This window comes from Kogia breviceps, chromosome 11, assembly GCF_026419965.1.
Source record: "Kogia breviceps isolate mKogBre1 chromosome 11, mKogBre1 haplotype 1, whole genome shotgun sequence".
NCBI classification, from domain to species: domain Eukaryota; kingdom Metazoa; phylum Chordata; class Mammalia; order Artiodactyla; family Physeteridae; genus Kogia; species Kogia breviceps.
In genome coordinates this window covers 81,391,304-81,534,135 of record NC_081320.1, presented here as the reverse complement: position 1 = coordinate 81,534,135, position 142,832 = coordinate 81,391,304, and the positions used below count along the sequence as shown (strand labels likewise).

General features: G+C 48.6%; 1 protein-coding gene across 1 annotated transcript; it reads left to right on the top strand.

Moving 5' to 3' along the window:
• Positions 1-24,364: 24,364 nt before the first annotated feature.
• Positions 24,365-129,312, top strand: PLB1 (phospholipase B1). The gene is made up of 58 exons (XM_059078669.2): positions 24,365-24,370; positions 24,496-24,591; positions 25,844-25,916; positions 27,087-27,145; positions 30,700-30,740; positions 31,323-31,366; positions 33,141-33,231; positions 33,788-33,839; positions 35,788-35,874; positions 42,568-42,630; positions 43,416-43,495; positions 44,360-44,435; positions 45,369-45,473; positions 46,546-46,602; positions 51,426-51,497; positions 52,305-52,379; positions 54,432-54,495; positions 62,916-62,974; positions 64,697-64,770; positions 66,292-66,335; positions 69,387-69,495; positions 72,783-72,834; positions 73,179-73,259; positions 74,478-74,543; positions 74,897-74,997; positions 77,462-77,543; positions 80,208-80,312; positions 80,425-80,520; positions 80,754-80,825; positions 81,902-81,940; positions 82,510-82,570; positions 83,656-83,714; positions 84,665-84,738; positions 88,844-88,887; positions 89,359-89,467; positions 90,808-90,859; positions 91,584-91,664; positions 92,213-92,278; positions 93,403-93,503; positions 94,495-94,576; positions 95,249-95,353; positions 96,325-96,420; positions 96,973-97,044; positions 102,936-103,001; positions 106,576-106,636; positions 107,207-107,265; positions 109,529-109,596; positions 109,843-109,886; positions 110,104-110,203; positions 114,132-114,183; positions 115,637-115,717; positions 117,118-117,183; positions 117,712-117,806; positions 119,006-119,087; positions 119,922-120,020; positions 120,552-120,647; positions 127,303-127,377; positions 128,894-129,312. The coding sequence occupies exons 1-58, from the start codon at positions 24,365-24,367 to the stop codon at positions 129,095-129,097; spliced, it is 4,371 nt and encodes a 1,456-aa protein (XP_058934652.1). The 3' UTR covers positions 129,098-129,312.
• Positions 129,313-142,832: the final 13,520 nt, after the last annotated feature.

The following is a 142,832-nucleotide window of genomic DNA, read 5'->3' as shown; positions in this document are numbered from 1 at the left end:
CCGATTTGGTGGTAGAGAGGCGCTCTTCCTGCTCTGGATCCGTGGTCCGGGAGAAGCCCTCTGAGCAGGTGGTCCGCTCTGAACACAGGCCAGGGAAGCATGTGGGGGTCAGGCCACGAGGGGCTGCAGGAACCAGGATCCTCCCGGTTCCAGGTTCCCGGGTTCCCAGGAAAGACCAGGAGACTGTGGCTATTCCCTCTGGATTTGAAGGACAGATCATAACTCTCAAAGGATGCAAAAGAAATGGAATAAGGGAAAGCTTAGCCGCATGGCACCGTTCCCTCAGGAGCATCCCCCTCGGGGGCAGAGTACTGTCACACCACTTCCCTCCGCAGGGCACTCCCCCGGCCCTGCCCCGGGGATCTCAGCTCTGGAAGATCCAGGGAAGAGCTTCTCCTGTGTTCCAGTGCCTACTGGCCATGCTGGCCCACCTGTCTCCATGGGAACCCCCTTCCCAGAGTGGAGATGCGGGCCCTGGGCTTTATGTTGGTATCTGCTAGTGCAGGGTCTGTGCCGAGTCTCTCTGACTTGAACCTGACCACTCGGGGGCTGTGGTAGAGAAAGCAAGCACTCCGGGTTCTACCCTGAGTAGCTGAGCAATTGGACAAGTTACTAACCCTCTCTGGGTTTTCATTTCTTATCAGTAAAACTGGCCTAAAAATTCCATCGCTGCAAGTGGTGGGGGTGATTCAGCCCTACAGGATGAATGGGGAAAGAGCCCTGGACTTGAATCAGGGAATCCAAGACCTAGCTCAGGCCCTTAGTCACAGACTGGCCCCCCTGCTTTCTCTGCCTCGGTCTCCTCCTCTGTACAATGGGGGTGGAGGGGACCGACTAGTTGGCCGCTAAGGTTCAGGTGCCCTCTGACCAGTTCTGACCTAATCCCTGCTGCTTTCCTGCCTCTGGGTGGGATCCCCCCGAGGAGGGGAAAGGAGGTCACAGCTGGGCGTCCACCAGCTGGGATGGAGGAGAGAATCCCTGTTTGGTTCTCTGGTCCTCCTGAGATGGCTGATTGTCAGCATCCATGGCCTGTTCTGGCATCTAGCGACATCCCATGGACCTTTTGCTCATCCAGAACAGCAGAGATGAAGCCCTCTTCATCCCTCAGTGCCGGGCACTGGGCAGGCCTGGCTCCACTGGAATCCGTCATTGAACTTGAGGCCCAACTCCCAGCCTAGGCCAATTAATTCAGAAGGTCCAAAGGTCAAGCCCAGGCACAGGTATTTTTCTTGAAAGCTCTCCAGGTGATTCCAATGTGCAAGCCAGGCTTGAGAACCAAAGAGGTGGGAGAATAACCATGTGACCTTGGGGAAGGCCATGGGCGGTGAGCTTCAATGTTGCCTCTCCATTATTTTTTCCCATCATGCCTCATGGTATTAGAGCCTTGTGCCTGTCTCTTTCTGCTCAGTGTTCTGTCCTAAAACATGATGTGTATCCCTTTCATCTTTTCTGTTCTGTCCTGTTGAGCTGATCTTTTTATAGTAGTCTTGGTCTCTTTCCTTTTTATTCTGACTTTCATTCATTTATTTAGTCGTCCATCATTGAATGAATGCCTGCTATGACAGGCAATGTGCCAGCTGTGGGGTTCACAGCAAAGAACAAGGAGGACAGGTCTCATGGTGTGTATGTTCTACTGGGATTTGCCCTGTCCTCTTTTTTTTTTTTTTTAATTACTAATGCTGTGATATTTGAAAATTGTATTTTTTCTAGACATGCATTGCTGGTCCCTTCTTCATTTTATCTCTTACTTTTTCATTTCTTAATTAAACTCTTCTTATCTTTAGTATACTGATTATAAGAAAATCCACTGCCCCAGGGAAGCTAAATCTGCTCAGTTACTTGCACTGGACAGTGTTTTGCCCATGTGTGTTTGTGTACATCCAGGCTTGTATCCACAGGAACACTGGCATCTAGGTAACATTCAGGTTTGGAGATGCCTCCTCCAAGCCTCTTTTCCCTTCTGTGGCTGGCAAGGGCTTGGAGAACACAGGCTTGGTTAAACCAGTTGGCTCTGCCTTTGGAGAACATTTAACCAATGAATAAAGATTTGTTGAGGGCTTCGTATGTGCAGGACACCGAGCTAGGTGGGGAGGGGTTCCAGGGGTGCCAAGATGACAGGAAGAGAAAGGCCCGCCTTCTCTCCCTCAGGAGACCCACCAGGATCATGCGACTAGTTCCATGCAAGAATGAGTGACACAAGGCCATCATGGTGAGGGCCAGTAGGTGCTTCAGAAAAGCTGAAACTTGGGGCAGGCAATTCTCAGAGCATGACTGGCATACGTGCAGATTATTCTGAAACTGACACCCCTGGTTCCACCCCTCCCACAGTTCTGGTGTGTACCCTTCCTCTTCTAGCCCTGGGTCTTTTGTAAAAATAGGCACCAGGGGGTGCTTGTCCTAAATGACAGGCACACATTCTACCACATTGGCAGAGCTCACCCAGGAGCCAGGGATTAGGTTTTCCTTTGTTGAAAGAAAAGAACAGTTTTATTTACTCCTGCTCACAACCATTAAAAAGAATCGCAGGCATCACTTCTAGCTCCCAGTACATGAGAATTTGGTGTCGCTGCATCTTTCACCAGAGGGAAAAGCAAATCTGTTTTCTTTTTCTCAAAGTCTAAGGATTTCTTTATGGATCTGACCTACTACTCTCTGAGGTAGTGGTTTTCGTTGTTTTGTTTTGTTTTGTTTTGTTTTTTACTGTGACTCATGTTTAGAAATACATATTGTATCACCACATGTAGCTGAAATGAAAGTTTCTCAAAACATCACTTCCCCTTACTATATGCAATGCCCTTGGTTATATTATATTCCATTCAATTTTTTAATGGGCTGATCATCCACCAAATTAAATTCATGGGCTAATAATGGGTTGTTACCCCCAGTTTGAAGAATACTCTTCTAAGGCCAGTGCCCCTTTAATCCGCAGAGTGTGGCCAAGGCTTGGTCGAGCCCCGCCTTGTGGATTCTTGGACAACAGCACTCTCAGCTTTTTTAGTCACTAAGAGGCCTTCTGACCAAGGCATGGACTGCCATCCCTAAAAGATTTGAATTCATGGGCCTGTGCCTTTCCCAAAAGGAACACCTGCTGATTGTTGCTAAAGTCTGAAGTGAAGCATCTTACGTTCTCTAGGACATGTCCTCTTAGGACATTTTAGTTGCAAAAATCAGAGAAGCTTATAAGCTTTTGGAGTTTGCCTCTGGCTTTTGACAAGTCCTTTGTCTGTTGTTTTCACAGCTTCTAATAGATCACATAGGTCATCGGTGTTAATTAAGCTAACACATGTAACGAGCACCCCACAGAGGATGACAGGAATGCTCCCCAAATGTTATTCCCCCACTGCCTCACAGCTGATGAGAGTGCCTTGATGCACTGACAGGACTCAAAGATTTTTTTTTTTTTTTTTTTGTGCTAGGCGGGCCTCTCACTGTTGTGGCCTCTCCCGTTGCGGAGCACAGACTCCGGATGCACAGGCTCCGCGGCCATGGCTCACGGGCCCAGCCGCTCCGCGGCACGTGGGATCCTCCCGGAGCGGGGCACGAACCCGTGTCCCCTGCATCGGCAGGCGGACTCTCAACCACTGAGCCACCAGGGAAGCCCCAAAGATTTTTTTTTTTATCTAAGAGAGAATTCAGTCTGTACTATATAAAAATGCTTCACACGGATTAAATATGTGTTTAAGTCATTTCTCAATTTTTCTAAATGGAAAAGAGGTGAGAAGTTGGTATGTGTGCCTGTCCAGCTGGGCCATAATGGTCATGCAGAGAAGCAGAAATGAGACGGAAAGGAATACACAGACTGCTGAGCCAGGTTATTTCTGCCCATTTCCCATCATGCTTCCCATTCCACCTCCAACTGGCTTAAGCATAAGTGGGGACCTATGAACACCCATTCAATCCAAGTAGGTTCAGGGATGCTCCTCAAAGCTGCTGGTGGCCTGGAGCTGAGTGGACTCCCGACATCCTTGTAGCAGGACAGCAGCTTTGGGTCTCTCATTGAGCTTGTGGGCAGTTTGGTGAAGATAACAAGTGTCAGATGCTCAAAAGCATCTATGTCCAAATGGCCCCTGCAGACACACCTTGGGTTTACTTCTTCTTCCTTCTCTGCCTTGTGTGCCGCCCTCTGCCAGGCTCCAGGACCAGCCGATGGGCAGCTGGTCGAGTTGTATCAGTGCCTCCACACTCTTGGTGTGACCTGAGACCTCCGTGCAGCCCTGAGGCTGAGCCTTTGGCACAGCTAAGCCAGTGGTCACCCACAAGCCACATTTTTCTGAGCAGGTGAAAAAGGAAAACAACATCTTAATATCTGGAAGCCAGAAACAAAGGGCTACCCACTTAGTCTTCACTTTATACTTAAGAGAACCCAACTCTGATTTGAAACAATTGAGAAAAGTGTCAGCAGATCAAGGCCTGAGGTGGGGTAATAGAAACCAGCTCCAGACTCCCATGTAGATCTCAGAAGTCAGGCTCTCAGCCTTGCTGCTATAAGGGTCACCAAAATGCAAGGATGATTTAAATATATTTGTTCTATTAACCAAAGGCCATTGTTCCTTGATACTTGTGGAAAAAATTTTCAACTTTACCCCCTCAAGGCTTTTTTGCACCCAGGCTTTAAACTCTAGCGCCATCTGCCCAGTTTAGACCCAGCCCAGCATTCTGACTTTGTTTGCCCAAAGGAAACTTCTAGTTCTATCAGATGAGTTCCATGGCTCACCTCTCTGGCTAACATCTGTCAATTCAACATGCAGACAATAAATGTGTGGCACGTACTTCAGCCCAACACTCCCAGCCGCCCCTGGCTCTAGGAGCAGGGCTCAGAAAAAAATCTCTCTGTGCCATGGAGACTAGGGAACCCAGCGGCACTCCTGAGACACTGTGGGAACACATTGCCCACTAGAGATCTCACACTCGGAGATGGCTGGTTTACAGTTGTTACAAAGTACTTTCGCCCCCTTCATGGCTTTTGGTTCCATAGCTTACAACGGAAAAGCTGGGCCTAACCTAAGGCATGCCCCCCAAGCTCTGACAGCTGTGGCCGACCTGGGATTCCAGCCCAGTGCCAGCAATTTCCAGTTCCCCGACACTAACCATTTCTGGGCACTCACCCTCCTGGAAGGCCATGCGAAGGGGGCTGTGTGGTCCTGGTCTTCTGGTGCCTTTGTTTAGAACATGCCACCCTTCTTTGACCCATCTACCTTGAGAAGTCGTCTACCTAAATGTTAATATTTATCATTTACAGCTGGCCACTGCCCCCTTTCAAAGGTGAAGACAGTAAAATTTATGACAGGCGCCCTATCAGACAACAGAGGAGCATAAAAGCAGGAGGAAGCGTGATAGCCCATCGATCTGCGGACGTCTGGAGGGTTCCAGCATGGGGCTGCAGCCACACACTTTCCTCCTGGGGCTGCAGCTGCTGCTGCTGGGGCAAGGTAAGTCTGCCTTTTGCTCAAATGGCAGCCAGTGGGTCAGCCCTGCTGGTGTCCCATGTTACTTCGGCACAGAGCTTGGGGGAGGAATTTTCATGAGCACGAAATGCACAGGTGAGAATAAGCAGGCTGCAGTGCTGAGCTTAAGTGCCCACAGCTGTGGGGGGCAGGCAGGTCTTAGGAGCGGTGAGAAGTGTGGGCGAGCGACAGCCCCATGGTGGAGAAGCAAGCCTTAGGTGTAGGAGTCGTGGAGACCCAGATTCTAGTGCTCTGTGCTGTGTGGCCTTGGGCAAGTCCTACCTCCCTGGACCTTGATTCTTAACATGGAAAAATACCACTGTGACTACTAATGGTAAGTACATTTTGATCATTACATGAGTTTTGTTTGTTTTTGCTGAAAGGGCAGAGGAAGGCAGATTTGAGGATGATGAATTCTAAAGGGCTGCACCGCGTTCTTTAGTACTACTGACTGACTGACTGAAACGAGTGGACTCCAAGCCAGGGCTTTGCATTTCTTCTGAGCTAATGGTTAGAAGACAGTGCCTCTGTCCCTCTTCTCCCAACCCCTGGCTTTTCCTTCCTCCCTTTGTTCAGAAAGGCGGGATCTTTTCAACCGAAGAGGGCCTTAAAGATGATTTTTTAACTGTCTCCAAATGAGAGGCCCGGGCCCAGAGTCAGAAAGCTCTTGCCCTGGAGCCCCCAGAGGGAGAGGAGGAGGTGGGGACAGAGGCCGGGGCCTGGCTGGGGTCCAAGCGCTACTTCGGCTACCTACCTAGGACATGTCGGTTGCCCTCTCTGAGTCGCTAGGTGGGATGTGAGGCTAGAGAGAAAGATGGTGCCTGCTCCGCTTCCTGCACCAGGTGACTGCATTTTCCTGATTACTCCCGAGGCTTAGGAATCTTTATGTTTATGGACCATTTGAATTCTTCTTTATGCAGTGACTGTTCTAGTGTGTTTCCCGTTTTTTTCAATGGGTTGTCCTTTTTCCCACTGATTTTTTGTTTGTTTGTTTGTTTTTTGTTTTTCATATGGGCTGTGCACTTGCTATTTGTTGGTATAACCAACAAATATCTTCTGAAGCTTGTCTTTTATTCTCTTTATGGAGACTTTAAGTGAACAAACTTCTTAATCTTGGGGGAAGTAAAGGGAGACCAGCCAAATGAGAACAAACGGAGGCATGTATTCCAAGGTTGCTATGGTGAAAGCTGCTATCATTTGCGTTTGGCAGAGACTCCGAGGCAGGCAGGGGAGTGGGAAAGCTTGACGACGGAAAAGGGGAAGGCTTCAGGGGTGCTCTGACTGGCGGCTGTTGCCAAGGGGAAGCTTGCTGCAGGCGGCTATCTAGAAGCCAGGCATCTTAAATGAGTCGTTTGGGAAACATACGTGGCTTTCTCTGGTTGGTCCTGAGTTGGAAGCAGGGACAAAAGTTGGGGAGCTGCAAATATGGGCCATGTTCTGACTGTTCTAGGCTGATTCCTTGCCCGTCTACTGCAGATGTGTGGGGCACAGTTGTATTGTCAGCTATGGTCTCGCCATTGTCTGTTTGTATACTGTCTGTCCGTTTCTAAAGTTTTTTTAAAATCTTTTCTGGTTTGTGCTCTTTGTGTCTTCTTTAAGAACTTCTCTCTGGCCTCAGGGTCATGAAGATACTATCCTATATTTCTTTCTAAAAACTTTATAAATTTGCTTTTCTCACTGGGTCTTTTTAAAGACATCTGGGATTGATTTTGGTGACTACTGTAAGAGGAGAACCCAGTCTTATATGTTTTTTCATGAAGATTCCTGGTTGTCTCAGCACCATTTATTGAAAAGTCAGTTGCTTCCTCACCATTCTGAAGAGACTTCTCTGCTCATATATAAAGGACTCGTTTGTGCATGCATCTGTTTTAAAACTTTGTTTTGCTTTATTTGTCCCATTGTCTATCCCTGTGCCAGTAGCACATTATCTTAATTCTATAGTTTTGTCCTAAGCTTTATTATTTGTGAGAAACAAGTCTTTCTGTTTTTTTTCTTCTTCTTTAGAAGTGACTCGGCTTTGAACTTTCACATAAATTTTACTATTTGTCAATTTCTACCCCCAAAAAACGAAGCTGTTGGGCTTTTGAAAGAAATTGCTTTTAATTCTGTGAATCAAGTAGGGGAAAACAGACATCTTTACAATATTGAGTCTTCCAAATCATGAGCTTATAATTAGACCTTTAATGCCTCTCGATGCTTTATAGTTTTCTCTGAGGTCTTGCATATATTTTGTTAAATTTATTCTTAGATATCTAATACTTTTGGTGTATGATAAATGGAATGTTAAATTGTCATTTTGAAAATGTTATTAGTATATAGAAATAAATTTTTAATTTTGTACCCAATTAAAACTCTTATAAATTTTATTAGTAAGTTATCTGTATATTCTTTCAAGTTTTCTATATACACAATCCTGCCAGTGATGGTGGTCTGGTTGCTCTCTTTTCAGCCTGTGTGCCTTTTCTTTCTTTCTTTCTTTTTTTTTTTTGCGGTGCACGGGCCTCTGCTGTGGCTTCTCCCGTCTCGGAGCACAGGCTCCGGACGCGCAGGCTCAGCGGCCATGGCTCACGGGCCCAGGCGCTCCGCGGCATGTGGGATCTTCCCGGACCGGGGCACGAACCCGCGTCCCCTGCATCGGCAGGCGGATTCTCAACCACTGTGCCACCAGGGAAGCCCCTTTTCTTTCTTTTGCCTTACTGTGCTGGCTGGTGCCTTCACTACAACTGTTCACAGCAATGACGGTTGGAGGCACTCTTGTCTTATTCCCAAGTTCAAAAGGAAAGTGTTTAATGTTTTGTCAGTAAGTGTGGTGTTTGCTACAGGCTTTTCTGTAGATACTGTTTATGAGACTAAGAAAGTTCTATTTTATTCCTAATTTGCTAAGCGGCTTTAAAAAAAATCATAAGTGGGTGCTGAATAAATTTTTCTGCACTCATTGAGATGATTGTATGATTTACTCTAATCTGCTAATATGGTGGATTAAGTTAATTGACTTTTTATTATTTTGTTCATTATTTTCAGTCATTGCTTGTTAAATTCACCAAAGACTGCACATTGCATTTACTTGTGCTGCCTCTTTAAACCCTTTTAATCTAGCCCTTTTTTCCCTTTCTTGTGTGTGTGTGTGTGTGTGTGTGTGTGTGTGTGTGTCCTTGAAAAATTGAGTCTGGCTTTTTTTGTGCCCACTGCAATTTGGATTGGTCCAAACTGTTTCTTTGTTGCTAGAATCAGATTAAACTCTTCAGATAGAAATACAATATAGATCATGTTGTGACCTTGATGTGTAACATTCAGCGATACATGTGAGGTTAGCAAATATTTTCATTGGTGATGTTAAATTTGATAATTTGGTTAAGGTGGTGTCCGCCAGATTTCTCCCTTGTAAAGGTACCTCCCCCCATGTGATTTATAGGTTGTCTGTAGGGAGATGCTGTGCTATCGAGTGACTGTTCTTATACCCAATGGTTTTTAGCATCCATTGATGATTCTTGGCTGAATTATTACCATGGTGAGTGGAAGATGGTGATTTTTTTTTTTTTTTTTTTTTTTTTTTTTTTGCTGTACGCGGGCCTCTCACTGTTGTGGCCTCTCCCGCTGCGGAGCACAGGCTCGGGAAGCGCAGGCTCAGCAGCCATGGCTCACAAGCCCAGCCGCTCCGCGGCATGTGGGATCTTCCCGGACCGGGGCACGAACCCGTGTCCCCTGCATCGGCAGGCGGAGTCTCAACCACTGCGCCACCAGGGAAGCCCGATGGTGATTTTTAAATGGCTATCATTCCTCCTACCATTGTTAGTTGGCATTCCTCCATAAAATAAAATTCTCTTCTCTGCCCCACTCTTTTTAGGTTTTATCTTTCTAATATAAAATGGACATATGGATTCTTTTATTAATCAGTATATTATAACCCAGTCCTGTCATTACTCATTTTGATGCTCAAGTTATTGGCCAGTGAGAGCCACTTCAAGCTGACTCCGGTTTCCCCATCAATTTTTAAGCACTTTTTAGCTTTATGGAACAAGTTATTCCAGGCTAATCTTCTATTTTCCCTATCTCACCATGCAATTAGCAATGTCTTTAAGGTGCCAGTTGATAGGGGATTTTTATTTAGAAACCAAGATCGAGATGCTAGGGGTGTTCATTGCTTCTGGAGTGTCATTATGTCTAAGTTCTCTCAGGGGACAGAGCCAAGAAATATCATTTTCTTTTTAATGAAATGAATTTATACAGATATCTCTTAATTTTAGTTAGAATTAGGCTTTTATCTCCTTCCTCTATTCCTGATTTGTATTCTCCTTATCCCACAGTGTAAGCTGAGGTTACAAAAATATTGATAAATTTATTCATTTGCTGAATCCTACAATACGTCCAACACAATATTGGAATTACTGCAACAATAACACCACCACAAACAAAGTTCGAAATCTCTTTGTGGTTCTTTTGTCCTTAGAATATGTCCCACGCAGGATATCTAATCAAAATACTTTGATCAAAATCACTTGTATTAACTCTTTTTCTTTTGTTCTTTCTGTGTGGTTATGTTATATATTTGACATATAGTTAAATTTGTCTCTGTTTCTATTCACTTATAAAGTTTCTCCCATTCTTGATTTTACTTTAGTTTTTGAATATATAAAGCATTAACATGGTTCAAAAGTCAAAACTGTGTGAAAAGATATACCCGGAGAAGTGTCATTCCCATCCATCCCATTTCCACCTATCCCTGTAGGTAACCAATTTCATTATTGTCATATCCTTTCTATGTTTCTTCTTGCAAATATATATTCTTATATTTTCTTCCTTCTTGCACAAAGGTAATCTACTATAAACTTCTTTTTCATCTTGATTTTTTTTTCACTTAACAATATATCCTGAAATTACATTATATCTGTTCAGAAATCTTTTTTATTTTTTTTCCCGCTGTAGGATATTCCATTATGTGCCATATATATTCAACCAGTCTCCCAATATGCACATTAGATTGTTTCCAGTATTTTTCTACTTTAAGTAATGCTGTCGTGAACAGTTGTGTACATATGTCTTATTCATGTTGTTGGAGGGAGAGCTTAGGGTAAGTTCCTAGAACTGGGATTTCTGGGTCAAAGGATAAATACACATATAACTTTGTGAGATATTACCAAATTTTCCCCCAACCATAGGGATTATACCATTTTACATTCCCATTGGCAATATATATGAAAATGCCTACTTCTCCACAGCTTGACAATAGAGTGTATTGTCAGGCCTTCGAATTTTTGCAAATGTCACAGATGAGAAGTAGTATTTTAGTTTTAAATTCTCTGATTGCAAAGGAAGTTGTCCTTTTTTTTTTTTATAAGAACATGTGGTCTCAGGTTCCAAAATGCAATGAAAAAAGGTAAGTTCCAAAAGCATCCACACTTTTCAAGTCTCATGCTTGCATCATGTTTGATAATGTCCCATTGACCAAAGCAATTCATATGGCCAACCGCAGGTTTAAGGGGTAGAGAAATAGACTTCTCCTCTTGTTGGGAGGAACAGCAGTGTTATACTGCAAAATGACATACATTCAAGGATAGGAGAGATTTGTGACCATTTTGCAGTGTACTTCACCTACCTTCATTGCTCTTGTTTTCCAGGATTTCATAGCTATTTTTGCATGTTTATTTTTCTGTATGAATTTTAGAAACAATTCGCCTAGCTTTAGAAAAAAATGGTATTGGTATTTTTATTGGAATTGCTGTAAATTTGCAAAATAGAGAGAAATAGGCCACTGTATCTTCTAACCAAGCCAGGCCATATATTGATGTATATGAAGGCTTTTACTTTTTGCTGTTAATTTTATACTTTCTATCTCGCTAAATTATTTCATTGTTTGAATTAGTTTTATCACTGATTCTCTAGAGTTTTCATGGTTAGTCCCACATTATCAACGAATAGAGATATTTTTCCTTTTTCTGCCTTTACTTCTTTTCTTTTCTGATTGCATTGTCTAATACTCCAATACAATGTTAAATAGAGAGGGTCATAGTGGGGATTCTCACCTTGTTCCTGATCTTAGTAGGAAACAAATTTTCCCTGTTCAGTTAGATGATGGACTTTGGGAATCATACATACATACATACACATATATGTGTGTTTTGTGTGTTCACATTAAAGAAGTATCCACAAATTTGTGTTTTCTTGAGTGTTTTTATATCTATCAGGAATGAACGTTAAAGTTTGTTGAAGCTCTTTTTGGCATCTATGGAAATAAGTGTATTATTTTTTTCCTTTTAAAGGTTTTTTTTTTTTTTTTTTTTTTTTTTTTTGTGGGACGTGGGCCTCTCACTGCTGTGGCCTCTCCCATTGCGGAGCAGCGCAGGCTCCGGATGTGCAGGCTCAGCGGCCATGACTCATGGCCCAGCCGCTTCGCAGCATGTGGGATCCTCCCGGACCGGGGCACGAACCCACGTGCTCTGCATCAGCAGGCGGGCTCCCAACCACTGCGCCACCAGGGAAGCCCATTTTTTTCCTTTTAGATTTATTATTATGTTGAATGGTTTGCTAATGTTGAATCATCCATACATTCCTGGCATAAAATCAAGTTGGTCACAGTGTATTTTGTTTTTATATACTGCTGGATTTGGTTTGCTAACATTTGCTTAGGATTTTTTTCCCTTATATGTTCATGAATGAGATTGAACTATAACTTTCCTTTCTCTCACTACTGTTGGATTTTGATACCAATGTTATACATTCTCATAAAATAAATTGGGGAGTGTTCCTATTTTTCTCTTTTCTAGAATAGTTTTTAATAATGGAATTATTTTCTTTCCGTTAATTGGTAGTAGAACTCACCAATAAGACCATTTAGGGGCTTCCCTGTAGGGGCTTCCCTGGTGGCGCAGTGGTTGGGAATCCGCCTGCCGATGCAGGGGACACGGGTTCGTGCCCCGGTCCGGGAAGATCCCACATGCCGCAGAGAGGCTGGGCCCGTGAGCCATGGCCACTGAGCCTGTGCGTCCGGAACCTGTGCTCCGCAACGGGAGAGGCCACAACAGTGAGAGGCCCGCGTATCAACAAAAAAAAAAAAAAAAAAAAAGACCATTTAGGCCTGAAATATTATTTTTTGGTGGACTTTTGACTACTGACTCAATTTTTTTAATGGTTATAGAATTATTCATATTTATTTCTTCTTAAGTAAGTTTTGGAAAATTTTATGTTTCATGTTTACTTACACACAGTTCAGTGGGTCTGCAGTTTGGGATGACTTCAGGGATCTTGTCTCTGTTCCATATAGTGTTGTCTGGGATTGACTTGGAGAGTCTAAAATGCCGTATCAGGGGGCTTGATATTGGGGAGCCTTGGTGTTCCTCCACACAGCCTTTATCTTTACATGAAAAGTCTGGGATTCCTTACTTTGTGACCCAGGGTGCAAAAAGAGCAAAATTAGAAGCCACAAGGCCTTTTAATGCCTAGACCCAAGAATAATTTCTGCTGCTTCTGTTGGTAAATGCAAGTTTCAAGGCCAATGTAGATTCAAGGGGAAGGAAATAGACTTCACTTCTTAAGGAGGGAAGAGTGGCAAAAGTTATATTGCAAGAGGGCATGCAGGATGGAAAGAAATGCCATGGCCATCTTTGGAAAAGTATACAGTCTATGTTATATATGTGTTTCTATACTGCATTCTAAGTAATTTATTATAACATGTATCCTAGTTTATTCATTCTTTCTATTGTGTCTAATTTGCTGTTAAACCTGATCATAGGAGATTTGGAAAATTGGTTTTATTTTTCAAATTTAATTTACATTTAGTTCTTTACCAAATTTGCAATGTTACTTTTTAAAATAATTTTGTGTTCCTCTAAATATCCTCAAGTTTGTCTTTTATTTATTTATTTTTAAAATTTATTTATTTTTTTGGCTGTGTTGGGTCTTTGTTGCTGTGCGCGGGCTTTCTCTAGTTGCGGCAAGTGGGGGCTGCTCTTCCGTTGCGATGCACGGGCTTCTCATTGCGGTGGCTTCTCTTGTTGCAGAGCATGGGCTCTAAGCGAGCAGGCTTCAGTAGTTGTGGCTCATGGGCTCTAGAGCGCAGGCTCAGTAGTTGTGATGCATGGACTTAGTTGCTCTGCAGCATGTGGAATCTTCCCAGACCAGGGCTCAAACCCATGTCCCCTGCATTGGCAGGCAGATTCTTAACCACTGTGTCACCAGGGAAGCCCTAGTTTGTCTTTAATTTTTAAAACATAGTATTTTTATAATTTTTGTCTGATAATTTCAGTCTCCAAAGTTTTTGATCTATTTCTGCTTTGGTTTTTTCTACTAATACTTGCTCCTGGATACCGTGTTTGTTTATGTGCTTGGTTATTTTTAGTATGTGATGCTTTGACTCCTTGAAAAGTTATTTGTGAGATTCTTTGAGGCCTAGGATGAAGGTCTAGGATGAAGATGGTTGTCTTCAGAGACTATATGAACATCATCTGTCAGGCACTTGGGACATTACCATGAAGGATCACTTCAAACTAAATTTGTGGTATGAGGTTGCCCAGAATAGCCAAGCCCCATGCTGAGCACTGTACATATATAACTTATTCCCTGTAAGTGGAATGTACTATTCTCCCCATTTTATAGATGAGAAAACTGAGACTCAGAAGCTAAATACTTGCCCAAATTCATTCAGCTAATAAGCACAGGAGCCTGAATTTAGTCCTGAGACTGAGTCCAGAGCCAGGGCCTTTCACCATCTCCCTGCATTACAGTAGAGCCCAAGGGAGGAAAGAACCAAACCAAACCAGGGCTTTTGTTTAAGCTTTAAAATGGGCTCACCAAAACCCGTATTAAAACAGATTCCTGCTCTGAAAGTTTGGGTTTAGAAAACTGAAACATCATTATCTTAAAACTACAATTGGCTAAAACAAGTTGGCAAGGAAATCCCTGTGCCTAATAAAATACCATTTTCACTAGAATTTCATTTTCCTGGCATGGATCAGAAGTTCCCCAGGAGACTGTCACGCTTGTAAATGAAAACTTTTGTCTTGGTAACACACCCATGCCAGGCCTGTCACTGCAAAGCCAAAGGTGGGAACTGGGTGAACTCATTGTGTGAGGAAAGGAATGCCTCTTTCATTATTAGAACAAGTAAAGTTAGTCAACGTTTGTTTCACAAGGGCCTGGAGTCCTTCCTGGAGGATGCCAGCCCAGCCTTCTAGAAATACTCTTTCCAAATAAGAGTAGAGGGCTTCCCTGGTGGCACAGTGGTTGAGAATCCGCCTGCCGATGCAGGGGACACGGGTTCGTGCCCCGGTCCGGGAAGATCCCACATGCCGCAGAGCGGCTGGGCCCGTGAGCCATGGCCGCTGAGCCTGCGCGTCCGGAGCCTGTGCTCCGCAATGGGAGAGGCCACAACAGTGAGAGACCCGCGTACCACAAAAAAAAAAAAAAAAAAAAAAAAGAGTAGAAAGCAATCTTGGAGGACTTCTGTGGCCCATGTCCTTCCAGTTATTGATGGAGGGTCGGGGGGACTTGCTCAAGTCACCTATCTAGTTGGTGGCAGATGGTGGAACTCTGGTGTCAGACTCTCTCCTCTACGTCAGATGCCTGAATCCCCATTCCCAGCCCCCACTTCAGCTCACACACATGCCTCCAAATTCCGGCCCTGAGTAGTGGGCACAGGTATGGGATTTTCTCTGTGGTCTCAGAAATCCTGCTTTCCTGGGATGTCTGTCATCTGCACCTTGTAGATTTTGAGGACTTTATTGTCAATCATCATTTTCATCAAGTTGCATTTTTGCTACTGTCAGTTAATTGTCTGAGCATGCTTCTAAGAACCCAAGTAGGGCTGAGCCTGCCTGGGAGATAATAAACCAAATGTAAGGAACCCTCTGGGGAGAGAGAACTGATCTGCATAAAAATCACTGGAGAAGAAGTCAGTACCAAAATAGGTGTAAGTAGCTGTAATAAAAGCAACAGGATTTAGAGAACTGAGAGATGAATGTGGGCTGGAGAATTTTCACGTGGGAGGTGAAACTCGATTGAGCGCTGGAGGATGAGTGGGCTTAAGGTAAAGGCAGAGGAACAGGGAGGGCATGCAAGTGGTGGAAACAACATACCCAAAGGCAAAGTCAGGGCGCAACGTGATGGGTTTGAGGAGCAGGGAGTGAGCCTATTGGGCTGAAGGGCAGGGCTGGTGTTGGGGGAGGTGATGAGTTAGGTAAAGTGAGGTTCTGAAATCCTTAGATGAGAACAGTAGAGATTATTACAGTGTCTTTTTGCTGAAAGAGACTTCTAGAGTGATTTAATCCAAATCTGTTATTTTTACATTTTAAAAAACTAAACCCTATGTATAAAATAGATAAACAAGTTCCTACTATAGCACAGGGAACTATAGTCAACGTTCTGTAATAAACCATAATGGGAAAGAATATGAAATAGAAAATATATATGTATAACTGAATCATTTTGCTGTACACCAGAAACTAACATAACATTGTAAATCAACTATACTTCAATTTTTAAAAAAAATTTTAAAAACCCAAAAAACCCCAAAAACTAAGCCTTCCAGAGGTTAAGTGACCAGTTCAAGGTCATGCAGCAAGTCTAGAATTTGGATTTGCTGTATTGGGAAGGGGGAACTATTAAAGGTTCTTCAGCAGGGAAGTGGCCTAATGGAAGTGGTATTTTGGGCAGGATGACATAAAAGGTCATGCATTGAAAGAGGCACCACACTGGTGAGTCAGAGGCTCACCCAGCTCTTAGAAAGAGGCCCAGGAGGGAGTTTGCGGGGCTCTGGGAAGGCTGAGTGCTTTCCTCCTGAGTTAGGCAGCCATTTCCTCTTGCATTCTTGCACCTCAGGGAGAAGCAGTGGTCCTCGGGCAATGCTCCCTTCTTCAGACCAGAACTTCACAGTCGTCTCTGGGAGGAGACCTTACCGATGGGGGAGACATGAGGCCCCCACACAGTTTTCTGGGATCCCCCTCCTGTTGGAGCTCACTAATCCTTGCTTCTGCCCCCATCTGGCTTTGGGGGTCCCTGGTCCCTTTAAATTCTGGCCCCCCATGGAGCTTCCCTGGTGGCGCAGTGGTTGGGAGTCCGCCTGCCGATGCAGGAGACACGGGTTCGTGCCCCGGTCCGGGAAGATCCCACATGCCGCGGAGCGGTTGGGCCCGTGAGCCATGGCCGCTGAGCCTGCGCATCCGGAGCCTGTGCCCCGCAATGGGAGAGGCCACAACAGTGAGACGCTCGCGTACCACAAAAAAAAAAAAAAGAGTGTGTACACACCTTCTGTTTCCTGCCTAGCAGGGTGGAAAAGTACTTGTCTTTTTCCCTTATTGACCATACTGAGGTGGTAGTTTTTCAGGGAGCTCTAAGCCCTTCAAAGATCCATGAGCTTGAGGCTAAAACAACCTTCCAAATGGGAAAATTTCCTTGGGATTCCATGATTGGGGTCCAGTCAGGCCACAAGTGCTTTGACAATTTCTCCCAGTTTCTCCCACAATACCTCGGGGTGCTATGGGAAAGGCAAGAATTTTTCTTCCATTTACAGGTGGGAAGCAGAATGGGAAGTCCTGGAGTGAGGGCCCAGGAGTCAGTGGGGATAGGACCCAGGGGTCCTAAGTTTCCATCCGGGTCTTCAGGTCCAAACACTTAGGTTCCAGGTACAGCCTCTCTGTGACACCCCAGGGCAGTTATATCAGGGATGATTTAGATCATCAGGGTAAACACGAACTCTCTAGTTATATAAGGAAATCTCCGAATTTTGAGACTGGAAGTATCTGAAAAATGGTCTGTGCTTAATCATCTCTCTTATACTGATTATAATAATCATAACTACCAGTTACTGAGCCTTTAGCACATGTCAGATACCATGCTTCGTGTTTACATGTGATTAATCCTTACAGCAACTCCACAAGGCAGGTGTTATCAACCTCACCTTATAGGTGAGGAAACGGAGGCATGGAGAGATTGACTAGACCAAGGGTGTCCAAGCTCCTAACATCTGCCTGGTGTATGTACCACATGCCCCCTATGGGCCCCAGCCACTGCCTGGACCAAGTGCCCTGGGCGGCCCCACTCTTTTTTTTTTTTTTTAACATCTTTATTGGAGTATAATTGCTTTACGATGGTGTGTTAGTTTCTGCTTTATAACAAAGTGTATCAGCTATACATATACATATATCCCCATATCTCCTCCCTCTTGTGTCTCCCTCCCACCCTCCCTATCCCACCCCTCTAGGTGGTCACAGGGCACCAAGATGATCTCTCTGTGCTATGCGGCTGCTTCCCACTAGCTCCATTCTTATTCAAGTAACTCTAGCTATTCTACCAAGGGACAACCTGTCTCCACTGGTCCAGTCCTGGTTTGGGGGCCACATGGACCAAGGCCATCCCCCTTGGTATCCAGACCCTTCAGACACTGAAGGAAGTTCTCATGCAGCCCCCTAAGCTCCTCTTTTCTGTTCTTCCCAAGTGTGCTTAAAAATGATATCTGACCCTCTGTGCTTCCATGTGTCGTACCTGTTCTATGATCTTTGCTCCTCCTTTCTTGTCTTCTTTGGATTAAACATTTCTGTTGTTTCAGTTCCCCCACAGTATCCTGCCCAATATTAGCTTGCTGATTATACATTTTTGTCATTTTGGTATTTGATTACAACATGCATCCTTGTTATAGTAAAGTCTAATATAAATGAGTATTAATCACTCCCCAGATAAAGAAAAACCTTACAACAGTGTAACTCCATTTACTCCATTCACATCTGCCCACAGCAATACGTTACATATATTTTAAACTCCACACTATTATTTTTTATTTTTTGTATTGGGGTTGGCAAACATTTTTTCTATAAAGGGCCAAACAGTAATTATTTGGTTTTATGGATCATGTATGGTCTCTACCACATATTCTTCTTTGTTTTATAACCCTTGAAAAATATAAATATCATTCCTATCTAGTGAGCCGTACAAAAATAGGCTGTGGGCAGATTTAACCTATGAGCTATAGTTTGCTGGCTTCTGTTTTATACAGGCAATATTATTTTGGATTTGCCTACATGTTTACTTTCTGTACTTCATTTCTTCTTACATTACCATGCTTGCATGTGGGATCATCTTCCCTGTAGCATTTTGAATATGTCATTCCACTGCCTTCTGGCCTCCACCGTTTCCGATAAGTTGACTGTTAATCGTAATGTTGGTCTCCTATGCATGAAAAGCTGTTTTTCTTCTGCTGTTTGAGCTTTTTTTTTTTTTTAACCTTGGCTTTAAACTACACCTGGACACATCAATTATTACAGTTGATGTGTCTAGGTAAAATTGTGTTTTTCTTACCTAAAGTGGTTGTTTTGTTTGTTTGCTGTTGTTTTTATCCCTGCTTCTTTGATCTGCGACTCAATATTTTTCACCAAATGTGGGAAATTTTCAGCCATTATCTCTTCAAATCTTTTTCTGCCTCTTTCTCTGCTTCTTCTGGGACTCATTACCTGTATGCTTTCTATGCTTGATGGTATCCACAGACCTCTGAGGCTCTATTTGTTTTTCTTCAATCTCTTTTCCTCTGTATTTTTCAGAAATGTACTTTCTATCGATCTGTCTTTAAGTTTACAGATTCTTTTTTCTGCCATCTCAAGTCCGTTACTGAGCCCATCTAGTTAATCTTTCAGTTATTTTATTTTTCATCTCTGGAATTTTCTTTTTATAGCTTCTATTTGTTGAGTCTTTAACCTTCACATTTTTCTTTAATTCCTTGAACATAGTTTCATTAATTCTTTGAAATATATGTAATAGCTACTTTGAACACCTTGTCTGGAAAACCCAACATTTGGGCCCACTCAGAACATATTTTCATTGGCTTCTTTTTTTTCTGGAGTATAGGTCTCACTTTTCAATTTCATGGCACATCTAGTAACTTTTGGTTGAAAACTGGACATGTCTGATAAAATTTAACAATTTTGCATTCCATTTCTGAGGCTTGTTGGTTCATTTTTTTAGTAGCCAGCCTGGAATTAAACTGTGGAGTCTGTTTCCCTACAGTGGACAGCCACTGGTGTCTTTGCTCAGTTTTTTATTTCTTTTTTTTTTTTTTACCCTGGCATCCTAGGAGTCACTCCTGAGTCTGCATGGTTTAGTGATCAGTGATTTGGACAGAGGTGGTGTCCAAAGACCTTGAATTTGTAAGGCTCTGTTTATCGGTCTGTGTGTAGGGTGGGGAATGAACACAAAGTTGCAGACAATTCTCAAGTTTTTCTTCACTTTAATTTTAAGTGGGGCTCTCTCAGGTCTTGCCAGCACATACACAGACTCCCAGCCAACTGGGAATATGTGAGGTGTATCTCTGCCCTTCCCTTTTCCTCCTTCTCATTCCTGGATCGCCCCATTGAATATCTCATTGGTTTACTCCTCACCCCAACTGGGAACAAAACATCAGGCTAACAAAGCTGCAGATATTATCCCTTTATTTCCATATTATTCCAACACTTTTCACTGTCTATTGTCTGTTGGAATTTTTTTCTCTCTCTTGGTTTCTGTTTATTTGGTATTATCTCCTGGTAATTTTTTTTAATTGAAAGCCAGGCATTGTGTATGAAAAATTAAATAAGTGTATGTTCCAGATGGTGCTGTCTTCTTCCATAAAGGCTTTACTTTGGGCAAGCAGTTAGGTAGGGGCAGATCACCCTAATCTAATACTGGGAATTGAACTGACTCAAAACTGGGCTTCAGTCTTTATGGAGGCTGGTCTATTTCCACTTTCCATCTTCCGAGAGTCTAGCTCTTTGAAGTCCCAAATAAAAGACTGGGACATTCACCAGGGAACCTCCTTCTTGATGGGCACTGGACTCCAATGTTTCCCCCCAGCTCCGTGGACAGTCTGAAGCTCTGCCCAGCATATTAGCCACTTACCTGCTGATTTCTGTTGCCCATGATTTGGCAAGTGTTTCAAGGGTAAAAACAGCATCAAATGTTGGACTCACTCTCTCTACTGTCCTTTTCTCTGGCTCTTTACTCCTCAAGTTCTTGCTGCCTTTATGACTCTCAACAGATGGGCTCACATATGCACACATGCACACACACACACACACACAAAATGGGGAAATGCATGATTTAATGTCTGCAGAGGAAAAAAGTCAGGCCCAGAAGATTCCATGATGTTTTCAAGGAAAGATGTAGGGATCCATCTCTTCAAAAACAAGCTCTTCTGAGCCCCTTTAAAACCTTTTAGATTTAGAGTCAGCAGATAGGGTTCCTCAACCCAGCCCCACCTCTCTAAAGAAAAATTTTAACTTTCATAGCTATAAAATTATACTAATAATGACATCTGTCTCTCTGGATTATTTTTTTCTTTTTCTTTTTCTTTTTTAAATGCCCTGGTTGTTTATCCATTCCATATATGATAGCCTGCATCTGCTAACCCCAACCTCCCAGTCCATCCCTCCCCCAACCCCGCCCCCTTGGCAACCACAAGTCTGTTCTCTATGTCCATGAGTCTGTTTCTGTTTCATAGATAGGTTCATTTCTGTCATATTCTAGATTCCACATATAAGTGATATCATATGGTATTTGTCTTTCTCTTTCTGACTTACTTAGTATGATAATCTCTAGTTGTATCCATGTTGCTGCAAATGACATTATTTCGTTCTTCTTTCTGTAGTTCTTTTAAGTGGTAGTTTAGATTGTTTATTTGAGATTTTTCTTGTTTTTTGAGGAAGGCCTGTACTGCTATGAACTTCCCTCTAAGAACTGCTTTTGCTGTATCCCATAGATTTTGTAAGATTGTGTCTCTGGATTGATAATGAAACAACTTCTGTCATCAAAATTAACAGATTTCAATATACACTTTGTGCAGGCACTAGGCTAGATCTTCTGCTTATATTATTCAATTTTTAAAAATTTATAAATTATAGAGTACAAGCATATCCATGATCATAAAAACCTTTTTTTTTTTTTAAAGAAAACTGCTATTTTCAACAGAGACCAAAGGCTTTCTTTGAGGAGCAATTTTTAATTTCTCAGGCATGAAGCCTGAAGGACCAGGAGATGTCCTAAGTGGGACATTTCTCAAAGACCAGGGGAGAGTCGCTCTAGCACCTGTGCTCCTCTACTTGTGAAGGTGCTGGCAAAGCCCAATGAGGAGCTGTGGCAGCAGCAACCAGCATGGTAATCTAGAGATGGATCCCAGGCTCCCATCGGGGATGCCCAGGGCTAAGGGATATTGCTGATCACCAGAGATGTTATCTTCCCATTTCACCTTGATGACCTCTTTTCAATAGTGTCTAGTTCGGGGGGTGTGATGAACTGGGAGGTTGGGAATGACAAATATACACTATTGATATTATGTATAAAATAGATAATTAATGAGAACCTACTGTGTAGCTCAGGGAACTCTACTCAGTGCTCTGTGGTGACCTAAATGGGAAGGAAATCCAAAAAAGAGGGGATATATGTATACATACAGTTGATTCACTTTGCTGTACAATAGAAACTAACACAACATTGTAAAGCAACTATACTCCAATAAAAATTAATTATAAACAAAAATAGTGTCTAGATCAGACATTGGTTCACAAACAACGGCCCCAATTCAGCCTTCTGCCGCTTTCTTTATGACCTGTGAGCTAAGAATGATTTTTACATTTTTAGATCAATTTTTTTTTTCACGTGGACATCTAGTTATTACAGCATCATTCATTGAAAAGACTGTCTTTTCTCCATTGTGCTGCCTTTGCACTCTTGTCAAAGAGCAGTTGACTCTATTTATGTGGGTCTGTGTCTGGGCACTCGCTCTTGTTCCATGGGTCTGTTTATCTATTCTTCTGCCAGTATCATCCCATAGCTTTATAGTAACTTTTGAATTTGGGCAGTGTCAGTCCTCCGACTTTGTTCTTCTCCTTTGAATATTCTGTTAGCTATTCTGGGTCTTTTGCCTCTCCATATAAACTTTAAAATCAGTTTGTTGATATCCAAAAAGGTTTTTACATTTTTTAATGGTTGAGAAAAATAAAAAGAAAGGTATTTAATGGCACGTGAAAATTATATGAAATTCAAATGTCTCTATAATTTGTCTACATGTTATCTATGGTGGTTTTCACAGTACAACAGCAGAGCTGAGTATTTGTGACAGAGACTGTATATTCTGCAAAATCTAAAATATTGACTGTATTGAAGAAGTTTGCTGAGCCCTGGTCTAAATCTTAGGCTGTGACTTACACTTAGTTTGGTTCTGAGCACAGTCCATGGGGCCAGACTGCCCATTTTCAAATCCTTCCATCACCAAGTGTTCACTGTGTCACCTTTAGAATGTCACTTACCCTTTCTGGGCCTGTTTCTTAACTGTAAAGTGGGGATGATAGCATTTATCTCATAGAGTTGTTGTGAGGAATAAATGAGTTATTTCACGTAAGTGCTTGGAACAGTGCCTGGCACCTAGAAGCTGCATATAAGTGTTGACTACCATATACATTTTTATCCTGGCTTAAAAACAATGTTACCAAAATGGTCTCAAATCTCTGCCCTGCGAATTCACCTACCCCACTACTCCCAGAGTGATGACCATCTTAAAACACACCCTAACAGTCATCTCTTCAAAGACTGGTCATGGCTTCCTGTTGCCTGTGGAGCAGCCTGGCATTCACAGCTCCACAGCCCAGCTGCCATCTGTCTGTGCAGCCTCATCTGCCCTGCCCTGCCCTCTCCTCCCCTCCAGCTATGAACGCTTTGCTCCAGCCCTTCCAAGCACTCGGTGTTTGCCCACACCTCAACACCTTCCCATCATGCGGTTCTTTCTGCACGGAAGCATTTCTTCCGGGCATTTCAAAAGGGTCACTGAGATCTGGGGGCAGGATACAACCAACATTCCTGTTACGAGTTCCGAGGTGGAAACCAGTGCCTGATCTCACCGTGGGTGTGAAATGGAAATATACTCTTATTCCTCATGAAACTCCAGATAAATTCTTTTCAGGGTCAAAAAGTAAAGCTGCAAAAGAAGGGTGAGGTAAAGAAATCAAGCCCTCTCCCCCAAGTCAGGCCTCCCTTCAGCCTTGTCTGATGCTGTCTGGGGGTTCTTGCATGATATGCCCTTACAAGGAGCATGCGCTCTGGACAGAGAACTGGGTGGGCAGAAGCCAGAGGAAGCAAGGGAGCCAGACCTCTGATTACCAATCAGTATCATAAATGTTTCTTGAAGGTGTTGAAGTAAGCATCAAGATTATGTAACAGTGTGAAAAAAAAGCTCATGATACAACATTAAAGGGAGCTTGTAGGATACAACATTGCATCCACGTTGATTACAACTGAATAAAAAGTGTGACTGGTCGGGAGCCTGATGGTGGACAGGAGGGTGTGAGCATATGAAACCACTCTTGGGCTATAGGGGTAGTGGCACCGTGGGTGATTGTCTTGGTTCCTTTATTTTAAAACGAGTGCTGTTATTGTACACTACACTATTACTTCTGTAGCTAAAAGTTTGATGGGAAAACTCATTCGCTTATAAAATGAGTCTCTCATTGTACATATATTATATTTTTTAAAAGTAAAAAAAAAAAAAAAAAAAAAATTAAAAGTTTTAAAAGACTGGCCCAAAGTAAGCTGGGACAAGGACAGTGTCTTAGCAGCTCTCCACCTGCCTTTTCTTCCTCTTTGCCTCACAGTCAGTAAGCCCACTGGAGACAGCCCCTGTCCAGCTACTGTGTATCGTTATGGCTAAGCTCCTAAGCTCACATCACCTTCAGACTGTTCCCAGATGTCCTCTGCCTTCCCTCATTTGTCCTGGATCCCCAAACAACAGCAGCTCTTTGTCCAACATTACTCTCCCGGAGAGTTCCGCCCTTCGCTAAGGAACCAATAAAGGCATCTGTGGTAATGTGCCCATGAATGATATAGGGTTATTGCTGACCCCTCCCAGGTAGCACTTTTGCTTTTCAGCCTGGGGATTCTGATAAATAGCCTGCATTAATGGAAGCACAGTGTCCCAAACAATGGAGGTGATAGTTGGAGGAATGGAACCTGGACTTTCCTAACACAAGGGATGTTACTGAGCAGGGCACATAGGTCGGGTAGGGAAGGAAGGGCACGAGAGCTGCAAACCTGGGTGGGAGTTAATTTCCAGCTAAATAACCTGAAGTGTTTTTGCTTGCTTTTAGGAACTACCCAGGCCCGCACCTCCCCTGGAGAGAACACACTGGAAGAGCAGCTATGGCCAGAGGTCAGGGCTTTGTCCTCACGGGAGGGGGAGTGAGTTCCCTTCTAGAGGGGGAATCTAAGGCTTGATGCAAGTTGGCGGGTTCCCTCCCTGAGACCTTGAGGGAATGGGCTAGGTGAGTGGCTTCTCCAGGGACAGCCGGGCTGCCTGGCAGAGCACAAGTGTATCCCCTGGAATTTGGGGCTCATCCTCCCTGCAGAGTGAGCAGGTGGTTCCCAGAAGGGTCTGAAAAGATTATAGATGGGCTGGTTATCTCTGTGAACCTTGAAGCAGATGCTGTGAGTTTTCTGAAGGCATCTGGGTGAGATCTTCCCAGAACATTTACAAGATAAGAGTTGAGAGTAAATGCTTTATCTCTTACCAAAATTGGTAATTCACGAGAAATTAACTTGTGTCTCCTTGTGACAGAGAGATGTGGTCAAGCAACTCATTTACTGCACATTTTTCCCCCATTGGAGTATTTCCCCTTCCACTCTCAATTCTGGGGAGAAAACATATAATCTCCCTTCCCAAAGCCCTCCATGTGATTCACAGAAGCAGAGGCTGCTCTGGATTTTCACGGGCATCTGAGGAAGCCAAGTGGTCTTGAGGACCCCAGCACTGGTCACGCAGTCCCTCCTGTGCTCTCAGCAGCCCCTCTGGGCTTAGGACACATTCCGTTCCAGTGGGAATGTGAGAGTCTCCCAGTTTCCACTTTATCCAGTTACCAGCAGCAAATAGCGTAATGCCTCATATACCTACTTTTGTGTAAATAATCAAATTTAAAGAAGGAAAGCAGATGATACAAAAAACAGAATAGGATAGAATAGATTTAAAATTTTTTCAGTCTAGATATACTGGGTCTCTTCTTAATGATTTCTTTTTTATTGTAAAATATACATAAAATGTACCATTTTTGAGTATACAGTTCAGTGGCATTAAGTATATTCACATTGTTGCGCACCTGTCACCTCTATCCATCTCCAGAACTTTCTCACTAGTCCAAGAATTGTTCTTATTCTTTATCCTGCCTCCCTCTCCACCCCACTGTTCTGGGGTATCCTTAACTGCCATCTGCTAAAATCATTGTCAATAGGCAGGTGTCCCCTTTTACTAGGTGACCTGGGTAAGGGGTTAGAAGAACATGACTCTGGAAAATTGTTGCTTCTGGATTTTGAGCCTAGTACAACAAGTACATGGTCGTTTCTACACCAAGTTTTCAGGACCTGTAATATTTCCATACGAGGCAGTTGATGTTTCTGATGTTCGGTTTCAGTGGCAGAGCCTGAAGAGTTTTCCATTCTCATGCAACGCAAAGAAGTCAGGATCTGATGTGCCTTCTAACTCAGGTACGTGACGCTGAGCCATGAGCCAGGAAGGCCAGCGTCTTCTCTCTGGTGCGGCCAGCAGAGGCTCCAGCACTACTCCTCTTGCACTTTTTGGCTGTTCAAGTCTTCCTGCTTCCCTATCCTTAGTCCTTCCTCTTTCGCCCCCCCCCCCCCCCCGGTCATTCCTATGGAGGGACACAGCCCAACATACCACGCAGAGATAAAACCGACATGACCCCACAGTGGTTTGCCTGGGTGAGGGCGACCGTGTCACAGGAGGTGAGGCTTGGAGCTCGGTCACTCACATGCTTCCCCCAATCCTGTAATGTAGCCACAGTGGCAGCTCTAGACATAATATTCCTATAATGGGCTACATTTATCTAATACCTGGATGCTATGAATGTTGCTCTTGAGCTGGTCCTCTTCCCCAGCTTTATCCTATTATGTGGCTGCATTCTAAACTGCGTTTAGTGGATTTGTTTATGTTTGCATTGTACTGACTTACCAGGGTTTCCAGTTAAGCATGCTTTTCTTACTATCCTGTCATGTAAAGAATGTGGGTAGAAAAAGAAATTGATGTACTTCTTCGGAAGTGGCTTCTTTAGGAGGCTTACCTTGAATGCCCCCATAACATGACCAAGGAATATATCAGCGGTTTCTAAAGAAACTTAATTCTAAGGATGCTGGGGGCCCAGGTAGGTCATGGAGGCTTCCTGGTGTACCATTTGCATACAGCTTGTATCTGATGTTTATGTGTGATCAGGCTTTGAGTCCTTCAAGCTAACATGAACCCTTTTGAACCCAGATGGTTTTCATTTTAATTTGTTGCTCTCTCACTCATTAATGGTAGCCCAGAAATGCAGAGCCAAGGGATAGAGGGAAGTAAGAGGCAGAAAGAGGGCCAGGTGAGAGGGAAATGAGAGCTGTGAGTGACCTTCCATGGGACACCTATTTGGAGATACTGAGTCCAGTTAGCGGCCTCCAGAGAGGAGTGAGCCTCTTTGGAGCGGGTTTCCAGGGCTCCCAGCAACTGCCTGATCTTCAGCTTCGCACTCCCACGGCCAACAGACGCAGCCTCAGTAGCTGTCCTTGGGGTGGGGGACATGGGTCTGCTTCTCCCATTTGGCGCCCTTGGCCCTCATCGTGGGGAATATAGATCTGACCTTCTTACATGCGTTCTTGTCTTTGCAGTCCACTCTCTGAGCCCTTCTGATATTAAACTTGTGGCAGCCATTGGCAATGTGGAAACTGTGAGTTTGTCAAGGAGATGGAGGTGGGAGGTATAAGGTTTGGGACTGGTGACCTTCCGAATGAGCTCCTAGTAACCAGGCAGAACGCTTTGTTTGGGGAGAGAAGAGCATTCTCTGAGTTGGAAAACATCCTAAAATCTAGGGTTCTGAGCTGATGTTGTTGTTGTCGTAAATGAAATGAAAGCCTCCCTTTACATTAGGATGAAGAAACTTTTGGAGTTTCATTAAAAAATCAAACCTAATGATAAATTAAGTCAAAGGTCACACAGAATTTTAAAAGTAATCTCTTAAACTTTCTCTTTATGAGATAAAGAACAAAAATGTCCTTACCTGCATGGTAAATGTTTAAAAATACACTCTTCTTTGCTAATAGGTTGTAAGTGGTATTGTTCTATATGGTCAGGTAACAGAGAAAGAAAGCAAGAAGAAGGGAAGGATGGAAAGAGAGAGGAGAGAGGAGGTGAGCAGAGAGAGAAGAGGGTTGGAGAGCAGAACGGAATTGCCATTGTGATTCCGCAGTCAGTCCTGGCTTCCCACAGTCCCACCTGCCCTGGTCTCAGCACTGCTGCCCCCCAAGTCCTAGCAGCCCCCAGCCAAACAGACAACTAATCAGTTGTTCTCAGCTCTGCCCTGGGGCCCGGCTGTACCTCCTGCACCAGAACCAGGACACCCCTGCCTGTCCCCTCCTGCCTCCACCTACCACATATCCTTCCCCACGTCCTCCTGTGTCCCTGCGGCACTCTGTACCCCCTGCAGCCTCAGCCCCTGCCCCCCGGGCCCAGCCGGCCTCCTCACTGCAAGCCCCGTCCTGCTACCCCACGCACAGTGCCAGCCGTGTGTAAAGGATGGGACTTCACATTAGAAAACTGACCAGGGCCCAGTGAAATCTGCAGCCAGGGCTCCCACCCTTGTTCTGTTCTACCTGTGATGGTGGTGTTAAAACTGCACATGTGACTGCGCGTGTGTGTGTGTGTATGAGGGTGAAGGTGGAGGTTTCCCAGTAGGAGGGATGTGAAGGGGGAAATTGGAATAATGAGAAAAGAGGTTTCATGTCACGCAGAGCACACTGAGCCCGCCGAGCCTGTGTGTCCCTGCATGCTGATCGCTACATCGCAGAGCCAGGAACGTGTGACACCGGCTGGAGGACACAAATTCTCCTTCCTTGGGCAGGAAAATTCACTGCAGGGAAATCTCCACCCCAAGTCAGGTTTCTAAAGTTAAACCAATCAACAGTTTGCACTGTCTGGTCCCAGCTCTGAGAGAGTTCTTTCGCTCATGAATTATTCAGCCCCACGTCTCCTGCTGTCACTTAGCTCACCCTTTCTCCTCCCGGGAGCCCGAGGCCCAGGGCGCTGGGAGGCGGTTTCAGTCCATGCCGGTCTCCTAGCCCCAGAATCATTATTGTCACACTGACGGGCACCTCAGCCTTCAGGGTAAGCCCTGAATGCGCAGTTCTTAGGAGGCTACCTTCCTCTGTCTGCCCTGAGAGTCAGCTGTCGTGAGCTTAGCCTGGTTCATAAAAGACATCAGACCAGGGAAAAATAATAGAAGACAGTGAAATGAAAAAGACAGAAGTCTGTAAGGCTGATGCTTTTGCTTCGAGTTCCTGAGGCTTTCTGTCTCCAAGGCCGATCGCTCACTTGTGTCCGTCGCTAGCACGTGTTTGCCTCGTTGCTCTGGACTTCCTTTTCCTCACAGAACGTTAAAGATCAGATTCATCAAAATTATTTTCAAACTAACACTTGTGATACATGTTCAGTATAAGAACAAAATCAAAGCACATGTAGATAGTATAAAATATTGAAGATCTTATTCACATCTCCTATTCTCTTGCCTCAACATAAACACACACAGGCTCTCCAACATATAGGGTAAGAGAGAGAGAGAGAGAGAGAGAGAGAGTGAGAGTGAGTGTGTGTGTGTGTGTGTGTGTGTGTGTGTGTGTGTGTGTGTCTGTAACCTAAATAGGGTTATACTGCAATATACTAGCTGTGACTTTTTTTTTTCCCCTTAACTAAGAGTCACAGACATTTTCCACATCAGAGAGGTTATAATCCACTATATCAAATTCCACGAAGCCAGGGCTTGTGTCTCACTTACTTGTATGTCTCCAGTACAGGCAGCCAATGAAGAGCGTGGGGAGAAAATGGCGGCAGTGGGCAAAATGGTGGCATGGGAGTTTGCTGGGTTTGTCCCAGCCTTCCCTCTGTGACCTCTCCCTGAGCTCTCCCGCACTCTCTCCACCTTGTTCCTCTTGTTATCTCCTTTCCTTCCCCTCACCACCCCCATCCAGCTTTTCTGAGGGAAACCTCTGCTGTCAATCAGGTCCCGTTTGGTTGGGCACAGCCTATCCCCCTTGCCTCGGGCCCTGAGGCTGGCCTCCCTCGGGACTTCTCCTGTCTGGCATCCTTACGCTCCCTGACTTGCATCTGTGTGTGATTTTCTGTTTAATGTGTTACCTTTCCCTGGAAATTTTCCTTTCAAGCTCCCTCTTCTTGAGAAAGTAGAGAGGACTCCACCCCAGTTAGAGGAAGGTCATGGTCAGCCTACCCTCCCAAGAGGGCTCCAGAAGTGTGGCCCAGTTCTACAGACTGAATGGCTGTCATTGGAGCTGGGTTGTTAAGGACAAGCAGGTCCTTTGAAGGGAAGCAACAGCAGGCTGGGTGTAGGTAGTGTGGCTACAGCATCACCTGGCAGCACCACAGACACTGTCTTCTAGGAGTTCTGAGAGAGAAAACTGGTGTCAGAACCTGTGAAAATAATACTACGGACAACAGCTAATATGTCCTGGGCACTTTCTATGTACTGAGCACATCCCAAGCATCAAAAATTAGTATCGGGCTTCCCTGGTGGCGCAGTGGTTGAGAATCTGCCTGCCGATGCAGGAGACACGGGTTCGTGCCCTGGTCCGGGAAGATCCCACATGCCGCGGAGCAACTAAGCCCGTGAGCCATGGCCGCTAGGCCTGCGCGTCCGGAGCCTGTGCTCTGCAACAGGAGAGGCCACAACAGTGAGAGGCCCGCATACCACAAAAAAAAAAAAAAAAAAAAAAAAAAATTAGTATCGACAAGTATATATTGAGTACTTATGATGCGTCAGGCACTGTTCTAGGTCCAAGGAATATAACCAAGGACAAAAGAGACACAAATTCCTGCCCTCATGGTGCTTACATTCTAGGCAAGGGAGACAAACAATACACAAATACCTTTTAGATTATGGAAGATCACAATAAAACAATCTATTTTATTTCTATGTGGGATGTTAATATTCTACAGAGATGCATTTAAGTCTAGGCTCTCCCACCCAGTTTTCTATTCTGAAGAAAATGTTTATACCTTTTATTGCTGTGAGTTTGAACCAACGAGCTTTGGAGAAAACCTAACCTTCTTTCTTCCCTCCCTGAAAAACGAGCATGGTTGGGTTTGGCTTTTTTCTGGATCCACGGGTTCCCTTTTGTGGGTGGGAGGGGGTGTCTGGCAGGCAGCTGGGGTCTCCCCAGGACAGGATCTGCAGCCATCCCTGGCTTGGCTGCTCACACCTTGCATCTTTTCCAGCCTCCAGACTCAGGGACGGATGACCTGGAGAAGCAAGAATGGTAATTGTCCTGGAACCACAGAGCAACAGAGTTGAGCGGAGCCTCAGAGCTGATCCGCTCTCATCTCCCTGCTTCATTGGCAGGGAAACCCGAGGTCCAGGGAGGAGACACCCGCTCCAGGCTCGCTTAGGATCAGGCGGCGGAGTGGGGACCAGAATGCAGCCGCCTGCCTCTGTGGCCAACACTCCCCGTGCCCGGGAATCCCCCGAATGAGGGGAATAAGGGAGGAAAAGTGGGAAAGGCCGAATGTGGGGTTCTTGCTTCCTTCCTCCAGTCTCCTTGCTCCGCTCTGGAGGAAGCTAGCAGGGTCGGGCCAGGGTCAGGCTCGTTCAACACGGGGTCTGCATCTTCTTCCAACTTTGGACCAGACTAACGGGGGCGGGGAGGAGGGTCCAGACCTGCTCACCCCCTTTTGGTGACTCCATTGCCATCCGAGGTGTGTCTCTGTCTCCAGGAAGGATAAACCAGAACCCGAGCAACGCTGAGCCAACGCTTGTTACGAAAGAGACCACAGCGGTTGGGGGCAAGGGTTGGTAGGCGACAAATGCAGTCTGAGGCTTATATGCTTGCTTCTACTTGCAGGACTGAAAGCGAGGAGCCACAGGCGTGCATGGGAGTGGTGACCGGTGAGTTCTGTGTTTTCATGGCCAGAATCCAGATTGTCCCTGTCCCTCCCGACACAGCAGCGTTTCGATTAGTGAAGAGGATGTACCCTATTGGCCACCTCGAGGCAGAGCCTGAGGAAAGGGTGAGGCATTCTGAGAGGACGGATAGGGAGCCAGGGTATGAAAAGACACATTCCCTGAAAGGAAGGCATGAGAAACGTATCTGAGGGTCCCTGAGCAAAGAGACTCCAGGAGACATTGGGTTAAGCTTCGGAGACATGGGAAAGGGGTCAGGGGGTGGCTGGACCAGAGTCCTGAGGCTTCTTCTCCCCCGGGATCCCAGGGCTGGACTTAAACAGCACTTCATTTGGGAAACTGTCCACCATTCGCTGCCTCGACCCCCTAACCCCCCATCACACCAAGGAGAAGACCCAGCTCTAATTTTCAGTTTATTTCATTTTGTAGTAATTCCCTTACTTACAAAATAAATATCTCAGTTGGATTCAGGAAAATGAAATGAGGAGAATGAAAACCAACTGTAATCCTGCTATCTAGGCATAATCATTGTTAACATTTTGGCCTTCTTATGTATGAATGTGCTTAGGAATCTGCTATCTCTAACCTGGTTTTTTTTCACTTAATATCCGAGGTCCCTTGCAAGTAGATTAAGTCATCCTGGAACCCCTGAGCCCCTTAACGCCGGCTGAATTAGCCTGGTGGATAGAGTCACCTATGCTTGGTGCTCAAAAGGCGAGAGCAGGGACACCACTTTTCACTCCATAATTAGAGTGAGGAGACTCGGGCGACAGTGCAGATGCTCTGCTGAGCTGACACCTCGCAGAGCGTGAGGACGAGCGAGGTAGCTGGTATCCTGTCAGTTCAGCCGGTGAATTTCACCAAGGGCCTGAATTATGAGGCTCCCTGCAAGGCTAGGGATAAATAAGGTACTGGTCCTGCCTTCAGCCCTCGCCATCCAGCAGGAGAGGCTAGAGGCCTGGTATGCAGCCCTCCAGGATCTGATTGACAGGTGAGAGGACACCGATGGCCCAAGTGGGAGGGGGGGGTCCCCATCTGCTGCTTGCACGGTGTCAGCTCCCTTCAAAGGCGGCCCCTCTAAAGCCGCCTCCTGGATTCCATTCCCACAAAGCCCCAGGCACTGGCGGACGGGGGCCAAAAGCAAGGGGGACTGGGCTGGGGCCGTGCAACCCCCCTGCCGTGACACTCTCCGCACTCTGCCCTCTCCTCTCTGGGGAGCAAGACGCAGCCTAACTGCTTCTGACAGCACTATTTTTAGCGGTCCTCTGGCTGTCAGCTCTGGGACGAGTTTTTCTGCGTGTTCCCCGGAGATCTCCCGCCCCTGCTGTCACTCTCAGGAGGAGGGAGGGTGGCGGGAAGGCAGCCTGCCCGGGTCCCTGTCCCAGCACACTTTCCCTAACGAGTCAGTAGCGCAAGACAGTGAAGAGCCTTTTGGTGTCCGAGAGCTCAGGCTCAGATCCCAGCCGCCTCAGGCAGCCCCGAGACCTTGGAGAGCTCGCTTGGCTTCCCCCAGCCTCAGGTTTCCTTCACACACACCTAAGTGCTTAGCACTTGGCCTGGCCTAGCACCTGACGAATGCTCATTTTTTTTCACCTCCGTTTACTTCTAGGGGCCTGCTACGAGGTTGACCTCACAGCCCGAGGCAGGTCATGCTTCGGAACAGGGGCGATGACCCTGGTACCCCGCCCCAAAGGGGATCAGTGTTTACAGGTGACCTCCGCAGGCCGAGACCACAGCCTCAAACCAGCTCTCTCTTTAGTCCTTTCAGATATCATCAGACACTTCAATCCGTCTGTCCTGAGGCCCATCTGCAGCCCTGGGAAGGGAGTGGTACCCCATAATGGTGCTGAGTAAGCTCTTTTTCTGACACTTTGCAGGGTGTGCACTCCTGTCAGTCCTGGGTTTCTAGATGGGAGGATTTGGGGTGGGGGGCTGGAAGAGTCCGAGGCTTAAAGCTAGAGATCTGTGTTAAAGCCGAAACTTATCTCCTGCGCTGATTTTAGTCTGCTTGATGGGCCTAACTTAAAAAATCAGGTCATGGGCTTCCCTGGTGGTGCAGTGGTTGAGAGTCCGCCTGCCGATGCAGGGGACGCGGGTTCGTGCCCCGGTCCGGGAGGATCCCACGTGCCGTGGAGCGGCTGGGCCCGTGAGCCATGGCCGCTGAGCCTGCGCGTCCGGAGCCTGTGCTCCGCAACGGGAGAGGCCACAACAGTGACAGGCCCGCGTACCAAAAAAAAATAAATAAATAAAAATCAGGTCAATGTCTGCCCTCCAGAACCCAGGAGTGCCGTCGTGCAGCCTCCCGCTCAGAGGCTGGCATGTGGGCTGAGGCAAGGGGCAAGCTTCCTGCCCTCAACGAAGTTGTATTTAACTGATTTTTCTCTCTGCTTCCCTCCCTCTGTGCAGAGACTTGTGGATTCAGGCAAAAGAGCTGGTGAGGAACATGAAAGAGAACCAGGTAAGAATCCATCGGACTCTGTTGGGGGCCATCTGTGTTTGCTGAGAGGCAACCAGGCAGCTGACGCCCCGGGGCCATCATGCCCTGAACTAGGCAACCAGTGTGGCCTGGGCCCTCCGGGACTGCCTTTCCCCTGGTGATTCTCTGGAGGCCAGTAAAATCCAGGGCCACTTCTCATGTTCCCAATATGGTCCTGCCGGAAGTCAGCAGGTGGGCTAAATAACTTCTTGCTCCACGAGGTGGTTGAGAGCTTGGGTTCCAGAGGGAGACCAGTTGGAGTGTGAATCCTGAATTTCCACCTGTTAGCTGTGTGCTGTTGGGTAAGGCGCTTAACCTCTCTTAGCCTCAGTTTTCCCACTTATGAAATGGGAGTAATAAAAGGGCCTGCAGCACAGGGCTTAGGGTGGATTCAGTGAGGTGCTGGATGTGCCTGGCACAGAGGCAGTGCTCAGTGCAAGCCTGCAGCTGTCATGGTCACTGAAATGGCCATTGCTGTCATTATTAATTACCATACCCATTTGACTTCTTGGGTGGAGGCTTCTGTAACATACATGCTGGGGCCCTGGTCCTCACTCTTCTAGACGTTCAGACACTCTTTACTCAGAAACTCACATATGGGCTTGTAATTAGCCACCTCTAATGTTTTGTGCTCTCCTTACGAACAAGTATCAAATCAAGGCAAGCCTTGCTACCAAGCTGGCTCTAACCAGGGTCTCAGCCTGGAGCACTGGAACCAAGGGAAACCACTGTTAAGGCCAGTCACGCATTCATTAAAGAGTTCAGGCGTTCAAGCCAGGTCATTCCAGGTTATACCAGGACAGGGACAATTACAGGAGTGATGCCGTAAAACGTTGGTTTCCTCCTCACAAGAGACTTCCTGAATTTCTGGAATGGTCGTAACGTGCTGGAAAATGGCTAGGAGGTCTTGAATGCAGTCCTGTAATTTTACAGATGAGGAAAATGAAGTCCCAAAAAGTCTTGTGACCCGTCCGAGTTCACTCAGCAAGTTAAGAGCTAAAATCTAAAGTGCCTCATTCATAGCCAATGCTCCTCAAGAACACCATGCTGCCTCTTAAAAATCAGAAGTTTATTTTTTTGTTCCACATAACACATGTTCATTAGAGAAAGATCAGAAAACACAAACAGAAGAATATTAAAACCATCCTTAAACACGATGCCCAGAGAGAATCACTGTTCCCAACCTGGTGTACATTCCCTTCCATATTTTTTCCAAGCACGTTTATCTGTGTATATTTTATAAAATAGGGACGTCACTAGATGTAGAAACTTTTTATAATCTGCTTTTCTCGGTATCCTATTTCCCATGACAATCAGTATGGTTTCCAGCATCATTTTAACGACTACATGGTGGTTTGTCTTATGAGCGTTCCACAACTTACACAGCAGTCCTCTGTTTTAGACATTTATATTGTTTCCAATTTTTTTTTTTTTTTTTTTTTTTTTTTTTTTTTTGCGGTATGCGGGCCTCTCACTGCTGCGGCCCCTCCCGCCGCGGAGCACAGGCTCCGGACGCGCAGGCCCAGCGGCCACGGCTCACGGGCCCAGCCGCTCCGCGGCATGTGGGATCCTCCCGGACCGGGGCACGAACCCGCGTCCCCCGCATCGGCAGGCGGACTCCCAACCACTGCGCCACCAGGGAAGCCCCTGTTTCCAATTTTTGACTCTTACGAACAAGGCTTGGATCGGATGGTAAGCCCTTTAAAAAAAAAAAAAAAAAGGTTTTGATAAATTTTGCCGAACCGCCTTGTAGAGCAGTTTATACCACTTTAAATTCCCACCGTATACATCTCCTTTTGGGGGAAAAAAGTCCATACATATGGTTTTATGGGAGTGGGTGTATGAAATGGAAAGACATGCAAAGAAAGCAGTTCTTTTGGCTTCAGGTTTCACCACCATCTCTTTTTGATGCTGTTGTTCTTTCTTCCAGCAACTTGACTTTCAGAACGACTGGAAGCTCATCAGTGTGTTCTTCAGTAACACTAGCCAGTGTCACCTGTGTCCCTCCGCCCAACAGGTAAACCACAGGCTGGGAGGCAGAGGAATTGCAGATGCCGGGGTGGGTGCAGAAGGAACTAAACCTGCCTGATCTACATCTGGCAGGCTGGGCCTGATAGCACCTGTTTCAGAGTTAGGGCAGGCAGGCAGGCAGGTAGAGAGACAGACAGATATCTAAGGGCTCAAGGAAACATATTGAGGGAGAGGTATTTTTAACTTACCATCCTTACCATTCAGGAAAAGGAAACCATGGTATAGACAAGCTGAGTCAATGATCGTTCTGCAACTGAGGAAAATCCGCTTCCTAGTTAAAAAATCATTTTGCCTCTTTTAACTCTGATTTCATCTGAATGCTGAACTTAGGAAATAAAGCAGTACTTTTGATAACACCTCTTGAACTCTAGTCCATCATGAACTCTAGTTTTAGTGGGAAGTTGTCTAGTTGTTGATTAGGTAGACTATATCTTGCAGGCTCTTTGGCGTTGCCAGGAATGGGATATGAAACATGTGACTTTTAAAATATTTATGTGGGTGACTGACTATGACTTACGTCTTTATTGACAAGTGTCCAGGTTAGGATCAATTGAAAGTGAGAGGGTGGCTTAGAGGCCTAGGCTATGGTGACATAAATGGCACACAGATGACTCTTCTGGAGCCTGAAGCCTGACTGCCACCAAGCTGGTCCTGCCACTTGGCCCTGCAGTTCAGTTACCTGCCCACTGTCCTTTCAGCAGCCTTCCAGGGCCTCCACCAGGCCACGGCACAGACAAGGGTGAAGTTTCTTGAGATGCTGTCCTCTTCTTTTCTGTGCCCCTCTCCCAAATACGTACTCTTGCCTTCCTCCAAATGCCCCATGACTCCTCCGCCACCAAAATCCCCTCCCTTAGTGATGTTAGGCCCTGGGAGAATGCTGACAGAAGCCCACCTTCCCTAATCAGCTCTCGTTAAACAATATTCCTGCAGATCTCCTGGGTTTGTGGCATATAGATCTTGAAGCTTATTCTACTTCACCTCTGTTTTCTCCCATACCAAGTGAAATTTCCATGCCCTGTTTATTCTCTGCACCACCCCCTGCACTTTGGCCATTGCGCACACCAACGTTTACTCATGAATTTACCCATTCATGCATTGGAATGCTCAAACAAGCATTTAGGCATTGCTGCATTCCTCTACATATCCACTCATCCATCCATCCAAGCATCCATTCATCCATCCATAAGTTATCTATTCCTGCATCAATTCATTCTCTCTTCTTACATACAAGCACACATTATTGTATTTATGATGAGTTTGTTCATGCTAGCATTTGTTTGATTTTTTAATATTTGAATGTATTCATTGATACTTACACTCATTCATGATTTCTTCCATATATTTTATCTTGTGTTCAAGCATTCCTATGTGAATTCTTGCATTCTTTCGTGTATTTATTCCTTCAATACATTACATGCATTCTTGAATACATACATGATGTATTCCTGTGTGCATGTGTCCATTTATGCATTATTTATTTTTATTAAATTTTAGTTACACAAGCAATGCACAGATGCTTTCTTCTTTTAAAAAATGAAACATTATAGTTAAAGCTAAAATACCCTTTAGCCACCACCTCCAATCCTCTCTCTCTTTTTACTTCCAAACTTTTTGCATATCTGTAAATCCTAGTATTCCTTTATGGGTGTGTATATAAGAGAGAGATTTAACATAAATAGTATTATATCGTATGTACTACTGAACAATTTTTTTCCACTAATCAAGTGTTTTTGAGATCCAGTCATGTTGATACATATGGATTGAGTTTATTCCTGTTACTTGCTAAATAGTATCGCACTGTGTACATTTACTACATTTTATTTCACTATTTCTGTATTGATGGCCATTTAGGTGTTTCTAGTTTTCCACTAATATAAACAATCTTGTTCATTTACTTGAACATCGTGGTTTTCTAAATACAGTGATTATATTTCATTGTATTCAATTACAATGTAATTTATTATATTTCAGATTATAGGTTGAAATATATTAGTGGGTCAAATGTCACCAAAAATTATAAAAAAAAGAAATAGACTAGAATCAACTATAAAATATTAGAGTTCATTGCATGTAGTAAGGTAAGTGTTGGTTGGTGATTATTTTTGCTTCATTTATATATAGATATGTGTGTACCAGGTTGTGATGTGAAACATATCTCACACTGTGGGTCATGATCAAAGCAGTTTGAAGAAAGTGCCTTGAGTAGATTCGTTAACATAGAATTGCTGGTCATCAGATACATACACTTTAAGTCTTAAGGACTGCCTAATTGCCCTCCAAAGGAGCTAAACACCTTTATATACTAATATCCTGGGACCAATCCCAACATATAAGGGGCTTTACCATGCCACCAAACAATTCTCAGACACTGGCTGGGTGTCCTACAATTCAGCTCAATTCTGACACGATCTACCTGGAGACAGCATCAGATCCCACAGGTTAGGAGCTCAGTCCTGCAAGACTGTCCCCACCCCCCATTTCAGATGTCAATCCCAAGTCCAGGTTGTCACCTGAGCTGCCCAACTGGCTATAGATTGGAGGTTCCAACAAGCCCCTCCTTGAGTTCAATTAATTTTCTAGAGTGGCTCACAGAACCCAGGGAAACATTTTACTTACTAGGTTCTTGGTTTCTTATAAAAGGATATAATTCAGGAACAGCCAGATGGAAGAAATGCATAGTGCAAGGTATGGGGAGAGAGCGAGAAGCCTCCCTGCTCTCTCCAGGTGGGCGACTCTCCCAGCACCTCCAGGTGGTCACCAACGGGGAAGCTCTCTGAACCCATCCTTTTGCACTTTTATGGATCTTCGTTACATAGTCAGGATTGACTAAATCAGTGTCCAACAGCAATTGATTCAACTTCCAGCCCCAGGCTGGGTGGCGGTCGTGGGCAGGGAGACTAAAAATTCCAACCCCGATCCCAGGGTTGGTTCTTCTGGCAACCAGTCCCCATCCTTAGGTGTAGTCCCAAAGTCACCTCATTAACATAGCAAAATACACTTTTATGCTCTCATCACTTAGGAAATTCCAATGGTTTATGAGCTCTGTGCCGTGAAAGGGGACAAAGACCAAATATATACCTCGTATTACAAATCACAATATCACATACTCTCACCAGTGTCTGAGCGCACCCATTCCCTACAACCTTGCCAACACTTGTTGTTATCAAAGCCAATGATTTTTTGTCGGCATGTGAAATTCCCTCAGGATCTAGTCATGTTGATACATATGGATTAGGTTTATTCACACTTAGAACCTCACACTTTTTTTTTTTTTTTTTTTTTTTTTTTTTCAACATCTTTATTGGAGTATAATTGTTTTACAATAGTGTGTTAGTTTTCCCTCTACAACAAACTAAATCAGTTATACATACACACATGCTCCCACATCTCCTCCCTCTTGCATCACCCTCTCTCCCACCCTCCCTATCCCACCCCCCCAGGCGGTCACAAAGCACAGAGGTGATCTAGAACCTCACACTTTTAATTGGTTGTAAACATATGACAAAAGTAGTCATGCTCCACTCCTGATTTCTAAATGGCTACATACCAGTGACTTAATCTCTGTAAACTGAACTCACTGAAGCGATGTTTACTATCATCCACTCAAATTCCCATTGTATTGCATTTCTCCTTCCGTCTTGATTTTCCTTTTGCACAGAGACCACCAAGGCTTCGGAGCCTAGAATAAATCCCACCTCCACTTCCATTTCCTCCAAAGGACATTGTGGCTCATGGCTCTGGCTCTCAGCCTCCTTGGCTTGGGCTGGCCGGTTCCTCCCTTCCCTCCTGCTTCTGCAGCCCAGACCCTCCCCTCACCTCCTAGTCTTCTTGGTGGCGCTTCTGGCCACAGCTAACCCGGATCCCCCATCTGAGAAGCTCTTACACAGCACTTCTGCATCCCCAAAGCACATCCCAGGCATGGCCTCTCCTTCAGGGGTGGTTCTGCAGAGTCCCAGGGGCCACAGGAGGTGCTCTGAGACTGTGGGCTCCAGGCTTCCACCCGACCTCACAGAGCAGCTCTGCCTTTAACTGTGGCATACATATGTCAGTTTTCCTGAAATAGTTCATATGAGAAAAAGGTATTTTATTGTTAAGAAGAAACGTTAAACTCCGGTCCTGCCCTACTTAGGGCCTGGAATTTTCCTCCCCTAAGGGACCTTTGGGCTCCTTTCATGGGGAATAGACAAGGGCTTGTGTCCACATTTGTTCTTTAGGGATTTCTTAAGGCCAAGGTCATAAGAGAGTAAGACCAGGAACCATTCATTAGGCAGTGATGGTGCTTCTTCAGGGCTGCTATGGTGGATGCAGCAATTCAAAGGCAGGTGCTTCAGAGGTAACTAGTAACCTGGCTCATAGCAGTGACACAGGGATGCTTTTAGGGTCTGGACTCTTGCTTACTGCTCTCTCTAGTTAAAGTCTAGTAATCTGGAGTAAGAACAAAATTGCAAGAAGAGAAAAAATAAAGGAAAAGAAAAACAAAAACAAAGCCTGACATTGCAAAAATCTGTTACTGAATCAAGTTTGTTTGCCCCATGCATGGACAGGCCAAATGCTGGGACACCGAGGTTTGCAGAAAGAAAGGATTTATTCACCAGGCAGCCAAGTGAGGAGATGTGAGAACAAATCTCAAATCCACCTCAGGATATTTATGGGATAAGAAGCAGGGCAGTCTTGCTTCTTTATCCCATAAATATCCTCTGCATGGGGAATATGGGGGATAGGCGATTGGGGAGAAGAAAAAGGTGAGGTAATTGTTCTGAGCAGGTGCAACTAAGCTACATGCTTCTTCAAGGGACACATGCTTCTTCATGGGATGCGTGTTCAGAAAATGGTAGTGTTGGCATGTTCTGAAGGTGGAGTTCTGGGCCCTCTGATGTCGGAAGGTCGCTGATGGGACACTCAACACACGCCCAGTTGGAGGTCTCAACCAGTCTTGTCCAGTTGGAGCTCGAGCCAGTGAACAGCTGACTCCAAGTTCCTGAAACACAACTTGGGCAAACATCTTATTGTTTAGACTGTGGAATGCTTGGAGGACACGCAAGTTTTCATAAAAACAATTAAAGTGAGCTTGGTCAGTGAAGGCAGGTTACAGTTCATTATTTATTAAGCAAGTTGTAGTTTAAGGTATCTAATGGATGACAACACTTGATTTCAAAAATACACCCATTTATTCATTGCAGATGCCTTTAGAAACAGGTGTCAGCATTTTGGAGGACATGCTGGCAATATGACTCAAGAAACCTAAAAGCGTTTGTGTCTTTTGACTGAATAATCTTACTTCTTGGAATAAATCAGATAAATAACTTGGTAGAAAAAGTTAAGTCTGGTTGCAGGCACATGTTTGATAACAGAGCATTCTTCTGATTCTGGGGGCAAAATATGGAAATGTGTAAGTTCTTTTGAAGAAATAAGCTTTTTCCTGACGTCGAGTGATGGAGGAGTTTATCATGTGTGACCTTATAGGCAGGGGACATTTTATAGGAGCATCATGTCTTCCACTAAGGATCAGGGACAGTTGGTGCCCCAAGGACAACCATTCAATACCTGGAAAGCCTAGGCGGGCCCTGATACACTCTGTAGCAGTGAATCAGCACCTCGACTAAGAGGTTTCTAAATCCAGTCTTGCAGTCCGAGGAGACCTGTACAGGGGTTCCCCGAGGGAAGAGGGGTGCCCTCAATATAATAGAGGCAGTGAGGACCTTTCTAGACCAAAGTTCCTATGACTCCTAAGAACGGAAAGTGTGATGCTTGATGTCATGCTCAGGGAGAGAAAAAATGAGACAGAAGGCTTTGTTGCTGGCTATGGTAGCAGAGAGGGCTGGACTGGCTTCCAGAGGACAGCCTGGCACCAAAGCCGGGACACAGGAGTGGGAGGCTGCCCTCCACGCAGTCCCAGCCCGACTGCTGGGCAGCTGTCTCCAGAGTCACCGCCTGTGTCTGTGTGCCTCCCAGGAAACAGAGCGGCTGCTAGGCCTGCTTTGTCTTCCTGTCTGCGCCAAGTCGCCTCAGGGGACAGCAGGTGTGCAGGCAGCGTAGGAATCTGTCTTGTTGCAAAGTTTAGTTTTGTTTTGTTTTTACACTGAAAAGGTAAACCAGGGTCGTTTTTTTGAAGTGCTGTCCTTTGTTTATTTTCATTCCCTGCAAGGAACTGGGTGGGAAGAAGGTGTCTTTAAATACTCAGTGACAGGAGCCCTTTTCTTAGGGCAGATGTGGCAGGGAAAGATCTGATAAGAGCGCCATGTGGAAGTTTTGAGGTTCATCTGGGTCCCTAAATCCAAGCGTTCCCCCTTTGGACCTGATTTTCTTCAGATCAAAGTGATTCCACCAGTCTTTGGGAGTAAACCTGGTCTCATATCCCTCATATGAGCTTTAGAATTGCCTTGACCTTGGGTTTGCCCTTCCCTGACACGGAACTTCTCATTTGGGAGAGTTTACTTTTTTTCCTGGCGGGTGATGTGTTGGGGAAGTCAGAGAATGGACCAAAAAATCCCAGGAAGCTCTGGGAACCCTACACTTGTGTGTGGGAAACTGGGGTCTGGATGGGGCTTTCGTTACTATCATCTCTGTCGAGGGAGGATGGGGGGTTGGGGAGGGGAAGGGACAGGCCAGCGTGAGCCTGGGCATCTTTGCCCCGTGTCCCCTGTCCCCACCCACACTCAGAACATTTCTCCTTCCACAGCAAAAACACGTGACGAGCAGCATGGACCGGCTGACGAGAGCGCTGGAGTACCTGCATCGGGAGGTGAGGTTGGCAGCTCCCTCAGCTTGGCGGGACCACGCACCCCGAGCTCCCTCCCGGGCGCCTGCAGCAGCCGGGAGAAGCTGCCCTTCCGTGGGTTGGTGGGACAGGTGCTGGTTTCTTTCGAATGGCCTCCACCGGGACGGGGAAACGGACTCCCAGGAGGGAGACCAAGACCCCAGGGAAAGGGAAGGCTCTGGAGTGCTTTTGATGAAAACACGGGTCACCGATAGAGCTCTTCACTCTTGCAAAGGATGTTACTAAGAGGGCCCCCCCGGGGAGGAGGGAGGATACAGCCCTGTTCCTCCCTGGGGTGTCTGTGACCCGGTCTTTCCTGAGGCCCGGCTCTGTGTCTGGGGCAGTGATGGCCTGGAGCCTGCAGGGACCTTGGGAACTCTCGAGGCTTCCCTAAGTGACCAGTGTGAGCACTGCAGGTCCTGGAAATCCCAGGGGAGCTCTGGGCTCTCACCGTCCCCGTCTGTCCCTAGGGAGGAAGAGGGCCCACGGTCCCATTACCACTGGGTCTTGCCGCCCTGTGTTGGGGAGGTGCCCTGCCCACCAGGAGGGGCGGTGAATGACACATTTCTGGATGGCACAGCCGATAGAGCTGACAGCTCTGAACGGACCCCAACCAACCATGTCCCGACGGGCCCGCCTGTTTAACCAAGGAGAGTTCCCGTCGTGCTCAAACAGACCCCAGACTAGGCTCAAACCAGGGGTTCCAGAGAGGCCGCAGGGCTGTGACCATGACTTGGCGAATGCTCACCTCGCCCCGCATATCCCCCTAGGTCCCCAAAGCATTTGTGAACCTGGTGGATCTCTCCGAGGTTCTGAGGGGCTCGCGCCGGCATCAGGGGACTCCGCTCAGGTAAAAAGGGAAGTGAAAAGGGACTGCTGCCACAGCAGCAGCTGTCGACTGCTGCCACACCCCCAGCACTGCGTAGGGCATTTTACGCGCATCAACGGACCCAAGGGGTGGAGTCGGAGAGGGACAAAGCGACGCGTGTGAGATCACACAGCCAGCGGGGGGCAGCGGAAGGGGCCCTCTGCCCATTGTTTTGGGGACTGAGTTAAAGGATGAAATATGCAGCCTGGTTGACGTCGTGACAGGTGCCCTACCCCCACCAGAGTGACTTGAGAGTTTAAAAAAACAGCTTGGGCAAAACAGCTATAAGCCAAGAAGTATGACTTCCAGAAATTGGAAAGACAGTTTAGCCTAATTGTATTTTATGTTCCCACAACTTGATCCCCATGTATTTCTGAGAGTTTCAGAGAATTTAAACTTTCTGAGCCCAGGTCCTGAGATTTCTGGCTGGGCATGTGGGAAAGAAGTTCACGTGGATAAAGTCAGGGCAGGGGCGTTGTAGGTGGTGGCCACGGAAAGGAGAGGACAGTGCAGAGAGGACGGGGGGGGCTTTGAAGAGGAAGAAAGGCGAAGGAAGGGCTCAGAGTAGGGGAAGGGAGAACGGGAGGCGGGTTTCTGGGGGAGGAGCAGTGAGGGAAGCGGTGCATCAGGAGATGAAGTGAGAGAGCGTCTCCATAACGAACCCTTTTTTCTCCCCCAACGTGTGCTTCCTTCCTTCCTTCTTCTGGGCCATCTAAGACTCCCAGCTTCCCCTGCCCCGGCTCCCAAAGCAACTCCTAGTGCCCCCAGCCCCACCTTCCTCCAAGAGGGAGTCTAAACGGCCCCACGCGGCATCCACGCTCACTTCCCGCCTGTCTTAACCTGCAGTCCCACGGCGTGGCCCTGCCGGTGCTCAGGGGAGACCTCGCGGCTGTCCAAGGTTGCGACCCAGTGGGCCTATCAGGTGAGTGCGCTCTGGGACACTCGCTGCCTGTTGGCTCACAGGGGCAGGTGGTCATGAGAACAGGGATGGTGGGAACAATTCGGTTGCACGTTTGCTGACGTAGGACCCCCACCAGCTGAAGTCAGAGCTGAGAGTCAGGAGCGAAAGACAGCAGCTCCTCTTGGGTCACTTCCAGGTGCTGACTTGATTTTCCTGCACGTAAAATGGGAGCTGCCTTACTGATTGCGGGGGTGGGAGTGGATGGAAGTGGAGGTGGGGGGGTGGTACCTACGGTAAAAGATGCTGAAGAATTTTGCAGATCGTTCCGAGATGCTTTTGGTCGTCATCACCCCTTCTGCCACTGCATCTGTGGCTGGTGGACTAGGCTTATGCCCAGACTGCAGCCCAGACTACGGTCTGGATCCTGAAGGTGTGCATCTAGTTTATAGGAGAGACCCCAAGACAGTGCGGGTGGCTCAGCGGAAGCCTCCGTCCCCACCAGCAAACAGCGCAAAGCGTGGTTCCCACTGACGTGTGTTAACGTGATGATTTTTATTTAAGAAGCAGTTTTGTATAAGCAGTTTTCTATATGAAGCTGTATGTCATGTCTCTCGCTTTGGAAATGACATTTTTTGAGTGGTTAATAGCATATCCCTCTACAGAACTCAGCCTTTGAAGAGAGAGTGGGGAGGACCCTAGCTACATACTGGGCTGGCGTATACTTCTTGAGCTCCCAGAGGATAGTTCTCAGGTCTTACCTGACGCTGGACTTCAGAGGAAAATGAGAACCTCATTTAGTTAATCAAAGGACCCTGAAGTGTGGGATGAGAGGGGGCTTCCAAATAGCCTGTGATTCAGAATAGCATGGGTGGGTGATTCTGACCTGGGGGCTGCTGGGAACTACCTGGTGTGAGGATGGGGCAGGCTGAGCCTCGCCGGTGCTCCTTTCTTCAGGAAACCTGGGAACAGCTCCTGGCCTCCAGCAAGTACAACGAGCAGGAGTCCTTCGCAGTGGTTTTCCAGCCTTTCTTCTACGAGAGAGCCCTGCCGCCACCCTCGGTGAGTGAGAGCCTGGCCCACACCCTCTCCCTCCCCTGCCCTCTCCTCCGCAGATGCCCCAACCCAGTTGAGCTTCACCGAGCCCAGGATGTGTAGTCTCGGGGGGAAATGCTGCAGCGTTCTCTTATACTTTTTGGACAACTTCCCAGTGGGGTTGGATAGCCCCGTGAGGAAGGTTCCGAGAGGCAGAGCCATCCCAGAGGTCAAGAGCACGGACTCCAGCCAGACGGCTTCTGGCTTTGGAATGGGCCGGCTGTGTGACCTTGGGCAAGTTGTTTGAACTCTCTGTGCTTTGGTTCCTCATCTGTGAAATCAGGGCCCTTATTAACATTCTGCCTGCTAGAGTGGTTGTCAGGATGATTAAATACATGTGAGGAACTTAGAGCAGTGCCTGGTTCTTGGAAGCCCGCAGTATCTCTCAGCTATGGTGACTATTCAGGATGGAATTTCCAGGCACCACACTGCAGTTCTCCCTCTGCGGGCTCCTCCACATCTATCCCTGCAAGGGAGGGTACTTTGAGTTGTTTCCTCATCCGGGTCACTGGGCAAATGCCCCTTAGCCCTGGGGGGCCGTACAGACCACAAGCGCTGTGGTGGGTGCACACGTGCTCAGCTCAGCAAGGTCTCTGACGCCTCTGGGGCTTCAGCACAGTACATCTGGGACAGCCCCTCCCTCCAGGCTCCTGGCTTCTGCTATTGGAGTCATTTTGTCCCTCCAGGACTTCAGTGATGTTTAAACAGTAGTTTAATAGGAGGAGGAATATTAGTTCCCGTCCCCCTCTCCTACACAGACCATACCTGAATCACTTCCCTGTCACCTGCTCCCTTCTGCTGCTTAGTTCAGTATGTACTGAACATCCCACAAGGATGAAGAGCAGGCAGACGTGTGCTGTGCCCCTCCAGGCCCTCCCCTCTGAGCCTATAAGTTCCCGCCATGATTGATGGGGAGGGACTGAGAGATAGGATCTGGGTGCAGCAGGACCCCCATCTCTGCCAAGAGAGCTTCAGGGTGCGTGGCAGGGCTGTCCCATCCCCAGGGGCACACGGGACTTCTCATCTGGTTCTCTTTCAGGGGGAGCGACCACTCCAGGATCCCACTGTCCTCGCCTTGACTCTCTGGAACAGCATGGTGAGTGGCTGGGGGTCCCGGGGCGCCGCCCTGCCAGCCTGGGGTTTAGTCTATGGAAAGAGGAGCAGGGCCTCTGCCGTCGTGGCCCGTCTGCTCACCGCTCTGATGGAGGGGTTGAAGGACACCAGCAGGACCCCAGGATGATGATTCTGGGCCATCAGGGGTCCCTCCCACATCCAGTGACAGCCCATCTGGGACCACCTGGGAGTTTCTCCTCCTCTTCCCGGAAGCTGGGCTGCAGCCCTGACAGTGAGCGGGGCTTCCCTGGGCAGCCTCAGTCCTGCTCTTTCTGGACGCAGGAACGTTTCCTTGGCATCTGTCTGGGAGACTTCACTTGGGGTGGGGCACCAGGGAGCAGGCTCACGTAGCAACCTGGTCCAGCTCTCCCTCACTTTACACTTAAGTTTCCAATGCTCAGGGTGGTGCCTGGGGTGAGTGTCGAGTGATGAAGACCTGAGTTCAAAGCTCTCACAAGCTGTGTGAACTTAGGGTCTCAGCTCCCTTTCTGCGAAACCCCTGAGCCAACACGTGGAGAGTGTATAGCTCCCTTCCGGCCCACAGTGAGTATTCACCATGGGTGGCCCTTCTTACTCTGACTGTGACGGGCTTTCCCCAGACTCTGAAGGTCCCCCAGGGCTGTCTGGGATTAGTCAGTGGATGGAATGTTCGTCAAAACTTTGAACCTCTCCAGAGCACCAGACAGAGACCTGATTTTGCCATGTATTTTTTTCCCCATCCAAACTGTCCTAGAATTCCAGTAACAGAAACTTTGGTTTTCTTCTTCCTTGCATTCGAAAAATTGCTCTCCATCTCCTCAAACTGAGGTGCTGTGCTGAGTCCTACGAGCAGCTGTAGCTGGGTGTGCAGTAGCCAGTAAGACGGCAGGGAGGGCAGGGGCCAGCCCAGGCGGCCCGGATTGATGGAGTCACGCTAGCCTTCGGAGAAGGCATTTGATTTCTTTGAACGAGGACCCTTGTTGGTGGGCCTGAGCCCTGAGCGGTCAGGCCCCAGAAAACCACTTTGCTGCTGATCTGCCTCCACCCTCTCTCTGGGGGAGGAGGGCTGCTTCTTCCAGCGCAGCCAAAACTCTCTCCTCCTCTGTTACCTTTCTCCCAAGCAACAAAAGAAAGCCTAGAGGGTGCCTGCCCTATGCTGGGTCCAAGGAAGATACAGGAGACACACCAAATGGCCTAGCGAACAGCTGGAAGGGCACAGCAGGAACAAGGTCATGCCCCGGACAGAGCACCCGAAAAGGATATGGGCAAGAGGCCAGGACAGGCCCACGAGGGTGGGATTGGAATTGGCTTTGTCGGCATGGGTTGGGGGGAAATATGTCAGGGGAGGTGGGGCTGGCGTTCCCAGGCAAGAGGAGCTGTGTGAACAGAATAAAATGCACTAGCAAGGGGGGGTGGGAGAGGGACGGGATAAGGAGACCCCACGAATGAATGAAGTGCCCTGTGCAGTCAGACAGGCACACGGCACGCACAGCGTCCTGAAACCCACTCGAGGGTGAGGATGGGCAGGTGCCCAGAGGGGAACAGAAGATCTCACGCTCAAGGCCAAAGGACTGGGACCCAGTAGGTGTCCCAGGGGCTTTGGGGGAGGAGGCGGCTTTCCTAGGTGGGCAGTTACCTGCCCAACCAACCAGCAGTCATTTCCCAGGGAGAGGCCTCGAGGTCCCTGTAGCCGAGCCAGCGAGGAGGGAAGCGTGTCCCCTTGGCTTCCTCTCGGGCAAAATGCCAGACCGTCCCACGGCTCCCAAGTGAGCACAGCTGCCAGAACCCAGGGACAGCTCCTGCAGGCCCGGGTTAATTTATGAGAAATTATGAAGGGAACGGGTTAGGCGAAAGGGCACTGGGTAAGGAGCCAGCAAACCTGGGTTCTGATTCCAGCTGTGCTTTTGGTGGTTTCTTGAGGTGAGTCATGTGGTCTTTCTGGGCCCCATTTTCTCTATCTGCCAGCCTCAAAGGACCTTGGAAAATATAGGAGCAGTTCACCCTTGGGTTCCCTCCTGTGTCCTCCCAGGGACATGGGGAGGCCAGGAGCCTCCCTGCCTCCACCTCTGTGTGCCTCCGTGGTGTTGGGCTTAACTGCAACTACAGAGGTAAAAGCCAGCTATGTCCGTCATGCCCACATTTGCAGACACATAAGAGCCCCAAGTGAGGGCCACCCTCTTACATGGGGAGCAGAGAGGGCCAGCAGAATCGCTGTGACCAGAGGGGCCCAGCTTCTACCGCTTCTCTCCTTGGCCTCGGCGACCGCGCAGGGCCACACAGTGTCTGCTCCCCGGGCCGAGTCCCAAGGTGCGTGTAAGCTCTGAGGGCCAGTGAAGGAAACCCCCCCACACACACGCACACAGTCATCGTGAGCGGCCCTGCTTCGGAAACACACCTGGCTGCATGAGCCACGCAGACGGAAGAGGAGCTCCCGGCACGAAGCGGAGGAGGATTTTGTGTTTGGGACGTAATTCATTGCCTGGGCCCTTCCTGCCTCCTCGATACCTTCTGATAATTCTGATGTAACAGTAGTGTTGATGAGACCCACCTGTGGGGACTCAATTGCCAGGTCCAGCCGTCACGGCCCCCCACCTCATGCCGGGCCTTGCGCTAGCGCCAGAGCCGCAGGGCGAGGTGAGAAGGGCTCATGGTCAGGCAGGGCTCTTGAGAGCACGTCTAAGGTCATCCCCCAACCCTGCCACGCTCCAGTTCATCTCGGGGGCAGGGAAGCTGTGCGGAAGAGATGCGAGCAATTAGAGGGCTGAAAAGTGGAGCAAAGGCGCAAGACCAGCGTCCCCAGGGCATGCGCAGTGCAGGGTGGTGGATGGAGAGACACGCACAGGGTCATTTGATGTAGCCGAGTCATTTTCCATCCTGAGGATGGAGGGTCAGAGCGTGTGTAAAGGGGGTTAATGGCAGCAGGAAGGATGCAGGTGACTGAGAAAGACACACTTAGGGGCTTCCCTGGTGGCGCAGTGGTTGAGAGCCCGCCTGCCGATGCAGGGGACGCGGGTTCGTGCCCCGGTCCGGGAGGATCCCACATGCCGCGGAGCGGCTGGGCTCGTGAGCCATGGCCGCTGAGCCTGCGCGTCTGGAGCCTGTGCTCCGCAACGGGAGAGGCCACAGCAGTGAGAGGTCCGTGTACCACAAAAACCAAAAAAAAAAAAAAAAAAAAGAAAAAAAGACACACTTAGGCCAGGGTTCTTAGTGCAAATGGGTTTATTGGGAAAACATGAATTTTCCTTTGGAGTCCTTAAAATATTAGGCTCCGTTATCTCCATTCGACTAAAATTATCACAGCGTGGCTTTCTCAGCATTTCTTTCCAGATTCTATTATTGATTAAATTCTTGAAAGATTGGAGAAAAGAAGTCAGGCCACTTCGACATTGGGCCACCAACTCAGGCCCACTGAACACTGCCTTTCAGAGCGGCCCTGAAAGTTCTGGGTTGGAATCCCATACTTAGGGGTGTCCACTATCAGAATAAAACTGCAAGGAGATGGGGGGGTGCAGTTCCTCCTCCAGCCTCTGAGCAAAAGGTTGCCACTCCTTTTCCAGAAGGTTAATTACACCCTCTTATCTGACCCTGTCCGTTTGGGTGAAGGAAGGTTACCTGAGAAGGGTAAAGTTCTTTCCCTGCTTCTTGTTTGCTGGGCACGGATGCCGGGATAAGATATTGCTGAGGAATCTAAAAGGCTCGTGGAAGATAGCAGAGCCCGTGACTCGAGCCAGATAGGGGGGGCTCCTTCCTGTAGCCTCCTGCCCTTTCTGTCCCCCGTCAAGGTCTGTGGGAGGGGAGAGGAGGGACCGGGTGACCTAGGAGCCCAGCTCCTCTGGGCAGCAGGGCTGGCGGCAAACGTGAGGTCCCCAAACAGTAGAAGACAGTGCGTGCAAGAGAAAATCTGTGATCTCTCAAAGCCACTCTATTTTTCTGTTAAGTGTTTACAAAAGTATAATGAACGTTTAAAAATAGCAGAAGGAACTTAAAATCCTGGCTCTGTTGAATTCTCCAGCTGCCTTCATTTTTCGATCTTGCCTCCAATGCTTTTACCTGAGCCGATCCTCTGCTGCTTTCTCTGGCAGGTACACCATACGCTTTTTGTCTATGTTGTGAGATAGGCTTCAGTTATCCTTGAAGTAGCTGCCTCTATCAGCCACTGGTACCACTATCACTGTTCCTGAATTGCTAGACTCTAGTCGTTAGCGTGGCGCCGTGCTATGTCCCATGTCACTGTACCTCTGTGTCCCAGGTAAAGACATGGGGCTTGCCAGGTGACAGAGGGTTTCATTCATTCCCTGCTGGTTTACACGAGAGCCATTTATTTCCCCTTCCTTCCCATTCCCACTCTCCTCTCGGAGGGAAGTTTAACCAGGGAGCCGGCCAGCAGCAGGGCAGCAAGGAGGGGGATGCAACCTCAAGCTGAACAACTGGCTCCTGGGTGACCAGGTAGCCGGTGACCCTATGAGAGCGATTTGGTTGAATCTGGACACCCGTGGCCTTGTGTCAGCTCAACCTCCCTGGTGTTCAGTTTCCCCTGCAACAGGAGGGGTGCGCTGGGAATCAGTGGGTCCTCTCCCGCAGTGGGCCTCAACTTGAGCATGCATCAGAATCCCTGGAGGGCTTGACAAAGCACGGGGAGCTAGACCCCACCCCAGAGTTGGGGGCTGGGAATTTGCCATTTCTAACGTGTTCCCAGGTGAGGCTAATGCTGCCCGCCCAGGGTCACACTCCGAGAAACGCTGAGCTAATGAGCCCTTCTCAGTGGTACCCTAGGATGCTGCCACCTGTGTAAGACTTTTCTGTTCTAAACATCACCTTCTTTTCTAGCTGGAGCCAGCAGGACAGAAAGATGAGCCATTCAGTGCAAAAGAGAGAAGGCCAGTGAAATGTCCCTCTCAGGTAGGCAAGGACTGGAGGGGGCTGCAGGGACAGGGGGGTGGGGGGCGGCATCTCCTGCTGAGTTGGGGAGAAAGGTGGCGTCACCAAGCAGGGGGCTTTGCTGTGAAGTGGGTCTTACCTGGTTGAGACATTAGCCCGTTAGAGTCTCGGGTCTGTTCTTCTGGGCCTGGGCACACCTAAGGTTTATACCTGTGGGCCAGGAGAGCTGTTTTAACAGAACTGAGGCCCCTTCCATGCTTGTAGAGGGCATAGGAACAAAGCCACAGCTCACTTGGCCCCAAATGCTAAGATGGGTATCTTAAATATGTGCCTAATATATAGTAGGTATAGAATTAATGTTGCTGAATAAATTAATAAAAAAATAACTGAATGTAAATGAATCGAATTCTTTTTTATCACTTAATGCTAGTCAAATTTTTGGCTTTCTTGATGAATTGGTAAGCTTTTGTTACTAGGCTGTAAGAACTGTATAATTCACCCTCTTTTCCTCTTTGCCTTGGCTGTCAGGAAACTTAAGATTAAGTTCTCTTTTCATGGAAATATACTTACTTTGCCTGTTGGCATGAACCTCAGGTAGAGAGCAAAAATGCTGACTGCTGCAAATGGGAAATTTCAAAATGTTAATGAGCTCCTTCAGGGAACCAATGGGCAGTACAGAGAAGAAAAGACAGAGAATGTTTCTCTCATCCTTTAAAGGATGGTATGAATGTTTCAGGTTGGCCAAAGGCATTGCTGGGTGATAAACGTTGATGATTATAGGATACGGATTTCTGGATCGTGGTTACAACGCATTACCTTTCTCTGCAGGAGAATCCCTATCTGTTCACCTACAGGAACAGCAACTATCTGCCCAGGTTGCTAAAATCCCATGTGAAGTTTCAGGTATGGAGAGGATTTTCTGTGATTGACAAACATGCAAATGAAGCAGGGGCCACACCTTGCTGAGTCTTTTGAAGCTTCCAGGGCAGTTCTTTGTGCTCTGGACCCCCATGGGTAGGTTGGAGAAGAGTGAAGGAGCACATGTGTGGCTGCCCCCTTGGTGCCTGAAGCAGGGCTGCCCTCCAGCTCCATCTTTAAAACGGCCTCAGCAACCAGCATCCCACGGCTTCACGGGGTGTGTTGGGGGGCTCAGCACTACCTGTTCCCCGTCTATTTTGATGCGAGACAAGAATTTCAGGCCCTCCCCAAATCTCTGACAACTCCTTTAAAACTCATCTGAGACGTTAATCTGAAGAGAAAGTCCAGAAAAGGCAGAGAAATGGGGTGAAGTCTGAAAGCTGTCAGCACGGAGACCAGAAGGCCTCAGCTGTCGGCCACACCTTAGGGGCCGCCTCACACACGTCTTGCTTATGACTTATCTCATGAGTCTTTTTCTGATACTTCCTATCAAAATTAGATAGGGCACGCCACACTCCTCTGAGGATGCAAGAAACACTTGAAGGTTGTCCTCCTTCTCAGAGGACTGGGGACCAATATGGGTTGAGACGAATTTGGTGGCGGTCTCAGCACCACCCCTGCCTCCCTATTGGATAAAAGAGGGTGCGATTTACTCCCAGTGGTGTAGGCAAAGCTGATGGCCTGGGCCTGCACCACAAAGCCCAAGAGATACAGCGTAAAAGACTTGACTTATCAGCTTGTCCCATGCTTTCTAACTAATAACACAGCAGTAAGGCTACATCTGAGAGGCAACATGGTGCCGTGATCTGAGAGAGCTGGCTTGGGGGTTCAAATCCAGACTCTTGCACTTACTGGCTCTGTGTCAGGGAGACTTAACCTCTCTGTGCCTTAGTTTTTCAAATCTGGGAAATAGTGATAGTCATAGTTGTACCTAATAGAGTTATTAAATTGTAATAAGTTATTAAGTATAAGGCACATGTAACAGTACCTGGCATGCCACGAGTTTTATAGTAGAGGGAGCAATGCATATCTTCAGGATACATTTACTGACTACCAGCTGTGCACCATTAGGATGCAAGCTCCATGAGGGCAGGGACTCAGAGCAGGTACCTGGCCACTATTAGCCGAATAACGAAATGGGTGGGCGGGTGGGTGGGTGGGTGGATGGGGACCGGGCATAGGAGATAAAAACACAAATACGTTGCTTGTCCCAAGGAACTCAGTCTAGTGGAGTCAACCAGCAGTGATAGCATAATGTAGAAAGTGCTGTAAGATTTCTACGGGGTATTCTGGGAACACAGCAGAACAGATGACAGGCAGGAGGGAGTTAAGAAGGCTTCCCCAAGAGTACCCATGACCTCAGCCTGAGGATGATAGAAGTCAAGCCAGGTGGGTGGGAGTGAGGGAAACAGAGAGAGGGAAAGGGAAAGAAAGAGCAGAGGTAGGTGTTCGGACAAAGATGTGGAGGGACAGAGAGTCAGGTGGATGGTTTGGAATGTCGGGGGCTTCCTACGCCATGCTGAGGAGGATGAACTTTATGCTGATGTTAGTACAGAGTAGAAATATCCTTATTCAACCAACAAGTGTTTATTGAGTATCTACCGTGCAGCGTTCTAGGCTCTGGACATACAAGAAGCAAAATGGATGAAAATTCCTGCTTTCACTGAGAATTTGGGCAAGGGAGTGATTTTTATATTGAGAGAGAAAGAGTCCTCTGATTGGATTCAGAAGGCTTGGTGGGGAAGCCCACAGGCCGGCAGCAGTGATGATGGTGAACAGGGCCATGTTCCAGGAAGAAGGGACAAGGCCTGAACTTAGCCTGAGGCTGAGGGACTAGGGAAGGGGTTCCGGCTTGGGAACATCTGGAAAGGGTGTTGTGGACACTCAGATGTGAGTGTTGAAGGAAAGGGAGAAATCCTACATGATGCTTAGGTTTCTGTACTAAGTGATATCTTCCAAAATAGAGGCCCACTTCTCACCCAGTTTCTTAGGTTGCAAGATCCATTTCTTCTTATTTCTCCGTGTGTCTCATTTTAGGTGAGAGATGGAACGGAAATCAGGTGTCCTGACAAGGATCCCTCTGACACGATTCCCACATCAGGTACACGGCTTGAGTCAAGTGATTTTTAAACTCATTTGAGGTCTAAAACCATCAAAGTAAGAGCAGCCTTAAGATGACAGGGGCTTTCCACACCATCTGAGATACACCTGAGAAGTTTTCAAGGCCATACAGCTCTGTATGTATACTTGTAAGTTCATGCCTGTGTTTGATTATTCTTTAACTAAAATATGATGACATTATCAGAAAGCATTCATCGAGCATTAACTGTGTGCCAGGCCATGCTCTGCAAAGGGCCCAGTGTCAGGTGAGTGAGCTGATGTCATTGTCCCCGCTGGGAAGCCTTGATGAAGTGAACTTATTCTCTGAAAAACAAAACTACCTTTAAGCAGGAAGCGAAAATAACCAGTCCAAACTCCGGGTCAGAGCCATACGCAGAGAGCACTCAAACACTGGAAGGCATGCCATCTTACAAAGGTGCCATTTTCACTGCTTCTTTGTGTTTCCAAGACGACTGGTGCTGGGCCATGAAAATGAGGCTCATGGAACATTCTAGGCAGAGACCTTCCCAAAGAGGGGCTGCCTAAAGGCTGAAACTTTTCCTCCAGGTGAGCCAACCTCTGAGTGATGGCTCTGTGCACATGATCATGGGAGGTCACGGGAGAGCCATGTGGTAGCCCACGTGACTCACAACCTCAGCCCAGGAGCATTTCTGCAACAGTGCAATAGGTCCTCATGCTTGGTCCTGGAGGGTGACTCATTTGTTCATTGATTCGTTCACTTGTTCACTCTTCTATTAGATGATTGCTGAATGCCTCTTATGTGCCTGCCAGGATGGAAAGCGAAGTTTGAAGGTGTCACAGTGTGCAAATCTTTGTAGTCACATTGTCTCCTTTTGCTGAGTATTAGTAGAACAAGTTTAAGTGTCAGCCCGCCCTTCATGTCTGTCTTAGCTCTACACGCTCAAATCTAGCCAAATGACGGGCAAGTAAGTTAAAAATCTTCTCAACAAAACTTCAGTGTGTAACTGGTTCTTGATTAAGTTGCAGAATAATGGAATAGGTGATAAAAGTCTTACAGGGCTTCCCCGGTGGCACAGTGGTTAAGAATCCCCCTGCCAATGCAGGGGACACGGGTTCGAGCCCTGGTTCGGGAAGATCCCACATGTCACAGAGCAACTAAGCCCGTGTGCCACAACTACTGAGCCTGTGTGCCACAGCTACTGAAGCCCGCATGCCTAGAGCCTGTGCTCCGCAACAAGAGAAGCCACCGCAATGAGAAGCCCGCGCACCTCAACTAGAGAAGGCCCACACGTAGCAACAAAGACCCAACGCAGCCAAAAAATTAGTCTTTTGAAAAAAAAGTCCTACACACACACACACACACACACACACACTCTCTCTCTCTCTCTCTCTCTCTCTCTCTCTCTCTCTCTCTCTCTTAGTCTTTAGACTTTTTCCCCCCATACTTAGTGACAGCCCCTTCCTATTGGTTGGTTTACTAGCAGAACTTCAGTAGCAGAAACAAATTGTTAGCTTCATATGTAGGCCCTCCAACAGCAAAAGCTCAAAGATATATGTACATATAGAGAGAGGGAGGGGGGAATTTGAATGTTTTAATAGCCATACTCTTTACAGTGAAATGATATCCATCCTCTTTTAACCTTATCATTCTGAAAGGATGGTGTGTAAAGATTTTGCAATCTGTCTAGATTATGTTCCCATCATGACAATGATAACCAGCCAATCCATGAGCGCATATCTGAACATCTGAAAGCCAAATAAAATGTGAATCTCTTCTTTATCCCTTGACCCTGAAGATTATCTTGTTTTTTGGTGCTTGAAGATGTAAGCACAAGAAATCTCAAGACCTTGAGATCTTAGATACTCTGGTGACAGAAGCTGTTTGGATAAAGCAGATGGAGAGATTTACGCCTTCTTTGATCGAACCACGTGGGCCTGGGACCAAAACACTAGCACTGGCCAACCGGGCGGCAGCACCCACGGGCTAATGTTGGGCCTGCACCTCTGAGTCTCCCTGAAAAGTGTCTTTAGAAAAATGGCAACAACTAACTGGACAAAAACAAAAACCACGTTTCATTACTGCGCTTGATCTATGATTGGACATTTTAAGCATACTTGTGGCTGTCAGGGTGGGAAAAAGACTTAGCACAGGGTCACGTTATTATTTCCCTTGATAATCGTCATACTGGTGAGGTCGTTCACTCTTCTGGAGATCATGGTGGCAATTTATAATTGAGATGAAGGCATCTGATACGTACTTGTAAGAGCAGATCATCTTATCTTTACAAGCCCAGTGACTCAGCACATGGTAGGAGCCTGATGAACGGTTGTTGAACTCATCTTAATTATGGAGTATTTCTACTTCAGCAAATCAAAACTTCCCAGAGTTGAAAACAATCTTAAAAACCAACTGGACCAAAGTGCCTGCCGTTAAGACAACTTTTCACTAAGACTCTCCTATAAAATAACTGTTTTATCTTCAGAGTTGTTTTCAAAAATCTTCTCTGTAGTCCCCTTTTCTAGCGTCTCTCTCAAACCAACCCACAGATACACCCAGCTAATGAAAAGTGATAATTTCCAAAGAAGATACTGCCTTCATCAACAGGTCACGGCCCCTGGCAGCCCGGGTGCCTCACACTCAACTCCATCCAGAGCCCACAGGTGATGAACCTCTTCTACTGATCCATGGGGCCTGGGATGAGATATAGAGAGCTGATGTAAGTAATTTTTACCACCAGTCGCTATTTGGTAGCATGAATAAATGAATGCACACATGTGTGCTTCCAATTTTTCCCTTCTGGTCAGTGCATACGTGCAATTTACTGAGTGCTACCTCCTGTGGACTTTATAACTTCATAAGTACTTACATCATTTTATATTACTTCATGGCCCTGTCCCTAACATAGTTGAGATAACTAAGAAAAATATGCTGGGCCTGGTAGATGACTTAAGGTTCTCCCAGTGAGAAAAGGAGTAGCATTTTGTAAACAGAAGAGTGGCAAGAAAGAGCCAGAGGGCACATGGCTCATTGGCTCTCCATTGAAGCTGGCTATCTTGAAGTCAAGCTGCTAATTCCTTGCAGAGGGGAAAATTCATAGTATTTGAAAATAGGAGTCCACAAAGCTAATTCAATGCCACTGTCACCAGTAGTATCAATTAGAACAGTTCATTTATTTTAAGCTATTGATTCCTTTCTAAGTCCCTGATGTCATTTATTTTACCCATTTGGCTAAAATGAGCTGTTCAAGCGCTGATATGAAAAATGCCCAGGTTACAGGCACTGGGTGACCACTAGGGGTTTCACTTCATTGTGAATCAGCTGTGTACTGTCCAGTGTACGTCCCGAAACCGTTTCTATAGTCACCACCTGCTCATGAGTCTTGTGGCCTAACCTAGCCTGTGACTAGGAAGTAGTGACACCCCACAGGGAATAACAGCCTGCCTGTCCCCTCGGCGTGACCAGCCTACTGAACAAGTTCAAACTCACCCCCAAGACACTCAGATGAATGTATTTGCCTTCCCTGCAGTTTCCACCATTTAAAGCTTTAAGAGCTGTAGTCTCTGACACAGAGCCTCTTCCTTAGCCTTTAATTCAACTGAACACATTTCTTGAGCTCCTACTGTGTGCCAGGCACATATTTCTTCATATAAACTTATGCCAAAGCACTTCAAAGACATAAACAAGGCCCAACCTGTGCCAGCAGTTTACACCATTGCAGAAGTCCTTATATAAGTCCCTAAAACCTGAGAGCCAAAGGGTTGGGCAGCCCTAGCTGACAGTCGAGAGAAAGTTGGTTTTTCAGTTTATGGCCCCAGGTTTAAGTTGTTGGGTTACACAAGACAAAACTCCCAAGCGTCAAGTCTTTTTCCTGCTGTTCCTTTTCATGTCCAATGGGCAGTTTCCCCATGCTATACTCTAGTCAACCATTTTCTATCTATTTATGATCTTTTATCATAGTTTCGAGGGCCTTCTGATAAGAGGCCCCTTCTGTAAAAATCTTGATGAGCGAATGATGTGTTTATCAACTGCTTTCAAGGTGGTGGACAGTTTGTACCAGAAAATGTTTAGCTAATCAGCTCACACAAATTTAATCTTATCTCTGAAGAGTTCTTTCCCCAAGGAGAGCAATTGCTAAAGTGCTTTGCTGTGGTTCCAGGTTGTGTCTTTATCATATACGATGATATTAACAAAGCTCAAATCAAGGTCTCCAGAATGTCAAACCAATGAAATGTGTGTTGGGTTCTATTTGAATAAGATGCCAGATGAGTCAAACTCCTCCCATCTAGACTTGGTTCATTTGGTTTATTATCTCTTACAGGTCATTCCTTACAAAATGACCAACAGGAAACCACCCCTCCCAACATACCTACCAATCTATCTACATGTATACACATACACACACACACACGTAGATGTGGACATACATGAGCGCACGCATATATGTATTTCCTTTCTGCCTGCTACAAATTTAGGAGACAGGAATGGCCAGTTTCAGCTGCCCCTTTAGCAAACTGCAATGTGCTTTCAAAGCAAATCTATCCATCTCTTCCACATTTTACCAGCCCCAAAGATTTCTCCTAACCTTTACTCACCAGTTAGTGTTCACGGAATTCATTGTATTACACATTATGGCAACAAGAATACGGTGATCGACTGTCGCCATCAGGAGCTAAAATAAACCCTCTAGAGTTGAGGGGAGGAGGTCATATTTTCCATTTTGTTGCCTTTTTTACCCAGAGCCTCATTTCTGTGAGAAGAGGTCATTTGCAAGTTCTCAGGCTTGGCCCCATCAATGTGTGCTAATGTGTGCAGCTGGCTTTGTGATTTGATAATGTTCTTCTAACCACATAGCCTTGGGCCCACCCCAGACCTACCAAATCAGAAACTCTGAGGGTGGCAACCAACCATCTGTGTTTTAACAAGCTCTCCAGATGATTCTGATGCATGCTCGAATTTGAAGACCACTAATCTCTATATTTTGCATACACACATTCACAGCTATGCATGTGTTAGTTTGCATGCTGTCGGAGGGAAGAGGCAGGGACTTTTACTTTTCCAATGAGAGGAAGTCCTCAGTGGGAGCAGCAGTTCTACATCTGCAGACAGCGTGGAAGTCAGGTAGACAAGGTATCTTCCATGGAAGGAGACAAGACCTAGAGATCTCTTTGAACATTTTTCCCACTGACTGTTAACACAGCTTCCCATGCTGGTGTGATTATACACCATGATTTGGATGTTGATGAGTGAAGCGGGCTATATGTAGCCCGCTGGTGTCAAAAGCATCTTGTTCTCTGTGTTTTACTGCCCTCGTTTTAGAGTGACTTGGTAAAGAAGAGCTGTTGAGAGAGCCTCCTGGCAGACAGATTTCAGTTTATCCATCTTAAGCAGTGGCCCACTGAAATGATGGGTTTCTTTCCCCACTGAAGTAGTGGGTCACCCCATGGTACAAATGCTATATTAGACTTCTTCCAAGGCTGAAAGCTAATTGACAAGTTACTGCAACATCGCGCCGCTAGAGACCATGAAAGGGCACATCTGAGGAAAGATGGAGCTGTGTCAAAGTCGGAGTGACTGTGGGAGGAGGTGCCCCGGGGGAGTGGGAGGTGAACTTGTGATTTGAGGGGACAGAGCCACATAGGGCAGAAGGAATTTAAGTGTGATTCCCAAAATGCACTTGGATTCATGTCCGTATGTATATAAGGTAAAGGGGTAGATAGATATAGGACAGGCGTGTATATGCAAGTAAATATATATATGTATATGTGTATGTGTATGTATATATGTGTAATATTCATGTTAAGCTCCTAACTTGTTAGCCAGGCATAAAAGGCCTTTGGCCCTAACATACATTTCCAATGTTTTTTTTTTTTATTGAAGTATAGTTGATTTACAATGTTGTGTTAATTTCTGCTATTCAGCAAAGTGATTCAGTTATACATATATATATAGATAGATACATTCTTTTTTTAATATTCTTTTCCATTATGGTTTATCAAGTAGGACTTACATCTGCTAACCCCCAACCTCCCACTCCATCCCTCCACCAATGCCTGCCCTCTTCACAACCACAAGTCTGTTCTCTATGTCCATGAGGCTGTTTCTGTTTTGTAGATAGGTTCATTTGTGTCATATTCTAGATTCCACATATAAGTGATATCATATGGTATTTGTCTTTCTCTTTCTGACTTACTTCACTTAGTTAATAATCTCTGGTTGCATCCATGTTGCTGCAAATGGCATTATTTCATTCTTTTTTATGGCTGAGTAGTATTCCATTGTATATATGTACCACATCTTCTTTATCCATTCATCTATCGATGGACATTTAGTTTGTTTCCATGTCTTGGCTATTGTGAATAGTGTTGCTATGAACATGGGGGTGCATGTATCTTTTCAAATTAGAGTTTTGTCTGGATATATGCCCAGGAGTGGGATTGCTGGATCATATGGTAATTGTATTTTTTGTTTTCTGAGGAACCTCCATACTGTTTTCCATAGTGGCTGCACCAACTTACATTCCCACCATATGTATAAGAGGGTTCCCTTTTCTCCACATCCTCTCCAGCATTTGTTATTTGTAGACTTTTTAATGGTGGCCGTTCTGACCGGTGTGAGTTGGTACCTCATTGTACCATTTGATTTTGCATTTCTCTAATAATTAGCGATATTGAGCATCTTTTCATGTGCCTATTGGCCATTTGTATTTCTTCTTTGGAGAAATGTCTATTTAGGTCTTATGCCCATTTTTTCGACTGGGTTGTTTGTTTTTTTGTTGTTGAGTTGTATGAACTGTTTGTATATTGTATATTTTGGAAATTAAGTCCTTGTTGGATGTGTCCTTTGCAAATATTTTCTCCCATTCTGTAGGTTGTTTTTTCATTTTGTTTATGGTTCCAGTGTTATTTCTTGTTAGTCTCCTTCCCATGCCCTTCACTTAAGTCAAACTGTACAACTATCTGTTCTTTATGGACGTCACACGATTTACCACACCGCATCTTTATCTCATCATATCCTGAGTACAAACATGACCTTCTCAGTGTAGCCTGCTCTAAACTCTCCTCCCCCACCACACACACACACACCTCTGAGGGTAAATCATCCCTCCAGCGCCTGAACCTCTTATCACTTTATTATCTCTCATAGTATTCATCAGCCTGTAAGTTATTATAACTATGGATGTTTCTCATTCCCTGCTTATCCTGCGAGCTTCCTGAGCACATTCTCCATTTCTGACCACTGTTTTGTCTCCAGGGCCCCCAGCCACTTCTCGGTGGCCAATGTATTTGTCATACAGGTAAGTAGCTGCTTAGCCACATCATAGCACGTGCCTAAACTCAAGAGATAAAATAGTAGCCGGCTATGGAAAACAGTTTGGGGTTTCCTCAAAAAGCTAAACATAGGATTATCCTATGGCCCACCAAGTTCCACTCCTTGGTATATACCCCAAATAATTCAAAACAGGCATTCAAATAAAGGCTTGTATGTGAATGTTCATAGCAGCACTATATACAATACCCAAAAGATGGCACCAACCCAAATGTCCATCAACAGATGAAGGAATAGAAAAATGTGGTATATCCACACAATGGAATATTAGTCAGCCATAAGAAAGAATGAAGTACTGGCACCTGCTACAACATGGGTGAACTTTGAAAATATTAGGCAAAGTGGAGGAAGCCAGACACACAGGTCACATTTTATGATTCCATTTACATGAAGTATCCAGAATAGGTAAATCCATAGAGAGAAAGCAGATAGTGGTTGTCACGGGCTGGCGGGAGTGAGGAATGACTGCTTAGTGGGTACAGGTCTCTTCTGGGGGTGATGAAAATGTTTTGGAACTAGATAGAGGTCATGGTTGCACAACATTGAGAATGTACAAAGTGCCACTGAATTGTTGACTTTAAAATGGTTCATTTTATGTTATGTGAATGTCACCTTGATAGTGGTTGTCATAGTGTTTTTAAAAAACAGTAGTATAAAAGCATTTCCCTTTTCACTTCATAAAAACCGAGCTGATTTTTTTCTAATAAGATGGTATAATATTTTATCCCAACTATCCACAGATCCCAGAATGGATGAAGTATGGATTCCACCTCCACCACAATCCCCTCCTTACTCCCAGATCATGTCGCCAGGGGCTGTTTCACGCCCTGAGAGTAACTGCCCCCCTGTGGCATCAGGTTCACCCAACATCAGCAGACACCCCTCTGAAAGCGGGGCCACCTTCCAGCTCCCGAGCCCTGTGTCCAGGCGCCCCAAGGAGGAGACTGGTAGTCAGGCTCCACGGCTGCTACTGCTGAGCTTTAGGACAAGGATGGCCTTTTAATATCTTTGTCCAAGCTGAACTGTTCTACTCTGTCTCAGGTTTCCTGGAAGATGCTCCTTTGTTTTCAGAGGAGACAAGAATCCCACCTTCTGTTCATCTTTGCTTTCAGTTCACAGGCTGAAGCTGGCTGACATCAAGGTCATCGGAGCCCTGGGTGACTCGCTCACGGTGAGTTACTGTCGGTGGAAGGAAGGGGCAGGACAGGAGAAGATCTTGGTTAATAGGAGAATCTCCCTCCTGGACCTTAAGTGTTGCCATCTCTGGTCCTAACCTCAGTCCCTCCCCACCTCCATGCCCACCCTGGAATCCAGCATTCCCTGCCCATCGTGTTTTCCCACCTCCATGCTAACCTCATCCTTCCTCTCCTAACATGGGAATGAAGGAGAGAGCAGGAAGTGGGGGGGACCCCAGAAGGAGCCCCTGAAATGTAAGTAACCCAGCCCAAACTACACAGCCTGTCAGTGGTGGGGTGTAGGGCCCCTTCAAAGACCCGGTGCTTTGTTTTGTCCATGTGGGAAAGCGAAGGGAAGGTCCCAAGGACAGTGGGATGATGGGACAGGAACGAGTGTTAATGGGGGAGGGTTGAGAAAACCGGGGTCAGTGGAAGAGATGGAGGTAGTAACAATGACCCAGCCCGTGTCTGCAGGTGGCCTGTGGTGACCTCCCAGGCCCAGCAAAAAGCTATCCAGAAAAAGCAGAATCAGGTCCTTAGAGAGCCAGGGTAGGGGGCCTCTGAAGCTCTCGAACTTCAGGTCCACAGCGACTCATCAGAGGAGCCCAGCTGCTGCTCTCTGGATCAGTAGAATCTAGGGCCTCCAGCTGAATTTTCCCCCAAATACCAGCTGAGACCTTTCATGTCTGTGGCCTCTTCACATTGATACGATCTCACTCAATACCCTCAACAAAATCTGGGGCCATATGACTCTCCTCAAACTGAAACCAACAAAGGGGAGGTGAAGCTGGTTGAAGAGAAGTGAGTACCGCAGCCAATAGCTTGTAACTGCTGGGTGAGGACAGGACTGCCAGGTCCTGACTGTGAGGCCAGAATTCTGTCCCTGCCCTGTAGCCGTCTCCTCCGTGACCCCTCAGGTACTCTTCACCCCGAAGGCCCTCTGGGAAATGCCCTGGCCGTCCAGTGGTTAGGACGCAGCACTTTCACCACTGTGGCCCAGGTCCTATCCGTGGTCGGGGAACTAAGATCCCACGAGCTGCTGGTTTTTGGTGTGGCCCAAAACCAACCAAACAAACAAACAAAAAACAGAATTAGCCCAGCTGTTCAGGACTACCTGGGGAGGCAACAAGGCTCCTGTCCCGGAGGCCAGCCTTCCCGCACAGGCTGCCTGGGAGGCTAGCCCTTGGCATGACCTTTGGAATGGCTCTGCTGGGAAATAACATGCTTTAGGCAAGGGACATGCACCTGCAGAGTGTGTCAGGGTGTGGTTTTAAAAGACCCTGCTCTTTCTTTAGCTGAGGAGTAGGTACGTGGCGTTTCATTTTAATTTTTCCAATTGTACATATGTGAGACCTATTCATATCAAAGGATTACAGGATACTTCCCTTTCTGATATAGTTCACAACTTTTAAAAAATGAGGAAAATGGGGCTCTGATATGTGTCCTCTGGAAAACTGTACACTGCAGTATAATTTTCGGAGTGCTTCAGCCAGCCTAGTGTCCAGGCAGGGTTTCTTAGGGTGAGGCTGCCCTTGGAGGGCCCCAGAATTCCCAGCAGGAACTAGCACTCGTTTCTGACGAGGCAGGATGCAGGTCAAGATGTGGTGCTATCGAGACTCTAGATTCTAAAGTGCCCGACCGTCCGGCCCGGCCGGGACAAGAACACAGACCCTCTGGCGAGCAGGCAGGGAAATCACCCCCTTGTGGTTCCCTTTCAGGCAGGTAATGGAGCTGGGTCCAAACCTGGGAACGTCCTGGATGTCTTGACTCAGTATCGAGGTCTGTCCTGGAGGTGAGTGAAGGCATGGCAAAGCCGAGACGCCCCATCACGGGGCAGGGGAGGACCCCTGAGCATGTAGAAAACAAGTTCTCTAGCAGAAGGATGAGTCAACCTACTGCTTTTCCATGAGAAATTTCTAGGTTTAATTTAAGGAAAGTATTTATCAGCTTCCCCAAACCAGATATGCCCCCAAAACAAGCCAGGACCTGAACAGGAGGAGTTTAGGGGAAACACTACTCAGATGTTTGGGTTGAAAAAGTTTGGGCTTGCATTTCTCCCTCTGGCAGTCACCTCAGCAGGAGGCAGCAGCCTTCAGAACCCGGGTTGTGTAGGAGCCCCAGCTGCCCGCTCTGTGTGACCTTGGGTAAGTTATTCAACCTCTCTGAGCTGGTCTCATCTTTGACACAGAGACGATAATACTGCCTTAGCATTGTTGCGAGGCTTACAGAGAATTTCAATGCCCAGCACAGTGCCTGACACAAAGGTAGGTGTAAATGGTAGCTGGGATCATTATTAAAGGGCCTTCATTTTACAGATGATGAAGCATGGCTCAGAGAGGGCAAGTAACCTGTCCAAGATCACACAGTCAGATGGTAAGAGAGCAAAAAGTAGAGTAGATGACTCCTAACCCCTAATCCAGCACATCCCCCATCATGTATATTTTGTGCAGGCTTGTTCCTGCTCTGCCTGTAATCAAACCTAGGCCGCCACAGGCTGCGGTGAGCAGCACTCCTGCTTCACCTCTGCTGTGAAAGCCCAGCTCATGCCAAGCAGGAGAGGGCAGGTTCGGTGTTCCCTCAACCTGGAATCCAGCATCTCTGGCACCAGCTTGAACCTGAGCGTTGAATCCCTGGCATCCTCCCTGGCGATGCTACACAGAGTTAAACCCCAGACGTTTTGAGAACCTTTGAAATGTTCCCAGACGTACTTGGCAGAGAATGAGGGGATATGGAAAAGTAGGAAATCCAATCAACTCTGGAATGCTGCTTATTTTCATGCCTAGAAACCCATCCAACTTTGATTTCCTTGGAATTTTAGAAGTGCCTCAGAAGATGGGTTGCTCTCTAGAAGATATCCTTTAAAAACCGGGTTTTCCCCAAGCCAAACAGGACGAGAACCATGAAGGCAAACTTTTTTTTAATAATAATAATGCACAGCTGCAGGGGCTAGTCGGCGCTGGGCTGGGCTCTGCATCCAAGGAAGGGCCATTTCCCCTTTGGAAGATGGGGCTGAAGAGGCCCACTTAATTTCCCTGCCTCAAGGTCAAAGCTCAAAGTTAAAAAACAAAAGTCAGCCATGACGGTTTAAGCCAGTTTTTTTGTTTGGACGTTCTGGTTTGTGGGGCAAAGGAGAGAGAAGTTGCTGTATTCTGGTTTTTCAGTTTTTATACAGAAATAATGAGGAAAGGGCAAGCCCCAAGCCCCCAAGGTGTTTCTCAGAAGGAGCAAGGTCTGTCTTGGTGGTGTCTGAGATGTTTCAGCGTCGCTGGCAGTTTTAACCTTCATTTTCTCTTTTGTCCCCACGACCACGCAGTGTGGGCGGAGATGAGAACCTCAGCAGCGTCACCACCTTGCCCAGTGAGTACGCGCTCCCGGGGGTCCAGGGCGGGCTCGCCGCAGCCCTGCGCGTTTCTGCAGCTCCCCCTGGCGGCGGCCGCGGGCTTGGCAGGGAACCGGGCGGCAGGAGACAGTCGCGTTCGGCAGGGGGCGCTGCTTCCCCGAGGCGGTCGCCCTGCTCTGTTGCTTGAGAGTGATTAAAGCCTTTTTTTTTTCTTTCTTTTTTTTTTTTTTTAAGAGAAATTGTATTTGTCCGAGGAAGGAAGAGAGTAAGAGGAAAAGAATGCTCAGGCCGACTCTTAGTGCAAGTTATTATTAAGAAATGATTGAAGAAGGAAATAAAGGAAACCCATCTTTGCTTTGCCTGTCATTCAGAGCGGAGCACCTTTCTGGGAGGCGTTGATCTAGGCTTGGGCTGTTAGGCACCATTGCATACAAAGACGTTGAATTCCTGGTGTTGGTTTAGGAAACGCTGCTATTGCAGCAGTGATGATGAAATTACCTTGTTCAGGCTGTGCAAACACAACCATATTTGGGGTGCAACCTTTTCTTTAAATTACTTCATCAACAACCTGTTTGGAATGATTTTTTTTTAAGCCTGACTACATTCTTTGAATGGTCTTATTCATCTTTTTATTCTCCTTAGTGCATGCACAGTGCTTGTTCTTAAAGTACGCGTACAAAAAAATGTTACAATTGAATTATTTTCCCTTAAAATCTTCTGGCTAACGATTTTGCCTGAGAGGAATTTAATCGGTCCCATTCTCATTTACTTTTCTCGTAATTATCCCTCTGTAATATATCTTTAGCAGCAAAGAAATTATTTGAGCTTTAAGTCACCAAGACTTTGATGATAAAGGTGGTTTGATCGCCACATGGGCAGAACTGGTTGGACTTCATGTGTGTTATCTGTTCTCGCTATTTGCAAAGCCTGTTGATTTTAAGTAGGTACAGTTCTGTGGCACAAGTACTTCCCATCTTCCTTATTTCTAGGTCCACACACAAGAGCTATAAATAAGCTCCCCCATCTCTAGGAGATGATTCGGGTTGCTTTTGTGAATGTAATTGGGCTATGAGCTGGGCCAGCATACACAACTTGCTGGGCTCTCTGATTCCCACGCTATTGTGGTTGAAAACATGATTGGAAATCATCTGACTCGAGATCTTTCACTAAAATGATTTATAAAATATTAAGACAGCGTCATCTGGGTGGACGCCCCTGACACGCTTAGCCCAGCAGTGGAACATAGCCTGTTCAGACTTCCTTACTAGAGTTGTGAAGACAGATTGACTGTAGGGGCTGGATAATCCATGGAGAAATAATCACGTGGCAATGTGTTGGAAAACTTATGAGACCATAGGGTCAGAACAGAACCTCAGTTCAGCCCCCTATTCAATGTAATCCAGCAAATACACCCGTGCTGGCTGCTTGGGAAACGGGAGAATGAGGTGAGGTCCCTGCCCAGATGATGTCACTGAAGTCTCTTTAGGGACATGTCTCCCTAAAGACAGACATGTGTACCAATAATTATAGCCATGTACAAAGTTTAGGGGAAAATAAATAAGAAGGCTGTTAACCTGCCTTTTGAAAGAGGGCTTTAAGAACTGGAATTCATCAGATAAGGAAAGGGGATTGAATGTCCCTGGCAGAGGTAACTGTATGCACCAGCAAGTTCTTGTCCTGTCCAATGAGTTGTGCCTTCTGTGACACTCCTGATAAGTACCTAGCTAGCCAATGCTGGATGCTTCGAGTAATGGGGAGTCTAGGACAATCTCTTCCATTTTCAGATAGCTCTAGTGATCTCACAGCTCTTCCTTCTATTGAGTGGGTCAGAGTAATTGCCATCCATTGGTACAATGTCCCCAGAGCCACAAGGAATGAGTTCAATCCATCTGTGTTGTGTAGGCCCTGTAGCAGTGCTTGGTTGGAGAGAGTGCTCTGCTGGATGTCATGATAGCTGAAAGTCCTGACTGATACCTAGCCAGTTCCTTTCCCACATCCTAGTAGATTGTAGGTCTGGGGAAAGTACCCTCTAACATGAGCTGAGAGATCAGGTTCTAGCCTAGGATTCTATTCTTAATAATGTATGACTTTTAACAGTTCTCCTAACCTTTCTGAACTTTGAGTTATTCTTAATTCAGTCCATAAACATTTATTGAGCCCATGCGAGGCTCAGGGGTGTATACAGACCCTGCTCTCAGGAGTTCTCAGCCAAGCTGGGGGGGATGCAGAGTGAAAAGTGTAGATCCAGCATGGTAAAGGCATTCGAATGTATGAGATTGAAAAGATGAAAAAAATCAACAAGCAATTAGACTGACCAAGGCAGATGGTGGGAAGAGAGCCTAAAAATCAGAAATGAAAGAGGAGACATAAGTATAGAAATAAAAAGGATCATGAGAGAATGCTTTGAACAGTTGTATCCATACAATGGAATATTATTTGCCAGTACAAAGGAATGAAGTAATGATACATGCTAAACATGGATGAACATCGATAACTTGCTAAGTGAAGGAAGCCAGTCACAAAGGACATGTTGTATTGTATGGTTCCATTTATATGAATGTCCAGAAGAAGCAAACCTATAGAGATAGAAGGTAGATTAGTGGTGGCCATGGGGCTGGAAGAAATGGGGAGAGACTGCTAGTGGCTACGGAGTTTCTTCTGAGGGTGATGAAAATGTTCTAAAGTTTATAGGGGTGATGGTGGCACACCTGTATGAATGTACTAAAAGCTATTGAATTGTACTTTAAATTGGTGAATTCTATGTTATGTGAATTATATCTCAATAAAGCGATTACATATTTAGAGAAAAAAAGCAAAGTGCCTGAGAGCAGCACCTGAACCAGACTGCCATTTATTCAACACTAATTCATTGAGCACCCTTGTGTGCTGCACACATGGTTCGGCATCAGCCTGCTGGACATTTTATTTTGGGGGCCAAGCGAACAGTACGGGTGAGGGCTGTGGGGCGGGCGCTCTGCTTTGTTGCCAGCAACCCCTGGCACTTATCAAAGGAATCTGAAGATTGCCTTGGGGCAGTGACGATGCACATCTTTTCCTTATATTTCCAGACATCCTCCGGGAATTCAACCCTTCCCTGAAGGGTTTCTCTGTTGGCACCGGAAACGAAAACAGTCCTGGGGCCTTCCTAAACCAGGCCGTGGCAGGAGCCCGAGCTGAGTGAGCAGTGGATCCTTGGGGGTGAACCACACGGGTCCCCGGGAACCTGGTCGGGGGCTTAGCCTAGACCAGGGTGTATGGCTAAAGGCTCGGGGTTTGGTCCAGGGGGAGGATCTGAGGGTCAAAGGCTGGACTGGGCGGGCTCTCTTGGGGGTGTCCTCTGCTTTGGGACGCGGAAGCCTGCTGGCTCACCCACCAACCGCGCCCCCAGGAGCTAGTCACAGTTGATTCTGATGCCAGGTACATGCTTTGAGCAAATGACTTTGCCTCGTCTATAAACCTTATGTTCACATAAGACAGCAGCCATAGGAGGACTCACTGAGCCCCAAGTCTCACCACTCTGTTAATGCTCCGTCTTTCACGTCACCTTCTCCCTCTCTTCCTCAGACTTGCTTTTCAGGCGGCTTTTTCAGGCTCTGTGCTTTGCATCCTTCCTGGTTCACGGGAAGAGCACCAGTCGGGGGGCCAGCGGGAGTGGGGGGTGTCTGAGTCGGAGCCCTGATTTCTCCCCTGGCCTCTCTAAGCCTTAGCCTCTAAGAGATGGGGCTGAACCTCTCCCATGGGCCGGCTGGGAGGCTCAATGCTGTGGCTTTTTTTAAACATCTTTTATTTCTTTAATGTTGTATCTATCTATTTATTTATTGGCTGCGTTGGGTCTTCGTTGCTGCTCACGGGCTTTCTCTAGTTGCGGCGAGCGGGGGCTACTCTTGGTTGCGGCGCATGGGCTTCTCATAGCGGTGGCTTCTCTTGTCGTGGAGCAGGGGCTCTAGGCCCGCAGGCTTCAGTAGTTGTGGCACGTGGGCTCAGTAGTTGTGGCACACGGACTCTAGAGCACAGGCTCAGTAGTGGTGGCGCACGGGCTTAGTTGCTCCGCGGCATGTGGGATCCTCCCGGACCAGGGCTCGAACCCTTGTCGCCTGCATTGGCAGGCAGATTCTTAACCACTGCGCCACCAGGGAAGCCCTCAGTGCCATGTTGAAAGTGAAAGTTCTGGTGAGCTGTAAATAGCACAGACAGGATGGTGGTCCCAGCAACAGTGCAGCAGGGCTGCAGGACCCACCTGGGGAAAACTGTTAGCAAGAAACAGGCCCACTGAGTCGTGGTCCAGGGGCACTGGATGGAGGGTTCCAAAGAGTGGGGTCGGCTTGCCTGGGTCCTACAGCTCCATTTCTCCCCACCATCCCAGAACCCTGAGTGCTTCTTTGGGTTTCTTGCCAGTCAGAGAAGCAGTGAGTGCCACATCCAATGTAGGAAAAATAAATGGAAAGATCCTTTTTGTTTCTTAGTCCTCTATTTCTTCCAGAATTATCACGAACTTTACTATGTAGTTCCTAGGGATTCCTATGTTTAGGTTCCTAGATCCCCTGACATCATTCTCCCAGCTCTCAGCACCATCCTGAATCTACGAGTCCCCGACTAGAGTAACTCTTTATTTATTCAGGACAGGAAAGGCGACAGATTATCTGAAGCAGAGATCATACAAAACCGAATAGTTTTCATAACGAATTCAGTGGCTTCATTTTCCTTTTGGTGGGGAGGGGGTGAAAGGCTACCGATTTACTGCTTAACATTTTAGGCTTACTACCTTAATCTTGCTTTTCTTCAAGCATATTTCAGCTGGTGGTGTAAGAGGAGAGGCAGTTCTAAGCATGATTAGGTCAGGAAGGCATCCAAGAATGAAACCTTAGTTGGAAGCATAAATGTAATGAAAAATGGAGTGTGATTCACATGGCCCTGGATTTCTTCCCTGATTTCCCCAAGGCCTTGGGGCTCGTTCTTGTGAGTCATTTATTTGTCCAAGCATGTCCTGTGTTGTAGGGAAGAGTTGGGATTATTATTCCAGATTATTATTACTATTACCATTACAGATGAAGAAACTGTAACCCAGAGAGATGAAGTGGCCTGAACAAGTGCATTATCTCGACCACGTGGTCTGTCATCTTTGTGCCCCCAGGCTTTACCACAGGTCCAGTAATGACCCTTTATGTGTATATAGCAGTGTGCAATTACATAGGACCCTCATGTTTGTTATCTCTTGTGTCCTGAACAGTAACTGTGAGATGGACAGAGCAGAGGGTCAGATGCCCATGGTTTTTTTGTTTTTTTTGCGGTATGCGGGCCTCTCACTGCTGTGGCCTCTCCCGTTGCGGAGCACAGGCTCCGGACGCGCAGGCTCAGCGGCCATGGCTCACGGGCCCAGCCGCTCCGCGGCATGTGGGATCCTCCCGGACCGGGGCACGAGCCTGCGTCCCCTGCATCGGCAGGCGGACTCTCAACCACTGCGCCACCAGGGAAGCCCACCCATGTTTTCTTAATGATGATCTTGAGGCTCAGAGTGGCCTAGTAATCATCCCAAACTCTGGTCCATAGGAAGAACAGCAGCCCTGCTAACTTCAGAGCAATAGATGAGGCTCAAAGAGGTGAAGTGGTTTCCCCACAGTCTCCACCCAGGTGATCTGATACCTATAGCCTATTAGGACTAAGGGCAGGCCAGTTGGGCTGATAATTAAGAGAGGAAGAGGGTGACAACTCATGTTTCCGTCCTGTGCCAGGGACTTTATTGATGGTGATGGTGATGATGGTAGAAATAATTCAATGGATTGTTTCTGAGATGGATGTTTACCATGTGCTCTTTTAAGTTCTTTATGGGCACCTCATTTAATTCACCCAACATCTCTGTGAAGAAGGTATGCTTGCCATCCCCATCTTCCAAGCCTGGCACCAAGAGTGGCTCTTACCCCATGGGGCTGCTTTGCTCATCTCTACTAAGACCCATTAAGATGGGGGGGGTGGTTATCTCCTATCTTTCGGATGAGAATTTAAGTCACATTCCCACAGTTAGCAAGAGGCAACTAAATGTCACACCCAGGTGTGTCTGTCTCAACCGTGTCACGTTGAAAGTGAGGGCACCCTTGCGGCTGAGGTCTTGGCACCTGCAGAAATAGCCATGTGTGACATGAAACACTCATATGCTGCCCTCTGTCTGTCTTGAATGAGCCTGGCTTGGAAGAGAAAGAAAACTATGAAATCAAATACGCCAATCAGAAAACAGTCCCGCTAAGAGTCACCCCCTCATACATAGGGTGCTCTGCTCTTCCCAAGGCACACGCATGACCCCCACCCCCAGCAGAGACCGAGTGGGGAAGGAGCTGTGTGACAGGGCGTGGCCTTCAGTCCAGTTTTCCTGCTACATATCTTATTCCCGATTTCTCTGCTAAGTCCCCTCCCGACCCCCCGGCTTCACAGCCCCCGCCGGTCACATGACTTCTTCCTGTATGTGCCTGCAGGAATTTACCTGCTCAGGCCAGGAGGCTGGTGGATCTGATGAAGAATTACACGGTAAGTCTAGGAGAGGTGGCGCCTGGGACCACTTGAGGTAGGACGCCCAGAGGAGGGAGTGGGTAGGAGGATAAAAGAGACAGAGAGGGTCGGCTCTGGGGTGGGGGTGGGGGGGACAAGGCCACATGGGAATCCAGAGAGGCCACCTTTATAAAAACAACAAATGATTTGGCACCTGTGACCTCTGACCTCAGGACCCACAAACCAAAGAACAGAAATTATTATTGTCCCCACTAAACCCTCCTGTGTGTGAGGACCCATCACTACAGCATTCTGCACTTCGTATTTCCCTGGGCTTGACTCCGGGGCAAGGCTTTTACTTGTTTGTTTCCTCTTCATTTCAGAACATAAATTTTCAGGAAGATTGGAAGATAATAACCCTGTTTATAGGAGGCAATGACCTCTGTGATGTCTGCGATGACCCGGTAGGTCTCCAGGCCCTCACCCAAGACCCCTGGGAAGGATTTCCACCCCAGGTTGCTGGAGCAGTGCAGCCGGGTTGGGACTTGGCTGGTAGTCGGGCATGGGTCCAGCCTGGGCGATGTATCCGGGGCCACGCAGACACTGAAACACAGGCTCTGTCTGCGATGAACTCACACCGCCAGGGCAGGGAGATCCAGACAACTCACCATCCTGATGTGTTTCTAGAGCTGCACACAGAAGAGAGGTCTGGGGTCAGAACTACCATGGGATTTGGGGGGTTGGGGGAGGGAGGGGTGGCGTCAGAGGTTTACAGAGAGCAGGAGACTTTCCAACTGGGCCAGAAACATGAGCAGCTTTGTCAGGAAGAAAGGAGACCAGCAGAGCAAAGTGGTGGGTCTAGCTGTGGCCTGGGAGCACCTGTCCCAAGGGGGTGACCCTGCCCGCCAGACCCCTCAAGGCCTGTTTTCCTGGCATCAAAGTCACCAGGGTCTGGGGGTTTCAAGCTGCAATGCGAAGGGCCCGCAGTGGGGCCTGGGGGCTGCTGGATGCCAGGGTGGGGCGGGGAGGGACGGGGGACCGTGGGCCCCTCCCCCACTTCCCTTGAGGCTTTGATCCATTTGGTAGAGCAGGGCTCTTGGCTAAATTTCATTCCGAGACAGGGTTCCACTGCTTTTTAAAAAAGTTTGAAAGCCACAAATATCGAGATCAGGGGAAATCACCGTTCAAATGTATTTATGCTTGGGGAGGGGGTTTGCAGGACCCTCTTCCCCTCTCATAATCTCCTTAAAAGTGATTTGATTGAGATTTGGCTTCCCAGGCGCTTGAGGTTCCATCAGCAGTGATCAGCCCCTCGGACCAAACAATGTTCAAGTTGTAGGAGATCTTGGAGGTCCCCTGCTCCAACACCCCAGTTTAGAGGGGGCCAGGGGTGTGATGTGCTTTGGCGAAGGCCCTATATCTAGTTGACGTGAAGTGGATCCAGAGCTTTCCATAGCTCCATGCAGAAGAAAGAGCGTTTCCCTGAGGGCCACAGCCTTCACCTCAAGCCTGAGGCCCGTGTGGTGAGGGTGGAGGCTTAGGGCCCCGAAAGATAGCCTGTGCTTCAGTGCTGCCCATTCTGGCTGAAATACAGGGAGGAGGGGACCCAGGAGAGGAAGCGGTCCTGGTCTTCCGAGAGATGGGGTGACGAATGGGGTTAGAGACATTTCCTCTTCCTGCAGGTCCGCTATTCTCCGCAGAACTTCAGGGACAACATCGGGAAGGCTCTGGATATCCTCCATGCCGAGGTACAAAAGCCAGGCCACACGGCCTCTGGGCAGCTCAGCCGCAGGCCTCCTCCTTGGGCCTCAGTCTTAGCCTGGAGGCGGCTCTGGCTTCCTGCTGAGACCTCCCTGCCAGGTCCCCTTCTCCTGGAGACCAGCACAGACCATGCTGTCAGTCCTGGCCCCAGCAGCCTGAACACATATGCATCAACAGGGAGTAGAGGGGAGAGAGGGGGCGGGGGTGAAGGCTGTGGTTGGGGCCACATGAAAGGCCACAGGCCTGATACCCAGCAGGAGACACCGGCCCCAGCCCCGGGTGCGAGGCTGGAGCGGCCTGGGCCTCGATCCTCTTGGGGACCGACCTTGCCTTTGCTCAGGTGCCTCGGGCGTTTGTGAACCTGGTAAAGGTCCTGGAGATCATCAACCTGAGGGAGCTGTACCAGGAGAAGAATGTCAGCTGCCCGAGGCTGATCCTCCGGTGAGTTGGAAGTTCTCCACCTCTTCCTGAAAAAGCCACGGGACCCTCAGCAGAGAGTGACTCTGGTTAGTTAGAGAAACCGAGGGCAGGAGCGTGAGAGGTGCTAAAGACCCTGTGGTTAGCCTGGAGGAGACACCCCAGGATAGGCTTCCCGTACCCTTGGAGTTCACGCGTTTGCAACCCAGCATGCTTCTGCTGCCGGACAGCTCAGGACACCCTTCGGTCCTCCAGGGAGGGAACAATAAAACCTGACGGATGGAACGAGCCTCTGTGGGGCCGTCTCACTGGCCACTGATAGGGCCTCCTTCTAAGTGTGCCCTGACCGCTCCCAGAGGCCCAGCTGCAGGACAGAAGGGGCCTCTGTTCAGCCTGGCTGCTCCCGGCTGGGCATTCACAAAGGTAGGGCTATCGTCACTTTCTAAAAGAGAGGGTGGTCAAGTCAGAATCAGCATGGGCTAGAGGACAGTCTTATCCCCCGCCACCAAGAGCAAGAGCCCTGGCCCTGAGAGGCCGCCTTCATCCCCAGCCTCCAGAGCCAAAGATGGCTCCCCTGCTAATGTTACACATGACCGTCAGGAATAGGATGTCCTTCTACCCCAGGCGTGAACCATTCCTTCCTGCAAGGTCTCCTCCGGACCATTAGCCCAGATCACAGTGGCTGTGCCCCCCACCCCCTTCTCCCCTCCCCAGCTCTGTAGAGGCCTCCACCACTGCCCTGAGCGCATCACGTGATAATGACCCATGTGCCTCTCCCGCCAAGCCCTGAACTCTGTGTCCAAGTCACACTGCCAGCACGGTGGAGGGGCTACGTGGCTGTTTGCTGAATGACTGAATGAGTCATTCACAAGGGCCAGATTTGCTCTGGGAAGTGAAGGGGTATCTTGGCTGTTCCCTGGAGACCCATGCCAAACCACCCCCGAGGGCCTTGACTGCACAGGTCCCCTGCGGAAGGCCTGAGGATGCCGTGAGCTGCGGGAGGATGGCTGCAGGGTGACACATGCCTGTTAGCACAGCTGGTGTCAGGCGTGCTATTTTCGGCTGCTGACTCACCCCCTGCTCCCACTCTCTCCAGTCACTGGGCCACACGGGGGGTTCGGCTTGTTCATTCCATTTCAGAGCCGCTCACCCAAAAGTCTCTGGCTGCCTATCACTGCAAGGTCTTTAGACAATTAACGCTAAAGGTTCAGAGTCCAACCTGGAATGGCCAAGTCACCGGCTGTGGCGTTAGGAAGACTCAGGGTCACCTTGTCCTGCCACCTCCCCGGTGCCCTGCACTCCCTGTCTCTCAGCTGTCCTGTCTCAGTGGCTGTGCTTTCCTTGGTGGCGCTGAGTCTACACTGAGCCATGCTCACCATTATCACCTCCTCCCCCTGGACCAAAAGCCCAGATTTGCAAGTTGGCTAGTCAGGGCAGGGCTACGGACTGGACAGAAGCAGCTTAACAAGGGATTAGGAGCTCAGGTTCAGACCAGGCAGACTTGAGTTCAAGTCTTGGCTCCCACACTTAGCATCCATGCGACCTTGAGAAACTACTTAGCCATGCTGAACCTCAGTTTTCTCATCTATAAAATGGGGATAATGAAAATACATCTTCTAGAATTGCTAAGAGGATTAACCAAGTTAATACCCATAAAGCTCTTGGCACAGTAAACATTCAATATGTGTTAGCATTATTATTATTGTTGTCACTATTATTTAAAAGGAGGCATAGGGGCTTCCCTGGTGGCGCAGTGGTTGAGAGTCCGCCTGCCGATGCAGGGGACGCGGGTTCGTGCCCTGGTCTGGGAGGATCCCACGTGCCGCGGAGCGGCTGGGCCCGTGAGCCAGAATTGCTAAGAGGATTAACCAAGTTAATACCCATAAAGCTCTTGGCACAGTAAACATTCAATATGTGTTAGCATTATTATTATTGTTGTCACTATTATTTAAAAGGAGGCATAGGGGCTTCCCTGGTGGCGCAGTGGTTGAGAGTCCGCCTGCCGATGCAGGGGACGCGGGTTCGTGCCCCGGTCTGGGAGGATCCCACGTGCCGCGGAGCGGCTGGGCCCGTGAGCCATGGCCGCTGAGCCTGCGCGTCCGGAGCCTGTGCTCCGCAGCGGGAGAGGCCACGACAGTGAGAGGCCCCCGTACCGCAAAAAAAAAAAAAACCAACAAAATAAAGGAGGCATGCCTTATCTGTACCACACTGTTCTCAGACATTCATAAGGTCACGCAGCTCCGTAAAAGTCACTCCTGCAGATGTCAGAAGACGTTCGCTACTTCATTTTCATGGGCAAATCCAGGTCTGGGAAATTTTCTTCACTTCCATCTGGTACAGTTGACAGGTTAGCCAGCCAGGGCCCTGTCAGCACAGGCTTCTGGTACCTCCGAGTTAAATATATTCTGAATCTCAAGCCAGCGCTTCTGCATCATGCACTCAGCCAGGGGTCCTGGTGGATGGGGCATCTCTTTGGTTTGGCCTGCAGGAATCTGTGTCCCTGTGTCTTGAAGTTTGATGGTAACTCAGCAGAACTCGCCTCCCTCATCGAAGTGAATAAGAAGTATCAGGTAAGCCTGGCAAGGGTTCCAGGACGGCACAGCAACTGCTGTGTGGTTTCATCAACATGCTTAGAAAAACGAACAGACACTTAGATCATGTTGACCCCGACTGTGTGTGATGTTACCACTGACCAGTTTGCAGATTTTAATACTCCCCCCCGCCCCCCGCCGCAAGGCAGCAGGTTCAGTGTATTTGAATCAAGTTATAGAACTGAGTCAGTGAACACGCGTCACCAAATCTCGGTTCCCGGCCTTACACGAAAATGAGTCTCTCCAGTGGTCCGTGGAGAATGGACCTGAGGCTCTGACCCCTGGGGACGGGGTTGGGGGGACTCTTGCCGCCCAAGAGAGTCTGGAGGATTCAGTGAGAGAACATGCATTCCCTCTCTCCTCCCCTCCGGGGGGAACAGGTGTTATTGGGGTGCACAGGGAGAAAGAAAGTCAGCAGATGCTCTCCCAGCATCCTGTGGGTTGTTCATTTTAGGCCTTTCTCCATCAAATCTTTGACCAGAGCAGCTGACTCCCTTGACTCTCCTGAGTTTTCCCCCCAAATAATCATCCGGTCACTCGAGAGAACAATGGTAGTCTTCCAGCTCTTCTGGAGTGGGCTGCAGACAGCTTCCAGGGTGGATCCATCCTTCAAGTCCATGGACTCCTTGGAGCAGAACCCTTCCCCGCCGCCTCTCTCAAGGCAGCCGTATCTGCCAGCAGTGTCAGGGCTCAGGGGAATGAACCTCTGTTTATCATCCTCTGAGGCCATCCCCCAGCCCTCTGGGTGACTCTCCAGCTGCACTCCCTTCTGCCGTGAGCGGGTGCCTCTGTCTCAGGTGAGGAAGTCCATGCCTCACCACGAGAGGGAAGGCAGCCGAGGTTATGGCCATGAAAGCAAACCTTTTCCAGGTGGGGTTTGGGTGCCAGCAACAAGCGCTTATGCAATTCCGGTTAATTTATTATTTATTATTAATCCAGATGTATTATTTAAGCAGAATACCTGGAAGAGCTAAGGTCAGAGGCCAAGTCACCAGAAATTGCAGAGTCTTGGAATTCTAGGAGCCAAGCCATAAGAATAAAAATCAGGCCAAGGAACTAGTCCAGCGGGGACACCATGGACACCACTGTCACTGCTCTTCTAGGAACTGGAGGCAGCTGCCACCCCCAGCAGAATGGATTCTGTGCTGTCCCTCCATCTGTCTGTCACTAGCTTCCAAACCAAAGCCTGAAGCGGGAGCATCTACTGGGGGACACGTGGGCATGTGTGAGGAGCATTGGGAAAGCCAGCACCTGGGTTTCTCACCTCCTGCAGTGCAAGTCAGGCTGGTCTTCATACAGTGGAGTGGTGTTTTTTTTTTTTTAATATAGGAAGTGGGTCCAGATGCTGGGCAACTAAAGAGAAGGAGAACTATTCACAAAAATGGCCTTCACTGACCTCTCTAGATTGGCCAGCTGTTCCCAGGTCTGATCTTGGTTACCACGGAGACCCTGATCTAGCATCCTAGACAAGCTCACAGCTCAGCCGCATGAGGCCATCATGCCCTCTCTCTGAATCCTCTGACTCTCTACTTCTGCTAAAGCTATCATTCCATCCTTCTCCTTGGAGATGATCATTGCTGTTAATAACCACCATGTGCTAGACATTCTCCACACTATCTCCTTTATTTCTCAAGAGGTGCAAGGCTCCACTGTGAGCCATTATGGCTGATCCATGGAGGCACTCGCAGCACTGAAAGGGACTTAGGGACGGTCCAGGCCTCGGTGAACATCCTCCACTTACAGATGAGGAAATAGAAGTCCAGAGAGGGAAAGCATCTTGCTGAAAATCACACAACTAGTTAGCGGTATTGCACCTTCTGCCTTCCTCAAGGCTCCGCATGTAACCGGGAGAGACTCCCCCGAGGAGGTCAGAGGTGAGGTATCCCCACCATGGGGACTCTTTTTCTGGCTGACCCTGGAAAAAGAAGGTGTTCTTGATGTCATGATGTCTTCTGAAGTGACTGCTCTAATGTTCTGGATGTGGAAGCCTGACTTCCCCCTCCAGCCAAGGTCCTGGTCCAAATGATAGAAACCCGGCAAGCAGTGAAATGGCAGAGTCTGGGAGAAGTGGGAGCCAGAACTGGGGTAACTCGTCCTTCTGGAACTGAGCCCAGGTGGAAGCTATGAGAGTAACAGCTCTGTTACCTCCTAGACAGATCTGAGGATCTCAGGTGTGCACACGCCGGAGCACACGTGCTCACACTCACTTCATGCACGAGTGACATAAATAGGCATTAAACGTCGTTGTTGATGCACCTTTGATTTTCTGAACACGTGTAGGACAGAAATAAGTGTAAGGGTTCTCCAAAAAAGTCATTTAATCAAATTTGTACTCACCCCACTTCCACCCTAGTCTTTAATCAGAAGCTTTAAAAGAGGATCAAACTGATGGACTTGGATTTTTCTTTTTTCCCAGCCTAGGTCAAATAGATGCAAAGGCAGCAGAGGTTAGGGGCAGGGGTTGAGATAAAGCCTGATCTGAAAAGTAACTAGCTGGCTCCTGCCTGATCAGTTGGGATTTTGCTGCAGGTTGATTTCACTCAAAAGTCAGACTGTTTAATTCTGTAGTGGAGAAAGAGTTCGCACAAAGACGGGGCAGATGCAGAGAGAGTCTCCTGACCCCTGTCCCCCTTCCTCCTGCAGGAGGGGACTCACCAGCTGGTCGAGAGCGGGCGATATGACACCAGGGAAGATTTTACAGTGGTCGTGCAGCCGTTCTTTGAAAAAGTGGAGATGCCAAAGACCCCGGTAAAGCCTCACGGAGAAGCGGGAGCCACAGGGGTGCCCAGCTGTTTCTGAGCGTCATTTGTGTTATCCGACGTCCCTGTAACACAGCCCCTCTATTCTGTCCTGTGACCAGGAGGGGTTGCCTGACACCTCTTTCTTCGCTCCTGACTGTTTCCACTTCAGTAGCAAGACTCATGCCCACGCAGCCAGGGCCCTGTGGAACAACATGGTAAGATGACCGAGGTAGGAAAAATTATTCTCCTTCTGATAGGAAAAAGATTCTTGGAAGCTTTCGGAGGACTTCAGAGGCCCGTCACTCAGGCTGTGTGTTCCCTGCACAGCGATGACGATAAACCCCATTTCCTCCGTCCCTCCCTCCCTTCTCCGGCCTCACCCTGCATCCTGACTTTCCCATTCTTGCCACCTCTTTCTCACTCTGCATCCTCCTGCTTCTTGGTTTAGCTGGAACCTGTCGGCCAGAAGACAAGAAGGCTTAAGCTTGAAGACAAGATCAATATCACATGTCCAGACCAGGTACAGTGAAGAACGCAACCTTGCCAGGGGTCTACCTAACGCCTCTTTCCCAGCCTTTCAAAGTCTCTCATTAACGTTTCTCAGTTCCTTCCATCCCAGGTTCTCACCCCCACCCCCAGCTCTGTTCACCTCCCCACCCATTCCAGACTCCAGTTAGCCATCCACAATGCCCCATCTCATTGGACCGTGAAGGGTGACAGCCAGTGGCCGGGGGACCCTAGAGCTCGCCTCTGTCTCTCCATGTCCCAGCGAGCCCTGGCATAAGTCTGCACACGGCTCTTTCCAGCTGGGCAGAGGAACATGGCAGCCCCATCCAGATCTCATTTTGAAGGCCAGGGGTGGGGAGGATCTCAAGGGCAGGAAACCCCATCTCCATAGAGCCACTGTCCCCATGGTAGGATGGAAAGAGTGAGGGGCTGAGACCTAGAAGAATATCTTCTAGGATGGAGGTGGGGTTTGGGGGTGGGAGGTCCATTGGAAGCCAGAGCTAAGAAAGCAGACATTCACCAGAAAGGCAAAGCAGATCTCCGTGTTCATTCACAAATGATCAGAAAGATTCTTGGACCTTTGCAGATGCTCCCTCACCTCTGTCAGTTCCCCTAGATTCCCAGAGGGGTCCCAGGCCCGGGACAGGAACCCACTGAGCTGGGGCTTGCAGGGGGCAGGACCTCAAAGCGCCTGGCTTTTCTTGTCTGGGTGGGAGGCGCCCAGGCTGCTACAGGTGGGATTGGCATGGGGTGGGAAGGGGGCCTGCGAGTAGGGGACATGGGCTTGTATTAGCAGAAAGCGGGGCTCTGCTGGGAAGGGGCAGCGTGGGAAAAGAGAGGTGACCCAGCCACCTCAGCCAGTTGGGTGGGAGGCAAAGAGCAGAGGTGCTCACTCCTGGGAGCCGTGCAGGGTTTATTCCGGTTGTTCAAGAGGCTTGCAGAGAAGGCCGGGTACATCCTGGGAGGGAGTCCAGCGGTCAGCCTGGTGGCAGGGGGCTTGGGAACGTGGAAGGTGTTTCTGCGCACCAGAGCAGAGCAAGAAGCAAGTCAGCTTGCTGCGGTGGCTCACCACCCCCCTTCCCCTCACAGGTCTGGCCATTTCTGAGCACCTACAAGAACACTGTGCAGGTATCCGCTTGTTGCTTCCTTTCGGCTCAGCCGCCAATGCAGTGGGCGGCCCCCGAGCTGGGACCAGCCCTGCAAGGCGGGGTGGGAATGTGGACAGGTGTTCCCAATGGGCAGTCGGGGGGGATTCACACTCTTCTGTGAAGTCCATCCACCTGCACCTTCAGACAGCGGGGAGGGCAGAGCAGGAGCCATTGATAACTGCACAGATAGGGGGCCAGCCAGTCAACTCTCAGCCTCTCCAGACATAAGTCAAGAGAACCATCCCGCTCATAAAGCTGCTGCAGAAGCAGGGCTGGCATGCTGTGGGCTGGGTCGTTTTGTTGACGCCCTGATTTTTGCACTGGATGCTGGGGGCCATGGGGGGAGTGTTCTGAGCTAGATTAACAGATGGAGCCCAGCCAGATTCTCAGAATCACCCAGGGAGCCTTCTTCAGACGTCCTGCTAGGCCGTCCCCAGGGTAGGGCCCAGGGGTCTGTGTTTGTTAAAGCTCTCTGGTGAGTCTGATGCCAAGCCAGCCTCTCTGGCCCCTGGCAACCCTGAGATTCTGGGCTTCATTCTACACCCCTAGGATCACGGGAGCCAGCTGCTGTGCAGTGACAGAGCCCCTTCTGCCTCACCGCCCACCTCAGGTAAGGCCCCCTGTGGCACGGCAGGACCCAGGGCCCCTCCACAAGAACTCACTTATGGCCGAGGCTTGCCTCCTGTCTGGCCGGTCGCCTGGGACGAGTCCCTGCTTTTGTCCCTCCTCTTCTGTAGCGAAGTCTGACCCAGCAGGACCCAAGGCGGCCAGGGTCCTCCCGATTCAGCCCGCTATCGGGAGCACGTGTGGAGGAACCACAGGAGCGCCGCCCTCAGCGGCCCAGCCTGGGGGTGTGACCTCACCCGGGCCCGGAGGTGGGGTGTGTGTGGTGCCCAGGAAGGCCCCAGAGGGAGCCAGCTCTGCGGGTTGCCCTGCAGCCCCAGGCTCTGCAATCACTGCTGCTGCCTGCCGTAGGGCTGGAAGGTTCTCTGGAGTCTTCGGAAGAGACTTGGGGGCAGGGAAAGGCCCAACATGATTATTCCTCAGATTCTTGGTGGAAATCCGGAACCCAGCTCTAAATGGGCCGTGGGTCGGCCTCTGCATCGCATCTCGGATGGGCCAGCGCCCACTTGGTCATGCGCTCAGGTCACAGCTGGTGTCCCACGTGACTGCTGGCACCAAAGTGGTAGATCCCACTGTGCCCTGGCACCCCCTTTCCTCCTCCCCCTCTCTCTCAGCACCTCTCCCTTCCCACAGGCCCAGGACCGTTTATTGTGCCTCTGATGGGGAAACTGGTTTTTTTTTTTGTTTTTTTTGTTTGTTTGTTTTTTTGCGGTACGCGGGCCTCTCACTGTTGTGGCCTCTCCCGTCGCGGAGCACAGGCTCCGGACGCGCAGGCTCAGCGGCCATGGCTCACGGGCCCAGCCGCTCCGCGGCATGTGGGATCTTCCCGGACCGGGGCACGAACCCGCGTCCCCTGCATCGGCAGGCGGACTCTCAACCACTGCGCCACCAGGGAAGCCCGGGGAAACTGTTTCCATCTAAGCTCTGCCTCTGTGGCACCGTGGACGCTCAGTCCTGCACAGCCGAACACACACGCGGGTCATGTTTCTGGTCTTGCTTAAAGCAAGAAGCACTGGACTCTGACTGCAGCTTCCTTCGCACGGACTCAAGTGTGTCTGTTTGTCTTTCCAGTGCACACCCTGAGACCTGCAGACATCCAAGTTGTGGCCGCTCTGGGGGATTCTCTGACCGTAAGTACTCATGGGCCCCACGTGGCTGGGGCTGGCTGTGTCAGCTCCGGGTCCCCGTCCTCCTGACCCCAGGGCCTGTGCTCCTGGCCTCTTCATTATCCCACCCCTCCTTCCTGACTCTGTCCGTCTGAGCTCAGGACAGTGGCTTGATTTTGCAGCCACTTTCTCAATCCGGTGTGCGAGGGGGACTCTTTTTCAGGAGCGAACTGAATTGTCTCAGGCAGTAGAGGTTTTGAACACCTAATGTCACCTTTTGAACCATTGCAAAAATATGTCATTTTGACTCAAAAAATCTCCTAAACCTAATGTGGGTGCTCTTTTCCCTTTGGATTATACTTTACGAGCAGCTCCAACCTTCACATCCATTTCTTCTTTGCCTCTGCCCCAAAGCAGGAAAGGCTCCATAGCTGTGGCAAAAGCTCTGCTCTTAAGTTCCAAGAAATAGGGCCATTGTACCATCCCCAAACAGCACTTTCTGGCAGCACTGCTAAGGCCATGAGATTGTCTTACAGAACGTCCCAGAGGGAAAGAGGAGAAATGTGAAATGTATGGGAAATCTGTCTACTGGGGCCCACTCAATCTATGGGCTCTTTCTTCATGCGTGTACAGAACTTAGGAACAGAATGCTGCTATAATATTATAAGTGTCTCACATTTGTAAAGCACTTTAGAGGCTTCAAAACTGTTTTTGCAGCTATGTTCCACTTTGGTCATCAAAACAATCCTGTGAGATAAGCAGGGCATGGCCTCAGCTCCGTAAGGAGGCAGCTGAGACTCGAGGAAGGCACGCAGCTGGGGAAGCAGCAAGCCCGGGCGTTCTGGCTCCCAGGGAAGAGTTCTGCTCACGTTATGTCACGTGCACAGAGAACACCTTGGGAAGCCCTGCACATCCACAGCCTCCCTTTTCTCTGACTTGCTGATTTTCCTGTGGATTTTGATATGTTTTCAAAGGCTGGCAATGGGATTGGCTCCAAACCGAATGACCTTTCTGATGTCGCTACTCAGTACCGGGGGCTGTCATATAGGTAATGTTAACCCATGACCCCCTCCTACCCTACGCTCACCCGCAGAGATCGGCCGGGGGTTTGTCTCCTGTAAATGCTTAAATACCAAAGAGTAAGGACCAGGTCTGGAGGGGGCTTTCAGAAGGAAAACCTATATATTTCTGCCAAATGTAAAAATTTGGTGAGTAGAGAGGATATTTTACTGCTAATAACCCTTTTCTTTGAATTGTGTAGAAAGAGCAAATCAGGGTACTTAGCAGACTTCCGGGTCAACAAATCCAACATGAAATGCACCAGAAAAGCACCAGACCTCTGAGTCTTCACCTGCCCGTTTGCATGTATATGTGCACATGTAGATTCTCCCATGTCTCTTGTTTACTGTCTGTATGTATTGATTCGTGTTGTTTATTCATGTTCTGTAACCACACCACTGCCTTCATGTATATGCACACGTCTGTACAGAAAACTCCGAAACGCAGCACCCACTTCAGGCAGAAACAACCGAGACAAAAATCACAACCCATAGGCGTTGCTGAGCCCCTCCCATGTGCCTGTATGATGGAGGCGGGTGGGTGAGAGGAATATATGGGAAGTACAGGCAAACGCTTATGCTCAGTTGGCAAGTGTTATTTAAAAATAAAGGATGCCTGAGTGCCACAGGACTATAAGAGAGAATACCCAACCCTGCCAGTTGGGCTTCCCAGAGAAGGTGATAGCCAGTTACGCCTTGACAGATTAGCAAGCTGGTAGGCGAGAAAGGGCATTCCAGGCAGGAAGTGAGAAAGCTTAAGACGTGTCAGGAGAGTGGTTGGATGTGGGCATTCTAAAGTTTCTTTCTTTCCTAATAAAGTCCTTGTTTATGAACCCTTCACAGTCATTGGCGATTAGCTCAGGATTCAAAACCACTAGAACACGGCCTGCCACAAGAGGGCAGAGCATTGGTGAGAGGCAGGACAGCCCAGTGCTGGCCCCCTCCCTTTCCTTCCGAGAGGTTGAGAGGTTTCTTCTAAGAAAGCGAGAGGGAACGGAGTGGGGACCACGAGTACTGTGACAGTTCTCTGGCCAGCCCTGAGGACAGTGCCAGAGAGAACGTTTTTCCCCTGTGAGAGAAAGGCATCCTCACTCAGCCAGGAGCCACCCACAGAGAGGATCCAGGGCGGGGGGTGGGGGGTGGGTAGAGCTGAGCTAAAGACCTCGCAGCTCCCGAGGTCCCACACACCCTCCCCCAGGTGGGGGGTCTCTACCGGGCTGCCGAGGGACAGAGTAGAGGTTGCCTCCTGACCACTGGGCCCCAGGCTTTACTGAGGCTGCAGCAGAAAGAAAAGCCAGAGGGAGAGCAGGAAAGCAGAGCTTATTACAGTCGAAAAAGCATGAGGTTGTGGCAGCTTTACTTCGTCTGAGCTAAAGAAGGCAGTGGCCTCACATCCTAGTGTGGGAAAACAGAAAATAAAGCAGGCAAGCCAGCCAGCAGACGACAGACAAGCTGCACCTGGTGTAGTCAGGGGAGTGAGGGGATCGGCCCAACTTCACAAACAGTTCAACTGCACGGATTCCTGGGATTCAGAGAGAGACAATCTTCTGCTAAAGGTTTCTCTCTGCAGCTGTGGAGAAATCCAGCCATTGCTCTGTTTCTTCCTATGAGTTAGGTCCAATAAGGCCTGATGTTTCAATCTTCTGGTTCCAATTCCAAGGCCTTGTGTGCTCAATGGCTGCCGTCCCTTTAAACCCTCTATTCTAAACGTTTCAAAGACCTGCCCCAAGACCCATGTGCGTTAAAGGTAGGAGGAGCTCTTGGTCAGAGTCTGAGAGACGGTTTGACACTTGATAAAGTGTGTAGACTAGGCTTTCTCAAAGTGTGTTCCATAGAACACTAGCCCCCGTCTTTTATTTGGGGGAAAATATTTCCTACTGTATCCTTCCTGGGGGGAATTCACATGCATGTTAGCATACTAAAGGCTCTGAGAAACCGCCCTACGTTGAAGAAATCTGTTTAAATTGTGTCTGTTGAATCCAGTGTTTCCCTTAATCCTAGAACTCTTTCTTTGTAAATACCTATTAGCATCCCCTGGGAAATGTCCATGCAGTAGACTGATCTGAGAAAAAGCAATTTTCTGAAGCCATTAAAACTTCTGGATGGGAAATATGAGGCAATTAATTGATTATAGGTAAATTAAGAATGCAAATCGAGCCTCTTCCTCCAAGGAAACAAAGTGAAGAGTGGACCCCACGGAGTCAGATGGGGAAGAAATTTTGGTAGGTGGGCGGCCGTGGATATTTCCAAGGCCCCTTGACCTGGAAGAATCACACAGCAGTGAAAGGCCCCAGCTCTGGGTAGCTGAACAGCGTGGTAGGCCCAGAGGTCTTTAGAGAATTGCCTTTCCAACTGAAATGTTTGCTTGATTGGACTCATTCAAAGGACCAAAATAATATTTATCAAAAAATGCATTTCTTTGTCTTAGGAATTAGGAGGTCAGTCTCCTGTTGTTGAAACTCCTCCAATAGATGTTATCAAGCATCTTCTCTGCATCTCTCTGCACACTACGCGTGACTAAGGAACAAAGCCCAGCCTTTGAGCTCGTGGTGTCATACAAATTACATTAATCTGAAGGGTCTCGTGTAAACTAGCTGTTTCACATGGGTCTGTTTTCTTTCATGTTTCACAGAGTTCTGATCAGAGCGAGGGCTTTCATATTTTTGTTCCTCCATATTTATTTGTAAAATTCTCTCTTTTCTCCTGGAAACGGGCTCAGAGAGATTTCTGTAGCCTATTGGTCTTGATCAGCTACCTCACTTGTTTTAGAACAAAGATAGTTTTAGGCGAGAAATTACAATAGAATGTACTTGATGTGTGTGCGTTTACATATATCTCTGTGTTTATACGTTGACTGCAGGAGAAAAGGAGGCAGAGTTAGAACACAGTGATTGGAGGAGGTATATGGCTTTGTAATTTCCTGCCAAGCGAAAAGTGTTCTGATTAAGTGCTTTTAGTCCAAAGAAGGAAGGATCAGGAAGCAGCTAAAGTAGTAGCTTCATACAGAGTTGGGAAAGGATCAGAAGCTTAAAAAAAAAAATGCCCAACCAAAGGCCAAGTTAAGTTCAGACATTGGATGGAGGTAGGAGAGAGATTGCTGAGTGAGATAGAAAGGTAGGGCTTACCTGGCTTCTTCTTCTCTCCACCACTTGAGGTTCTTGAACCTTTGACTTAAGCCCCTGACCACCATAGTGTTAAATAGTCAACTTCATTCCAAGCCTTCCCTTGAATGAAGAACAGCCAAGACTTTGATTCATGGCCTGTCCTTTGGAAGGTTATACTGGTGGGCTGAATGCTAATACTGTGTTCTCAAAATCTCTTGGTCTGGGATAATATGCTGGGACTGAGGAGGGAAGAAAGAAAGGAGGCACAGAAGAAAAATAACAGTAAATACAATACATCTGAACATTGGACTTTTTTCCAATAGAAATACTTTTCTCCTCGCCTCCCCCACGTATTCAATTTAAATGCATGAGAGGCAATGAAACTTTGTGTCTCTTGAAGTTAGATTGAGGGCCATAAAACCAGATGAGATGAGATGAGATGAGATGGAATTAGATCGGGCACTGGAAGCCAGTGAGAGGCCATCCCCCGAACCTTCCAGTGGAATTTACCTGACCACTGGGCAAAGAAGGGCTTATCCATTTTCTAAAGGTTTCCAGCTCAAGCTGGTTTTCAGTTACCTTTATGGTTTTTAGTTTCCTTTAGAAAGTTGATTAACCCCTGTGTACCTCAGCTTCCTACTCTGTAAAATGGAGATAGTTCATCTTCATCACAAGCTTGTTTGGAGACGTGAGATAACTAACGTAGAGCATCTGGTTCATGGCTGAGCTCATAGTTATACTCAGCTAAGTGCGCTCCCTCCTGATTTGCTGAAGAAAAGAAGCAGCCCTCTTTCAGCTTCAAATCCTGAATTTGGGGGAACCAACTCCTCGGGGAATTCAAATATTCTCAGAATCCCTCAAACACAGAGAGGTCTCTGGCACATCTGACAGGTACTGATGGCATGGGCGTTGTTAAAAGCTGGGGGCCACTTTTTTGTAAAGCCTGTGTATTGATTCAATCTCTCTCATTGGCTTTGCTCACTCTCTACAGTTCAGGAGGGGACAGCTACCTGGAGAAAGTGACCACCTTACCGAGTAAGTAACCACCAGTGGCTTGAGGTTGTCCTCTGGGTCCATCTGACCCCCAGGCTTCCTGAAAGTGCCTCTCAGCTGAGAAGGAGGGAATAACATCTTCCTTATGGACTGTCACTGAAATGAGAGGAGAGGCCTGTGGACAGGTGGCTGAAGGGGACGGGATAAACTCTGTGTTTGGATTCCGGAGACGTGGGTTCGTGCAGGCCAGGTGACCTGGGCCAAGTTACTAAACATTCTGAGCCTCAGATCTCCTCAACTGGCCCAGAGGGTGTGGAGATAGTCAAATGGGACAGTGAGTATTTGCTGCCCTGTAAATTATTAAAAAAAGAAAGAAAGAAAAGAAAAACCGAGAGGCTCTTGTTGTCTTGGCCCAGCCTGTCATCAAGGCGTCTGAGGCCCCAGCTCCTCTCAGGAGCACACTCTGCCTTCCACCCTAAGCCCTCTGTGTCCTGTGCACCCTTCCCCTTCCAGATATCCTTCGGAAGTTTAACGGAAATCTCACAGGCTATGCGGTGGGCACAGGCAATGCCAGTGACACAAATGCCTTCCTCAATCAGGCTGTTCCTGGAACAAAGGCTAAGTATGGCATCTGGGGAGGGGAGGGGGCCTGTCGGGTAGGGAGTGAGAGGCGTGTAGTCCCCTTTAAGGTTGTAATTCTGACCTCTGAGTGCCAAGGGGACATTTATCCATTTGCAGCAATGATTTGAGAAGTTCTTGGCCTCTCTCTTCTGTGGCTGCCCCATGACCAAGGCCGCAGGGAGGCTGGAGGGCTGGATCTTGGACAGAGGCCATGCTCCTAGAGCCTGAACTCCTGGCCTTGCTTTCCTGTGCAGCATGTTCTAATCATTCAGCTAACTGACCCACCTTAGCCCATTTTTAAAACTTACCATGGCATAATGGTACTCTCTACGGCACCTCACAAGTGGCAATTCCCCCCAAAGATCAGAGAGTACCAACCAAATGGTGGGCAAGCCAGAATCTCCAGCCTTAGAGGCTACTTAGAGGGGCAATAAGTCCTGTCCTGTCCCGACTCCTGCTGTGGAGCTACAGGAGATGCAGCCGAGAAGCCCGGGGCAGCTGGTCGTCCAAGGAGGCCCCTCACCCTGCTCCTAGAAGCCTCAGCCACCTGGGTCTCCTTGCTCCTGGCCCAGCCTGGGAAGACCCTTCTTAGTAATAGAAACGGCTGGGGACAGATGGACCCACCACCAGGTGCCAGGAGATCAGCATTCCGTGGATCCACCTCACCCTATAACAGGGACCTAAACTAGTGAGGAGCTGGGGATGCCTGAGGTCTAGTCTTTCCATGAATTCTAAACCCAGGTGTTTGTATGGTGTATATTTATTCCCCCACCTCTTTCTAAAAGAAACATTTAGCCAAGTTTACCAAAAATGACACAACATATACATAAGAGAGAAAAATCACAGCCACTGGTGAGGGGAGGAGGGGAAGAAGCAGCTGTGTCAATATGAGCCTTTTTACGATTCTTGTGCCTAAGCATCAAACTCTCAGCTTCCTGGCAGCCAGGGTGAAAAGAGGAAGCATGCCAAAACTTTCCTAGATCTAATTTCAGAATCTACACCAGTCCTTCAAAGGAGATTTCAAAGGTTTCCTAGCATGGAATCCTTAAAGACCCTTTGTATGTGGAGTCCTAGAAAGGAGACCAGGCGTAACAAATATAATTCTCAGGACCCTTGACTATTGCTTTAGGACAGACACACGACTGGCTTTGCAAACGGTTATTTGTTGTAAGAGCTCTCCAGAAGAGGCAAGTAGCTTCTTGTCCTGAGCCTCAGGGTCTCTGCCAGCTCACGGTGGGGGTGGGGGGGTGGTTAATGCCATAGAAACCTCCAGTTCAGGCCCTTTAGGATGCAAGGTCTGGGAGCTGTTCCTCAACAGGACTGATTTCCTCTCCTCCTCAGGGAACTTTCAAGCCAAGTCCAAACTCTGATACAGAAGATGAAAGATGACCATGTGAGTCAGATTTACTTTTACATTGCTTTTTCTTTTTTTCTTTTTTTTTTCTTTTTGGCTGCTTCGGGTCTTTGTTACTTCACGCCCACTTTCTCTAGTTGTGGTGAGCAGGGGCTACTCTTCTCCACGGTGCGTGGGATTCTCATGGCGGTGGCTTCTTTTATTGCAGAGCACGGGCTCTAGGCATGTGGGCTTCAGTAGTTGTGGCTCGCGGGCTCTAGAGCGCAGGCTCAGTAGTTGTGGCGCTTGGGCTTCGTTGTTCCGCAGCATGTGGGATCTTCCCGGACCAGGGCTCGAACCCATGTCCCCTGCATTGGCAGGTGGATTCTTAACCACTGTGTCACCAACGAAGCCCTATGTTTATTTTTAAACACTAACTTTCTGACCCACTAAAGTCCCCAAATGGAATTGTCTGCCATGAAACCAGTGAGCCCCCTGCCACTAGAGGCATTCAAGCAGCAGTAGGGCAGCCCCTGTCGAAGGCCCTCTGGAGATTACGTCAGCTTGGGGGAGGTTTGTTGCTGATCACAATGACCTTTGAAAATCCCTCCTGATGCTAAGAATCTGTGGTCTATAAACAAACCTCTGAAATTCTGTCAGCTCTGAGATTCTGATGCTGTTATTTCAAGAGGGCAAGGCAGTTTTAGAGGGTTGAATGGATTTCCTAGAGCTGTGGTGCTTTTGTTTGTTGGAAATCATCAGGCACTTTCCTCCCTCTGTATAGAGAGTAAATTTCCACGAGGACTGGAAGGTCATCACGGTGTTGATTGGAGGCAGTGACTTATGTGACAACTGCATGGATTCGGTAATGGGGGCCAGGCCTACTCATCGCCCTTGATTTTACCTGTATGCCTTGGAGATCCTATCTGAGAACAGTCCCTAGAATCGACCCTAGGATTGTCCACCTACACCTGTGTGTGTGCGCGCGTGCACACGCACACACAGTTCACACACGTGCACACACACTTCTTGCCCCCCGAACCCTCGCGTTTCTGGCTCCACCCCCACGTCCCAGCTGGCGTGAGGCAGCAAGTGACAGATATACAGTGCTTCTATTCCTGTTTCTTACAACTCCTGAGAATTCAGAAAGAGAAGAAGCAGTAAAGCCCAAGCCCGTGAAAGGGGTACCAGACACATTCTGCTCCTGAGCAAAAGCTCTGGCTGAAGGTTCCAGTCTTCTGTCTGGCCCATCTTTGGCAACAGCGAGTAGCCAACTGTTCACCTCAGATTCTGACATGACGAGCTGGTCACAGTTGGATGCCAAGGGAGAATGAGGCCTTGGGGCTGGAGCCAGGTGGGGAGGCTGCCCTCTCTCCCTAACCAGCTCCTCTTCTCCATCCTGTCTCTCCCCAGGATCTGTATTCTGCAGCCAACTTTTTTGACCATCTCCGAAATGCCCTGGACATCCTGCACAGAGAGGTGGGTGGCGGGCTCCCACAAGCTGGACACAGCTCAAGCGTGTTGTGGGGAAGAGGGTGAAATGCCCCCTCCCCTGAAGGAGACAGACAAGGACGTGGGCTCTTGCCCCTTCCAGAGTTTGGGACTTCCCCCCAAGGAAGCCTCATTCTGTTTGGAATCAGCAAATTGATTCCAAAGGCTTGAAGAAGGGAAGGCAGTCCCCCCACCTCTACCTGGGATATTCCCTGGTGGAGGCAGCTGGGCGGCTCCCAGGCTGGGCACTGCTCTCTGAGTGGCAGGAGGTGCCTACAGTAGGCCCCTCTCTGGTCTCCCCACCCTCTGGCATGGACAAGCCTTTCCAGCTGCCCAGGAGGGGGCGCTCTGACTACCAGATGCTTCTATGGGTTGCCAAGTTTCTGGGCCTGCTCAGCAGAGTTACCCCAGGTTGGGCTGGAAGGAGACAGTCACGGGCTAATGTCCTGGCAAACGGGGCACCTACCTCACCAAATTGAAAGGTAACGGATTTGGGGCTTCCCTGGTGGCGCAGTGGTTAAGAATCCACCTGCCAGTGCGGGAGACGCAGGTTCAAGCCCTGGTCTGGGAAGATCCCACACGCCACGGAGCAGCTAAGCCCGTGCGCCACAACTACTGAAGCCCGCGCACCTAGAGCCCGTGCTCCACAACAAGAGAAGCCACCGCAATGAGAAGCCTGTTTACCGCAACGAAGAGTAGCCCCCGCTCGCTGCAACTGGAGAAAGCCTGCGTGCAGCAACGAGGACCCAACACAGCCAAAAATAAATAAATAAATAAATAAATAAATAAATTTTTAAAGAAGATTAAAAAATAATAATAATAAATTTAAAAAAAGAAAACTAACGGATTTGGGTTCACTAACTGATGGCTGAACGAGCTGAGCCCTCAGCATTTAGACTCGGGTCTGCCATGTTGTCCCACTCCAGGAGGCCCATTCACGCTGCTGCCAACGTGGGTGGCACAGCCTGCAGGGTCCTAGGTGGTCACCTTGTGTCGACACCTCCCAGAACCCACCTCAGGGACTCCGGAGCCAGATCCCACTTCTTGGGGCCCTAAGGCAGCTTGTGAAAGAAGCCCCTCAGCCCCTCTCTCATCTGAAGCCTCTCCCGTAGGTACCCCGGGCGCTGGTCAACCTCGTGGACTTCATGAGCCCCCGCGTCATGCGGCACGTGTTCCTGGGGAACCCCGACAAGTGCCCGGTGCAGCAGGCCAGGTAGGCGGGTGCTTGCTGGTCTGGCTCATGCGGTGGGGATTCCTCGGCGTCTCTGTGACTTGGTCCGTCCATGTGTGCAAGTCTGTAAAGGGGTCTGTGCCAGGACCACCTCCTTCTGGGAAGTTGGAGCCAGGGCCCCCGCTTACCAGCCTCAGGGTGCCAGCGAGAACCTCTGTGATACGGAGAAGCCACGGGGAAGCGGTTAGGGCTGGGACAAACGCTAGTTCTCAGAGACGGTGCAGCCCAGCCTGTGCAAAGGAGCAACGTATAGGGATGTGTCCACAGGTGGTGGAAGCGTAACAGAAACCAAGGGAATGGTCCCCAAGATTCACTTACCTTTGTGGGGAAGAAGTGAGTTGGGGAAGGACACGGGAAACTTCCAGTTGGGAGTGTTTTGTTTCTTAAGGGGCGTGAGAGGTGCAAGGTGTGTGTTTTATGATTCTTCCTACATTATATATCCATATACTCATTTAACAAATACTTTTTGAAATTTTGCTGTGCACCAGGTACCATTCTGAGTGCTCTAGAGATATCTTTTTTAACGTTAAGTGTATTTTATAGATGTGAAATAATTCATAACAAAACAAAAGGGGACACAGTGGGGCACTAGTGTGAACTCAGGAGGTGTCTGAGGCATGAGCGTGAGAGGCCCCGAAATACCAGCTCCGGTGCCGGAGCGTATGCACTTGTACTTTATTTCTGAACGCTGAACACTGGCTTTTCATTGTCTAAATTCACGTGCTCAGCGTAATCTGCAGGCCCAGGGCCTGTGGTCCAACACTTGTACTCTGTTAACGCGAGAGGGTGCCCATCCGTACACCCTTGGGACTTTGTCCATTCCCCTGTCAGGCCTGAAACCTGCCCTGAGTGCGCGTGGCAGAGCCTCCTAAGCCAGGGCTCCAGTGAGCGCCTCCCCCCGCCCCACGCAGCAGAGTCAGTCTCTGACCGAAGCTTCTGCTCTGGGTCCTCCTGCCTCCCCCTGTCTGTGCAGCATTTTGTGTAACTGCGTTCTGACCCTGCGGGAGAGCTCCCAAGAGCTGGCCAGGTTGGAGGCCGTCACCCGAGCCTACCAGGTAAGACCAAGCAGCTCTCTCCTCCCGTCGATGCACACGCCAGTCCAGAGCCCCCCCGGGGGAGGCACAGGGGGACGGGAAGAGCTGTTCAGGCTTTGAGGGGTAACATCGTCCTCCAGGCCACTTCCTGGCTGAGGTGTCTCAGGCACCCCAGTTGGCGTCATCCCAAAGGAACCCAGGGGGCAGAGTCCTCACGGTTGAGCTGTCCTCGGTGGCTCAGCCCTGACACTTGGCCTGGAGAGGGCGGCAGCCCTAGTTACTCCATCGGACGACCGTTCCCTCCACTGCACCCTGGAGGCCCAGCTGTCCCCCCAACCTCCCACCTCCCCAACAGGCAAGCCACGCACGAATGGGGAGGTTGCAGGTCCCGAGCCTGGGGGCCCTCTGGAGACTCTCCCTAGGTTTTTCTGTTCCTTGCGGGACTTCCTGCCCGGCCCTTCAGTACTTGCGGTCCACTTAAAACCCAAACCAAAAGGTGGCACTACCCATATCCAATACTCTGGGAAGAGATTTACCATCAGGTGTGTCTGTGTTCTCAAGGGAAGAACTGAGTCAGCCCACCTGTTGAGGGCAACGGGGACAAAGACACTACCCACCCATACCCACCCCTGCCCTAATGGGCACCTGGAGCCCCGGGGCCCTTGCGGAAGGCACCCATGTGTGTGTCCCCAGAACAGCATGCGTGAGCTGGTGGAGTCAGGTCGCTACGACACGCGGGAGGACTTCTCCGTGGTGCTGCAGCCCTTCTTCTACAACATCCAGCTCCCTATCCTGGCGGTAGGCTCCCTGCCCTCCCTGACAGGGCTGCCAAAGGGAGGAGAAAATTCAAGGCAGAAATGCCAAGTGCTGGCGTGAGAGTGAGACTAGATGGGGCAGCTCTCCAGCTGCTGGCCTGGTGGGTACAGCTTCCCCGAACATCAGAGCTGCACTCCCAGAGGCAGCCCCACGTGAGATGTTCTCATTACTACTCATCACAGCCTCCGTTTTATTGAGCACCTACTATGTGCCAGGCACTGTGTGCACCATGCATCAAATCTTCACAACTGCCTTTTGAGGTGAGTTTTATCATCCCCACATAACAGAGGCTCAGAGACTTGAAGTATCTTCCCTAAAATCATACAGGAAATAAGGGACAGACGTGAGCTTTGAACATGTCCAATTCCAGGCTATTTACTTTCTGCCCCACAGCCAACACTGCAGTTATAACGGAGGGTACCAGGGTGGGGACTCAGTTCTCTCTACCTGGGCCTCCATCCCAAGGGCCTGGCCTACCTGGAGGGAAGCCGGATGAAGCTTTGAGCACCTAGGCTTTGCCCAGGCCTGCCCCAAGGCTTGGCCTCTTCTCCCCACCGAGGTCACTGGGACCAGCTGGCCAAGGGCTGGGAAGTAGCTTTTCCCAGCTGGCTGACCAAGACTTCCTCAGGGATTAGGATCTCATTCCCTCAACCATGGCATGGGTTACATACACGTGCCTAAAAATACATATAGCACTTTTTAAATTAAATAAGGGGAATTGTGGGACCAGAAAGCAGATTAGGAGTTTGGGGTCACTCAAGGCTATTGATCTGTGGGACTGCTCTGATCTCCCTCTCGAGGTGAGCAGGGCCTTAGGAAGCCACAGGCTGGGAGCACCCTCGGGGGAGGAGGGCACTGAGAGGTCAACCCCAGGGGTCAGGCCCACCAGCTGTGGCCCACTATCTACCCTCTGCACCAACGGGATCTTAAGGACGTCTGTTTCTCTCCTTCAGGATGGGCGCCCGGATGTGTCCTTCTTCGCCCCAGACTGCCTCCATCCAAATCAGAAATTCCACTCCCAGCTCTCCAGAGCCCTTTGGGTCAATATGGTAAAATAAGTGGGGTGTCCCTGGTTCTCTGGGGTTCTCGTCTAGGGCAAAGCCCCCTAGAATGGAGCTTGTTCCTGGCCTCCCTTTGCAAGCGAGATACAGAGGAGCGGTGGCCAGCACATCTGTGGAAATCTGTATAGAACTGAAAATACGGAGTCCTTACGATTCCAGGATCAACTGCCTCCCCTCTTATGGGCTTTGAACTGCGGTGCGGGACTCTTTACGTGAATGCAAGGCAGAACCCTCACGTTTATTCAGTATTTTCTACGTGTCAGCAGCTGTTGTAGGCAGTTTAAGCCATGTTATCTCATTTAAGCTTCTCAACAGCCCTGCAAGAAAAGTCTTAGGCGTTTATGAGGAAGCTGAATCCTACAGAAGCTAAGAAACTTGCCCAGTATCCCACAGCTGGCAACTGGCAGTTCCAGGAGTAGAAGCCAGAGCCTCTGAAATCAAATTCTGAGCTTTCCCCACTGCAGGATGCCCTGCCAGGGAATGTTCACTTCAGTGGAAACAAAATAGTACACGCATGTCTCTCTTTTCTTCCTCAATCAGCTTGAACCACTAGGAAAGAAAACGGATACACTGGACCTGACGGCAGATATACCCCTCCGCTGCCCTACTCAGGTAATGAGGGAGGGCCTACTGTGCTGCTGTCCAGAAACGCAGAGCTCAGACCCCACCCATCCCCTTCACCCGCACCACAGCTGCCCCTCTGCCCACCTTGCCCCCTGTCTGGGAGCGGATGGGCTTCGGAGGATGGAGGGAAGTGGAGGAGAAACAGAGAGGGTAGAAGAGGGTACAGAAGCACCTGTGTCTTTGGGAGAGGCAGGTGGGAGAGGAGGCCTGGGCCCAGTAGAGGGAGAGGAGCAGGGTGACAGATGTGGATTCTTGAGAAGTGACGTTAATAAGCCAGAAGGTGGCAAGACCACTCATTTCAGCAGCGGTACGTGGGGCAGTTGGGAAGGTCTGGCTGCAGGTTGGAGGCCTAGCAAGAAGCCAGCTTGGGGGCTTCCCTGGTGGCACAGTGGTTGCCAGTCCGCCTGCCGATGCAGGGGACACGGGTTCGTGCCCCGGTCCGGGAAGATCCCACATGCCGCGGAGCGGCTGGGCCCATGAGCCATGGCCGCTGAGCCTGTGCCCTGGAGCTGGGTGGGGGAGGGACAGGCAGGCCTGGCCTTGCCATGACTGGGGTGAGGCTGGCTGGGCTCCTTTTAAGGAGGAAGATCTAAGTGGTTGTTAAACCTGATTTCAGGCCCAGGGGTGGGGCAGGTACACGTGCCCATTGCCTTCAGCCCCCTCTTCTAGCCCCTGTCTTATGGCTCTTTAACCAAATAAGGCTGAGGCCAGAGAGCCCTCAGAAGCAATAAAAGCAGGAGAGCCTGACCCAGTCTGGGAGGCTGGGTTTCCCACCTGGGTCGGGCTGCTTCGCCCTCTCCCACCCTCCCAGCTGAGCAGGGAGAGGACCTGCAGCTCCCCCGTGTGTCTGCCAGGGCTCCAGAGACAGTGGGCAGCCCTGCCTGTATACCCCTCCCTGTCTGCTGCCTTCCCCACCCCAGTCTCAGGCCCAGGCTCAGCCTTGTGTACCATCAGCTTCATCAGGAGGGTGGGAAGAAGGGATGCAGGAGTGAAGGCAGTGGTAGCAGAGGGCTCAGACGCTGGGTCCAGGGCTTGGAGCAGAGGAGATGGTCATAATCAGTGCAATGTGGGCAAGGTGCTAGAGGGCCCTTCTGTGCCAGGTGTAAACCCTTTAATTGCTAGATCCATGTACAGCGGGTTCTAGGGGAGGGGCCAGGCAACCTGGGTAGTGGGGGCATTCGGGGACTCAGAGCAGTGGCTGTAAGCCGTACAGGACTAAGTATTGCAATATTTTAACAACCCATATGGCCATACTGAACATTAGCCATGGAAAACCCTCTCCAATCTGCCAATGCCCCTTCCATTAGATAGTAAAAGTAATAACAACCCATTCCAGGGAGCCATCATTTGCTCTCCTCCTCACAAATATCTGTTAAGTACCAGGTTGGAGCCTAGGCACTGGGGCAGGTAGAGCCCTGTCACCACAGGGCTTCTAAGTCCCAGACCAGGCAAGGAGCCCCAGAAGCCTGCTGCTTCACCCAGAATCTCAAGCCACATTGGGCTCCGCTCCTCCTCCTGACTGAGCCATTGGTGAGCAGAGGAGAGCAAATCCAGCCTCCTGGAACCGTAGAAGCCAAACCTGGGAGAGGCGGTTGCCAGGCAACCCCAGAGCACATTCCAAAAGGATCCATCTGTGGGCCAGCCCAACTTCAATGCACCAGGCCACGTGTAGAAGTCTGCATTCCTCAGGTCCCATCTGCTCCCTCCCATGTGGCTTGGAGCTATATAAAAGTCCACCAGCAACTCAGTGTGAGCTGACAGGGGCCAGGCAGCACATATTTTAATCCTAGCTGAGTCTAAACATAGAGGCAACAGGCGGGACCCAGCAGGGAGGAGGGGGCGGGGACGGATGCAAAGCACTGGGGAACTCTCTCGGCTTCCTGCTGGCTCCTCCCCCAGCCCCAATCAACTGCAAGTGATTCATTCTTTTTTTTTTTTAACATCTTTATTGGAGTATAACTGTTTTACAATGGTGTGTTAGTTTCTGCTTTACAACAAAGAGAATCAGTTATACATATACATATGTTCCCATATCTCTTCCCTCTTGCGTCTCCCTCCCTCCCAGCCTCCCTATCCCACCCCTGTAGGTGGTCACAGAGCACCGAGCTGATCTCCCTGTGCTATGCGGCTGCTTCCCACTAGCTGTCTATTTTACGTTTGGTAGTGTATATATGTCCATGCCACTCTCTCACTTCGTCCCAGCCAGGTCGGGCACTTAACCGTATTCCATGGATTTCTGTTAGACTTTAAGGTTGCACACAGGATTTTATGGGCAACTTTTGATCAGCTGCTCTGTGGACTGTGACTGTTGTCCCCTTCCTGCCTTCATGGCCTCTGCCCGCTCCTTCCCTAACCCGGGGCAGCTGGCTGTGGCTCCTCCTCAAGCTTTGAAGAAATCAGCCAAAGATGAGCGGAGTCCTTTTTCAGCTCTTATCTTTCTTGCCCTCTCTGAAAGCATTTGTCAGAGTTATAGCCACCTCCTCCGTGAATTTATTCCTCCTTGCCTTTGTGGATGTAAAACCACCTTGATTGTTCTGTTTTTCTAGTGTCTGCCCCCTCTCATCTCTTTTAATGACCCTCCTTCCTTTCTCCCAGCATCGAAAATGTGGACATTGTCCAACTTCCATGTCTCAGCCCTGTTCTCTTTTCTCTTTCTTTAGGTCCCCTCGCTCTGAGATCTGTCCATTTCCAGGGTTTCCTGTTAAATTTCTTTGCCTTGGGTTCCCCCAACCTGTGTCGTCATTTCTTACTTTTTCCCCCAAACTTGAGCTCTATTTCTAACCTCTAAGAGATCTTTCCCCCTTGGTTGCCCTCTATGGTATAAGCTTACCCAGAAGGCAGATTAAATATATGATCAGGGTACCCACAAAATGGGGGAACCAGGGGGAAACACGGAGAGACAAACTGAAATAATTTCAAGTGATATTTCATCCAGTCTTTCCTCTTGAGAAAAAGCTGAGGTTTGTTGGATTCCCTTATACTTACTTTATTGTTTAGCTGTGTTTCTATTTTGCATTACATATGGGGTCCATTATCTTTTGAATGCTTTGGACTTCTAAATCTCCCATTCCTGCCCTGACCTCCTCCTCGTCTCAAACTCAACATATTCATTCAAAAAATAATGTTTGAGTAACAACGTCCAAATAAGAACGAAATAATTGTCTTCCCAAACTCTCTGATCCTTAGGACTTCCTATTTCTGTCCATGTTGTTGTGGCCGTCACACTTCTGCAGGTGTGAAACGTCAGGCATGCTCTCTGATAGGATTCTTCCTAGTGCTTTTCCCGCTGGCACCCTTTCCGTTCCCATTGCCACCACCCCAGTTCAGGTCCTCATCACTTTGTGCGTTAAAGGTCACCTGATGCTTCCCATCATAGAGCAACAGAGAATTTTATAACCTTAGGATCTCAGTGCAGAGGGCCTTGGAGACCTGTCGAGGCAATCTCTCATATAAGAATTGAATTATTCTACCACATCCCTCCCAAGGCAACTAGAGGCTATGGCCTCTACTTAAACTTCCACACTCTCAAGGCAGTGCTTTTCTAACAGCCAAGTGGCTACCTGTTAACAGGTTGTAAAATCAGCCTAGTAGGTTGCATTGGGGATGGGAGGATGGGATAATAATAATATGGGAGGATGGGACAGAAATGTCAGAGGGTGTTCCATGTACTGTTGTTATGTCCTCCTCTCTTCCACCACTACCACCCTCCCCTGGGTCTTCTCCTCAGTTTCCTCAACTATTTATTGCAGACAGGTGTTCCAGACCCTTCCTCCCGTAGTAGGTATGTCTCCTTGGAAAGTGGCCCCCCCTTAAGTTGGTGCCCGGCCCTGACAGTACACACCTGGTTTGGTCCGAGCAGCACAGAACAGAAGAAAAGCAGCTCACCTTCACGGAACTTTACACTTAGTAACACTGCCAAGATGAACAGGACCTTTTCCCGAAGCCACTGACTCACGTTGCTGACTCACGTCAGGTGGCTGTCTGGGCTGTGCCCACCGGCAGGCCACAGCGTATTTGCACCGCTCTAACTAGGAGAACATTTCCTCGTGCTGGCCTTCAGTAGGCTCAGCTTTCTACTTACCGGTGTTATCAGCCTAGCCTAGGAGAGCCAGCGGACTAAACGGACTCCCTCTTTTCCCTCTGCTGAGCGCCAGGCCTTTAACCCAGTCCGACTCGTGCAGACACAGTGCGGTCAACGGGCCGTAAAACAGGCCCAGGGCACCCAGGCCGCCTGTCCGCCACTGTCCTGGACCTGTTCTCATTGCTCCTGTTCTGGCCTCACTCCCCATTGCATTCCAGTGTCTCCCTGACGCCTTAGTTCAGTCTCCCCTCCCTGGCCCCTCTCTCTACCGTTGGATCATGTGATGAAATAGACTCTCCCGTTTGATTTTAAGCATGTCTGGAAGGGCAGGGGGCATCTTTGCCCTCCGGTTCTTCCTGTGGTAGCCACTCTGAGACTAGCTCCAGCCCCCAGGCCCTGTGCCCAATCGGGGCTCCCGTGAAGTGGGGAGAGAACGATAACGAGTGACCCCCCCCCTCCCAGTGAGTCTCGTCTTTGAGGACCACACATTCCCAGATCTTGCAACCATTCCTCAGCAATTACCGCGCTTACTGGACACACTATCCTCTGATGCTTCGCTGCCTGATGCTTCTCGTGTTTTCTGCCTGACTGGGTTGTAAGCCCCTGTATCCTCCCCTCATTCTGGCACCTAGAACAGAGCTCTGAACACACGGGGCTCCACAGAGGTGGGTCATTTATTTATAGGATGCTCCCAGAGTGCCCTCGTCTGATGGTGAAGCTCAGGGGACACTGAATAGCATTGGCCAGAGACAAGCCTCGTTAGCCAGGGCAACGTGCCACTGTAAGCTCTGTGTCCTCGCAGTGTTGCAGGTGGTCCAGGGCACACTTCCTGCCCTTGGCCTCGAGTGCTCCTCTGAATCGTGTTTCAGCTAGGAACGCCGAGACTCGGAGGTTAGGAGAGACGTGCACTGCCCAGGGAGCCAAGGTCGGTGCTGAGGGCTAGGGCTTTCATGTACATAGATTTCATCCTCCAAGGTGACTGCTGAGAGCACATTCCGGTTCTTCCTATTTACTCCCATGCTATTCCCCAATTTTCAGACCATGGCCCTTCTACCCCACTCAGCACATCTTGTGAAGGTGTTTGGCAGCCCTGGGCTGTTTGGCCTGATCTCTGGCTTATGCACTTCTTATTGCTTCACTGTCATTTTCACATTTTCTCATTACCCGCTTTCCCCCCGCCCCCCGTTTCTCCTTTGTCTACTTCCTTCTTTGACTAACTTATCACCCACAACTGAATAGACCTGGATTCTTGACTGGGCTTGTGTGAAACTGATTGTGAAATCAATAGGCGAGCAGGGAATGAAGAGGCTGTTTCATGAGAAAAAACCACAACCAGAGTATGTGAAGCCAACCCGAAGGGGGTAAGATACGTAATTCAAAGGAGGCAAAATAATAGTAATAGCAACAGATATTAAAATACATTGATGATCACAACACTTTTTGGTGAAGAAAAAAGTGCTATAATGTGAATCTCTTGCCAGAGCAATGACAAAGGAAAGAAAATCATTCTGAGGATTAGGGAGATGTTCAGTTGTCAGGGTGAAAGCAAAAGCGCAGAACCCTGAAGAGAACATGTATGGAACCCTTTTTAGGCCTTTTATTGTGCATCCCTTGTCAAAGCTGTTATGTAAAACCCGCTAGGGAATGAATGAAATTATGTTTGTACGGTTCTTTCTATTTAAATGCAGAAGATCATGTTAAATAAATCTACAGGACAGGATTGTTAGTACTTAATGTTGCCTAAGCAATCTTCCAGGCTGTCAGATAACCTCTCCCTGTGGTTTCTTTTCTCTCTTAGAATGAACCCTTCCTGAGAACCCCCCGGAACAGTAACTACACATACCCCACCAAGCCATCCATTGAGGTAACCCCTGACGCACGTCTGCCTCTCTCAGGGACAAACCATTTCCAGCTCCCGGCGACTCGGGGCGTGGTGTGGGTTTCAGAGAGTTAGCTTAAGCAGAAACGTACCCCTCTTACATACTGGAAATTGGCATGTGAAGAAAAGCCTCCTGAACCACAAAGTCCCAGAATTGTCCTAACATGTTCTCAAGTGTTCACCTGATGTCAGCGACCAACTAGAGGAAACGCCTATGGATCAGTTTTCTTTGACCTTTGCACAAACATCATTTCTGATCGGGCAGCTCAGCCTTCCAAGAAGAGATGAGGGGGAGGCGGTGGGTATGATGCACTGTCAGTTTCCTGTAGTTGAGTGGGAAGAACCTCAATTCCAGGGGCTGGGCCCAACAGGAAGTTGACACATATGCAGGTGGGTCTCCAGGGCTTGTTTGGTTCAAGTCAATCATTCTAGCTCTGGGGATTCAGGGCCCGTGGCTTTAGGGACAGCTACTGCAAAGATGGCCTGGAGGATCCTGAACCACACCAGGCCTGGCGGGACCAGCCTGGTCCAGACCACACGTGTCGGCCACCAGATCGAGGGGTCAACCACCAGTGTCGGATGAGCACCTATGGTTTGTCCAGTCTTGTGCGAGGGGCCGGAGGGCGTTCAGAGAAGTGTCCGCGTGGTCCTGCCCTCAGGAGTTAGAGGTCATTCGGGCACCTACTATGTGTCAGACACGGATTCAGGAAGATAGAGCAGTGGACCAGACAGGTGGGTCCCACCCCTCATGGAGCTTACAATCTACCGGAGGAGGCATCCAGTAGGCAGCTAAGCACAATCATTTCAGATAGTGAAGACAGCTCTGAGGAACGTGATGCAGGAAAGTGAGATGGGGCAGGGAGGGTGGCACGTTCTGATGAGCTGTGCAGACCACGTCAGGCCTCTCTGAGGAGGAGAGAGTTGAGCTGGGATGTGTATGATGAAAAGGCGCCGGCTATCTGGAGAGCCAGAGCCAGAGTCCCAGGCAGGACCAGGGAGTGCAGAGGCTCAGAAGTGGGGCTGAGTTGGGTGTATTTGATGAGAGGAAGAAGTCAGTGTGGCTGTGGGCGTGTGAATGAGGTAGAGAGTAGGTCATGAGACCAGAGGGTTTATTGAAGGATCGATCACACAGAATCTGAATCCCTAAGAAAGAAGGTTGGATTTCAGGTGGAGCGCTGTGCGAAACTGTCGGAGGTTCTAGGAGAAGGTGATGTAATCTATTTCACCTTTTTTTTTTTTTTTTTTTTTTTGCGGTACGCGGGCCTCTCACTGTTGTGGCCTCTCCCGTTGCGGAGCACAGGCTCCGGATGCGCAGGCTCAGCGGCTGAGGCTCACGGGCCCACCGCTCCGTGGCATGTGGGATCCTCCCGGACCGGGGCACGAACCCATGTCCCCTGCATCAGCAGGCGGACTTGCAACCACTGTGCCACCAGGGAAGCCCTATTTCACCTTTTTAAAGACTCCCTGACTAGCGTGGAAAATGGATTCCGGAGCAGCAGAAGGGACTGAGGAAAGACCTTTTATAAGCCAGCTGAAGCAGAGACTAACTCGCCTGAAATTGTTGATGAACTGTTAGGTGCTAAGCGCTGGGATACAAGCCATGTGGTAATGCCACCGTCCAGCCTCTCTGAATTCTCTCAGGCTCATGTTAGCCCAACAGAGGCGTGTCCCAGGCCAACCACTGACAAAATCCATTAGAATTGAAATGTCAGCTACATCTTGTCAGCTGGGCATTGATTGATTTATCTAACATGCATATATTTATTGGATACCTAAATGGCACAGGCACTGTGCAAAGTGCTGGGTATACACTGGTGAACACAGTGGTTCTGGTTCTGTCCTCTTGGATCTTAATCTCATGTGCCTTTGCTTCCGTTGCTGGAAGAGTTAAAAAGCCAGGCCTAGAAAGTGGTGGGATTTGTTTCTTTTTAAAAAATACCTTGCTATTTAAATTAGCCACAGACAGGCAACACCAACGTTACTTGAGAACTTGCTAGAAATGCAGAGTCTTAGGCAGCACACCAGTCCTGCTGTCTCAGGATCTGCATGTAACAAGTCCCGCAGCGGATCTGGGTGCACTGGCATAGGGTGCCAAGTACAGTTCTTCCTTTGGGACAGACGAGAGCGCTCCACTTCCAACCTGGGTGTGTTCATCAGCATGGGATGGGCTTGTCTCTGGCTCACCAGTTCTCTGAGATGTTTCTAAAGTGCTCACGGCTATAGAATTTTTTTAAATTGCATCTTCACCGGATATTTGTCATCTGCACACAAACGTGTTCTTGATTTCAGTAGAACTCCCACACAGAAGAAGGACTCTATCCGTGTGATGAATTGAGCAGTTCCTTGGAATAAACTAAATTACATCAGATTAAGCAACTAATATTTAAAAGAAGTTTCATTTTTGCTTCCTCGTGAGAGGAGTGTTTTAACAAGGCACGTCTTCCCCATCATCTGACCGAATGAAAGAGACAAGCTTCCAAAGCCTTTGGCAACCACACGCCTAGAGAATCAGTCAACCGGACAACACCTTTGTGTGGAGCCCTACTATGCACTCAGCCCTACTGGGCTTGTCCCTCAGGCCCCTCTGGGCACGGGCAAGCGTCTGCACTAGGGAAGGGACTCTAACTCTCCCCCAACTTCTGCGCCCTCTGCTTCCTTCCCCATCCCCTCCTCCAGCGCCTGGCAAGTGTGCCCTATATTCCAGAGACAAGAGAATTGGACTGGGGCTTCCCTGGTGGCGCAGTGGTTGAGAATCCGCCTGCCGATGCAGGAGACGCGGGTTCGTGCCCTGGTCCGGGAAGATCCCACATGCCGCGGAGCAACTAAGCCCGTGAGCCATGGCCGCTAGGCCTGCGCGTCCGGAGCCTGTGCTCCGCAACGGGAGAGGCCACAGCGGTGAGAGGCCCGCATACCGCAAAAAAAAAAAAAAAAAAGAGAGAGAGAATTGGACTGAAGGTATCCAGGTTATAGACGTTAATTTATATACATGCAAGGAACCGGTTGGCTATTAAGTTAAATACTCCAAAAGAAATGATATGCAGAAACCAGAAACTTTGCAGTTGTAAAAATTTCACGTTACTCTCCTAAATATATTGTAATCATTGTTTTGGTCCTAGCTTTGTAATTAGTGTCCATTAGTTTCATGTTAAACGACACCACCAAAACCCACATGGAACCTCTTATTAGGCATGCAAGTCTGTGTTCCTTTGGGGGACCACCTGTTGCACACCTTCACTGTTTTCTCCCCTGCTTTGGATGACTGTGGGCTCCATTTAAGGGTGTAGATAAGTTGAGGGGGGAAAGACTGCGGGTGTGCATGAGTGTGTCCACACATCATGTGTTTTGTGCATGGCGGCTGGCGGCTGGGAGAGACCTATTTTCTCCTCTCTGATTCCCCTCTCACTCCATCCACAACTCACAGCTCTAGCCTCACACGATCCCCTACAGTAACATAATTCCAGCCTCCACCAAGAATTCCTTAGCTAATTCTTCCTGGGCTGAGGCTAACCTTCCTGCATGGTGAGTGTCGGGCGTTGTGTCTTTCCTCCTGTTGATTTAGAACTGGGGCAGTGACTTCCTGTGTGAGGAGTGGAATCCTTCCAACAGTGTCCCCACGTCCGGTGAGTATAGACATCATCACCCCCTTCAGTCAAGGGCCTGGCTAAGTGTCGGGTTGTTGGGAGAACCTACAAACACACCTTGGAGCCTTGAGCAGGTCTTGCTGATTCCCATGCAGTGCAGACCTTGATCCCGGGTAGCCCATGACAAACTAGGCTGCAGCACTGCTGGGCTCCCAGGCTCTCCACAAACCACACCTCTCCTCTCGGCTTAGTCCCAATGGCAGCCTTTCAGACCTCCCTGCCCAGTGAGGTAGGTATAGTCAGGGATTGGGGTCCTCTCTACCTGTGCTCATGACCGACCCGCCCCCCCCCCACCCAGCTGGAACTTTCCTGGACCACTCCAGTGTGAATTGGGCTCCTCTCAGGATGGATAAGAGCCATCAAGCCCATTACCTTCAGTGCCTTAGTTGCTCTGAATAGATGGAAAATACAAATTTTCTAAAGCCTTAGGCTGGAAATAAGTTTAATGGGAACCTGTGGGATAAGAACAGAATCTCAGACTCCTAGCCAAGTTAATAGTTTCAAAGGAAGACCTCCACTGACCATCCATCTTTCTTCCTGTCTCCCTAGTCCATGAGCTCAGACCAGCGGATATCACAGTGGTGGCTGCCCTGGGTGACTCGCTGACTGTGAGTACTGAGCTGGGCCAGGCCCTGTGTGGAATCAACTCTTCCTCCACATCAGCTCTGTGTTCAGCATTTAGCTGAGAATATACCTGTGTCCGGCAATGAAACACAGCCAGGCGGCCACAAAACACCACCAGGCAATCGAGAATGCCCTCCCCTCCGCCCTTCCACAGCCTGGCTCAATACCACCTCTTCCAAGGGGCCTCCCCTCCATCCCCTGATAGAAGCCGTCCATCCCCCTTCCCCGCTTCTCCCAGGCATTTCATCTGCGTGTGTTAGGGCAGCGGTCCCCAACCTTTCTGGCACCAGGGACAGGTTTCGTGGAAGACAGTTTTTCCATGGACGGGGGAGGGGGGCAGGGGATGGGTTCGGGTGGTAACGTGGGCGATGAGTAGCGGTGGGGAATCGCAGATGAAGCTTTGCTCGCTTGTCCGCCACTCACCTCCTGCAGTGCGGCCCAGCTCCTAACGGGCCTCGGACCACTACTGGTCCGAGGCCCGGGGGTTGGGGACCCCTGGGTTAAGGTACTTACCCAAGTCTGCCTGCCTTTACCAGGAACTCTTCTCCTTCACCAAGACTCCTAGGGTGGTGGGTCTTACCCACTCACTGCCCAGCACCCACTCACCCCATTTAAAGATGTGTTCTTGGGGGGCAGAGGGGGCCCAATACCTGCACATAGCACAGTTTCACTAAAGGAATGGTATTGGCCAACTATTTAGCTATTGTCTGTGTGTGAGACGCTCTGCTAGCAATTCAGAGGGAAAATAAGTATGAGATGGAGTCGTAACTCTCTAGAAACTTGTCCAGCTGGGGAAATTTAAAAAACGTACACAGAAGGAGGTACATAATCATACAGGGGACAAACAGGACTTGTGAAATCAGGTATTCGTTTAAGTAAAGAACAACTTCTCCAGATGTGTGTGAGTGTGTTTTAATTTTGGTATGAACGTGGGGAAAGCTGTGGAAGGAAGGATACACGCCAGGCTCTTAACCATTAATTGATTCTGGTAGTGTGTATATGAGGGTAAGCGGTGAGGAGGGGATGTAGAACCTGTAGCAGGAGGCAAGGTTATTAAAGTAGGGGGAAATTATTAATTAAAACATCTGTATCATTTCACTGGTTATAGTGAATGCATATTACTTTTGTAATTTTCAAAGAGGAATACTCTCTTTTTTTAAGATAGGGCCTTTAGAAAGCAACTATACTCCAATAAACATTAATTTAAAAAATAGGGCCTTTAGGGCTTCCCTGGTGGTGCAGTGGTTGAGAATCTGCCTGCCGATGCAGGGGACACGGGTTCGAACCCTGGTCCGGGAAGATCCCACGTGCCGCGGAGCAACTGGGCCCGTGAGCCACAACTACTGAGCCTGCGCGTCTGGAGCCTGTGCTCCACAACAAGAGAGGCCGTGACAGTGAGAGGCCCGGGCACCGCGATGAAGAGTGGCCCCCGCTCGCCTCAACTGGAGAAAGCCCTCGCACAGAAATGAAGACCCAACACAGCCAAAAATCAATCAATCAATAAATTTATTTTAAAAAAGAATAGGACTTTTAGGAAAAGCGTTATGGAGGAGGCAGAAATTAACAAAGGTGTTAGAGAATGAACTGGAGACTTAATGGCTGGAAAGGAGGAACTTTAGCATTCCCAGAAAGGATGGAGTGGCTGGTAGTAGGCCAGTCCAAGGCCCTCGTGCTTCAGATCAACTTGTTTAGACCTGAAGGTTTGTGTGGACAGGAAAGGAGGGGGTGAACAAGGAAAGGAAAGTGGCAACCAGGTCATGGTGAGCTCCGAATGTTGGTGAAGGGGTTTGGCTCTGACCCTGTGGGTAGGAGAGACCCACTGAAAGGTCAGAGTCAGGGGGAGGCGTGAAGGAACAGGTGTGCTTGGCAGAGCAGGTGGGCAGCCCCGTGAGATGGGAAGAGACACTGGAGACCGTGGGGTCAGGGGGAGGCCAGAGCTGTCCGTGGTGAGGAGATGAGAGTCTCACCTGGAAATATGGCAAAGGGAACACGAAGAAAGGGATGGAAGCCAGAGAGGTTGGGGAGGAAGAATCTTGCTTCTTCCACAACTTGGTTACCGGTGGCGTGTGGAAGATGGGGAAGTCAGGACGACTCTGAGATTAAGTGGCCTGGGGAAAAGCTGGTACCATTTTCAGAAAAGGTAAATCCAGGTCCCAGCTGCTACACCAGGGCAAGAGGGCCCCTCCCCAGTGCCCCCAGCCTGCACCCGACCCAGCCCAGCTCTAGAGCCTCCTCTTTGCCTTTCAGACAGCGGTGGGGGCCCGACCCAGCAACTCCAGTGACCTCCCCACATCCTGGAGGGGACTCTCCTGGAGGTGAGGGTGTTCTCCACTCATCTCTGTTGATGACGCTCCCCACAGAAGCGTGGGTGGTGTGTTTCCCTGTCGCCCCTCCAGAGATGAGGCCGGGTACCGAGGCCCAGTGCTGGGATGCAAGGCGACTGCCTGACGCTTCTGTTATTCTTAAGGGGGATGGGAATCCTGCCCCAGGGCAGACTCTCTGGTTCTGACTCAGAAATCTGATGACCTGGGATTTTAACAAATGTGCTTTCTCTTCCCCAGCATTGGAGGGGACGGCGACTTGGGGACCCACACCACACTGCCCAGTAAGTAGCAACATGGAGAGGCACCATCGCTGTGGCCATAACAGCCCCTCCCTGAGGCCAGGGCCCTCCCCCTGAGCGAGGGAAGAGAAGGTTGTCTGTAAGGAGAGAAGTCAGCCTGCCCTGAAAAGACCCAGAAGCGTCCTGCCCGCACCTGTGCCCCAACACTGCACGTCCGTCTCCCTCTCACCTGTGCTCTCTGCTCCTTCTCTCTTCAAAGACATTCTGAAGAAGTTCAACCCCAAAATCTTCGGCTTCTCCTCCGGCACCCGGGAGGAGACGGCCGGGCTGAATGCAGCAGTGGAAGGGGCCAGAGCTCGGTGAGTAGACGTGGGTACCGGAGGGACAGAGGAGGGCAAGGCTGAGAGATCGGGGACGAGGGAAGGGTGGTGTCTGGGACCCGGGCCCACAGATGGGCAGTGAGAGCCGTGGTGCACAGAGCACTTCTGCTACCCGTCCCTGAGCGGCCCCCTCACGTGGGTTATCTCCTGTAATCCTTACACCCTTCAAGATGGCTACTAGCGTGAGGACACAGAGGCTTAGACCGTTTCCTGAATGGCCCGAGGTTATCAGAGTGAGTGACCAGAGGAGCCAGGGTCAGACCAGGCTGAATCAGAGCCTTTGCAATGCCCACTGAGCTGTGAGCACCTCTCAGGGCAGCGGGGAGAAGCCCTTGAGGGTGACAGGACAGGAGGCATGCGGCCGGGGTGCAGGGTGCCCTCCTGCTGACTCCAGCTGACCCCCCAGCCCGGAGGAGGCTGGGGTCGAATGTGCAGGTGACGACTCAGCACCTTGGGGACACAGAGCAGGACCTCACGGCTGGCCGCCCTTCCCTTCTCCCGTCTCTCGCCTCTGAACCTCCAGCCCCTGACTCTGAAAAAGCCGTATTTTGACACTAGGGAGTTAGATGGCAGGGCCCTCAGAACAACACGGCAGTTGTTTGTTTTCACTTGGATTTCTGTGGTTGACAACAACCCAGATAATTAAAGTTGAAATGCCTGACGGAGTTCATTGATTTTCTGCACAGAGCGTGCTGGGTCTTTGCTTTGTAGAAGGGTTGCTGCACTCAGATCACCAGGGAAACAGAACCGGCTTGACTCACCCTGTTTACAGGGAAAGTTCCTTTCAGACGCCGGTAAGGAGGGCCCCACGCTCGCTTTGAGCCTCTGAGCCACAGGAAGCGATGTCAGGTCCTCAACGTCATAAGCAGGAAGAATTATTTTCTGCAAAAAATTGGGCTTCGTGGGGCCATGATATCAACCTCTAGTTGCTGGTATTACCATTATTATTATTATTATTATTATCATGATCTTTTTATCATTATTTTTTTAGAGCCCAGGCTTCATTAACCAGGAATTGATTCCTTAGTATCTTGACATTCAAGCCCCTTTCCCCTTTCCTGCTTCACTTCTCTTAAACTGCTTTTTCTGTTTCACTGCTGCTCGGTGTCTCCATCAGGCACCAAGAGTGCCTGGGGGAGGGTGGCAGGGGAAGTAGCCGAGATATGCAGCTTCTTGTTAGTATCGCTGCGGTCCCCGTGTTAGGGGAAAGGAGAGCGAGCCATTAGTCAGCTTCAGTAAGCAAGTTTGGAGAACTGTTCTCTGAGACTCCCTTATCTGCACTGTGCCATTTAGCATGGTGTGGATAAGGATGAGTTCACCTAAAGAGAAAGATAAATACCACAGCAGAGCAACCAGGATAATGTGACCTGCGGTCAGACCATCTGTGTCCATATCCCAGCTCCCAGACTTGCTGGCTGTGTGACCTTGGGCAAGTCACTTAGTATCTCTGAGCTTCCCCATCTATAAATGAGAATAATAATAGTACCTATTTCTCAGAGTTGTCACAAGGATTAAATGAGACCAATAACCCATGGAAAGCACTTAGGACAGTATATAATATGTATGCAAAAAAAGTTTGTCATTATTAGAGTATTTTGTTTCAAAGTTTTATTCAAGATCGAACTTCCTTTCCATCCATCAATAAGCAAGAATTCACTGAACAGCTGGGAAGGACTGAGCCCCAAGATGGTTACTAAAAGATACAAAAGAATCAAAAAGTGAACTGCCTGCCTATAAAGAGCTTGCTTTCTAGTTAAGAAGCCTAAAGCAACAGGATATAATTTTTGGAAAAAAAAAAAAAGCAGTGTTGTGTGTGGCAACGTCGCAGGCTGAAATGATTTTGTTCTTTGGAGCACAACTAAGAGAAGAGAAAGATATAAAATATGAACCGGGCAGGCCACATACAGACAGATGCAGACCCGGAAGGGACCCCAGAAGTCATCTAGTCTTGGCTCTTTAAGAGATGAAAAAATTCAAGGCTAGAAGGATCCAGTTAACTTGGGTGAGCTCCACAGAACGTTGGTAGCAGAGCTGGAAGGGGGACTCCTGGTCCTGCAACTCCCAGAGCATGGCTCTTCACATCAAGACTGAAAAAGGAAACAGAGGAGGTGTGGATAAACAAGCCCAGAGAGAAGGCCCGTGGGGGAGGTAGGACTTGCACTGAGCCTGGAGCACGGGAAGGACGTGGCTGTGGAGAGGGGGGAGAAGAGAGCATTCCTGACTTCCCCTAGTGCTCTTGAGGGCTTATCACCCATGGATTCCCCTATTCATACCTTGAACCTATGAAAAGGTTACAAGGATTTCTGTGGTCACCTTTAACCAGGACAGGCTTTCTTTATAGCTTTCTGACACACGCATCAATAGCAGCAGCATATGAGATACGGTCCTGAATGTATTAATGAGAAACACGGCAGGGATGGTACCATGTATGCTTGGCCACATGCCCAGCTCACTGTGGACACGCAAAGATTTAAAATGCCCATTCTGCACCAGTTACTGCTTTTATGACTTCTTCCATGGAAGCCTCCGTTGGCTGTATCCCTTCTCATATGCGTATCTTTTTTTTTTTTTTTTTTTTTTTTTTTGTGGTACGTGGGCCTCTCACTGTTGTGGCCTCTCCCGTTGCGGAGCACAGGCTCCGGACGTGCAGGCTCAGCGGCCATGGCTCACGGGCCCAGCCGCTCCGCGGCATGTGGGATCTTCCCGGACCGGGGCACGAACCCGTGTCCCCTGCATCAGCAGGCGGACTCTCAACCACTGCGCCACCAGGGAAGCCCTGCGTATCTTTTTTTAAATAACAGTTTACTGAGGTGTAATTGACATGAGTACACTGTACATATTAAAGGTGTACCATTTGATCAGTTTGTTATAGGCAAATACCCGTGAAACCATTACCACAATCCAGATATAAATATATCCATCACCTCCAAAAGTTTCCCTGTATTTCTTTGTAATCAATCTCTCCTTCCTGCCCCTTCCTGTCTCTACCCCACTCCTTGGGCCCCAGGTAACCACTGACCTGCTTTCTTGTCACTATAGATTAGTTTTAATTTTCTAGAACTTCACAGAAACAGAACCGTAGACTATGTACTCTTTTCTTGTCTAACTTCTCCACCCAGCAAAATTATTTTGAGATACATCCCCTTTGTTAAGTGTATCATTAGTTCATTCCCCTTTATTGCTGGGTAAGGTTCCATTGACATACCCGTCTCTCATCCAGAAGCATTCAATTCCTCGTTCATGGCAGGTATCTAGGAGGTGAAGGAAAAACTAGTCCTGTCCGTGTTTGTCTCCCCCATCCTGTTTTGTCGCAAGCGGGAGAAGTGAGGAGATGGGGAATGGTGTGGAAATCCAAAGGAACTACGGGGAAGAATAACAAAAGGATTAAAGGAACGGAGAGTGGGACTTAGAGGTAAAGGTTAAAGGAGTCGTGAAGCCTGGGAAGGAGAAAGCTGAGGGATCATTTGGGACGACGAAGTTTTTCAAATATACAAAAAGGTTATTTTTAAAACAGGCAGCCAAATAAGAACTGAACAGGCTCAGTTCTGTTTCATCCTGCAACGAAAGAGCTGGATGAAATATAAGGGAATGTCCCTGATGGGAAGGTCAAGCAGATCCCCCCTGAAGTGGCTTCAGAGGACCAGGCCTGCAGAAGGGGGTGGTGAGATGCAGATTAGCCCTTGGCAGGGTCAGGATCAATTATGGCTCCAAGGTCCATGGCAGATCTTTGATTTTTAAATAGGTTGAGATTTCTTGAGAACTGAAAGCCTTTCAATGCATTCCGAAGGAGTGAACTTTATATAACAGTTTTCTTCCTGAAACATCTCCTTGCCAGGCCCAAATCCTACAGCTTGAGCCCTCCCTCGTGAGCCAGCCCTAATGTCCCCGTCTCTTTCCCCCCCACCAGGGACATGCCGGCCCAGGCCCGGGACCTCATGGAGCGAATGAAGAACAGCCCTGTGAGTACAGGACCCTGGGCCACCCCTGGAAGGCGCTCTGTCTGTAGCTGGGGTGCGTGCAAGCCTCCCTAAAAGAGCCCCCTCTGTGTCACTGCAGCTCAGGCTCTTGGCTGGTCTTTTAAGAGGGGCCAAACGAGCCACGAGTAGCAGGCCTTGCCACCAAGATGCCGCCCGTCTCTGCCGCCGCCCTCCCCAGGCCCTCCCCCAACCCCCCAGGGCCGGCTGCAGGAGGAGAGAGGGGCAGAGCGTGGACAGAGGTGGCAGGCCTCGGCCTCTGGCAGCTTTCCACTCTACCCAGGAGCTGCCTTCCAGAGCCCTATTATGTAAACTTTGGCTTCTAAAAATAGGCTGCTCTTTCCAATCCTTCCTCCTTCCCGCTAACCCGGCCCCTCTAAACCTTCCCACCGGCACTTTTTTAAACACTCTGTGTTTATGCCTTGGAACTCAGCGTCTGGGAGGACTCCTATTATGGCGGCGCTGAGTGGAAAGCAGGATCCTCCCGGGGCCTCCCAGTCCCCCTCCCACCTCTCAGTCCATGCGGGGCTCCTCCTCCACACCCCTCCCTGGATTCAGGCCTGAAGAGAGGCCAGCTCTGGGCTTTTGCTTCTAGATGTGTCTTGTGCCCTCGGCTCCTTTGAAGGCCTTTCGATCCCATTTTAGGGGTGGGTTTCTTAAGAGGATCACACACACACACACACACACACACACACACACACACACACACACCCCCCGGCGGAGTCCTTGCCCCAGCACACACACACACACACACACACACCCCGGCGGAGTCCTTGCCCCAGCACACACACACACACACACACACACCCCGGCGGAGTCCTTGCCCCAGCACACACACACACACACACCCCGGCGGAGTCCTTGCCCCAGCACACACACACACACACACACACACACACACACACACACACCCCGGCGGAGTCCTTGCCCCAGCACACACACACACACACACACACACCCCGGCGGAGTCCTTGCCCCAGCACGCACACACACACACACACACACACACACACACACACACACACACCCCGGCGGAGTCCTTGCCCCAGCACACACACACACACACACACACACACACACACACACACACACCCCGGCGGAGTCCTTGCCCCAGCACACACACACACACACACACACACACACACACACACACACACCCCGGCGGAGTCCTTGCCCCAGCGCGCACACACACACACACACACACACACACACACACACACCCGGCGGAGTCCTTGCCCCAGCACACACACACACACACACACACACACACACACACCCGGCGGAGTCCTTGCCCCAGCACCAAGGTGAGGGCAGGAGAGCCTGCACTAGACATCTTCTCTCCACTGTGATACAAAGAGAGGAAAAGGCACTTGGGGGGCCGTCTGGCACATGCACATGCCCCCCACCAAGGCCTAAATGGGATCTTCTGTCCCCTCAGGAAATCAACCTACAGAAAGACTGGAAGCTGATCACCCTCTTCATTGGGAGCAACGATTTGTGCCATTACTGCGAGAATCCGGTAGGCCCCTGAGCAGCCCCCTGGGGGCCCTGAGAGGGGAGCTGCTGGCCAAGGTCACCATCCAAGCCCAGGGCCGGGACCTCCCTCACGGGAGTCACACAGGGCCGGCTCTCCTAGGCACCTGAGTCTGCCCAGGAAGCCCCGGCTCACACATGCCAGGAGAGGCCTGCCTTTCCCACTGCTGAGTGGCCGCTGCATTGGTTCCCCGATTCCAGAAGTGTCTGGATGTCCCCTCTCTTCAGGCACTGCCAAGGCGGCCTCTCCTATGCATACAAATACTGTTCTCTGGTATCCAGTGGATAACTAGGGAGCCCCACCCTCACCTGCTTGGAGTCCCTGCCCACATTTTTTGGCATCTCTTGGTGGTGGGGAGGTTGCAGGGGGAGGATGAAACAATGTCATAAATAGGGTTGATTCAGTTGAACTAGTCCTGATCGATGGCTTACTGCCCCTTCAAGGACAACACACGTTAACCAACCTCCTCCTAATGTTGTTTCTAAGGGGAAATATGTCCAGACTTACAAACTGTGGGAAGTAATAACTTTTGGAATACATCTTGTTCTAAGTTGAGGATGTGCTATATTTTATTTGGCCAGAAGAACAAAAAAAAAAGCAGCTTCCATAATTCAGAGGTTGTGGTAGAATATTTGACAGTCATAGGCGGAGGGGAGAAGGCATTTATCATTCCTTTGGCTCAGAGACAGGGACCAAATTCTGGATGAGAACCGGCCTCCCCCCACCCAGGGGCTTCCTCCCTCCCTGCCCAGACTCCAGAGGCAGAAGCGACCCAATCCCATGGGGTTTTAAATGCCATCGTGTCCTGCACTCATTGGGGTCCAGGGAGCCAGAAGTGACCCCAGAATACCTGTCCTCGTGCAAACAGTCAGGTTTATGCTCCTGAGAGCAGCTTTTTGTGGAAAGACCTGGGGTCAGGATTAACTCCAGCTACGTTTTAGGAAGGGGCTAAATCAGCCTCCAGTTGGGAGATGGGCCAGAGGAGGAGACCCTTGAGCTGAGTTACAGGGATGGGAGTGAGGGGGAGGCAGTGCAAAGGGTCCCAGGCAGTGGGGCCAGCACAGACCAAAGCCCAGAGGAAAGAGAGAGCACGGCCACCAGGGGCCCTGTCCTGGCTGGAGAAGGAGCGGCCGGGGAACCGATGGGACCGGAGTGGTAGAGAGGCCCTTCACTGACAGACTCTGGGTTGGAGGAGCCGGGAGCAGGGTGGGCCGCGGACTGTTCATGGTACCTAGCAGGGGTCAAGGGATGACTTCTTACGAGAGACCGTGTCCACCAGCAGTAAGGGCTGGGCTTCCCAGCCCATGCAGTGCCCGCCTGTGCTGGCCTCAGGCCACTCTCCTCCTCCTCCCAGGAGCTGAGGAGAGCCCCTTGCTTCTTCACAGGAGGCCCACTCAGCCAGGGAGTATGTTCGGCACATCCAGCAGGCCCTGGGCATCCTCTATGAGGAGGTAAGACAGCACAGGGGCAGCACGATTCTGGGTCCTATTTCCTGGCGGTAACCAGGCTGCTCGCCACGGGCTGTTCCCTGCATGCATCTAGACGAGTTGTGTTCGGTGAGATGCAAGCCAAGCAGAGCCCCACCGTGAGCAGGTCCCTGGGTGGAATGTGGGGGGAGGCAGATGCCTAGCTCCTCTGTGGGGAAGATTCTAACCGGATCTGACTGCATCTGATTGGTGGCAAAGAGCGAGCTTGCTTCTGGAGCCAACTGGCCTGATTTGTAGCCAGGTACTGTGGCTTACTAGCGATGTGACTTTGGGCAAGTGCCTTGTATCTCGGTTTCCCAATCTATAAAGCGGGGCCGATAAAGGAGATTCCACGGGATAATATAAGGCACGTTCCCTCTCTGGGCCTCAGTTTATTGGTAAAGTTGGGGAGGAGGAAGTAGATTGTAGATGATCCCCCAAGCTCTTTCCAGCAGTAACCTGTGCCCCCCACAAGTGCCTGGGGTCTACTGAAGCCCACCCCTCTGCCCACAGCTTCCAAGGGCTTTCGTCAACGTGGTAGAGGTCATGGAGCTGGCTGGCCTGCACCAGGGCCAAGGTGGGAAATGTGTCATGCCACTGGCAGCCCAGTAAGTAGACGTACTGGCCCCGGGGGAGGGCACCTGGGGAGAGCAGGGCTTAGATGTCAGTGGGTGGGACTGATACAGGCGGAGCCAGACCTTCATGTCTGGGGAGCAGGCATCAGCAATTAGCCAGGGGCTTGGAAAACCATTCAGAAATGCTGCTACCTTATTGAATGCCTACTGTACTCAAGTCGCTTTATCTCCCTTGACCCCAGTTTGCTTTTCTGGAAAGTGAGGCAGACAATCCAATGGCCCGTGAGGGCCCCTGACATTGTCTGTGATGCCAAATCCCAACTTCAGCAAGTTGTTTGTTCCTGTTTGAGAGGCAGCACAAGGCAATGCGCTTTCAAGGCAGCTCTATCGGGCCTCAAATCCTGGCTCTGCCACTTTAGGAGCTGTGGGACCTTGTACAACCCATGCAACCTCTCTGGGCCTCTCACTCCTCACTTGGGAGGTAGAGGTGAGGTCTAGCAGAAGTGCAAATAAAGTACATGGTCGCTATGGGGCAGGTGCTCAGGAAATAGTAGCTTTTTTAACATGCTTCATGGGACTGTCCATGAAAGCCAGCCTTGGAGCTAAGGTACAATGTGCAAGAATTTCTGCTGGGGCTGGAATTTATTAAAGCTCAGCTGTGACCCTGCAGGAAGTTGCCATCTTCTGAGGCCAGAGGTTCGCCCAGAGTTCCTGCAACTATTGTTAGAGGGGAGCAGATTCTACAGGGAGCTGAGGGGTCCTGTCCTATCTGGGGTCAAATGGATTCGCTGGGAAGCTGACCAGCCGGTTCCTCTTCTCGAATGGAGTGGCCAGTGCTGCCCAAGAGACCCCTCACTCTGGAGCCCTGTGGGAGAGTCCTAAGCAGCCAAAGGCAGAGAAGGGAGGCCTCAGGAACATGAGGAAGAAAGGCTGGGCCACCTTGGCAGTCTTCCCCAAACCCCAGCCCTCCTGGAGAAACCCCAGGAGCTGCATGCTTGGGAAGGAGCAGTCACAGGCGGCCAGGGGAACAGGCAGCCTGTCCACAGGAGACCTGAGCATTGGTGCCAGCCCTTCCACCTTCTCTCACAACAAGCACCTTCTAGACCTCCTACCCCTGAGTTATGGTTTTGTGATCCGGGCCCAAGAGGAAACAAGGCTGTGTTTGGGGGACACCTCTGTGGGGGGGGGCTGCCTCCTGGGGGCACCAAGCCTCAGGACTCCTTGTCTCACAGGAACAACTGCACCTGTCTCCAAGGCTCCCAGGAGAACTCCCTGGAGATGCAAGAACTGAAGACAGTGAACTGGGACTTCCAGGTGACCCTGTCCCCCCCTCTTCTCCCTACCCCCCCCCATATTTACTCCTGGAGTGAGGGCTCTACTGAGATCACAGCCCCTGAAATATGTGTCCAGGTGAATCAGACACCAAGGCAGGGGAGGGGAGTGAGAAGCTCAGAAGGGAAGCTGGGGAGAACTCCCACCTCTCAGCCCCCAGAGGGGAGAGGGGCTGTGTTCACTGCCCTTGGGCTCCTCCCTCCTTACCTTCTCACGTCTGTGTCTGTCTCTGCTCTTGCCGTGCCTTCCCTTGACCTGCCTGTGCCCTGGGCCTTTCCGCAGTGTATCCATCTCATGCACAGGGCTTGTCTTCTTACCTCTTCTGAGAAGCTTCCCCCCACTAAGCGCCCCCCCCCCCAGCAATTTCAGTCACCACTTCACTGCCCCTAAAGCCCTACATGGTTTTGAATTTTCCATCTCTCAGATGAATGATAAGCTTCTGGAAGATGAGCACAGCCAGTCTATCCCTTTTACAGTCCACCTTTTGACACTGAAGAAATGCAGAGACCATGGATACTCATCCCCCAACGTCACAGGCATTTTGAGGAGCTGGTGTTGAAATGCTCCCCGTTTGAACTGAGGCCCCGTGTTCTAATTCACCTCTTCATGAAGTGAGAGCAGGGGAGGCCTTGGGCCGAGGCTGACATCAGGGCAGAGCCGGGTGGCACCCACAGCCGGTGCAGACTAAATGGATGCTCAGGCACTAGAGCACCTCCTTTGAGTCCCTTGCCCCTGACGTGACCCACCCAAGGCCGCAGGAACAGACCGTCTGCCCAGCCTTGCGGGTGGTTAAGCAGCCTCTCTCCCCATCCCCAGAGTGGCCTCTCCAGGCTCTCCTACGAGTACCTGCAGCGTGAGGACTTCGCCGTGGTTGTGCAGCCTTTCTTCCAAAACACTCTTGTGCCCCTGAACGACGTAAGTTGCGGGCGTGTCTGGGAGGTGCGTGTGCAGAGGCCGTATCTTAGGCAATGTATTTCCTTTTCGACATGGGCTTTTTTGGACCATCTCTCTCCAAGAGCGCTCCCAACGGGTTGCTGTTTCTGCTTTTCCTCCTTTCCCCTGCACCCAGCTTTTCTGAGTATAACTTGAACTTAGACGTACTTGGAAAGAAAAGGTGAAAATTAAGTGACCAAGCTCCCCAGACATGGCCCTGCTATTTGCTGGGTTGGGATAAAATGGAAAGCTTCCTAAAAATATCATTATTCTTTTTCAACCATTAGAGCAGGGACGCTGAAGGAAGAGGGATGTGGACTATAGGTGGCTATAATTTTTAAAAAATAAAAATTCCCAAACCAGGGAATTTCTCCATCAACATCTGAGCCAACTGGCAGCAGAGTTGAAAGGGTGAAAGGTGAAATGCCCAGGATGCCGTGGGATTGGCGGGGGGGTGGGTGGGGGAGCAATGCCCTTGTCCCAGGAAGATAATCCCCTTGCCTTTGGTCACAGAGAGGGGGCGCTGACCTCACCTTCTTCTCCGAGGACTGTTTCCACTTCTCAGAACGCGGGCATGCTGAGATGGCCATCGCTCTCTGGAATAACATGGTCAGTGCCTGAGGGTCGAGTGGGTTTGGGTCAAGGGGACAACCCGAGGATGCTGACTCTTTCCCACAATGAAAAACCTACTGGCTGACGTGGCTCCCTTCTCCCCAAAGCTCCAAATGGCAGCTCACGTATTTGTCCTGACAGATTCTATTCTTTCGGTAATACCCCAGTGCTGTCGGGGGATAACTTTGTCATCAGATAGACTGGATGAAAATATCAGTATGAACCCCTTACTGTGTGACCTTGGGCCAATGATTTCTCTCTGGCCATTTGTATCAATATCCACAAAAATGACACAGGTCTTAGAATATCGAGATGATGTGCGTACCGCACCCAGCGCAATAATCCACACGGTCCCAACTATTATTTCTTTAAACATCAAAAAGGAAAGAGCCACTCAGCCTGTTTTCCCAGGCTGCCACCTATTCTAGCCCTAATGGGGAAAAAGGGGACCTTACGAAATGAACATAGAGCCCAGAGGCCACAGGGACAACCCGGCCTTGCTCTGCCCTTTACGGCTGGCCACTCATGACTGGACCGTCAGCTATGTTTGCACAGAGCTCCACCAGTAACCCTGAGCGCTGTATCCTCTTGCACGGAGCAAGTGAACGCCTTTCCAACCCACTGGCTTCTTTCGATCTAGGCTCTGCGGGTAACCCAATCCCCACCCCAACCTGCCTGCTCCCTCATTTCTCCCATGGTGACTAAACAATCCACACGCCTGCTCCTTTCATTGCAGTTTCAGGCCTGCTGCGGCTCTGCCAGGCACCACTGTGCAAATATTCCCACACCTGTCAGCTCTGCCAGTGTGGCCAGTATCTCACTCGGCTGACTCACAATCTTGTCTTTCTCCTTCGCTACACCACCTCCTCCTCTTCTCAGAACAGCACGTAAGGAGGTTTTCTCCTGGGCCCACTTAATTGCAGACTCAGCCTTCCTCTGCTTTTGTTTTCCTGGTGTTTTCCTCCTGTTGTCACCACATTCTGCCCTCTCCTGGAACTTCTGTCATCTCCTGTCAGTCCAGGACTCAGAATTGCAATCAGAATACCTTTGAGTTCCCTCCCAACCCTACCTCCACAGTAGTTTTTTAAATCAAAGTTAAAACAATTCCTGAGAGCAGTTAGGTTTCTTTTGAAGACTTTTTTGCTTTGAAGTCCAGGTATCTTTCAGTGGCTGAGTCACTCAATTTCACTCCTTTTAAAATCCCCTCCCCACACCCCCACAAAGACTGGATCTCTCTGCCTGGTCCATTTCTCCCCCTGTGACCTCGGGGGAATCCACAGACTCCAAGGAGGGGCAGGAATGCTAAGCCCTTAGCCTTTCCCTCCCAGCATTCCCATCAGGGTAGGGTCTTCCTACCTCAGGGCATTCTGGGCCTGCTCAGTGCCAGGACCCTCCACAAGTCTCCTGGGGGGTCGGTGGCCATATTTTTTTGACTTGAACATTACAGGGCCCGTTTGTCACATTCTGCATGATTTAATGTAGATCTGGCCTTTCTCTTCCAAAACAGCTCGGTAGGTCTTCCCATTCACACCGGTGAGAAGCTTCTGTTTCCAAAAGGTGAACACTGTCATGGAGCCATATTATTAATACTGCAAGATGGTCCACGGCCCCCCAACCACCTCTGTCTCAGCCATAGCCCAAATTTTAAGAACAACAAAAACAAAGCAACGCAAAGCAAAACAAACCTAAAATCATCTATGAGTATGTTATCCTGTGCTATATGATTTGTGGAAATAATTACAGGGTCCAGTGTTTTCCTCCAAAACCATCTGAGATATAAAGCCTAGAGCAGCATGCCAACTTTTCAGGTCATCTTCTTCCTGGAATTTCACCCCTAAAGTGACATGAAATAAATGACGAACCAATAGACCTGGAAAGGCTCTTAGAGGTCATCTAGCCAGAATGCTCTGTAACTAAAATACAGAGACATGGAACAATTTGCCCAAGATCACACAGCCAGCTAGTGGCAGAACAAGGATTAGAACATGGGTCTAATTGCCAAGCGTCCTGGCCACAGCACCAACCTGCCTCCCTGCTCCCGGCCTGATAAGCACGTGCGTAACCAGTGAATTCATGTCTCATAATTAGAGTCCTATGACATAGTGTCTGCAGGCTTTGGCTGACACCCTGAATACCCCACTGTGGAAACAAACACACTTGAAACTTGCATCTCCTGCCCCTCGTCTCTGAACAGTTTATTCATCCTTCTCCAGAGGCTTCCGCAAAGCCAGAAATACCGGCGGCACTAGGGAATTTTTTTCTCTTCCTTTTTTTTTCTTTTCTTTTTTTCAAATATTTATTTACCTATCTATCTATCTGGCTGTGCCGGGCGTTAGTTGCGGCACGCGGGATCTTTAGTTGAGGCATGCGAACTCTTAGTTGCGGCACGTGGGATCTAGTTCCCTGACCAGGGGTTGAACCCGGGCCCCCTGCATTGGGAGCTCAGAGTCTTAGCCACTGGACCACCAGGGAAGTCCACTCTTCCTTTTTCTTTTGTCTTCTTATGAACAGTTTTTTCTCCTCTTTTCTGATGCCTATTCCTCTACTGCTGCCCGCTCCCTCTTCTGTGGAAATCTTACTCTCAGCTAACAATTAGCATCTCCCTGGGTGCTGAGTAACAACGATAGCCTCCTAATTGGTTTCCCTGTCTCCAGGCTTACAGCCATTAGAATAGCTCTGGCTGTGTATTACAGTTATCTGGGGACTCTTAAAAACAATTAACACCTACAACCACTTGGGAAACCTTGGTAACCTTGGTATATCTACTAAAGCTGAACACATGTATTCCCTATGGCCCCCAAATTCTACTCCTACGTATATCTCCCCAACAGAAAGGTATACACAAGATTCACCAAAAGATGGATACAACAAGAATTTTCATAGCAGCACTATTCATAACCCCCAAACAGGAAACTCCGCAAATGTCTACCAAAAGCAGAAGGGATAAACAAACAGCACATTCATAAAATAGAATACCTCACGGCAATGAGAATAAAACTTCAACAACATGCAACTATATATATAAATTTCAAAAACAAGCAAATAAATACATGGTCTCATTGGGGAGTGGATAGTACTGGAAGAGGGTAGGAGGGAGCTTCTGAGTGTTGATTATATTCTGTTCCTTATCTGGATGCTGACTATGTGGGTTATGCTCATTTTGTCATCATTTATCAGCAGCTCACTTATGATTCGTACGTGTTTCTAGATGTATGTTAGCTTCAATAAAAAAAATTATTTAAAAGAAAAACCAGAAAAAATAACCCCCAAACAAAACAAAAACCCAGTGCCTGGGCCTCATCCTCAGAAATTCTGACTTTGTCTGGGGTAGCACCTGGGTTCAATACGTTTTAGACACTCCCCAGGTGATATTATTGCACAGGGCTTGCAAACCACTGCCTTAGATCTCCTCACCCCAGGGCAACTGCATAGTCTGCATAAATGAAATCTGACCAAGTCATGCCCCTGCTTTCAAACTTCCAAGGCTGGCCCCTCCCTGAGGAAGAAAGGCCAGGCCCCTTAGCGCAACACACCAGGCCTTCCCGGACTTGGCCCCAATTAACCTCTCCAGCAGCCGCTCCCATCTCCCTGATTTGCATTTGGCAGTCCAGCAAGGAGTGAGGTTTCCTGCACCACCCATGCTGTCTCCTGCCTCTGTGTGTTTGCCCTCGCTCCTCCCCTTATCTCGGGCTGCCCTTTCAGCCCCCTTCCCCGGCTAACTCTGACCCACCTCAACACTCAACCCAGGTGCCAGCTTCTACAAGAAGCCTTCTCCGAGTCCCCAGAGCTGGCCCCATGGCACCCTACCTTGTCTCGGTCCTGTCATTTGCCACATCGTTGGTATCCACAGTGTCTGTCTTAGGAAAGGTAGGTTCTAGGAACACCAACTGCCTTTCTTGTGGCCAGCCTCAGGCCTTTATGAGTCCAGTTCATCCATCCATCCCCTCAACCACTAATGTGGTGGGGCCTGCCCCAGGTGCTGGGGCAAAGAGCATCCCTGCTCTTGGGGAGCTGCCAGTCTAATGGGGAAAAGAGATAAAAAGTAAATAAATCAATGAGGTCATTTATGACCACATTCATGGCTTAAAAAAAAATAAGGCAGGGTCATGTGACAGAGAGTAACAGTGGGGGAGAAGGAGGCCTCACCGGAGAGTGACGTGTGAACTGAGAACCGACTGTCGAGAGGCGGCCGGGCACGCAGAGGTCTGGGGCCACGGTGTTGCAGGAAGAGGAAACTGGACCTGTGCGGGCCAGAATCAGGAAGGAGCTTGAAGTGTGTGAGGAGCGTAAAGGCCAGTGTGCCTGGAGGGAGGGGAGCCAGGTCAGAGGTGGGCAAGAGCAGGGGCCGGGTCCTCGGGTGGCTTTCCACTGGGGAGCCATGTGATCTGGTTTGCCCTCCGGCTGCTGCATAGAGACAGACTAAAAGGAAGCAAGAGAGGAGTTGGAAAGACCATTAGGAAGCTTCTGGAAGCCCAGGTGAGAGGTGAAGGTGGCGGGGGCCAGGGGATGGCAGTGGGGGAGGGGGGAAGTGGTCAGATTGGGGATGTGTTTTGGGCTCTGGCTGGTGGATGAGGTAGAAGAGGAACAGGGGTGATTCTTCAGTTTGAGGTCAAGGAAACTGGGTGGACAGTTGAGGTGTGTAGAGAGAAATAGGGCTGGGAGGGGAAAATCAAAAGTTATTTTGGACATGGTCAGTGTAAGCTGCCTTCCAGAAACCCACCTAGAGTTATCAGGTATGCTGTTAAATGTAGGATTCTGGAGCTCAGAGAGAGTCAGAAATGGAGATTTAGGGGGGAAAATGTGTGGGTTATTAGCATAGAAGTGGTATTCAAGACCAAGGGATTTTCTGAGATCTCCTAGAGAAAGAATAGGTGGAAAAGAGCAAAGGATCTGGGGCTTTCTTCCAACTTTTGACCCAACGACTGATGAGAAGGAGAGAAGGGGGAGGTGGGAGGGAAACGAGAATTGTTGTGAAAGGGAGGCATCAACTTTGACAAATTCTGCTGAAAAGTCAAGCAAGATGAAGCCAAAAGAAGTGACCACTGAATCTGGCAAGGTCCTTGGTGACCTTGACCAGAGCTGAGTCAAGTGGTAGAGACTGAAGACCTACTGAATGGCTGTTAGAGAGAACGGGAGGTTGGGAAGTGCAACCAGGGGCTACAAACAACTCTTCTAGAGTTATGAGGAGTAAACGGTGAAGGCAGCTGGAGGGGAGGTGGGACGGGGAGGGGGCATCAAGGCTGGCAAATAGACTAGGCTGTGCACAGATGCCGAGGAACCAGTAGAAAGGGAGAAACTGATACAGTCATCAAACCCATATAATCATTACCTTCCTCGTCATCAAACCCACACGATCACTACCTTCCACGACGCCAGTTAGTTCGGGTTCCTGGAGTATCACTGGGACTCAGCCAACCCGATCTGTAGCATTTGTTCTGTCACTAGGTGGTTCTGCTACAGCAGGAAAAATGCTATCTCACCTCCATAAGCCTCCTCCCGCTCACACGTGTTTCATCTTCTCATCTGACGCTCACGACACCGGATGTGGAGTGGTCTGGTCATGGTTTAATGCCCCTCCCCCAGCCCTGGGGCAGTTCAGGAGCCCACCTAGCACCACACAGCTCGTTATCAGCAGAGCCAGGACCCCAGTGGATGTGCCCACTGTGCTCTGTCCCGTCACTGTGGTGACTCTCCCAAGACCAGAGCAGCCCTTCCTCCTCTAATTGTTACTAACAGACAGATGGAAAAGGCTTTAAGACAACAAAAAAGCAAGGTCACGGGCCAGGTGTGGTCATTAGCCGGCATAGTGGACTTTCCCTTCCCTCCTGGGCAGTACCTGGGAGTCAGGAGCTGATGAGGTCGGGAACAGGCAGGGAAGCAGATCATATGATGGGTGGACGCTAGACATTCAGGACAGAGTCTGGATAAGTGAGTGCCAGGGATCCATTCTCCTTGGTGCCGGCCACATGCTGCCAGGGTGGGCAGGCTACTGACTTAAGATGCTGGGGAGGGAGTCACAGCAGCTTCCAGCTCATTCTCAGAGGGTCCCAGGATCAAAAGCATGAAGCAGAAGCTCCCTGAACCACAGCTGCTCCCCGGGAGGTTTCAAGTAAATCTTTTCACCTATGCAGAAAACACACGAAAGTAGCTCAAGTGAGAAAATGCCAATTTCTTAAGGTTGACGAGCCAAGCATAGTAATGATGTCATGGTAACCAGGTTTTCAAATTTTTCCTGAAATTGACTATCCCCAGACACTTCAAGAAGTTGGTAAATATGATTATCACCATTTTATAAAAGTTGAAAATGCAGAGTGTCTGCAGTCACAACTACCCACAAGGAAAGCAGGAGGAGGAGGTCTTGGGCCCTGCCCTTGCACTCTCTCGCTGCAGCCTCTAGACCGGTCAGTCTCTCCTGGGCCTCAGTGTCCTCCTCAGTAGATCCAGGACACAGACTCAGTGTTGCCCCCTCCTCTGATGGACTCTCACCTGTCAGCCTGTGCGTCAGAAGTCAGGTCCAGCTCCGGCCCCAGGGCCGCTAGTGTCTGCTATGGGTCTTGCCCCTTTGCTGGTTTCAGCCTTGCAAAGGGAGGGAGTCTGGTGTGAGATTCTCCTCCCTGTCGGAGGGAACCAAGGTCTCCTTTTCTCTTTTCAGCTGGAACCTGTGGGTCAAAAGACAACCTCCATCAACTTCACCTATAGCCGAACCAAACTCAAGTGCCCCTCCCCTGTGAGTAAGGAAGGCCCTGCCTGTCTAGAGTGGAACAGGTGCCTGGGTTGGGGGAGGGGGGAGGTCCTGGCCATCTGGAGGCACAGAAGTCCCCTGGGAGGCTTCACCATCACGCACGTTCATTCACGACCACCATTCTCAAATCTCACCTCTCCTGGCTGCCCCGACGCCTCTCAGGTCCTCAAGGAGCAGCAGCCAGGAGTGAGGGGAGGGACGAAGGAATGGGTTCACCGAAGCGAAGAGGCCCGGGGAGGCAGATGAGCGAGCACTGGCCAGAACCTCATTACCCCCATGACCCTGGAGGGTCTGTGGCATCCTCTGTCTTAAACATGCGTCGAGGAGCCCTCCCATGCCAGGCACACTCCTGCGAGCTGGGGGTTGGGAGGAAGAGAGACAGAAGAGGCCGTGTCTGTTCTGGGTGCCCGCATCGTCTTCCTGGCTTTCCAGCACCACCAGCGTCCAGGCCCGCACCGCCCTCGCCCGGACCGGGGACGAAGCCCCAACCTTGTCTCCCCAGCTGTCCTTTCTCCCTTCTCTGTCCGTCCTGTAATCGCTGCCAGACCCAGAGTGGCCCACCTGGAAGGAAGTCCAGTCTTGTCAAGGCGGTCGAAACCCCTCCCTGGTCCCCGCGCCCACGGAGGAGAGTCCAGACAAGAGGCCCACCTTCCCCTATCACCTTAGGCACACACTCCGCTCCTGGAAAACGGAGCAGCTTCCCAGAGAAGCCCCACGACAGCCCCCGTCTGTGCACCTGCTCCTTCTGGAGGCTCATCCCTCATCTCCGCCTGTGGGAAATTTTCACATCCTGCAAGGCCCAGATGTTGCCCTCTCTGGGCTACTGTCCACCTCATCTCACCCTACCACTCCCACCCCAGACACACATCAGCATTGGTCTCTCTTTTCTGTGCACACCTCTCACAAGCACTGACCCAGGCTCCTTGGTGATGTGATTGTTTCTGAACATGTCTTATCTCCCACTGGACCGTGAGCGATGTCACTTCTGAACCCTCAGGCCCTCTCCCAGCTCCTAGTACACGGCTGCACACAGCCACCATGCCACCAGCATTCACCGGGGGGGAAGGAAAGGATCCAGGGAGGCAGGCCCTTCACATTGGGGTTCTTAACCTACTACAGAACCAGCTGTCCTTCCACACCGACCTTCCCCGCTCGCTGCACCCCTGGGATGGGAGGATGGCACAATGGGTGTCCAGGGGTGGCCTAGAGGAAACAGAGGTGGGGACTCTGCGAGCTCCCCAGGACTCTTTCCCATGGGTCACCTATCAGTTCCCGATCTTTCAAAACTGAGTTGACAGGAAAGGAGGTTATAGCTGGGTGTTGACCACTTTGGAGACCCCTCCTTATTCAGGGGGTTGGGGCACAGTGTGGATGAAGGAGCTTTACAAACAGGGGTGAGCTGTGGAAACAAGGTTATTGCACCATCTCCGGGGTGGGGACTGCACAAGCCTCAGATGGGTGGTTTTCAGGCCCTGACCCCTGACCCTCTCCTCCTCCACAGGAGCGCCCCTACATCTGCACCCTGAGGAACAGTCGGCTGCTCCAACACCAGGCTAAAGCAGCCCCCCCAGTGCCCTCCTGGGCCGTGCTAGTGGCAGCAGGAGGCGGCCTGGCGGTTGGTGTCTGCACAGTGATAGCCTGGAGAGCCCTAAGAGGTCGCCAGAGGGAAAATCCTCCCATAGGTCTGAACACTGTGAGCTTCTAGGCCCGCCAGCCTTGTGCGGGCTCTCATCCTGAATTCCCCAGCCACGTTCCTCACCAGCCCTCTATCTTGGCCACCCCTGGCCACTATAGAGGTCACTCGCTTCAACACCTGGCAATGTAGGAAGCCAAAGGGACAGTCACAACTTCTTGGGGCCTGGGACCTGTGATCCTGGAATTGGCACATTTAAATAAAGGCCAAAGCCGTTCTATTCTTGGGTTTGCCTGCTTGAAGCTCTCGCCTTCCAACCTGTTGTGTGGCGCAGATGTGGGAGCTGGGACCTTTCATGTCTTGTCTCAGCCAGGGGTGGCCAACCTGAGCCCAGACTGGCACCCAACAAGTACATCCTCAGTCACCAAAACCACTGTTTCAAATGTGGGAAGAACCTTGGTCACCAGGGTTTGGCTGGAGTTTTGGAGCTTCCCTGCCATCACTCAGTACCATCCAATATATTTTCTGTACCCAGGACAAGGTAGAACATTGTGGTACCTCCAAGGTTGTGCATGTCACGGCCTGGCCAAGAGACGAACTCTTTCAAAAATACAAGATGCTCTGTGACAGCGTGTGATTCAGTCCTGGGGCAGTGGCAGGTAAATGTGTCTGCTTTCAAGAATAGGAGGTCCTTGGGAAAGGTTTCCTGGAAGAGAGCAATTTTGAAATGTCATTTTAAAAAAGGATTGGGACATGAATACTTCACATATCCCCAACGTGATTTTCTCAAGGTGCTAAATTTAGGAAAGAATTCCTCTTTCTACATTACCAGGTTTAAGAGAGAGCTAGAGAGAGTCTGATAACACAGGTTCCCTTCATTCAGCCCCTAGCAGGGGCAAGGCCCTGAGCCGGATGTCTTACACAGATAAGCTCTTTTATTCAGCACAAAAACCCAGGGAGGGGTTGATGAACATTTTTGAAGACAGAAATAGTGGTTGCACAACACTGTGAATGTACTAAATGCCACGGAATTGTTCACTTTAAAATGGCTAATTAGGGCTTCCCTGGTGGCGCAGTGGTTGAGAGTCCGCCTGCCGATGCAGGAGACGCGGGTTCGTGCCCCGGTCCGGGAGGATCCCACGTGCCGCGGAGCGGCTGGGCCCGTGAGCCATGGCCGCTGAGCCTGCGCGTCCGGAGCCTGTGCCCCGCAACGGGAGAGGCCACAACAGTGAGAGGCCCACGTACCACAAAAAAAATAAATAAATAAAAAAATAAAATAAAATGGCTAATTGTATGTCATGGGAATTTCACCTCAATAAAAAGCAAACAAAAATCCTTTATCCTCAGGATCTAAGTACCTCTCTGATCCCAAAGCCTGAGATGACAAAGAATATGAGTCAGAATCCCAGATGTACCATTTGAATGTGTGGCTTTCACAGCAAACCCCATCACCAGCCTAAGTCCCAGTTTCTCAGACACCTCATCTATACAATTTGAATGAGAGAACCCATTTTGCCTGTCTCCCAGCACTGCTAAAAAACAGGAAACCGTAGAAAAGTGCTCTGTAACTCTAAGATACTGCACTCACGAAAGCGGGCTGTCTTCTCCTCTACGGAGAGTTGAGCTAGGGTCTGACTGCTGGGGATCTGGAGGGGTCCAGAGATGGGTTTGGGAACTGGGGAGTAATGTATGGGTGAAGACTGCCTTGCCTTCCTCTCATGAAGGGTCATCATATGGTTTCTCTTTGGCAAAAATAGTCTGCAGAGGACTTACCCAGTCCCAGCTTTCTGCTGGTTTCAATTTCTGCTTCTGTACAAAGGGAACAGCATACCTGCCCCACTTCTTCCTGTGGACAAAAAACAATATCACATACCCTAAAGAACCACCAATCCCAGCTTGTGTTCCTGGCTTAACACAGTGTGACAACCAAGATAACTCCTTAAGTCGAAGAGTTAGACTTTTTTTTTTTTTTTTAATTCCCTAAGTTTCCCTTCCAGTAGCTCCTACTTCAAAGAACCATGGAATTTATAACCACAAGTCTCCCCTCACTCGGGTTGGGGGTTGCAATTCACACTACCTGAGTAATCCAGGAGCCCCCAGTTTGAAAAGTTAATGAAAGGTGTGGTTCCCAGACTGGTAACCAAGGAACACTTTGCAGAAATAAAGAGAAATCCTCTTTGGAGGGATACAACCGCAAACCAGGCCCCAAATTTCCACCAAATATACACTAAAAAGGCAAAATTTAAAAATACATGAGAGCACTTACTTGAACCTAGTGGTATTATATATACACGGGAACATGTCCTTTTCCTATAGGAAACTGTTCAATCTAGTTAGGAAGACAATCACAGCCACACCAGGAACACAACCACCAAATCCTGAGAAAGCTACACTCTGAGATACTCTCCACAGAGGCTTTCGAGTTCAAGAAAGATTAGTGTGGATTAAACTTGGTCAAAAGACTTCACACAGGACGTGGAACTTTAATTGAGCTCTGAAGAATGGAGAGGTGATTTGGTTACAGGCTGAAAAGAATGGAGTCATGGAGACTGGGAAAACTCCATCTAAGTGGAGAGGTGAATGAGCATGGTGTGTATATAGGGACAAGAAAGATGTTGTCCAGAAACAATGAGGATGGATGAGCCAGGTACAGTCAGATTAGGGGGACACTATGGAAAGGACAAGGAATTAATAGTGATTATATTGTTACAATGGTTGTAATACCAGGCTGCATTTGATTTGGGACTAAAATGCTATTGGGAAACGATTGGTACAAAGAAAAATAATATCAATAAGAGTTGACTTAGAGTGCTTACACTATGACAGGCAACATGGTGCAGAATAATTAAAGTTCCACGTGCCTGTTATCATCCCCTTTTTACAGAAGAGAAAACCAAGACTCAGAAGAGTTAATTGGCCCAGAGTTATACTTTCATCACATAATGGGACATTCATCAAAATGAATACTGGTTGGGCTTCCCTGGTGGCGCAGTGGTTGAGAGTCCGCCTGCCGATGCGGGGGACGCGGGTTCGTGCCCAGGTCTGGGAAGATCCCACGTGCCGCGGAGCGGCTGGGCCCGTGAGCCATGGCCGCTGAGCCTGTGCGTCCAGAGCCTGTGCTCCGCAACGGGAGAGGCCACAGCAGTGAGAGGCCCGCGTACCGCCAAAAAAAAAAAAAAAAAAAAAAAATGAATACTGGTTTCCAGGGTAGGGGAATAACCCCAAAATACAAAACAGATGATTCTAGCAGTAAATTGTGCTGAACTGCAAATAAATGTGATATAAAATAAAAACCTAGAAAAGAGGGATACACATTATTGTCACAAGGCTATGATGGCACCACAAGTTTCTATGCCTCCAATTGGTCTGAAGAACTCAGCCATCTCTAGTTAGTAAGCTATGATTTTAAAAATTAACTATAGGGACGAAGATTTATTTTGCTAGAGTATATGTGGAGTTATAGCAGCTATACAGTTATACAGCTTTTAATTAGGAAAAAAAAATGAAGAAACAATCCCAGTGAGAATTAGTAGACACAACAAGTGACAGGATTAGACCCACATTTTACATAATAGTATTGAAGACAGACTATATGTAAGCAGATTTTGAAAGATTAAAGACAAAAGGAACTATTCTGTATGATGCTGTAGTTCTGGATACATGACACTATGCATCCTTCAAAACCAAAAACACTGTACAACACAAAGAATGAACCCTAAAGGAAACCATGGACTTCAATAGTGCATCAATATTGGTTCATCAATTGTAACAATGTACTCCACTAATGCAAGATGTTGATAATAGGAGAAACTGTACAGGGTTAGAGAGGGGGTATTTGGGAACTCTGTATTTTCTGTACAATTTTTTCTGTAAACTTAAAACTGCTCTAAAAATAAAGTATATTAGTAAAAAGAGGAACTTAAAACATGAGACAAGACTAAGGTAATTTTTAAATAAAGGCAGATTTATAAAAGAACTAAGAACCAAATGGAAATTCTAAAAATATATTATTAAAAATAATCTTCAGTAGATTTGTTCAAATAACAGATTTGACACTCAGTGAACCAACATGTCTTGTGTATTTACTGTGTATCAGGCACTGTTTTTAGCAGTAAGTCTATATTACTCATTAATTCTCACAACAGCCCAATGAGATAGGTATTACTATTATCCCAACCTTACAGACAGAGAAACTAAAGCAGATTCGGTGTCTTTTCAGTCTTTTTGTAAAAATTAAATTAGATAAAAACAATAGTTTAAAAAATAGGTATTCAATAATTCCCATATCCCTTCCCATATCCCATATTAAATCCAATAGATTATTTAGGAGGGCTTTGTGAAACAACAATAATGAAAATATATTTGGTACCTTACAGTTTACAAAGCACTTTTATATGTTCTCATTTGATCCTCACCACAAACTTGGAAGCAAAGTGAAGTATTATTAAGAAAAAATATCCCAAACTTGGAAAGAAGGCAGGAGAGTGACCACGGGTCCTATTAATGTCACTGCTGAACAAAGCTCATCTAAGAAATATTTAGTTATCTAGAATACACTTGTGTTTGACTTTGCTATTTACTATTTGATTAGAGCCCAGATATTATGAGGTTATGTTGACTAATGGATTTCTGACTGGTAGAAAAGATAAAATCAAGGTTATGATTTTATCACCCTATAGAACATTAACTAGTTTTCTATTAGCAACATCATTTCAGTATTCCTTTGACCAGCTAACAACATAAATCTCCATTCCTCAAATTCTCCTTTGAATCAGACTTGACCATCTTAATAATTCCCTCATTAATCACTGAGTTAAAGTCTTGACATATGTTCATCCTATATTCGTATGAGAATCATATTTTAAACTTTTTGGAAAGAAATGACTTTTTAAAATAACTAAGGGGAAAACTAATTTTTAAAAATTATATGAAAGTATATAAAAGCACAGGATATACTATAAAAACCTAGTAAATTTGAACAAGTGGAAACCAGCAACTCAGTAAGTCCATCCCTAGGTGATGGCTCTCAAAGAAACATTTGCAAACGTGTCTCTCTTGCGAGATGTGTACAAGAATATTTATGGCAGTGTTGTTCATAAAAACAATAAAGCCAGAAACAACGAGGTCAATGTCCATCAATAATGGACTGGGAAAACAGCTCATGGTGTATTAATATAACAGAGTAATTATGCATCAGTGAAAATAACTACAGCTGCATGCATCAGCTTGGGTGACTTAACATATAACGTTGAGCGAAAAGAAGAAAGTATTACAAAGAACACATGTAAGACGACTCCATTTAAACAGGAAGACAGGCGGTAAAAGTAGAAAAGAAAATCAGTGTAACCATTATCAGGAAAACCAGTAATGTTACTTTTGAGAGGAGGAGGGGTTGGTGATTGAGGAGGGATACACAGAAGGCTTCTCAGATACTGGAATGGCAATTTCTAAACGTGGGTGGTAGTTTCACAAGATCTTGCTTGATAACTATTCTTATAATTGAATGTATATATATATATACTTCAGGCTTTTTCTGTATGTGTATTTCATATTTTTTAAGTTAAAAGAATGAAGGAGGAAGATGTTTTATAAAAGAACCAAGCTAAATTAAGCTGCTTGTTCATTCAGTGGCCAGTTGGAGGAGGTTCTTTACCTACAGAGCTTTGGGGAGTGTTCAAAGTCACTAAAGTGAAATCTACACAAGTCAAAGTTGATCCGGGCAAAGAAAAAGAGATCCCGCATCCAGCTGGTGAGGAATCAGCCTCCCTGCAGCAGGCCAGTTTGGGCCCAGCTCCTGAGCAGCATGGCAATGTTGGGTGGCAGCCAGGGCTCACCAGGCTTCAGCAATAGGAGGACACTCAGGTGTGTCCCCCCTGTGTTCCATGCAAAGTCCAGAAGACTTGTCACTATAAGCTTGTCCCACTGTTCTGGAAGCGGGCACTGTGATACACCAAGGGCCAAGGGAACATGTGCCTTCCCGGAGGCCCAGAGTCCGCCCCTCCTGGGCCCTGGCTACCCGATCCATTAGCAAGAGTGCTGCCATCAGGACACTGTCACACAGTGCTGGGTGAGCAGGAAGTGAGGAAACAGAGGCTTCTCCTAAATACATTCACCCAGATGGCGTTTCAGTCCGTTGAACTTCATTCTTTACGATCAAATAAAGTCTCAAGCCCAAGCAGGCTCCGGGAGTAGGTAGGGGAGCTGGGGATCAGATGGGAGCAAAAAGGGATTCCAGTCCTGAATGATTAGGAGTGACCTTATTTTTCAACTGTAATAAAGCAGGGATAATGTCCACCTTAAAAGGCTGTCAGCAGATTAAACGAGAAAAAAATGAATGAAAAGGGTCTGGCAGAGGAGGAGCTTGATAAAATGGCAGCTGTAGTTATTCTCCTCTCCTGTGTGCAAACTGAGCTGAAAACGTGTCCATGAATCCTGTTCTCCCCTCCCTCGGCAGTGCGTGTCCACTCTGGTTCTCCAAACGTTTTCAACCTAAGCCTAGAACAAAGTGATTGGCCTTGCAGCAGAAGCTCAGCCTCCCCCCTGGTAATCTAGGAAGAGGCCTCTCCCTTGGATAGAACAGCTGAGGCAGCAGCCCTGGGTCCCACACTCAGAGGTGAACAGGGTGGCCTCAGGTGCCTCTGACGGTTCCTTTCCGATCATCAGTGAATTCAATTCGGAATTGTCTGAATCGCTGATATCCCAAAAGGACTATGAAAGAAGTTGACAGTACAGCCTTCCAAGTGTTATCATCTTGGTTCCTCTAACTTGGGGAATATCTCAGGGTCCAGGATACAAAGCAGGGCAGGCTGTCACCTCCCAGTCCCCAAATCACCTGGGCGGCAGCCGTCTCCTCTCCTCACTCGGCCAGGGGACTCTGTAATGTTACAGAGTCTGGTTTTAGTTGATTTCTAAACCTGTCTAGGTTTAGACATAGAAAAGCCAGCCCTGCCTTAGACCATTTAGTGCTCTGAACTCTCAAAAGCCAGAGTGAGACAGGACCTCCCTGCACCCCTGTCCTCTGTCTGTGGGGAGAGGAAGGAGGAGGCCAAGGGGTGTCAACCCCCTAGAGAGGAAGTGCCGGACCTGGGGCAGCGCCGAGGATGCCCTACCCACAGGGAGGCCTACAGGGCAGCTTGCTTTTTTCCACTTGCTGGAAAAAATAGCTCAGAACTTATCTCCTGTGACCTGCAGCTCGATGATAACATCATTATATATGGAGGCTCCATGTCGACCTTTCTTTTCCAGTTCTATTTCTGTAACTCATTTTACACAGGAGGGCACATGATCGGGATTTCTTTGGGTCTGAAATCCCCTGACGAGACAAGGAAACAGTTTCCAGAATTGTCCCCAGGGCAGCCCTCCTTCTAGAAGGTGGCACAGGTACCTGCGACAACAGCCTGGTGCTGGCATATCTCACAAGGCTGTTGTGAAAGTTCAGGGAGGATCCGAGGGTTGAGTATGGAACACACCTAGCACAGAGTGAACACTCAATGAATTTAGCTCCTATTAGTATCGTTTATAGACGTACCTCAGGACTCACATTTGATGCTTTTTGTTCCTCTGCCAAATGCTTAGTTATGTATTCAGTACCCCCGCCCCCCTCCGCGAGTTGATGTTCATGTTGTTCCTATGATGGAAACATTTTTACCGATTGATGTCTTCATTCAGCCAGTCCGCCAGGCAGCCTATGGGAACTGAGGCTCCTCATCACATGCTCTGTGTGGGCGGGAAGTGAACTTGGATGAGGAAGATTCGGGTCACCTCCAAGGGATTTACATTCTGCTGTAGGGATTGCCACACTGTTTCGATTATGTACCTGGAAAAAATGTCAGCACGTGAACCACAATACAGCGATGTTTATTTACAAACTATATAGGTATATAACTATACGAATAGATCAATCACAAAACTCACAAAAATAGACATTTGTGAAGAACAAGATAAAGGTGAAATAAAGGTTTTGCTCTTGCTAAAGTAGTAATATTTGGGGGGGAGGACAGTGTTTTGATTGAATATGTTTCACTATTTTTATACTCTTGATTTAGAGCTTTGTTATATGACTATTCAAAGGCCAGGTTAATTTTTTTCTGAACTTGCTTTTAAAGATAGTCATGGCTTGGGAATTCCCTGGCGGTCCTGTGGTTAGGACTTAGTGCTTTCACTGCCGGGGCCTGGGTTCAATCCCTGGTCAGGGAACTAGGTTCCCACAAGCCACATGGCACGGCCCCCCCAAAAAAATAAAAAAATAAAAAAAATCATGTCTTAAAAAAGATTCCTCACAAAGATGGATAGTTCCAAACAGAAGATGTACCTGGTTGGTTGTGCTAAGTCATGATTCTCATTCAATTGTGCAGATTTTTGTTGAATGTCACTCATGAAATACCCTTCTTCCTGATGTTAATCTTTTTTTAATTTCTTAGCAGACTAACTGGAAGGTATCCGATTTGTCACAAATGGGTTCACACCCCACTGATGAAGTCATTTTGAAATTTTAAAAGCAGGTTTAAAAAGTTTACTTCCCAGATTTTTTTTTTTTCAATTTTTTTTTTTTTTTTTTTTTTTTTGGCGGTACGCAGGCCTCTCACTGTTGTGGCCTCTCCCATTGTGGAGCACAGACACCGGACGCGCAGGCTCAGCAGCCGTGGCTCACGGGCCGCGGCATGTGGGATCTTCCCGGACCGGGGCACGAACCCGTATCCCCTGCATCGGCAGGCGGGCTCTCAACCACTGCGCCACCAGGGAAGCCCCCAGATATTTTTAATGTACACAGATATGAGAGTTTATGGAGGAAGCTCATCATTGTCAGCAGCGGAATCACATAATAGTAGCAACATTTTCAAAGCCAGCTCCCAACACCACCTTTGGTTTTTGTTTTGTTGTTGTCATTTTGTTGAATTTTATTAATTTATTTTACTGAATTATAGTTGATTTAAAATGTGTTAATTGCTGCTGTACAGCAGTGATTGTGTTATACATATATACATTCTTTTTCATATTCTTTTCCATTATGATTTATCACAGGATATTGAATATAGTTCCCTGTGCTATACAGTAGGACCTTGTTGTTTATCCATTATCTATAGAATAGTTTGCATCTTCTAATCTCAAACTCCCAGTCCATCCCTCCCCCACTCCCCTACCTTTGTTTTTAAAGAGTATTTTCACACACCACACTCTACAGCTCACTTTCAGAAAGCAATTACTTCCTCTCCTTTTCCATGAAGTGAGGTAGCTTTTTTTTGTTTGTCTGTTTTTTAATATCTGCTAGGTGACATATTACCAACAACCAGCTGTCATCAGAGAAAAGGTCAGCAAGTTTGAAACAGTTGTCTATTGATTTTTAAAATGCATAATTCATCTTCAGTCTTGATGGTTTTTACAAGCACATTGCCAAAATATTTTCACGGTGACTCCCCATCTCATTACAAAATGTTACAAAGATTCTGTTACACTTAAAATTCTGGCTCCAGTAACAATAACCACATTGATGATATCCTATCTCATTTTGTATGCTTTTGGCTTGCTATAATAGCTTGCCAATAAATGATACAGTGAAAGAATTTCATTGACGGGGCTGTGTTTGTACTCTTACCTGGGAATCTTTTTATTCTAGTCAATGGAGTAACTCTATTAGTGAAGACGCTTCCAGAGATTTTTTTTTTTTTTAAGAAGTAATTTTCTGTTGAGTATATGTCTTCACTGGTGCATATTTCTTTTTTTAATGGTACACACAGAAAGAGAAAGAGCAACTGTATGTATGTTTCATAACTGAAACAATTCAACAAACACTGTAGGCTAAGTTATATTGGGATTTTTATCTATATTTTATCCAGATGCCCAAAGCTTCATAATCTGTTCTAACACTTGGCAATATTTTCTATGCATCTTCCAACAATGGACACAGACAAGCATGTACCTATTCTTTTTGCACTGTGTGGTTTCCCTTGTTTTATTTTAGTCATTATGGCATGTGGCTCTTTGCCTCTGCTAGTAAGAAAACTAAAAAAAAAAAAAGGAAAAAAATTACCTCTTAACATTTATCAGTAAGTTTAGTGAATTTTGTGAGGTGTTGAATTCAAAACCCTGATTTCAAACAATGCTTTTAAAAAATATAGTGGTTTGCTGACATGTTACCAAATGCTTAGTTTTTAAATGTCTTGCGAATCCATGTGGTTTCATTTCATCAGCTTAAATCTGAATGTACAATAATGCACTTAGGCAGGGGTTTATTAGTACTAGGAAGAGGTGCTTATAAATTCATATTCCATATAGACTTCTTGACTTCTTGATAACATCAATGTCAATGTTTTTGGAGTTTTGGTTGTAGGGTTTTTTTGTTTGTTTTTGGGTTTTTTTGGTCTCCTTGTCAGGTCTGCTTAGATCATCGTTGTTTTTCTTTCTCAATGTGGCTTTGAATGAGCCCTTACTCTCATGGCTGTCAGCTCTGCCATTTTTCTTGTTGCTTTAATTTGTCTGACAGCTTGTTGTCAGACAGACTTCAACTCTGGTTCTATTACTCTCTAACTCTATGACCTGGGAGGACAGTCATCACAGCATGTTGAAAGTAGACAATTGAGCAAAGGACCACTTTCAATCCCTCTGTGCTGGGTTCACACTGCCACACCCAGGAAACCACCCATACATGTTACACTTGCATGAGAATGCCAGAGTCAATCCACAAAGAATATATGAGGAAGGCCAGCTTCTTCTTTATATTTAGGTTAAAATGGCAAATAAGTAGAAAATGTAATATTTTCTTCCACATCCTCATGGGTCAGCCTATATAATTCTCTTTGGGGACAAGTCCTCAACTGAACTCACAGTTATCATTACAACCCATCATTCTAACACTCTTGCAACCCAACATGCTTTCCTAAGAGAGAGAGAGAATGGTCTGAAGATAAAGCTGGTCTCTGGACTCCTGCCTAATAGGACCTGAGCATGGAGTAATCCCTGAGGGGTGGGGTTGTGTTATCTGTCCTGGGTAGTGGGTGTGAACAGTTAAGAACTACTGTGCTAGATGGAGAAACAGACAAGTAAACACCTGTAGTGAATGTTGAGTAAATTTGCATATAATACAAGGACCCTCGTGAGACAGAATGAGGAGAAATTCAGGAAGATTTCAGACTAGAGGTAATGGAAACTTTGAGTAAGTTATGAAAGAAGGGTAGGATTTCATTGGGAGGAAGAAAAAGTATCTGAGCTATGGGATGAGTGGCAAAATGTGTGGGGAACATGGAAATATTCATAGCTGATCAGAAGAAACAGGTAGCGAAACTGGTTTCTGTTAAGGACCTAAGATGTGCCCTCCTCACATTAACACTGCAGTGTTTTCTTAAAAGAGAATGGGAGATTTGTTTTCTTCCCTGATGAGAAACAGTGTCTCCTAGCGCTATCCTCCTTAGTACTTGAGCCTGGGAAATTGTGAAGAAACTTGGAAGCCATGCTAAGGAGTTGTACTTTGTCCAGGATGCATTTGACAGTATGTTAGAGGCAGAAGGGAAGGATTTGTTTTAAGTAGAGGCATGGCACGATTAGATACCTTCCACAGCACTCTTGAGAACATGTGTAAATACAGTACAAGTTCCACTGATATCAGAATCACCTGGAGAGCTTGTAAAAAAATGCAGATTACTGGGCCCTGCCCCAAATCATGAGAATCAGAATTTCCAGGGATGCATACAGACAGCAAGTTGTATTTCAAAACTCCCTAGCTAAATTTTTTTCTTGCATTAATCTATCACCCTACTGCCTCACCTCCACCTAGAACGGTTCAGGTGCACATTAAAAACTGAGAACAAAAACTAACAGAAAAAAATTTTGTAAGATTAAAATAATTGAGAACAAATACATTACTGGTTTTAGGAGATAACTGTGCGGTTGGTTTCTGAGCTAGAATACGTCAGCAAGTTATTATGCTTCTATCTGATAGTTACCTAAGCGACTCTTAGGTTCAAACTTGAAATTCTATGTTCCTTCCTTTTCAACTTTAAGTCTGTTGTTATTAAAGTGTCTAACTCTTCCCCCCTCCCAAACTTGTATCCCTCTCCTTTTCCTGGTTCCCAAGTTTTTCATAAATCATGTAGCCAAGGCCAGGTGCTTTACCTTTAAACATTTTATCCTCACAACAACTTCATGAAGAAGGTATTAGGATTCTCAGTTTTTAAATGAGACTGGGGGCTTCCCTGGTGGCTCAGTGGTTGCGAGTCCGCCTGTCGATGCGGGGGACACGGGCTTGTGCCCCGGTCCAGGAAGATCCTACATGCCGCAGAGCGGCTGGGCCCGTGAGCCATGGCCGCTGGGCCTGAGCGTCCAGAGCCTGTGCTCCACAACGGGAGAGGCCACAGCAGTGAGAGGCCTGCGTACCACAAAAAAAAAAAAAAAAAAAAGAGACTGGAAGCTGGACTCTATAAGAACAGATAACTCATCCACAGTTACATGGTTAGCAAGTAACAGAACTAGAATCTGAAATCTGTCTGACTTCAAAACCTGTGCTGTTGAAATTTTAAACACTAACAAGTGTTGGTGAAGATGTAGACGAACTGGAATTCCCCATACAGTGCTGACGGGCATATGCAAAATCATTCAACCACCTTGGAAAACAGTTTGACAGTTTCTCCTAAGGTTAAATGTACCCTTATCACATGACCCAGTGATACATTCTTATATTTGCCCCCAAAGGAAAGAAACACACCTCTATACAAAAAGTTGTACAAAAATGTTGATAGCAGTTTTGTTCATAATAGGCCAACACTGGAAACTGTCAAACTGCCCAAAAACAGGAGAATGGGATAAACAAATTGCCGTATATCCATACAATGGAATATTACTTGGCAATGAAAAAGAATGAACTACCAATCCTCACAACATGGATGGACCTCAAAAACATAAAGAAGCCAAATATGTAATAGTACATACTCTGTGATTCCATTTATATGAAATTCTAGAAGAGGTTAAAACAGATCTATAATGACAGAAAGCAGCTAAGTGGACTCCCTGGGCTGGGGCAGGGGCAGTAAGTGCAAAAGGGGATGAGGGAGGGAATTCTTGGTTATGGGACTGCTTTATATCTTGACTGTGGTAGGGTTACATTTGTCACAACTCATTAAACTGTACACTGAAAATGGGTGATTATACCATATATGTTATAGCTCAATAAAGTAGTTTTTTTGTTTTGTTCTTTTTGAGGTACATGGGCCTCTCACTGTTGTGGCCTCTCCCGTCGTGGAGCACAGGCTCTGGACGCGCAGGCTTAGCGGCCATGGCTCACGGGCCTAGATGCTCCGCGGCATGCAGGATCTTCCTGGACCGGGGCATGAACCCGTGTCCCCTGTGTCGGCAGGCGGACTCTCAACCACTGCACCACCAGGGAAGCCCAATAAAGTAGATTTTTAAAAAAACAACTTGTGCTCTTCCCACTAAACCACACTGCCTCTTTCCCTGGCTCTACCCTAAATCACACACTCTGCCCACAGACCAAGTGAATGGTGTAATGTGCTGTGGCGTCTACAATGGAGGCCTGGGAGGCTTCACAGCTGCCCCTGGTGACCAAGTGTGATTTTGGTGCAATATCATGCCCAAGTTTATTCCTTTACTGAGCTCTAAGTATAGTTTAGCCTGAGCCCCCATCCAGTAGGGGGCAGCTTTTGTTTTCCTTGTAATCTGTGCTAGGGAACCAAAAGGCAGGGACCCCTGGAAACTTCTCCACACTGAGCTAGAAAGGCATCACCATGGAGAGCAGTACTTCCATGCTCCTCACCAGGCACGACCAAGAAACCTAGTGGGAGCCCAAGCCAGGAACAATGGC

Excerpts from the sequence above, each read along its gene's own strand:
- PLB1 (XM_059078669.2), top strand. Across the intron at positions 44,436-45,368 it reads CGACCCAGTGGGCCTATCAG|GAAACCTGGGAACAGCTCCT; the intron begins GTGAGTGCGCTC and ends TCCTTTCTTCAG. Across the intron at positions 93,504-94,494 it reads TGCCCGGTGCAGCAGGCCAG|CATTTTGTGTAACTGCGTTC; the intron begins GTAGGCGGGTGC and ends CTGTCTGTGCAG.